Here is a 124,270-nt window from a genome sequence, read left to right on the forward strand (position 1 = left end):
CAGCCTTATTTATTTCATTACTCATATTATATCCATCTGGTGGTTTTAATGATCTGGCTGATCGGTGTATATTTACACTAATGCTTCTATACTTTTACTTAAAGTTTCCAATACAAGACTTTCCCTTCTAACAGCATGTACCAATGCTTTGGTAATAATTCTTTGACCCTGGTAGAAGATATGAGTATCTCTACAACATCAAAAAGATCAGACCCCACCGCTCTGAATATGCATCGCAGCTCATTGTGCAGCCACAAATCATATTTCCTCTCGAGTAATGCACTGCCCAGCTGATGGGGCTACGAGCCCCATGACTCGTAAGTCGCTTTGATAAAAGCATTTGCCAAACGAATAAGTGTAAATGTAATGACAAGAGTGAGGTATTGATACTTCACTAAATGATGTGAGTACTTCCACCAATGTATTGTTGCCTCCTTTTCACTTTAGGTTGAGTTTTGGCTCTAACATGACCCACGTGACTTTAATAGCCGGTGCCATTAATTCCTTGTGGTGTTGTCATGTTAGTAGATGTGATAGTCTACTGCAGTAAAACATCACCAGTTAGAATAGAGTGAAAAATAAAGAAAGGGACTTTTCCAGCAGACACTTTACCATTTACCATTAGCTCATTTTGAATTTGAAGGCAGCAACACATCTCAAAAAAGGACTATTGTATAACATCCCCTTTTATTCTAACAACTGTCTGTAAATTTTGACACTTAAAAGTGAGGACACCAGTTGCTGGAGTTTTAGGAGTGGAGGAGTTGCCTATGGCTTGCTCCAGGGGGAATTGTTGGGTTCTCTTTATATATCTTTATAATCTTGACTTTATTCTGTAAAGTGCCCTGAGATGACTTTGTTGTGAATTGGCGCTATATAAATAAAGTTGAATTGAATTGAATTGAATTGAATGTTGTCCCATTCTTGTTTGATACAACATTCTAGCTGCTCAACAGTTCTGGGCCTTTGTTGCCTGAGTTTTCATTTATAATGCACCAGATGTTTCCTAATGTGAAAGGTCTGGACTGCCGACAGGCCAGTTCAGCACCCGGACTCTTCTCCTGCAAAGCCATGCTGTTGTGATGGATGCAGCATGTGGTTTTACATTGTCTTGCTGAAATCTTCAAGGTCTTCCCTGAAAGAGACATTGTCTGGATGGGAGCATATGTTGCTCTAAAGCCTCTATGTACTTTTCAGCATTGATGGAGCCTTTCGAGATGTATAAACTGCCCACAACATAGGCACTAATGTCCCCGATTCCATCAGAGATGAAGGCTTTTGAAATGTCTGCTGAAAACAAGCAGGATTGTCTCTCTCCTCTTTAGTCCTCAGAACAGGGTGTCCATGGTTGCCAAAAACAATTTAAAATTTTGATTCTGACCAAAGAACAGTTTTCCATTTTGCCTCAGACCATTTTAAATGAGCTTTGGCCCAGAGAGAACATGGTGGCGTTTCTGGATCGTGTTCACATCTGGCTTCTTTTTTTCATGATACAGCTTTAACAGCTTGAACTGTGTTCACAGACAGTGATTTCTGGAAGTGTTCCTGAGCTCATGCAGTGATGTCCAGTAGAGAATCGTGCCTGTTTCTAATTCCCTTGCGCATAGAGACTTGTTCTAATTTAATGTCTTAATGATATTAGATACTGTAGAGGGTGGGATCTGCACAATTCTACATTGAGGAACATTTTTCTGAAATTGTTCCACAATGTTTTGACACAATTTCTCACAGATTGGTGAACCTCTGCCCATCTTAACATTTGAGAGGCTCTGCCTCTCTGAAATGCTCCTTTTATATCCAGTCATGTGACTGAACTGCTGCCACTTAACCTAATTAGCTGTCGAATGCTCCTCCATTTGTTTTTAATTTGCAGCAATTACTTCTACAACCTTTTGTTTCCTGTCTTTCAACTTTTTGGGATGTGTTGCTGCCATCAACATGTTCCATGAAATGGTAAAATGTCTCAGTTTCAACATCTGATATGTTGTTTATTTGCTATTGTGAATAAAATATGAGTTGACGAGATTTGCAAATCATTGCATTCTGTTTTTATTTACGTTTTCACATCTTTCTACAACTTTTTTGGAATTGGGGTTGTATTTGTTTTGTCAGTTTTCAGTTATTTCAGAGAAATGTCTTTGTTCGTGGAAGGTTACCAACAACTTGTCCAATTCTGTATGCAGTTACAGCTCCCAAGATGTTGGATTATTCTTTTAATTGTCTTGTTGCTATACTTGCTGACAAAGTCATACTTTTGTTAATGGTTGCTGGTCTGGTCAGTACCTGCCTGGACTTTGTAAAAATTATGTTTATGTAGACATATACCACCACTTGACTGATTACTGTAAGTCATGATAAACTATTCTAGATCCAAAGGCAAAAGCCCCGGCAGGTCCAAGCAATCAGGGGGGACTCAGAAGTGTTTTTGTCCGTGTGTTGAATGATTCATTCCATCTAACAGCCAAATCTTTCAAATTTCAGCTGATTTTCTGACCAGTGGTGAATGTACAGACCCAGTCCTCCATTAGATGGCAGCCCTGCCTTCCTTTGAAATTCTTTTCCTGCTCCAGCTTTGAAAGCAGCAACTGATATGAGGGTTTATCTCAAGAATCCAACAAGTCTGTATTTTGAATCAGAAGACTTCCTAACATACAGTTTCAAAATACACACAACATTAAAGTAATACTGTTCTGTACTAGAATCGTCACATCATCTCTGCCCTGTGGTCAGAATATCATCCGGCCTTTGTGCTGTGGAAGGTGTCAGCCTCCTCCTGCTCCATCTGCACCTCCCCTTCTATCTAACTGGACAATCAGCTACCCAGCACTGACAGGCCTGACCCCGACTGGTCACATGGTGCCTGTCTCACACAAACAAGCCATACCAGAATCTGATTCAATCAGAGCGTGACTGTGACAGAGACTGAGTCAGAACATGATGCGTTTCATGTTTACAGAATTTCATCACTCATACTCTAGATCACCCTAGAGCTGCTGTTAGAGCTGCCTTCCACATGCATTCAATATGCAAAAAGTATTGACCCATTTAAAAGCTCAAACCTTTTCCCAAGCATTTGGAGCTGTAATATAAGGAGGAAGTTGTGTATTGTTCATTGCAGCAACATCCTGAAGCAGGATCCACGTGTTCAAAAAGGCCTTAGCTGCTGATGTCTTAGATTTTTTAGCTTATATTCAATCTTCTGAGCAGCCAAACATCCAGTCTAAACAGCTTGATAAGAACATCCTTAAGAGTTGAGCTTTGGCCTCGGTTGACCTTTGACCTTTACAGTCTGCGGTTGTCTTTCAACTATTTCTCCGTACAGTCTGCCAGGTCCACGTCACTGCGTCACCACACACGTCTGCTTCTGTTCTGTCTGCAGTGTGCATTGTTGACCAAATCCACTAGAGAAACTTAACAGCTGTGGTGAAAGAGCACAAATGTGTGTGTGAGCCTAAGCTTAGTTTGTAGTCTACACAAAGAATTTTCATTGACTTCTCTGTCTCGCTGTTAAGTAACGTGTACACTTCAGTGTGAGACTGTATGCTTGTGCAATATTGATTTTAAGCTATGACAATGAGCTTTTTCCATCTACTGAAAAATGGATGGATCCCACCAGCTGTAGGTTAGCAGCAGAGGTCCTGCTGTGCTGTGTTAGCTTTAAATATAGATTTTATTTTCCACATAAAGTGAATAATAACTTCTTTGGAATACAAAAAAGAACAACTGATTTAAAATACAGCACAGCCAAACCATCTCTTTTTAGGTAGCATGTTCATCAGCTTAGCTGCTAACTAAAGAAGCTCAGTCCCATCACACCTAAAACCTGGAAAATTATGTCTTTCCTTATGTCACTTTTTTTTTCAGAAATATGCAGAACTTTAAAAAAATACAAAGGCAATACATGCCAAAGTCAAAATATTTTCCTGTGAATACAAAGTTAGAGTAAGGACATAAGCAGTATAAAGAATACAGTTACTGCACTTTAATTTAATCATTCTGATAATACTAGTGTCATTTTATTGTTATAAAATTTGAATAACGACAGCACCGTGACCGACAACTTACCTCACTGCTCTTTATCAAGTTTATGAAATAACACATAAAAAGAACAAGAAGCCTGCAATAGCTTCCCCGGTCAGTGGGCTGTTTAATTCTATGCAGGACCTGAAGGGTTAAAGTGGGGAGGAGAGCGCAACCTGCGTCGCGTCAAGAGACACTGGGAAAGACCCCAAAAGACCGGAAGTAGAACAATGTTGCCACTAAAATAAAAACTTGCACCACTATTACTAATATTTCTAGAATGACTACTACTGTAATAGTATTACATAAATAGCAATATTAATAATGATCATTTGTTTTTAATAGTGCTAGATGTGATGGCTACAGGCCGAATGTATGAAAGCAGATGATTTTGGAGGCAGTTTGTGTGATGTTAGTCATTAAAAATAAATCGATCAATAGATAGACTTAACAAATTTCTATTTGGCTTTCTGCTGTAGTCTAGTTATGTTGCAAAATGTATCAGTACACTTATATATATACACTTCTTAATTTACCTAAACTTTTCAAGACATAGTGACCACAGAAAAAACAAAAGCAGAACAAATCCCCGTTGGCTCAACTATGTCTTTTTGAGTCGTCTATTTCCTGACATATTAACCGATTGACTGTAAAAAAAAAAAAATTTCGCTTTTATTTTTGAAACCGTATTTCCTGTCATGATGTAAAGCTTGACAGCGCAGGTCTGAGCTGCACCACTGAGCAGCCTTCAGCATAATAACCGCCGCCGCTGCTGCTGCTGGTTCTCCGGGGAGCAGACAGAAGGCGGTGTTTCTGTCACTTAAATCTCATTTCTGGGTCTCGTGTATCGTTTTTTCTGGCTTCGCCCGAAGAGAGATAACAATCCGGGGGACGAGGTGACATGCCCTTCACCGCCTGGCGCAGTCAGTGCGCTGTTTGCTGGCAGACGTGGACGAGGTAAAGACGGGAATGGTGCATTTAAATTTCTCTTTTTAACGCCGAGGAAGCTTGGCCCCGTCTCCCACCTGGGTCCGGAATAATTTCGGCGGGGGGAGTGAGAAACAACTGTACATGCCCGATCGCAGAGCCGGAGCGACGGGAGAATGCAGCTCAGCGGCTGTTTGGCTGCAGGTGGATGGCCAACCTGACGGTCCCAGCCGCCGCTTCCCTCCCGTTCAGCCGCCGCTGCCTGTGCTGCAGCAGGTCTGGCTTCATTCGGAGCTCTGAAGACAAATTGAAAACCAACAGACAAACAAAACCAGACAAATAAACCCGAGCCATGCTTCCAGGGGTCGGGGTGTTCGGTACCAGCCTGACCGCCCGGGTGATCATCCCGCTCCTGAAGAATGAGGGCTTCGCCGTCAAAGCGCTGTGGGGCCGGACTCAGGAGGAGGCGGAGGAGCTGGCCAAGGAGATGAACGTACCGTTTTACACCAACCGGATCGACGATGTGCTGCTGCATCAGGATGTGGATCTTGTCTGCATCAACCTGCCGCCGCCTCTGACGCGACAGATCGCAGTCAAAACACTGGGTGAGTCCTGCTGCTGCTGCGGCCCTGGTGTAGTGTGGTGCGGGGGGTTGATGCTGGCTGCTGCAGGCAGGCCACTGGGTCGCTGATACCTTCACACATTTACTTTTTAGGCTTTATTGTGGTAGAAGGACGCTCACTAAGAGTCTTGTGAGGCCCGTTTCTGCTTCATTCGTCTGGAGGAGGTTGACCTTGAGCAGCATCACGTTGTAAGTGAAGATTCTGCGTTGTCTGACTTACTGTATGTTTGGCAGCTGCTGACTTTATGGTGGAGTTAAATGCTTTGGGTCAAGGCTCTGGCCTCCGCTGTGTTTGCAGAAAGCTGCACTATTTACTTTATGTTCTTACAATTAAAGGTTTGATTATGTGACCTTTAGTGACAGAATGCAGAGGAGATGAACATCACTGAAACCAGGCTTGCATTAATTTGACAACTACATGAGCACATGAGGTCAGATTTAGGGTGAAGTTTCCCTTTTTACACAGGACCTGGTGGTGCAAATGTACTGCATGTATAGGTTAAACCTGTGGATGGGGACTTCCCAGAAACAACCCTTGGTCAAACACCAATTTTAAGTTGTTTTAGTGAAACTGAATGACACAGAAGCCCCAGAGAAGAGGCCTGGATGCAGGAAATGGAGAGACGTACAAAGTGAGGTTGTTCTAGTTTAAATCTGGAGCATTGCAGCTTATTTTGGAGATCGCATTCAAGAGCCGTACAGCTGGTGTGAAAGAAGCGTGACAAGGTCTGTTGAGCTCTACTCCACTCTACCCCATAGTTTGCCACCAGCACTCAGCTGAAAACAAATGGGTCCATAAATGCAATACATCCAGAGAGGACATGTGCGTAAATCTGCAATGAAATCTTAACACGTTCGCTAGAAAACAGTTAAGACTGGTATTAGACCATACGGCGAAAACAGCAGTGTAATCTCTTCAGCTTTTTATATAAGGCTTCAGAAGCAAAGTGGTAAATGGTGTCACTGCAGTGAAAAATGGTGACATGCAGGATTTGATCACAGGGGTTGCAACAGTTGAGGTGATGCTTCTGTCTTCGCATCAGGGCAGCCTGACAGCAACAGAAGTGCCTGCATTAGCACCAACTCTAAATGTTCTAGGAGAAAAGAGAGGGAAGGAGCTGTCATTTAGAATTTGTCTTGTGACTTGTGGCTGATGTGAATTTCATAGGTGTTGTCATTAAGCTCCTTTGAATTTCAGTATTGCATTATTTACCTGGTTGACATTTCAAAAAATTGTCCATAAAATAACCTGTGACTCTCAATGTAACCTCTGCCCAGCACCACGATAAGGCAACTGGTGCTCCAATTATTTCCCACACTGCTGCCTTGTTTTCTCTTTTTTGCCTGAGTAATTTCTGTAAAGTGGCAGCCTGAGCTAATACGAACACAGGCGTGAGAATCAACAGACAGTGTTTGTTTATACCGCAACTACACTAATGTCAATGAAGACTGTACCTGCACACGTAGAGTCACTGCTTGTTAGGGGATAAATTCTCATCTTCCTCATCATTCATAGTATGTTACTGTGTTTGTAAAGTAACACTATTGCCCCATATGCAGGTTGCACAAACCAGCTAGTGCAGAGCCAGAATCACTGATCATGTCCCAGTGAACTTGACTCAACCTGCACAGCAGCCTCTGTAAACTTGTCAATGGCCATTCTCTCCCTTTTTCGTCTTCCCAAGCTCATTTCCTCAGTGCTTCATTGTGTAAGTGCCGCCGGTTCCTTCCCACCCACCTCTCTTCCTAAGCTGCTGTTACCCAGCCAAGTCTATGCCTGGTGCCATTGGCGTTCTGTTGAATGATAAGACACTGTTTGCAAATTCTGTTGAACTCACACTCAGTAATCGGCTCAAGTCAAAATATGTGTTTTGACAGAGGAATCCACTTTGTCAGGCTAATTTATTGGCACATAATCAACTCGAAGCATTTATTAGCATGGGTATGCACTAATAATGTATGAATAATATTCTGATGTTGCACCAACAGAAAGATGGAGGGCTGTGCTGAATGATTACTGTCAATATGGATGTTATTTCTTTTTCTAATGATCCTATTTAAAGAATTCAACACAGTAAAGAGGAGCTGCAGAAAGATCAAGTAGCTTGATATGAAAGAGAAATTCCACATATTTTCACCGATATAAACACACAAAATATGACTACATACTGGTGTGATGCTGATTTTTTTAAAATGTTTTTTTTGTATATTCATTGTCACGACACTTAACAACCAGCTAACATGCCTCCCACCAACTTGAGTCAGTTATAACACCTCAACATGATATATTGCAATCAAGAGTGAGTCACTACTAGTTATAGTTATAGCATAAGCAAAGAAGTTCAAATCGTTGTCAAAAAGTCTGTCTGAATATTGTCTGCCACACTAGGTGAGCTGCAGAGGGAAACCTGACCATAACTAAGGAAACAAACAGCAATGAGATTTCAGGATTTCAGGAGATATTGTGACAATTATTGCTGTAATGTTGGGAAATAAAATTAATCTGCATTACTATCAGCTGACTGTTGAAGTCATTCCTATTAAATGACCCACATTTCAGTATATTGCATCATTAAAATGTATGACAGCTCAAGGAGAATGACTATAGCCTGTGAGCAGAGAGGCCAGCTGTGTAATACTGCAAAACATACTTCCTCTTCTGTTAGGGTGTGCATGCTGATAGTGATCGGCCTTAGCTGAGCACTGTGATCAGGTCCCTTCAGTGTACTGTAGCAGTGTGAACTTTGGCTCTAAAGACATCTACCGGAGTTGGTATCTCCTGTATTATTTTCTTTTTGTCTTATATTCTCTATTCTCATTAAATAGCGTCACTACACACATGCCTGGTTGGATGAGCAGAGTTAAATGGAAACAGTTAAGGAAAACAAATACAGGTCAACAACGTGCTTCACATGTTGTTCAGGTTTTACCTGAAGCTTATCTCCTTAGTCCATCACACTTATAGTCTTATGACAGGAAAACCAGTCAGTCTTGTTGAGCAGCATCTCTTTTTCCATTAGTATTTCTTTTCACTCTTTTTCCTCCTGTTTTCTCTTTTCCACTACGGTGGCATTCCTGGGGCATTTAACGTCACTCAGAGCCCACTGTGCAAAAAAAGAAATTGACTAAAGGACAGACTTGCATTACCCTCAAGCATTTCTTATCCTCTGGTTTGTGAACAACCAGAAAATATGAAAAATATAGAAGGCTGGTCCCTTAGTTCGATTTTTAGCCCATTGTTACTGTTATTTTAGGTCATGTGAAAATGTGGATTAGGTGTGGCCACATAAAAACCAAAACGAAAATTGGATGTACTCCTAGAGTAAGTAGATGAGAATCAGTTGTCTTGTGTCCAGAAACATAAAAAATATGTTGTCATACAATCTGTGTAGAGGTTTCACTGACTTCATTGTTTTGGAGATCACTCATCTTCACCTTTGAGGAAGACCATGACATGTATCTGAAAGCCCAGGAAAACCGGTAGTGAGTTGAGTTTTAGTCTTTTCTTTTGGTCAAGATCGTGAAATGTATGTTATGAAAAAACTTCATTTTTATTATTATTTCATTATTAAATATTCCTTAATCAAATTAATCAGTTAGACATCAATCGACTCTGTGATTTAATCAGTGTAATAAACAGCAAGAAAGATGGAAGGGAAAAAAAAGTAAGTGTTTGCTAGATTTTCAACTGATTATGTTGAACCTTGACATCATGTGTGCGTGTACGTACATTCGTACGTACGTACGTGTGTGTGCGCGTGTACGTGTGTGTGTGTGTGTGTGTGTGTGTGTGTGTGTGTGTGTGTGTGTGTGGGCAAGGGGAGGGAATCTGAGAGCTGAACTGAAATGTAACACGAGTACACAAGTTTCAGGTGCCTCTGTGCACTTTTGTTTTGATGATGGGGGGAGGAAGTGGTGGGAGAGGAGCCTTCAGCTCAGGTCTGTGTGACCTCTAGTCTTACTGTGATGGGAGACAGACATGAAAGTGCGTGTTTTTAGAGGATGTAATGGCACTTTGTGACGTCTGTGCAAAATCCCCTCCGTTACTTTGCTTCCTAATTTATGAGATTTTGACATGAACTAATTTCTGTTGTTACAAATGGTAAAAATATAACTCAAACCACAAGGCAGTTGAATAGTTTAAGCAGCATGGCATCCTGCAGTTATGACTGACCCCCTGAACTACACAATGGGAAATTGACTGTATTATAGTTTGTTTTCACCTGCATCAATACTGTTGCTCGTATTGAGCTCAGGGTTCGTGCTATCTACACTCAGTGAAATCAAAACTTGAAAGGCTTCCTCAAACCCTTTAAAAGTGTCCACCTTATGATCTAAATTACATTAGTGATAGAAGCTATCCAATGTCAGTCATCCCTGCAGACTGGACCAGACTGTGCTGTCTATGAATAGCATCTAAAGTTCATCACACTCCAATATTTTTTTTTTTTAAAGCAAGATAAACTGACAGTTTGGGTAATCACCCAGGTTGCATTGCTTAATGTTTGTACACATGTCCCATTAAAGCTGCAACTTCTCAGTGTGTTTAAGTGCTACAGTGTCTTTCAGGTTATTGTTTTGGTAGTATGGCCGTCCCACAACTTTTAGTTTTGGTTCAGTTAATGCAGCTTTAATTGTGTGTTTCATCATATTATTTGATCATGGTGCTTCAAAATGTCATTTCGGTAAAACCTTGACTCGGTAACACAATTAGGGAGTGTATCTCTGAGATATGTCAGAACTGGCTTACCTTCATATATAATAAAATATTTCCCATTTACTTTTTTATTCACTTAGTTATTCCAAACAACTAAATTGTGAGAGAGAGCCTAAAATATCAAAGATCAAATATCAAAGTAGTAGAAGTATTAAGATGTGAGGCTGATCAGTGATCATCTTTTTCAGTTTGAGTTTCTCTTGACATGTTGGCTTTATGGGCATTTTGTGTTAGGTTTTAAAACCCAGTTATTTAATTTCATCAAAATCCTGTCCTGCCCTGTGTGAATTTATATGATTTATTAAAATTACACTCAACAGCAGTGAGTATGTTAAGGAGTTTGAACAATTTTGTAACCCTTTAGATATGAGTATAAACCAGTTATTAGTGATTTCATCATCTATATAAAGCATAGGATGTCTGCATGAATTATTACTATTATTATTATTATTTTATTATTTTAGATTATACATTTAGTCCATCGTGGCCATGGTTCGTCAACACTCTGAGCTCTCGGACACCTGCACTGAGAGGACACCCACAGGCAAAGTGTTATTTATAACCTGACTGCAATGGGTAGGCAGACATCATCACAAATACATGTTCTCACCGCTGATGTTGCTCGTATTGAGTGTTATGCGAATGCCCTTCCTACTGCCCATGAATTCTTGGGCAGACTCCTGAACTTTTAAAGAGCTAGCGTAGAAACAAAATAAACATGAATTCCATCATAAGCAGGCAGAGATTATAAAAGAATAAACAGTTTTGTTGTTGTGTTTTTTTTTGCATGACAGCCTTTCTTTTTTAAATTAAATACTGAATTTCACTGAATAAATAAAAGTTGAATTCTCCTCAGCTTAGGGGGATGAAGATGTTATTTGTATTACCTTTATTAAACAGGCTTTTTAAAAATATAATTACCAGTACTTGTACCTTTACAACATGTAATATCTTGGTCAAAACTTTCTGCTGTTAAGCTTGTATTCCTCTGCTTTCAGGTGAGGGTAACTACCTTAAAGACTCCACGTTAAGGTGTGATCCATTTTTTTCTATATGCTGGACAGTACAACATACTGCTGTGAAGAAAGTCCATAAATGGACCTCAGTTTTTGGTTGCCATGCCCACTGAGTTCATCTACAGGAAAGGAGCTGGCCAATCAGAACAGAGTGGGCTAATGGGGGAGGAGGGGCCTAAAGACACTGGAGCTGAAATTAATCATTTTAGCCTTTAGACCAGGTGAGCGGATGTATAAAAAAAACATTATAAGATAAATAAGCATTGTTTTCAAATAAAAATCATGGAACTGCCTTTTAGTAAAGCCTGAATAAAAAATAAGCACTAATTCATGCATGAGACCTCTTCAAATAAAACTTGTGTAAGCTAATTAGCCTAGCATGCTAACACGCCTTTCTTCCACTGGTGTTTGTCTTGCATAATAAAAAGGAGTGAGTCCAGCCAGTTTTAGCTTTCTTTGCTTTCTACGAGTTGCATTTATGTGTCTAATGGATGGTGGTTTTTGTCTTGAGCGGTGTTTCAGAGAGGGTTTGGTTCAGAAAAAATGAACGAATGATACTGTACATTGCTGCTCACAGGCCTTTTTTTTCTCAGCAGTTTCCCACTGGTTCACGTTCATGTTCTTCTGGATGTCTATTAACATGCTAATGATGGCCTGAGACCATGTGTGTGAATGAGCGTGCGAGGGAGTGGAAAGGATGCAAAGACAGCAAAGAGCAGCAAAGAGAAAGCTTGTCGTGCTGTGAAATTGCCTTTGTCTATCATATGAATGGCTTGTGTGGCGCGGCTCTTTCGGTCCTTTAGCATTTTCTGTAGGAATGTTCACTTGTCAGTGCAGCGTGGCAAAGCAGAAATCCTCCTCATCCCTGCCCACTTTAGCTCAGTCTTTCTTCTGTATGGACCCATACAAAACTGTGGTATGGCAGTGAACTTGGAGTGCAGGCTTTGGAAAAGGAATCTCATTGTGTTATTAAATCCAGGGGCCAGAGGAAAGGCGAACTTTGGATGTGGACTTATTTCCACTAAATGTAAAGAATGAGGCTATGGAGGCAGGGTTACCCGCATATTTTTACGTGTGTGTGTGTGTGTGTGTGTGTGTTTGTGTGTGTGTTATTTCGATAGTTGACGGTATAGAGAGGACAGAAAATGAAGTGAGAGAAAGGAAAGATGACATATAACAAAGATCCCTGGCTGGATATGAACTAGGAATGGTGAGCGTCTTAAACCCCCAGAATGTCCCAGGATATGAAGCAAGCGTTGTTTTCAAATGTCCACAACTTCTGAACATCATAATCAAAGCTCGCCTTGTATTGACAACAATAACTGTAACATCATGCAGGTTTAAGATTGCAGAACAATTAGTGCTGACCCATATGAACAAGTTATACATTTTAACTAATTATTTGGAATGACAATAAGGGTGATTTCTAATATGAATAAGCAAATAGGGAAGAAATGACAAGCTCTGTTGAAATGGTGAGCAGAGATAATGACATATGATGCAGCTAAAAATGTTTCCAGATTCATCATCATTGTTCCCATACTATGTGTTGATGTTGTTATACTTTATTGGTGTAACTTGTATTCCATGTTATGACATGCATCTGCATTAGATTATGTAATTCATGCTTTTCCACCAGAAAATACCTCACGGATAAGACTTAGAACACACCCGCTTTCTTTGCCTAAGTGTGTGTTGCTGACTGCTAACCCTAACAAGCCAAAACAAAGACTATGCGTCAAGTTGAACTCTGTTGTGAAATTTAGTATTTCATCTTGCACAAACATGTTAAATAGAGTCGGCCATATTCTTTATTTTCCTCCTCCGCCACACTTCTGATGATTCTCTATATTGTGCTGCTGTATTTTATCTGGCTCTACATTGTCTGCCTCCAGCTTATCCTGTTATATTATCCAGGTGAAGCAGTTCCATTATAGGCTGGCTCAGATGTCCTTTATGTGCCAGTGTTCAGGAATAGGATTGCCTGTGTTTCTTAATTGGTCATCAGGGACTGAAGACAAGAGGAAGCTGCAAACATGAGAGAAGAGTCAGCCAGGGCCTCAGATGTAGTGATCATGCTTCTCCTCCTGCAACTAACAATGTTACTACAGCATCTTTTGGCCTATTTTAATTAATTTAAAGTTTTACATTCATATATAAAATGTGGCAACCATGGAAAAAACTCTCAGGAGCAGAATGTAATGTGTTATGCAGGTTAACAGTCGGCTGCAACAGGAAGTAATATTTTGGTATGCTACAGTGGAGTGTCTCTGACTTCCTGTTGTACGTTGGGTGGGTAGAAAACATGTATGTGTGACACTGAGGTTTTTGCGTGATCACTTCCTGCTAACAACAGACAGAAATTTAATGTTTCACCATCATCATTTGTGTCGGAGCCCAAGGGCAGATTGATAAGGAACACAACCTCCAGTGAAATATGGAAAGATGGATCTCTAAAAGATCCCTTCTCTACTGTATCCCTCCATTTCCAAACTATTATCTCCATCTCAGATTCATGTTACTGAAATGTTCAGATTGCTTCCAGTCTTTCTTATTTTTCTCCCCGTTTCCCCCCAAAAGAGCTTGTTGTCAAACATGACTCAGCGATGGCACAGTCTGCCACTGACATGTGATCAGGAACATGAAAAGAACAAAATAGCTACATTTCCTAGTGCAAATGAACTATACTTGTGTTGTTTATGTAGAGCTGATTTAAAGAATATTAATTTTAATGGTTATTCAATCTTCTCATCACCCTAGATTCTGACCACATAAGTCCAATATATAACAGTTACTTTTTACTTCTGATTTTCATACCCCTCTCGTGAGGGAAATATTTCTTCAAACTCTTTTTGCTCTACTATGCTTACTGAAGGCTCACTATTAAAAAATGGGTTTGGTACAACAATAGAGATGTATGCAAAAATGTCAATAAATAAATAAAACACAAAATACATGTCTGTTGTTCAGCTCCAGAGGTTTTAATGTGTATGTTTTAACTTTAGACAGTCTGCCGTCAGGATTTATTCAGAGCCACAGTATATACTAACCACAGCCGGAGTCCAGCTCTATACTTAAGACACATAGACAAGAATAAAATCCTAAACTGCTCAACTGTTCTTTTAAAACAAACAGAAAGTCAGTAACAAGCAAGCTAATCTATAACCATCTATCTGCCCAGCCCCTCCCAGTCACTGCTGCAGGAAACATGGGAATACACAACATGAGGTCGACATAGAGAAATCTGAAATGATTCCACGGAACAGTTCAAATGTTATAATTAGAATCCTAGAAATGAAGCTGAGGTCAGCCACATTGCCATCCTCTGTCATGGCAGGATGATAAGCGGTGAGATAAGATCAACATGGAGAAATACAAATATGCAACTTTTGCATACCGAGGTAACAAGGTTTAATCAACTCTCCTATTCAAATCCACACTGCCAGCTACAACCCTAGTGGATTCCCTCGAATGAAAGATATGTATTCTCCACACCACAGTGCATCTGGATCTCTGAGCAGATTTGGATGAGTTTATAATAAAGTAGGTCAGACTTTACTGTACCAAACAATCTACAGTATACACTGTGGTGAATGAAATGAAATGCAGTGTGGCAACTTGTCAGCCTGTATCAAAGGACAGGATCGTGTCCATGGTTCATAAAGGTCAACTCAGTTAATTAATTATAGTCTTATATAAATAACTCACACCTAGCTGTCGGCACGTAGCCTGCTGTTGGACAGGGGGTTCAGTGAGGGTGTGGTCTGGTGTGCTCTCACCAACCAAAATGATGATGATGATGTATTTTCCTACAACTGGGATGCAGTTGAAGTAAACGGATCACAATCTGTCTGGGTTAACTTGTGTTTAGCACTGTCCACTTGTGATCCGATCACCCAAGACACATTTTAAAACACTGTTGTACTATAAATGGGGTCTAAGTGACCAAGCAATGCTGTTTAATAATTATGGTAAATTAAAAGATAAAGATAAATGCTGCTTATATAGCCCTTTTATCCAAAGGGCTTTACAGTGTTTCTTTTCATTCACCCATTCACACACACACACACACACACACACACACACACACACCGATTGCAGGGGCTGTCATGCAAGGTCCTCACCTGACCCCCTGGGAGCAACTTGGTGTTCAGTGGCCAAGGACAATTTGATAAATAGCCAAAAGGGACCAGGAATCGAACCACGGACGCTGTGGTCCATACACGACTGCCTTACCAACTGAGCTACACATGTCTGCAAATTTAAAATTATGCACTTGGCAAAACTAGAACTGTAGGCTATTCCACAATTTATAAAATATTAAGACATTATTATTTGCCACACATTTCTCAGTGTAGTAACAACTACATACATGCATCAGATAGTTTTCTGTCCTCTTCTCTTTTCTCTGAATTATAGAGGGTGTCCATTCGTCACTGTCTTCCAGAGCGGAAGATAATAGTGGAATCTCGCTGACAAACAGCTGTTTGGAGGAGTGTCTGTGGAGAATGTGATTCAGTGAATATGTCTCCTTCTATTAGTAGTCACCCGTGCGCCTCCGGATGTTAATGGCTATTAGTGAACACTTGCTTTCTTTTATTACAGTGTCAGCTCATGGTGCAGTTGGGTTTTTTTCTTCCCTGTGTCATGTAAATGTTAGTCCCCAAAGATCTGCTCCACGTGCTAAATCTCCTTGCAACACGCCGACACATTTGCCCCAGAAACGTGCACTAATTTATGTAAAAGGTGGAGTTGTTATTTATGTTCCCTTCCTGTGCTTTCTGCCAGCACATGGTATGGAAATAAGCTTAAGAGTCAACAGAATAACAATCACGTGCTGTGAGTCATGTGCAGCGAGTAGAGTAGTAGTGTATTAGTGCACATGTGTGCGTGTGTATGGAAAGAAAAATGCAGTTTTCAGTGACCAGCGACTTTTGGTTTGCTGTTGTACATAAACATCCCGAGCTTTCTCTGGTCACAGCCTTCATTCATTCCTCAGCAGCCCTGTCTGACACAAAGATGCCCTTCATGGCTCTGACAGCCGTCGCCAGAAAATCAGGTCATGTTTGTCAAAGGCCTGACTTTTCCCAAATGTCATACAAATCTTCACCTCTTATTGAGGTCAAATGTAATTGTTTTTCTTCCTTGCTTCTGCATTCAGATCATGGTTTATTTAGGACCATTATTTACTCACAGAATTCCAGGGAATATACTTTGCATTTCTGAAGGTACAGTTGCTCAGTGTGTTATCATAATAAAATTATTTTCTCTAATCTTTTGTCTTTTCCCATTGGTGAGACATTTTAACCAGTCCACCTCTTTTGCATTGCTTATCATTTTTGTTTGCCCTGGTTTGGGCCAAACCTCCCAGGTCCTTTTTGGAGCTTTAAACAAAGCCTCCTACTGTTCAGCCATACACTTGTGCACTTTTCTTCATACACTATATATTAAAATAAAGACTAATTCTCTCATCTATTATTTACCAACCTCCCTATCTGCTACTTTTCAGGTTACATAGTTTGTCAGTAAAACATTGGGTGCAGTCACAAAATAGTTTTTGTGGGTAAGGTGTGTTGTTGATGATCAGTGGTGTCATTTACTGCAGGTTTCCTTCCTCATAAGCAGTTGTATGCTGGTTTGAACACGTATTAATTTGTCTCTCCTTTCAAGCCGCTTGTAATGGATTTGAAAAGCAATGCAGGCCAACCATAACCACTTATTAGTATGTTAATAAGCTCAACAGCTCTTTAAATAACCTTAATTTTGTAATTACAAGAAGAAAAGCAAGAGGTGTGTGAGTGGACTGTGTTCTGCTTGAACTATACCTGAGCAAGGCAAACAGAAGCTGCTGATGGGGAAAATACAAATGGCACAGACAGGGTTGCATATGAGTCTCTACCCTGTTTGGCAGCCATGGTTTATTTGTCTCCTTTGTGTGTGTGTGTTTCAGTACCATAAGTGCTGTGAGGACAAGTGTGCTGATGGTGTGTGCGTGTGTGTGTTTATGGGTGTGTTTGTGTGTGTGTGTGTGTGTGTGTGTCAGGGTGATTAGATAGGAGGGGTAGCAGTTGAGCACAGCAGTTAATTAGACCCTGGAGAACCACAGGGGGTGCAGGTGAAAGCCTGATCAGACACGGACACACACATATTTTCCTTTGCATGAGGTGTGTTTAGTTTGCAGCAGCAGATCAATTTTGTTCCAACAAGAAAGCTGTTGTAGTCCCCATTGTGCAATTTAGGGTGATGAAGTGTGTTAAATGCTTAGAAATGATGCAGAACAGTCAGTGATCAATGTTAGAAAGAAATAGATTTTATTGACAAGCTTATTGCTGTGGTATCTCGTTTTGGCACAATATCAGCCATACATTTGAAAAACCATCAGCAGTGTTTATTTGTATCAGTGGGATTATGAATAGCTGGATGAGGACCATGTTTTTGGTCCATCCAATGAAAACTAGTTCACAAAGAAGTAAAAAAAAAATGTAGTTTTTTGTAATTGGGTGTATACTGGCTCCCTTTTTATCGGATGCAAATTTTGAGCAATTAACTTTAGCGTTAATATAATAACAAAAAACAACAAGTTAATTGAATAATAGATTTTACAAAACAAAATATTTAATTTAAAGCTATGTATCAATACCTGAAAGGCAGGTAATATTCATTATCAGCGCACAAAACGGAAGCTCCAAAACTAACAGAACTATTTCAATTGTGTGATTTGAAAACCTTTATAAGCAAACAGCCTGAACTGCTAGCAGTGCTGTTCACTGAGGCTGAGTCCCAGGTTGGACGTTTAGCCTTTAACAGCACGTAGCCTGTAACTGTATCAAATAAAGATGAAACGGTTACTTCAGCTGATAAACACAACGGTTATTATCATGTTGTACATTACTGTTATACCTGCAGTGAATCAACAAAGGCAGGAAAGAATAAGACTGTTGGCTCTCAAACATGCTCAAGTTGCTTCATAAATGACTTATTAGGATTGAAATACACAAATGTTTGTTATGTATGTTTGTAAACAATGAATGGGTTTTGGTGGATGATGAGTGAATGTAACTTTTGACTGTTTACAGAATAACTCCACAGAGCCGGACAACTTTTAAATAACAGTGTTAGAGTAACAATATTTAAGTTCAGTTTTTTTTTTTTTGCAGCTTTTGCATTCTGCTAAGTGTACACCCATCATTAACATTTGCTTTTAGTGCATGCATTAGGAACCACATTGCCAGAAGCCTCTTCTTTGGTTATTATGCATCTGCATAGTAGCAACCGAGCCGCACTGGTGTAGGGGTTAATGGCAGCACTTAAACACATTTGGGAACGCTGAACTCCTTGGAACTCAAGGGCATTAGCTGTAGGGGGAAAAGCTGGCTGAGTGAGGCCACTACTCCTCATCATTCATAGCTCTGCTGTGCACTAATGGACCTGAGGCTGCAATACAGAGAATGTAGATCCTGAATGCAACTTGCTGTTATCATTATATCTATCAGTGTGTTAGAGATATCATTTATCTGGTTGCTTGTACCTTGGTTGCCCACTGTATTGGATACTGCCTTCCTAAATGTCTCAAGGTGTAGCTCTTAAGGACTTGAAGATTTGAGGAAAATATCTGTCCTTGTTATGACCCACACTGCGATAGAGAGGCTTATTTTCTGTAGATTTAATCAGAGAGCTGGATTTGCTGTTTGCACTACATTACAACACAAACGTAACGCAGTTGTTTGTAGTTGAGGGTTTCACATGGTTTTTACTCAAAATATTCAGAGAAAAAAAAAGGAAAAATATCCAAAGGTATGTTTAATTATAACATTTAAATATGGTTTAATAGTTAATTATTATTTATGTAGTTAATTATAATTAAGATTTTAATGTATTTAGTATAAAATTCCATCTTGTGTTACCCTGGGCAGTACTGCCCCTTAATAATAAGAGCAATGATTAGCAGGTAAAACCTGTTTCAGAGTTGTTGACTGAACCTATTCTTCATTGAGTTACTGCTGAGTCACTGCTAGAGACAGACGACACCTTATTTTGACTGTCTTAAAATCCTAATCACTGAGCATGTAAGTTACAATGTATTTGCCAGTCTTGTGATTAGAAATGTACACTCGCCTCCAAAGCTCTGAGTGTTTTGGAAACACTGATCATGCTGTGTGTTCCTGAATGCCTCACACACAGGTCACCAGTTCTGTTGCTGATGGGCTGCTCACGCTTTCCTAATGTAAATCACGCATACAAAACAATGATAGCTCCACTTATGACAAGAAGAGAGAAAAGATCCAATTTCTGGGATACCGGATATAATGTGTGGGCATCGGTGAGCTGCTACCAATGTGCAGGAGACCTGTGGAACATCCTGAAGAGGTGGGATGTTGACTAACAAGGGTCACCAACGTCCACCTTGTAACTAAATTGAAAGCCAAACAAAAACCCATTAAAGTGAAACTGGGAGAATCTGTGAGTTCCTGCATAACAACAGTGGCCGTCTCTCAGGAGAAAGCAAACATCACAGTGTTCACTCATCACAGCCATCAAGGTTTCTATTTGCATGCTAATTTCCGACTGTGGACATATGTCATTCACACAATAAGAGCAAATTAATGAGCAGTAAACTTTTAGTTTTCTTTGCTTTATACGCAATGTGCTGATAGGAATGTATGTTTGTCCCTGTCTGTGTCTCTTTCCACCCCCTCTGTGCTTTGTAATTACTTTAAGCTAAATTTAATTTGGAATAATCAGCAGAAAGATGAGCCTGGCCTCTCTCTCGGAGTCTCTACTCTTTACCAAAGCCAGTGTATACACAGTGTATTCACTTTATTATAACACGTGAAATCTATGGTAACATTACCATGAATTTACTAATACGATATAAAAAAGCTTGCGAACCAGAAAGTAAAAATTAAATTAGGTTTGTTCATTTCGTCTCCTCTGACACTCTTAAGAGGACATTTAAGCTTCACTTCTGGTTGGTGTTGTAATCAGGCAGACTGCCCTGAGCTGCAACATTCTGCAAATATAAGTCACTAGTTTCCCTTTGATTAAACCTTTAACCTTTGCTGATTTTCAGAGCATTGCCACCTCCACAGGCTAAATGGTCAAAGCTGATCTTTCCGGCCTGCTTGCCTCCCTTTGTTTGGTCACTGCCCTTTTACACTTGTGCCATCATGCACACATCTCAGCATACACATACATTGAATAGAGAGACTCACAGAATGCCTTTAAAGCAGGGAGGAACACATTTGAGCCACTTCATGATCTGTTTTTCTCTTACTAACAGGAATAAACTAGAGCTGAAAGGCAATTACAGTACAGTAAAGGTAAAGTACTACGTTCCACAGGGTTTTTATTTTAGCACTAACATTTTAAATTAGCATTAAATCATTTTTATTGAAGGAGATGGACAGCCAGAAAGACAAAACAACAGATTTATAGCCACAGGGTCCAAAGCAAAACAGGGGTAGTACTGTTATTTCCTAAACAAGATAAACGCTGTGAGAAATTATGAGTGACTGGAAAGAAAAAAGAAAAACTAATCTAAACTCAAAGGTTTTCCTCCAAAGTCACCCCGTGTCATCGAGTCCAGGAAGGCTCATAATTAAGTAACTAAGTTCATCTTTAGAAGTTCCTTTTTTTTCATCTGGAACCTAATACTCCAATAACTTATAACATGTTTTAGTTTTAGACTGTTGAAGTTTGACTCACTGATTTATTTAGCAAAAAAATGCATTAAAGAAAAGACAAACTAGTAAGTCACTGGATAAACTATATTATGTTTTGATCAATTCACCTGATTTAATTACAGATTCTGATCCCTTCGATGCTGCGATCGAACAAATATTAGAGGGGGGTTTAATAATACATACATAGCCTCTAACATACCCTGACTGCATAAACACAGCATATAACTTCCATGCTGTTCCATATTTACACTGTGAGTGATGGTTTGATAGTTTATCTCTCTTGACATGATAAACATAATAATTTGGGTTTATAAGGATTTAAAAAGTTGCTGCCTGTCTTATCTGCTCCACCTGATCCTCACCCTGCAGGAGCATGTGCATAGAACAGTGTGGCAGATGGCTATCACTCCAAACTCATTTTCCTGGCCTTTCTATTTTTGGCATCCTTAGGTTCAGCAGTATTGAAGCATTCAGCATCCTTCTCACTGCACCTGCTTTTCTTCTGCTGGGGTTTTTAGCTGTTGGCACAGTGCCGCAAATTCAAGCTTTTCACATAGAAACACAAGAATTTTAGTTTTGACTAATGAAAAGTCACAAAAGGCCACACTCACTGTCTCCCTCTGAATGACTCCACGTGGAATGTATTCAAGTCGCTACGTTTCCATCCTGCTGTAATGTACAACAATGAACAATGACTAATTACAATCGATATAACTTAGCTTTGCTGTCAAGAACAAATGTGCCAGCCCCACCTTCGCTTAGTGTACACATACCCTGACCTTCCTGCACCATCACCACTTCCAGCTTTTCCTTCCTCAGCTTTCAGCTCCTGTGCACAATCACTGGAGGCGTGAACACACATAGTCTCATACTACAGTGGCTTCCCACCACCATTCACAAACAAACATGAAGCCTTATCATGCTCCTTCCAAGGCAGTGCCCTGTGTGAGTAAAGGTGTTGAGCAGGATTCACTGGAGCCGCAGCGAGGCCCAGATGATGAGCGCTGAACTGGAGATGATGCAGCTGCTTTCTCTCAGGGTTTCTTTGTCTCTGCATGTCTCTCTCTCCCCCCTCTGTCTCTGTCTCTATCTCTGTCTCTCTTCTTTGTAATTCAGTTGGTTTTCTACAAAGAAGCGTAACCTGTTTATCTTGCTGAGGTTGCAACGAGATAGTACACATACTAAAATTAGGCACACGTGTTTGTTAGGCCTGAGGGCAAAACTATAAACTATGAGGAGTTTTGTTTTGTTTTGTTTTGTTTTGTTTGCAACGCAATAATTATCAGAAGTAATATGCTTTATTTAACTCTAAGTGAAGTGTAACGTTTTTAAAATAATTATCTATAAACATTTATAAGGATGTAGGGCTAAAATTCTGTGTATGATTTATAGCAAATGTGCATGTAAAAATGTAGTTTGACCATAGCAGTTTTGAAGGTTACATGCTGAGGAAAATTAATTAAAAGTTAAAGCATTTTTAAGAATGTAGTAGTGGTAGTGGAAGTGGTGATGGTGGTGGTGGTGGTAAACTCAAACTAACCCAGATTAAAATTTTTAGAACATCCAACATAGCATGTAAAAGGCATAAAGTCAAGCTGATGCTGAGTTTTAATAACACCCTCTGCTGGACAACAATCACAAGTAAATACACATACAAAACGCTTATGAATTCATGGAGTTTGTTAGTGCTGTTGCTCTAACATCCTGACCTCATCGTGATCTCCTCCTCAAATCCCATTTGTGCTTCTCTAGCCTGGCACAGAATGGGATTCCAACAAAAAATGCAAATCCTGTATGTTTGATTCACATCTGGTTTGTTGCTGAATCATGTCCAAATGAAATTCTCCACCATGCTTGTGTTTTGTTTTTGTTTTTTTTGGTATGCGTATCTAAGATGACCATGTAACATATTAATATGCAGCTATTTCTTCAGTATTACAACATGTCAAATTCTGGCCATGTAGGAAATAGACATGATATATAACCAATGAAAAGATCTGGCACATCCCCAGTTCAAATAGCCGCTCTAAATGTGTTTGTTGGCCCCAGGTGTATCTTGTAGCACCAAAATGGGGGTTGCTGTCTGTAACAATTGAACCAAAATGGAGGCTGGGTCAACACAATTTGTTCCTGTAAACTGTCAAAACCTGAATTACAGCAGCGCAAACATTATGGTTTGGTTGGGGTTAGGTACAAAGACATCAACGTCAGGTGTAGGGTTAGAAAAACCATCACGGTTTGCCTTAAAATCCTGCTTCTTTAATGGCACATGATGTGCGTCACAAGACTGGCTACAGTAACAGCAGAAGCAGTTGGGTCACAATGGACTCAACCTCCTGTCTCCTGTGGGAAAAGGCCTTGGGCTTTTCTTTCACCCGTCCATCCACCACAACCTGCTCCTTTTTGTGAGTCGAATTGCCAAGTGAAATTAAATTCAATAAAGCTGCCAGATGTCACCATAGAGTAATATCTACTCTATTTTCAGCTGATATTTGCTGCCAGAACAAGTTACACATATTTTACAAGACATTCACATTCACGCTTCTGTTTTTTGCAACAAATTCCAAATAAGTTTTGTGATAAATTAAAAAAAAAACTGACAAAGTCACACCTACAGTTATTTGGGAAAATAGGTTATTTTTAACATTTGGTTTAAACAGAGCCTTCAACTTAATTCATTTACTTCTTCTCATTTGTATAAAGCTATTGTCTAATTATCAGTGAGTGATACGTAAAACTGCACAAAGTCTCTGGCTGTCATTCTCTTTTTTTCCTTCAATTGTGGGTCTGTCTAAGAAAAAAGCCACTGCTTTCTATGTTATGCACCTGCATTTGTTTGGGTAGTTGTAGTCCTCAGGTCTGTGGCATGACAGGATGTGATTTCAGTCTGTGCGGTTAGCTGATTTTCTCTGAAAGGATGTCGGTTCTTGGCTCATCAGAGACACCAGAAGGCGACCAGACTGCCACAGTTCACTGCTACCAAGGGAATCGCTTAGAAAGCATAGGGTGATCTACATGAACTATGTTTGGGTGCCACCTGCTTGACAAAATGTCTGTGAAGTCCCTTGTGCTGCACTAGATCGTTGCCTTCATTTTAGTTATTATAACTCTTGAGGAATTTAATACTTATTTGTGATTCCTCCTTTCATACCAAACTATGCTTAACCAGTTGTTTTTCATTCATGCTGATATTACCATCATTTCCCCCCCTGTACCATACTCTAGTTTCTACAGGATCTTTCTCTCTTCTCCTTTGTCCTTAAAGTCTCATGCTTAGATCCTCTACATTATTAATGTTGAGGGACTGAGTGGCAGTGCTGGGCTTTTTCCTGCTCCATTGCTGCCCTCCCACTGGGTTGTGAACTTTACCTTTGAGCTGAGCTTCAGTTCACCCTGTGCGATCACAGAGTTGTAGCTACATTTTTTACTAACCCCACCCACTAGAATCAGCCTCATACAGTACAGCTCTACTGTGTATTAACACTGATTTGAATAAAATGAGCTTCTCTGTCATTTTATTATCAATTAGTAAAAAGCTATTTATGCCTTTATCCTATTGTATAGATGCAATTAGTGACAATTCCTATATTTTTAAACTTTGACAGGCCAGTATCCACCAGGCTGAAAGCTAGATTTGCCAGAGATGCCAGCACAGTGGACAAAGCCAACCTCATCCACAGTTGTCCAGCCACTAAAGCAAACCTAAAGCAGCTTCTCATGGTCCACTCATAACCTATCGTGCTAATTTAGTAGACATGAAATAAATTGCTTTGTCTTTCGGCTTTTCCCTTCAGGGGTCACCACAGCAGAATTAGTTCCACATGTTGATGTGGCAATGAAGTTTTACACTGGATGCTCTTCCGGCTGCAACCCTCACATTTTTATCTGGACTCAGGACCTTCACCAAGGTGGCCCTTGGTGGCTGGGTGAGGCAAGAAATTGTTGCATAATATAAACTCCGCACCTGATCATTTTGACATGTTGAGAGATCTGTGCATTATCAGGCAATATTAAGATAAAGCATATATTAACACACCCCCTCTGCGATATACGTGGATATACCCACCTATATCCACAGTGTCTGTCCATGTCCCCATGATCTTATGACATTGGGTGAGTGTTGAGATGTATCACAACAATCTGGCACATGATCTACTTTGTGGCTGATTTTGCAACGATCCACCTGTTGATTCTCTTAACCTTAAACAAGAATTGTAACACCAACTGAGTACAGAAGTATCTTGGAATCAGACTTGTCTTTACGCCCTTCACATCTCACATGTGGTGATGCTGATGATGTGACGTACTATTTTAAGCATTAGGAACCTCTCTTTCTGTCTGTCAATTATCTTATAGTAGAAGTAGCGTTGCTATGTTGGCTTAAGAAGGTTGTTATATATGATATTATTTTCTTATATCTGTGCTCTCTACCTCTGACCAGTGTCACTTTTGTGCAATGTCATTTCATATTTCCACCATTGGTTTACTGCAGTAGCTGATTTTACCTCATGCTCAGGTGCAGCCGTAATCTTCGGGACACACACATCTTAGGAAGGCTGTAGTCGAGTAGCTGTGATGACTCAACAGACTGCCCAGTCTAAGCCAGCCTTAGCCTTTCAGAGCTTTGGATGTGAGGAACGAGAGGTCATTGCTGATTTGAGTAAAGGTTGCACTCAGAGCTTGGCCCCTGAGTCCTGTCTTCAGTGTTGTATAGCTTATGTCGTTTTAATCTAGTTGAAAAAACTTAATTGTATTTTTCCTAAAACATAAGTGAAATCTGCCTGTGGGCATTTTAGCTGCTAAGCCAAGCTATTGTTCCATGAAGACACTGAGCTCAATATGAGCGCCAAAAATCTGCTCCTAGCATTTAGCATTTACCCACAAGGGCCTTACCCAGGGCTGTGCATCTTTCCAGTATGTGTTTATGTGTTCTGCTGCCAAAGAAGAAAGGGACAGGGGTGCACTGTTGTTGCTTGGCTTGTTGTGTGTCTGCAGGGGTTGGGTGGTGCGTGGGGGCTCCAACTGAGCTCCACAGAACTGGGTCAGAAGGATTAATTTTCTGGCCTGGTGAATTGGAGCTAATGGCAGATTAGCATGGGAAGTTTCACTTCCAAAACAGCCCCTTCACCCAAAGCACCCTCAGCCAGGACTGGAAAAGAAGGAGCCTGCTGTCTTTCACACTCCAGGGACCCTTTGTGTGGGGTGATGCCTCCTTACTGTGTGTACACTCTGCTTTTCATTTCACCTTGTTGATCAGCAGTGGCCATGTAAATCTGTAGGTGTCACATTGGTCAGAATAAATTGTTTAGATGTTATTCATCAAGAGCATGAATATTTACATTCACCTGCTCCAGCTGCTCCTTCACTGTATGTATGATGGGAACATCTGAAATTTGATGCGTTGTTGTATGTCTTGACTTACATTCTGCGGAAATTAACTTTTAATTTAAACAATATTGCCAATGTTCTCTGGAACAGAGCACCATAGTACATATACTCTAGTGGTTCCAGTAACAACACCTTTTGCAGGCCTGTAGTACTGCAAACACATATTTTCATATGCATGTTCTACTCCTTTCCTTTGAGGAGTGTTGAAATGAATAATCAGTAAGTATATGAAACAAAAGAAATGGCTTTTAAAATATGCCTTTGTGTTTCATGCTGTAAAAATATAAAGCGAGGAAAAGATGTTACACTACAGGCAGGAAACTGTGATGAGCATCCTTTCTGTATATTCTGACTACAGAGCCTGAATGGATGATCAGTTCACTGAAAACATCACCCTAATGAAAATGATGCTAGTTGCAATCCAGTGCCACACACACAATGTTCCTATAACATCCATGGTAAATGGTTAATATTTTTGCATGCCATAAACTGCCTGGCCTTTGTAAAAACTCAATGCAATGTGCTTGGATGTTGCTGGCACCAGTGAACCTGTTGATTTGCTGATAGATAATTGAATTAGGTTTCATTCAGCATCTACAGGTTTTTTTCCTCTCTCCTCTCTCTGTCTCCACTGTGCCTTCTGTATTAGTGTTTGTGCCACCTTTCATCAGGCCTCCTGTTATAGCAATAAAGTCAGTATACACCTCTGTCAACCTTACGGCCTTGTGCATATCACATACATGGCTGCAACATCTTGTATGATGCCAACAATAGAGTAAATTCTAAATGAAATACTGGGAAACAGATTTTATCAGCATTTAGTATCCTGGTTGTTGTTTAATGGCTTTAAGTTTTTTATTTTATTTGTGGAAATAGAAATTTGGACTCATATACTCTATAGCTGTAGCAGCTTGGCAGCCACCTCAGTAAGGAGTCTAATGTCTAATTACTTTTTTTTCAAAAAGGTTTTTAGCTTCAGATCTTCCCAATTAGCCTTAGTCTGTGGACGGCAATGTATGCAGTATTATATGATGTCTATTTTTGCAAGAGCCCTTTGTCAAGTTGCTATAATTAAGAGAAGAGTCATTTAAAAGTTGAATTAACCTTGATTAAGCTGATTTGAGAGTTTATAGCTCTACATTGTTTCTTCAGGGGATGTTTTCAAGCTCAAGAGGATATTATGTATGAAAGTGTTGCTTAGACAAACCACAAACCATTTCTTTCTCTATTTAATTCCCAATGCTTTCTTCTGTTTTTTGTAAGGTATTGGGAAGAACGTCATCTGCGACAGAACCGCTACGCCTCTAGATGCCTTTCGAATGATGTCAGCAGCCCAATACTACCCCAAGTTGCTGAGTATTATGGGAAATGTCCTACGTTTCTTGCCAGCCTTCGTTCGAATGAAGGAACTCTTAGAAGAAGGGTACATTGGGGAGCTTCTGGTCTGTGAGGCCCAGGTGAGATGGAAACTCTGAATTCTTGTTTTGTGTTTGTATGGAGATTTTTATTATTTAGGTTTGGTTAGAGTAAGACTGTTGCTTAAAGGTACCATAGAAGAATGGGTTTTTCCTGACACAAGATCCAAGTTCTAATGTCCGAATCACATTCAAGTGCAAAAAAACACCATATTCTTTAACGAAACGTACATTTTCTCCTTGTTGCCCTAAAGGTCCACAGTGGTAGTCTGCTGGGGAAGAAATACAACTGGAGCTGTGATGACCTGATGGGAGGTGGTGGTCTACACTCTGTTGGTACTTACATAATCGATCTTCTAACATTTCTTACGGGACAGCGTGCAGCCAAAGTCCACGGCTTCCTCAAGACATTTGTCAAACAGACAGACCACATCCGGGGCATTCGCCAGATCACCAGCGATGATTTCTGCACGTTCCAGATGGTACTGGAAGGAGGTGCCTGCTGCACCGTCACGCTTAACTTCAACATTCCTGGAGAGTTTCGTCAGGAGGTGATTGTTGTGGGGACTGTTGGGCGATTAACTGTCACGGGGACAGACCTGTATGGACAGAAGAACAATGGGGGTGGAGGAAGTGGTGGTGGTCCAGAACTGCTGCTGAAAGACACCACACCCCTTGAGAAGGCTTCCCTACCAGAGAAGGCCTTCAGTGACATTCCTTCCCCGTACCTAACTGGGATGATCCGGATGATCCAGGCTGTACGACAGGCCTTTCAGGACCAAGATGACCGGCGGACATGGGATGGGAGGCCTCTGACAATGGCCGCCACCTTTGAGGATTGCCTTTATGCTCTTTGTGTAGTGGATACCATCAAGAAATCTAACCAGTGCGGGGAATGGCAGAACATTGTGGTAATGACCGAGGAACCAGAGGTCAGCCCAGCTTACCTGATCAGTGAGGCCATGCGACGAAGTAGGATGTCACTCTACTGTTAGCATCCAGCTCATACTAACATGAACATCTGTGCTACCTTAAAATCAGGAGGTGGCAACAGAAACTTGGCTTGTTGGGATTTGTTTCACACTGCTACCAGATTCAGATCATAACTGGTTTGTTTTAACACTTTCAGATCTGTTACAGAGAGGTGACACCACTATGAGTTATGGTTTCCTGAAACCCTGCCTCCACAGTGCAGGAAAAGCAGTGTGCTTAATAATCAAACCTTTATTTATGAGGAAGTCTTTCCTTTTTTTATTATTAATATTATTATTATTATTTTGACACAGGACTCTCCCGGCAGATGCATTTGTAAATCAATGTGATTCATGCAACATAAGGACAAAATTCAAGGCAAGTGAGGGCCTTAAATTACTGTGTTCTGCTTGACCGCAAGGGTATTGCGCCTCTTATCCCCCCCCCCCCCCCCTCTCTCTCTCTCTCTCTTTTTTTACTGGGCCTGAAAGTCAACACCTTACACTGTGGGTCCAAATGAGGACAGCCAAGGAAGAACGACAGTCCTTTCGATTTTAAAACTGTGCCGCTCTATTGTTGCTATAATCTGAAGTACTTGCTAGTTTTACCAAGCGAATGTTTACGTAAAAAAAAAAAAAAAAAAAGAAAGAAAAAATCAGTTTGCTTGATAGCTACAGTCTCTGTCTGCTCTGTATGCTTCCTTTGTATGTGTGAAACAAGAGAAAAGGAAATCAGTCATTTGGCTGGTGGGTTTTTGAAGGAGTTTAAATTTCTGCTTTATTTATGCAATATATTAAAGTTGTACACGAGCTTGTACGATGCCTTTATGCAGTTACAGTAGCCTGTGCATCAGAGGCCTAAATGAGCCATTCTTTGTGTTCATTTCATGCTGCACTGAATTCTATGTGATGCATTGCTACACATTTGTGCTGGGCATAGAAACTAATACAGTCTTGCACTACTTTGCAACTAAAGACTGCTGTGTGGGGAATCGTATCCACATGTTGCAATGAAACAGGTAACCCCTGCTACAACCTAATGTCAGTAAGTGTGCAACACTCTTTACAAAGCCTCATTGATATGCACAGTGACAGGCAGGCTTGTCAGTATGTGTGCACACACCTGAGATTCACACAGCTCCATCAGGCTGTTAAAGCTTTGTGCCATTTTTTGTATAAATGTTGCTCATGGCTTCTTTCAGACATACTCATGACTGCGATGGGGAGAGCCACCGTGTTTGAGCAATAATTGCCATATGTGTGAGCATGGACAGGGATGTATAAGGTGTGAGGTCAGAGTTGTTGTTAGGACCTTGTATTCTTCTTGTGTGCCCATCGGTTAATGCTAGTGCACACAGCTTAGACACATAAATGTTGCTACATCCAACCTAGTAAGAATGTCATTGCAACTTTGAGTGAAAAATGTCCAGGGTGTTCAGGCAGACATGAAGCTGACACATCCCAGATGCCATCAGGTTAGTGGACAGGAGTACATGTCTGAAAAGGGCTTCACACTGGTTGAAAGTAGGACAGTGAACATTTCCTTCAGCTTTTGTCATAAATGTGATTCTTGGATTGTTATCCATCTGGTGAAAAGACCAAGACCAGCAAAGCATTAATCCTCAAACTATTGGACTTCCTGGCTGTTCCCAGACTCTTTTAGAAGATTTACATTTTTTAAGCTGTACCGATCCGTTTTACAGTGACTATGTAATGCACAAGCTGTCACTTGTGACAAAAACACTGATATCACCCTCAGCTTTAAGTAGTTTCCTTTTAACCCATTTTATCTTGTTTTCATATTACATCCTGTAACTCTGGCAGCCTCAATCTCACACACAGCAGCCAGCAGTTTTCAGCATTTTTTTTTATCTGAACTGACATTGAATTAGTATTGTATCCTATTGTAAAGGTTTAATCCGTTGTTGGTTTTTGTTTTTTCAGAAAGGAGAATCAATGAAGAAGCTAAAGTAAAGAAGACCAAAATGCAGAACAAAGAAGTGAGCTATCAGGAGTGAATGATAAAATTCCCTCATCATGATAATTTCAAGTGAGATAATGTTTCAGTGCAGAAATTCAAACTCCTTATTGAGTTTTACTTGCTGTTTATCATGTAAGACTGCTAAAACAAAACCATCCAAAAGTATTTGCAAATACACTTTGACATAAAGTCTGGTATCAGTCAGTGCAGGTGAAAGACCTACCAGTCAAAAGATGGATTTTTTTTTTTTTTTTTTTGATGCATCATGGTTCCTCCTGTGTGGTTTCAAGTTGTTAAACTGTGCTGAAATACTATCTATGTAACGACTACTGAAAATGTACATAAGAAAAATATTATAAAACTAAAATATGCGTTTGTCTAAAGAAATAAACAAGTACTGTACGTATTTCATTTGTAAAAACCAAGGATGCGGATCATGTTTCAGTGAGTGTTAACGTATTTATTCTGCTCAACTGTTGAGGTCTTGTGAACTGACCTGCAGTGTAACAGGCAGATTGCTTCTTAGAAGTTTCTTCAATACACTGCTGTGAAAGAAAGCTGTAAACATCATAAATAACTACAGGTGATCCTGTGAATATGAATAATGATCAGCACTACTGAGACTGTTTAGTGTTTCATCACTGAAGCCAGAGCATGTTACAGCACATGCCATAGTGCCATCAGCTACACAGAACTTTAACTCTTACTGGAGTTATACATTTTAGGAGAAGGAACATGCCAGGGTGAACCAGTCAGCCTGAAAACCTGAGTCCAACACTGATAAGCTATCTCTGTTTAGATAACTCAAGTTATATTTTTGCCCTTTGTGTACCAAGCGCCTTATCAAATCTGCATATAGACTTTCCCCCCTTTGTCTGATAAGAGAATTCAAAATATAAATACCTGATTTAAACAGAAATATGTTCACTAGGATTTTGTTCATTATTTTGTCATTACTTTTTTCCTGTTCTGACACAGTATTTGTCTGTACTGTGGATGGAAGAAGAAAAGAGTTCGGGCCCAAATCCCGGTTTGTACATTTAATCATCATGCGGCTTTACCGGCCCCATAAAACCCTTTAAAAACACTTTAACGCTTTATTACTGTTTGTCATTGAGTTCATCTCTGAACTTTAAACACAATTAAACACACAAGTGGGGGGTTTCTAAAATGTTTAAACTAAGTAACCTAAATCCTTTGTAAATGTATTGCTGAACTGTAGCTGAATGCTTACCAGTGATAATAGCAGGTAAATTTACCTGACTGAGAGAAAGTTGGTGTCTGTCAGTGTCACCAAATCCTTACAGTGGTTTAATCCAAAGACCGTAATACCATTCTTAGTTAAAGGGTTACACGACACAGATTTAAGGTTGATTGTTTGTTTTCCATAGCTTCGCCACAAGGAGCCACATCATGCCTTTAGTTATCTGTAGTGTTTTATTTGCAGATAATCATCCCTTAATAAATTCTTCAGATTCAGTTATGTAATTTGATGCTAATAACAGTTAAAACACACACAAGCTTCTTAGAGACATTTTCTGCTGTGTTGTCATTTCTAAAAGGATTTACTTTTAACAATTAAACCCTTTGAGTTTCAGCTAATTGCTTATTAGGAAAATACATTCCTTATATATGTCCTGAAAATGGTGTATTTGAACATTTTTTGTATGTCCAGTTTTAAGATTACTCTGGTTAAGAATTTGGAAATCGTGTACATACTGACCACTTTCCATTTAGTTAGTACCAAAGTACATCTTTTTTTTTATCATGACCATTTGAAAATTAGTAAATATTTGTGGACCTGCTTTAGAAATTGTGACCTAGTTTTATCTAAATAGTGATTCAGCCATAAAAACGCTTTGTATATTTGCAGTGGTGCTGCACATTGTTTGTATTATTTGTAAAATGCTAAGAGCTGCTAATGCCATCAAAGTAAAAACACAATTTAAGTGATTTCTACTTAAATCAACTATAAACCGGAACATCCCATAACCTGAACTTTTATGATAAAGGTCAGTTCGGCGTTTTCCCTTTTCTCTTGTGTTTGCACTCATCCATGTGAGTTGTACTAATGCTTGCAAACACCTACTCTCTCCCCCTGCAAGTTCTAAGAACTTGATTTAGCACCACTTCCTGTGAGGTGTTCAAATTTAGCTCCAATAACTTGTCTTTAAAGGAGACTAAGGGCAGTGGAAACCTACACAGAACCGGAACATCTAGGTCCAGCTCCCTAACACCATTATTGTTTACTACACTGCTCATTTTTATTTCCCTCCAAAGAAACAGAACAATAGTAAAACGCCAGCTTAGGGAAACTTTAGCTTTAATAACATTATGTCTCCTTTTTTCATTGTCATTTCATTTGCTCCAATTTCTTCACTTTTCTCTCTGAACCCAACATCATCATTGTAGCAGCATGTAGGCTCAAATCTTTTCATTGCCCAGAAGTACACAGATTTTGGCATCTGTGAGATCAAATTATAGTTTATTTAGGTTCCCAAGGGGAAGAAGAACCCACAGTGACTCGTAAGTTCTTTCAGGTGCTTGAAACATGGATGTGAGGTTTATCCAAACTCATCCTCTTCGTTAGAAATTTTTCAAACTGCTGTCCATGCTCTGTGGTAAATGTATTCTTTTCAGCATGTGCAGCTGCAAAATACTGAAACAGAGAAGTGCAGGCTTTTAGTTCACTCTTATTTTCATGTCATTTTGATGGTGCGGCCAATGAAACACTGAATAAGCCTTTAACGCATGGACTTGCAGTGGACAGCACTCTGAAACAGATGAGGCAATATTCAGTATCTGAGCTCATACAGTACGATATGACAGTCTCTTACATTTTAAGCAGCAGCATACATTTTTTTTTGTTTTTATATCTTTTGACTGATTTCTTGTTCTTTTAAATGCTGAATCACTGATTTTGTCTTTTTTTATTACTTAGCAAAACGTTGTAACATACCTATCCTATTGATGCTGAAAGTACAGGACTGAAAAGGAGGTCTCGTGTTTCCTACAAACTGTTCTCAGTGTCTAGGTTTATGTTGTCTAGAACTGTTTGATTTTGTTTTTTTCAATTGTAGTTTGTTCAGGGCAAACTGGCTGTATGCTTTAGAACAACATCACAAAAATGACCCAGGAGTGCTCCACCTCCAAAGTCGCACTCTCATTTCTTTACGGACATGATGGAGAATTACTTACTATTGCTTTGCCAGCATTCACAAAGCAGACACTGGTGGAGGTGGGATGGGGTGAAAATTGTTCATTTGGGGGATGTACAACCTCAATGAGGTGCTTCTCCTGCCCTTGGAGACTGTTACTTAGCAACCAGAAGCCCCATTGCCAAAACTACGATCTCTCATGTATTTTTTTTTTTTTTTACTGTTCCCCTTCCTTGTTTTCGTTGTGACTGACTGCTCAAAGCAGGAACTCCCAAAGGGAATTTTACAGTCAGTTGAGGAAAGTAACCGCTTCTGATTTGCTTTTCATTGATCGGCTGTCTCACATTTATCACATGGTGACTCAGTTTTAGGTTCTCTTTCTGTAACAACCCCCCACCCCCCTTCCTCTGTCTTTCTCTCTACTGTGAGTCAGGGGGAAGCATGGAGGACAAGCTCACTGGTGCTTCTGCGGATTCTCACCCCCTCACCTCACCCAACAAAGCATGTATTTTTCTTTGCTTATGCATGCTGTTAGCATCAGGGGAGAAGTAACCGATGAACCGTTTAGCAGACGGACACTTGTTCCTTCACTGAGCTGGTTTATGAATGCTGACCCTTGCAATCCTGTGCTGTGTCCCTAGTTAAAAGAAATATACCCACCCTAATGCTGTATTGTTACTATATCCAATATTTATTGTTATGTATGTATATTGTGGATGCATGGACCTCTGGAGATACATTAATTTGAGCTCTCAAACACATATTTATGGGTCTTAATCTAGAGAATGTACTTACTGTAGGAATAATTTATATTTTCTAACTGTTCAGGATGGTATGCTATTTTTAAGAGGTCAGTGTGTGTGTGTCACTGTCCCCCTGGGTTTTCTGAGTGCTGTAAAATGTGATGGTGCATGTCTGTTAAAATGACCCCCTCCCAACACTTTTTTTTTCTTTTTGGTTGCCTATGTGACTGCTGTCTGTGATCTACTGTCTCATATACCTGCACCAGTCCTCAGCATTGACTGAATGGGTGTGTGTGTGTATATGTGTGCGAGAGAGAAGAAGTGAATAAGAAAGCGTGACTTTTTTTGTCTGCAACAACATGGTTTACGACTTCAGCACTTGTCTAATGCTGCAGTTTCTATGGAATAAAAAATATGTATATCCATATTGACTCTAATTTATTTTTTTCTCTCTTATCCAGGTTTTAAACAGGTAGTTTGAAACGGATTGTTTACACCACCTATATCCATAAGTGTATAAGAGGGCAAAACATAATAAGAAACATAAAATAAAGCTGTTGTTGTTTACTTTGACTGCTTTACTGTAGTGTCTTAATGGAAGAATACACAGTGGTTAACTCCTCCTTTGCTGCACAAAACATATTGAAAGTTTATACTGACCTCTGCTGGCTCCTTTGAATGCTGCATATTAATCTGTTCACTGCACATTGTTGCCCAAAGGCTTTTACCTATACATCCTACAATTAATAAATCTTACCTGTGATCATTGATTAATTAAATTAAGAGCGTAAAACCATTTCAAGAGGTTTAGCTACATGTAGCATAGTATTAGAGAAGATTTAAACTGGGCTGAAATCAAGATGGCCTCTTAAAAGCTCAACATAGTCCAAAATTCCCTTCATATTTTACTTTGACACATATTCCATAATATTCCCTGATATTGTTCTTTTTACAGTAGCTTTTTATGCACCATCCCCTGAGGCCCATCCACTGAACAACTAGCATGAATTGGAAGTAGCACCATCTTCAGAGACTAAAAAAAAATGAGTCAATTCTTAAAAAAAAAACAAAAAAACTATCTCATCTCATGAGCCTGTTTTTGTTGTAGAGCCTTCAACCATATCACCAGTGGTGTAAAGTAACCAAATAGCCTGCAGTACAGTAAATGATTAAGTACATTACACCAGTTAAACCAAATGATTTTGCCTTGTGACCTCAGATGGTTTCATTAAGTCTTTAATGCCCAGTGGTATCAAAGTCTAAAAACTAAATACATACAGCTGGAAGCAAAAGTTTGCACCCGTTAGTTTTGAAAGGTTACCGGTCCATAATTGCAGTTTTATTTATTTATTTATTTATTATGGCAGGTTTACACTTAAGGGCAACATGATGGTGGAGTGGCTACAGCTTCACACAGTCCAAAGACATGCTGTTAGGTTCATTTGGGACCCTAAATTGTAAGTGTTAATGCTTGTCTGTCTGTGTATCTCTCTGTGTTGGACCTGAGATAGACTGGCCATCTGTCCAGGGTGTATTCCGCCTCTCACCCTAGGGTTACCCATCCATTACAGGTAATGGATAGATTTAAATGTCAGTCGATGTAAAATTCTCCCTGGAGCTAAGAACAATGCTAATGTAGCTAAAACAAATGTTGTTTTATCATTATAAGTAAGAAAAATGAACAAAGATTGTATAACAAAAGATAAAGAATAATAATTATTTTGGTGAACAGTTTGCTTCCCTGAATAAATTAATAAAAAAGTAACTTTACGTGTTCTAGATGTCTTGACCCCAATAATAATACAACTTCACCAGACCTTTAATACTTTTTATATAACCTTCCTTTTAACATCACCTGACTGTCTTAGCCGACAGTCACTGTGTGATTAAATACGTGTAACTATTTATACGTCCCAACAAAATTTGTGTTTCTTTGAAATGCATGTTGCCAGCCAGTAGCACTAAGACACCATAAGAATTTTTTGTTTCCTGCCTATTCTTGGTTTTCTTAGCAAGGAGAGAACAGCCATTATGATGTTTAATCCAACACTGTTTTTTTATATTCTAATACAATAACACCACATATAAAGCCCACAGCAAGCTGTCTTTTTTTGTTGCTGTTTCAGTGTGGAGCCACCACATACAAACACAATCTTGGTCAGTTTAAAATCCTATTTTCTAACCAAAAATGTGACAGAACACTTAAAGTGTGTGCATGTTTTTGTGGACATAAAAACATGGGATGTCTGGTGTCACTATTTCAACTACACAAGCTTGTAAACTGTAGCTCATCTTAACTTCTGACCACACAAGCAAAACACACATTGAAACAATAAACTATCACATTTTCTCAGATCCCATGTGACTTTTCTGTTTGGGCTTTTTATTTTCCTAAGTCCCGCCCTGCTTTGATTTTTTTTACATCTGTGTTGCTGGGTTGTATTAATCTTGCAACTATTCTTTTCTTCTTGTAGATTTATTCTACTTCATCTTTCATTTCGTAAAATCAACGTTATTAAAGGATAAATTCAAACGTATTATTTAAAGCTTTCATTTTGACCACAGCATCAGGTGAATCAAAGGTACTTTTAGTGTAAATGATCACTAATTTAGTCGGTGTAGATTCTCCTGAAGCCTGTGGAAACACGGACCGTGGAGCCGCTGTGATTAGGGCGCGGCCTGCCTGTGGCTCCCTGCTGCTGTGAACCCGCTGTGTGCCCGCTCCTCCATCCATCCACCGCGGCGGAGATGGCGGACCCTGCGGAGTGTACTATCAAGGTGGTGTGTCGTTTCAGGCCGCTGAACAGCGCGGAGGTGGCCCGGGGAGACAAATACATCCCGAAGTTTCAGGGGAACGACTGCGTGCAGATCGCGGTGAGTGTGTGACACTTGTCCCGAACTGTGACCATCAGTGATCCGCACTATTATCAGAGGATTAAGTGAACGTGAAAGATACTCTTCATTATAAAGTTATGTGGTGGTAGACACAGGTCCGCATTTTGCAAGAGATACTTCAAATTAACTAACATATTTATAAAATAATAGGAAGACAATATATTCACCCGAACAACCACTCATATGTTGCACAGTAACTAATATTAGTGTTTTCCAGTTCACAATTGGTTTCAAGAGCTTAAAACTTGTATCTCCTCTGATGTGATGTCACGGTTATTAGCGCTGAACAGAAAATAATAGACGTCTTTTTCTTTCCATTTTTAAACGAGAAATTCCCAAATATTTATAGGTCTGTATTATAATATGCACTAAGTTATAGCATATAAAAGGCTTTATTGGTAAAAGCATAAAAAACTAGGTTAGAATAAAGCTTTCATATAGTAATAAAATAACAACTCCAACAATATGCCTAAGGCAGAAAAGAGTGACAGGCACAGACTTCATGCAGCAGGCAACAAAGACATAGTTACAGGTGCCATAAAGTTACACACTCAAATCAATCTAGAGTTCATTGGGTTCTTTGGGTTTCCAGCGTGGATCAACCTCTCTCTCAAAGTAGGATGTGATTGGGAACATCAGTAGCATTTGCTCATGTAAAAATGCATCTGTTTAGTCTTTTTGGAGCTTAGGACAAGCTTTGAATGAAACAGGGGGGACTGCAGATGCAACAATAAGCATCATGATACAAAATATACTTAGCAGAAACTATTGCTATTCTCTGATTGATCAGTAGGGAGAGGCCTGCTTAAAAAACTGAATCCTTTGTAACTCTGCAATGCTAAAGTGATGATAGAGGCTGGTTCACTCGAGGCTTCCAGGACACCCCTCCACATTAAGATAAGTGCTGCGGCAAAGTTTTTATTAGAACAACATGTGGCAAAATGTTGCAACTCTAAAACAACAATGTGCCAAAAGGATCCATACATGTTTTCCCTACAGTTTTGCAGTCCTCACTGTGGACAAGCCACTTCTTGTTGTAATTTAACATATAATGTTATGTTAAATAGCTGGATTCTGTTGAAAAAACAAAATTCCATTCTGTATATTTTTTGGTGAATTCCATCCAGATGTCATGGACATAACTCAGGTGTCATCACATAACCTTGTCATGATCTGGCACTTCCTGTCTTGGACTTTTATTTTGTACCCCCTTTCGCCACTTCCTGTTCTCAGTTCGTTTCAGGACCATTACCATTCATCAGCAGTCACAATAGTTTTTACCTATTCCCCTGCCTTTTGAACCCAGCTCTCCTCTTGGTTCCCTGTCAGATCATCGTCTTTGTTTCACCTTTGTTATCCGTGCAACACCCTGTCTTCGAGTTTCCCCGTCTCAAGGTTTTTGGACTACTAACTCTAGTTCATGTGGTTTCCTGTTATCTGTATCTTGGTTTGAGGTTTGGTTTGCTTGTATGCGTTGTCTTAGTCATGTTTTCTGTGCTCGTATTCTGTTTTTGAGAATTCTTTGTTTCTTTGTTCATGATGCGATTGAGTTCCGTAGTTTCTTTAGCCCTTGTTCATGTTTAGGTCTTAGTTTTGCCTGTGTTAATATTGAGCTTCATGTTTCTGTTTCACAGTCCCTAGTAATGGTTGTCTTCTGGTTTCTAGTGTCTACAACTCAGTTTTGGTTTAGTCCATGTTTACTTTCCCTTCTGGTTCTTCAGCGTGTCCACTCAACCCTTGTTTAGTCCTGTAATGTATGCAGGTGTGGGCCTATGGCAAAGTTAATGTCTTGTCTTTAATTTAATTGTCTCCTTCCAAAATGGTGCCAGATTAGTCCTCCGTGTGGAGTCAATTTGTGTCAGTAGTTCTTATTTTCTTTCTTTATAATTATTAATAAAACTTATCTTCTCAAACCCCTCTCGCCTTCTTGCATCTAGGAATCAGGTATTTTTTTCCCTGCTTGACTCATTGTGAGATGGGGACATTTTGCATGAGCTCAACTCCAATCATCAGCATTGCCTAAAACTTTCTCAGCTTGAAGCCTGTAATCTATTTATTACAATTACAGAGCAGTTAAAATTAATGTATCACCCAAAATATCAGGGCTGTTTCTAGTAAAACCCTACAGACTCATATTTCGACTCTGTACCAAGGAGAATAACTTAACAACTCAGAGACAAGCTGTTCATCTCACTAATAGTTTATCTCACTAACCTCATTTTGCTGCGAAGCATTTGCTCTTATTTTGGTGAATACTTGGATTTGGATTCATCTAAAACCAAACTGTACTGAGCAGCCAATAGAGCACTAAACCAATATGATTACTCATTTCCTAAAGATAAGCCTAAGAATCTCGTGCATTGTCTCCTGTATCTGCTAACACAAAGTATAATATTACTGCACAATGGGACAATTGTCTCCTTCAGTTCCAGACATGAGAAATAAAAAATCAGATGGATGGCAAATGGCCATATAAATCTGTTCTTCTGAAGTCCAGGCTGCACATAGACACTATTAATAATAAGTGGTGTATCATATCGCATCATATCACACACAGACAGCATGAGAAATCACAACATATGTCATATGCTTATCTTCCACATCACATTCATATTGCATGTATCATGTTGTATATTGTTTTGTATGTATTCATATGTGGACTAAAAGCATTTTGAGCTTTTCCACTTACATTAAGTGGCAGCTGAGATAGAGCAAAACAAAGTTGTGTAATTTCTTAAAACACATAACAATAAAAATGTGCCTTTATACAGCTGGTATTAAAAATATTGCCCCAATATATTAATTGTCTCAAGTGGTATGATGACGATTTTGTCGGCAAGTCCTCTACCCAGTGGAGTATTTAGCTACAACTTTTTTCCGTTTGTTTTAAGTGTTTATGTGATGACGTGTATATGGAGCTTTCCACATTTCAGTACATTAAACTAAATGAATGGATGATTAAACTGGGCATGATTTATAAACCCTGTGCTCAGGTTAGCCAGGTTTTTCAAATTAAGAATTACAGAATATTTGAATATGTTTTATAGGTCTGTATCTGGCATCACATTTTAAGGTTGTCTGTTCATTCCATGTTTGTGAAGGCTTTAAGAGGATTTCTTCAAATGTGGCACAAGTTGAACTGACCACAATCATAGCGTGGACAGACATCTGGTTGTTGGAGGTACATAAGCACGAGGTTAGTCAGTCACACAGTAATGCCAGCGCAGTGACGTTACATATGACCTGTCATCACAAGTCTATCACAATAAATAAAGCTGTGAATCCGATTTGAATGTTTCCTCTGGTCTTTCAGAATGCTTATGGCCTTTGGTTTTAAAATTAAAATACATGAGTCGTGATATGTTATTGTACAACTGTCACTGATAACACTTAGCAGGAGTTGCTCAGTTTATGTAAACATAGAGAAGTGTTACATCATCAGCTTTTGGCTTGTCCCTTCAGGGGTCACCACAGCGGATCATGTTCCGCACGATGATTTGTTATGAGCTTTTTTCGCCGGATGCCCTTCCTACTGCAACCCCCCCATTTTGTTTTTATCCGGGCTCGGGACCGACACCAAGGTGGCCCTTGGTGGCTGGGCAAGGCCACACCTGGTGGGGTGGGGTTCAAACCTGCAGCCTTCTGCATCCCAACCCAATGCTCTACCACTCAGCCACCAATCCTCCAAGCCCCCAACATAAACATAAACTGCTGTATATGCTGTTATAGTATTGTCATGATGTTGTGTAACATGCAACAAATGACTTTTTTTTTACTTTACAGGCACAAACACCGTTTGAACCACTTCCCAGTCTTAGAGAATAATAACTCCACTGTACAATTTAACACAAACTGAGTATGTCGCCTGCCTTTGCTAACACGCTTTGCTGCCTTTGTAGCTTTGTGTGAATATGGACATTTTTAATGGCATGTTTGCCTCCTCTTCTTCACAGGGTAAACCATACTACTTTGACTGTGTGTTCCAGTCCAACACAACTCAGGTGCAGTTCTACAATGCTGTTGCTCAGAAGATTGTCAGAGGTGAGATGTACAGCTGAGCACAGCTGTAGTCCCTGTAGCAGTGCACTAAAAACCTGGAAATACAAACCCAAACCTCGAGATTCAAAATGTTATGTCTTTGTTGATGCACACAGATGTGCTGGAGGGATACAATGGGACAATATTTGCTTATGGTCAGACATCATCAGGCAAAACACACACAATGGAGGTAATACAGTATAAAGTTGTTGTATTTTGCCCTGAAAAAAACGATGCGACTGTAGTTGTATTTAAAAAATTCTTATTTCATGAAGGGGAAACTCCATGACGAAGACACGATGGGAATCATTCCCAGAATTGTTCAAGACATCTTCAACTACATTTATTCCATGGATGAGAACCTGGAGTTTCATATCAAAGTATGTTTTCCCCTCCTATTGCGTATTTCTAATGTTTTTCTATGACAGCAAGCACACGTCACAATGTTAAACTCTTATAGTCATGACGTTTTTTGTTCCACAGGTTTCATATTTTGAAATCTACCTGGATAAAATCAGGGACCTGTTGGATGGTTTGGGTCTTTTCCTTGTTATTATTTGGACACTGATACAAATTAGCATATAGAATTCAGACATACTTGTCCTTCTTTCTCTCTTCCTCCACAGTATCAAAGATTAACCTTTCTGTACATGAGGATAAAAACCGGGTGCCATATGTCAAGGTGAGAAATGTGGAGATTTGATTTAATGACCAGCTGCTTTATTTTTAGGTGCCGTGTTGGTTCTGTTCCACAGTCTCACAGTCACAAGTTTACCCCAGCCACTTAAAAATTACATAAGCAAATACAGATCAGAACAATGACACAACTGTGTGTCTGTGTGTGCGTTACCACATTAAAATATGCAGTTAACCCTGTCTGTGTTACAGAATATCCTCAAAATAGACTATTGTAATAATTGTATTGTATAAAGAGATGGAATAATGAAGGGAACATTTAAAACACACAAAAAAGTAAAGTGAGAGTTTTAATAAATCAACCTGGTACAGTATGTCATGGTCTCCTCTGCTGATAAGTGTCTCTCTGTGATGCTGCCCCACTGTGTGGCTGGTGAACACAGCATTTCCTTGTGATGTGCATGTATCCCCAGGGGTGTACTGAGCGTTTTGTTTGCAGTCCTGAGGAGGTCATGGACGCCATAGACGAAGGCAAAAACAACAGACACGTGGCTGTCACAAGTGAGTTCGCACACTAAGCGCCTTTAGTGCTGCTGCTTCTTGTGGGTTCAACCTCACTGAGTCTCCTGACTCCTGAGCAGAGCCTCTCATCAGCCAAGGAGATGCCAGCACATATATAACCAATGACGAAAGACAAATGAAAGTAGGGATGTTCATATTGTAATGACAATAATTCTGTGATGACACTGTGTGATCACAATAATAATTTTGAATTGTGGGCACTTGGATTAAATTCTAGTTGGACTGAGCTCAGTAATCAGGGGCAGTTGTGAAGGGTGGGTAACTGGGTAACTTGTGAATTTAACACTAGTGAATAATAATAAATCCTAATATTGAACTTTATTTTATATTATTAATCTGATGCTAAGCATCAAGTACAGAAGTAAATGTACTTTGTTACATTCCACTACTGAAATCACTTGATTTTTGTTTAGTTTTTTCACTGTTGAAATGAAATTACAACTTGACATGTCTTCTAGTGCATCACTTTTCTTTAGAAGATTAATTCACATTTTATAATTTATAGTAATAATAATAATTTACTACATTTTACAATTAACACAGTGGCTAATCGCGTTTCTCTCTTTGTCTCTTTGTGTCTTCGTCTCTCTTGGTGAATGTCGATTTGTGTGTCTGTGTGTGTGTCTGTGTGTGTGTGTGTGTGTGCGTGTGTGCATGCGTGCGTGTGTGTATATACACTTGTGTATCTCAGACATGAACGAGCACAGTTCCAGAAGTCACAGCATCTTCCTCATTAACATCAAGCAGGAAAACACTCAGACTGAACAGAAACTTATCAGCAAACTCTACCTCGTGGATTTGGCCGGCAGTGAAAAAGTACAAGTCTCTCTCTCTCATTCACACTCCCAGTTTATTCTCTAGATAAGAGTGCGTCTTTAATCTTTTACTTTAATGCCCTTAGGTACACAGTGTGTTTGCTTGTACTTACTGGATTTGTGTAATGAAACTTTAATGACACACTCCTCCTTTCAGCAGGGGACACTGCAGTAATCTGTCAATACAGCGGATGTTAATGATCCAGGACAGAACTATAGAAGTATCCCATAGTTACTGAATGATTTTTTTACACCTCCTCATCATCTTTGTTTTTGTGTTCTTTGGCTGAGAGTCGCGAGCACATTTGGATCAGCTGCATTAGTTGTACAGAGTTTGAGATGATGGACTGCTTCCAGTGTCATGATGAGAACACTCCTGTGTTTTGCATTTAAAGGTGGGTAAAACTGGAGCAGAAGGCACAGTGCTGGATGAAGCCAAGATGATCAATAAGTCCCTCTCTTCACTGGGAAATGTCATCTCAGCTCTGGCAGAAGGCTCGGTGAGAGAGGTTTTTCTGTCCGGGGGGTGTTTGTGTGTTAAAGAGATTGGTCCAGTGCTCCCAGCATCACTGTCAGTATAATTATCCTGTTTATACTAAATTGTGTTATGAGCTTTTCACAAAGAATAATTGAAATTATTCAAGGTGACAAAGACATCGCCACAGTAAAAAAGCTATGAGAGTCCTGAGGATTCTAATATGTGTTCTCTTCTCCGTCAGACTTATGTACCGTACAGAGACAGTAAGATGACCAGGATCCTGCAGGACTCACTGGGAGGGAACTGTCGGACTACCATGATCATCTGCTGCTCACCCTCCTCTTTTAATGATGCAGAGACCAGGTCGACACTTCTGTTTGGACAAAGGTACACACACACACACACACACACACACACATACATATACTCTCCACCAGTTTGTAAAGAAATCATGGTCCCAGTAAACTAATGTTAGGACAGGTAATATTTGTTTTTAGTCATGTTGCAACTCTTGCAGTGAAACCAACCTACATGTGTCTGGGCTGTTAATATTTAAAGTAAAAGTCTGTTTCTTACCTCTCTGCTTCATAAGGGCAAAGACCATCAAGAACACTGTGAGTCTGAATGTGGAGCTGACCGCAGAGCAGTGGAAAAAAAAGTGGGAGAAAGAGAAGGAGAAGAACAAGACACTGAGAAACACTGTCACCTGGCTGGAGAATGAGTTGACCCGCTGGAGGAAGGGTAAGGACTTGGTCATTTAATGGGTGTTTTGCAAAATACTAGCTGTTTTAAGTGTTACACCTTTTAGATATAGCACAAAAAGAATTTTGTTTTTACCAATGGCTAAATCCTGTGTCCATGTGTCACAGTGTGGACATTTAAAGTGTAAAAAATTGAATAACAGATGATCATAACTTCATTACAGGGTAAGTCACTGATCTTCTCTCTTTTATGCTGGTCGTGCAGGAGAGACTGTGCCAGCGGAAGAACAGTTTGACAAAGAGAAGGCCAAAGCAGAGGTCCAGGCCCTGGACAGTACACTCAACAATGATAAAACAACAACTACCCCTGTATTCAGCAGCCTGTCTGGAGTCAAACTCACAGACGCTGAGAAAGAGAAGTATGAGGCAGAAATGACCAAACTCTATAAGGAGCTGGATGACAAGGTGAGGAAGGACCCACAGTTCAGAGAGAGTGTTCAAACCTCTTTTTGCACATACAGGTATATGCATAACAAGCTGCGTTGTAGCTGTGTTATGAATAAACGCATCTATGGTTTAGACAAAGTGAGAGTTCATATCTGTATTGGTTTGGTCAGAACAGTCACAGGTGGCAGTAAACAATGACAAGTCCACCAGAGAATGTGGAAGTGAGTCTTGCTGAACTGTATAACACATCATTGCATGCTGGGAATATGTTATTATGATTATGTGTCAGTGTAGACTGACACATAATCATATCATGTCATAATCCCAGTGAAGTGGTACACTGTCATATTACTACATACTTTAATATAAATACCAGTTAATGCAGGTCAAACTCCCCTGGCTTTATTATTGATCATTGATCATGCTGATTTGTGACATGATCCCAAATCAGCGTGATCCAACAACATCTTATCAAGAGAGATACACTGCTCCACAGGAATGTGCAAACACTAATGCACAAGCCTGTTCCCAAAAAGTTGAGATGCTTTATACATTTTAAAAATAATATTTGGTTGTAAATAGCGCAAAGACAATACATATTAATAGTGACAAATATTCTTTTTTTTAATACATTTGCTCATTTTAAATTGGATGGGACAGGGGCAACAACAGACTGGAAAAGTTGTGTAATGCTAAAAAAAGACCCTCACACAACCATCAAACTAACAAGGTTAACTGGGGGCAAAGGTCAACACCCTGTGAGTAACCGAATGGGCAAACAATTCAACAGCCTAAGAAAAACACCTTCAAATGCAAGTTAAAATTGTCTCAACAAAGAAAAAGTCACACATAAATGAAAGATCCCAGAATCACACCTGTGATGCTTGTGCGTGGTCATTCTTACTTGTAGTAATTACTTTGGCCAGCAGATGGAGTATGATGCACACTGTTGTTTTAGTGCTTTTTGTCTCAGTGGAAAGCAATAAGTGATGTATTTCTTTTCTCCACACTCCTTCCTCCCATCCTCCCCTTTCTCCAGGATGATGAGATCAACCAGCAGTCTCAGTTGATGGAGAAGCTGAAGCAACAGATGTTGGATCAAGAAGAGGTGACACTACACCACTTTTCCCATTCCATCACTTCTCCCCTTACCCTTCTAACTCCCCCACTGTGCTCCAGTCTTCCTGCTGTTCCTGTTAGCATAAAGCCAGTCTGACAGGTGATAGAAGAGCATCAGTAGCTCAGCAGGAGAGGTCAGGACCCTCCCAGGCTATTTAGACATGAGGTGTTCTAATTAAACAGAAATGTATTTAGATCCATGCAGACGAGTCATTCAGACATCTCAACATTTTTACCTTTAATTTAAACATGCTAGACTGAATTTCATTTTCAAATCTGCTGACCTATAGCTCTTAGCCTCCTCGGGCCGTGACCATGACACCCTGCAGACAGAGCTGAACCGGCTCCTAGCAGAGAATGAAGCCTCCAAGGAAGAGGTGAAGGAGGTGCTGCAGGCTCTGGAGGAGCTGGCTGTCAACTATGACCAGAAGAGTCAGGAAGTCGAGGACAAAACAAAGGAGTTTGAGGCCCTCAGCGAGGAGCTGAATGAGAAATCGGTACTGTTTAGCTGATCTGAACCCACTGGAAGTGCTGACACACATTAAACTTGGTGAGTTTGTGAAATGTGTGCATATATGTTTTCATCCCCCCCCAGAGCTCCTTGGCCTCCATTGACTCTGAACTGCAGAAGCTAAAGGAGATGACAAACCACCAGAAGAAGAGGGTCACTGAGATGATGTCATCCTTACTTAAAGACCTGACGGAGATAGGCATCGCCTTGGGAAGCAGCGACATTAAGGTTAGCAGTGAAAATCAGGCTGTGAACAGCTTTACAGGTTACAGAAAAGGATCAGGAGCTGAATAAAGCGTGGAAGAGAAAGCCACTATTTCCAGAAACTAGAGTTTTGTCTTCTAATAGCTTTCTTTGTTCAACTAGCATCCAAAATCCTCCAAAATATTCAGGATGGTATTACACAAATTAAGGAAAAAGCAGGTCTGCGGAAACAAACCAGATCATGCAAAGCATTCTGCTGTAAAAATGACTGTCATCAGCTGTCAGAACAATCCCCAATCAATTCTCTGTCAGTTGGTTAATGATTCGTTTAGTCAGCTCTGTGGTGAATTGATTATTTATTTTGATTATTTTAGTGAGGGTTAGGTTAATCCTACAGCAAACTCATCAGCTGGAGAATATGATGAACCTCTGTTTAAAATACAGAGATTTTAGATTCCAGTATATTTCCACCTGCATGGCTTTTAAGAGAGAGTTAGTCTATTCTACACTTCACGTGTCACTTGAAACGACAGGTCAATGATCTCTGGCAGTCTCTGAAATGTCGAGAGTGAAAATCTAATCAGTGCTAAATTAGAGCTGCACTTCCATCTATTAGAATAACAGTCCTTTGATTATCTATCAATCATTAAACATTAATTGATGTTATTAAAGAGTTATTTTAATATCCATATCGTAAAAAATTGCAGTACTTTGATGCATTTTCCTTTGCCTTTTCTGTTAAAGCTGTTTGGTTTTCTGTTTGTTTTGCTATTATTATTTGTAAGTGACTACTAGTTAAGACACATTTATGGCAGAACTGGATAAAATGAAACGTGACTTTTCTTTTTCTGCTCCATCAGCAACAAGAGAGCAGTGGTGTCATTGATGAAGAATTCACCGTGGCACGCCTCTACATCAGTAAGCTGAAGTCTGAAGTGAAGACGATGGTGAAGCGCAGCAAACAGCTGGAGAGCACCCAGTCCGAGAGCATCCAGAAGATGGAGGAGACAGAGAGGGAGCTGACTGAATGCCAGCTCCGTATCTCTCAGGTAACGCTGCTGCCTCTGCCATCACAGAGACTGTCACCATAGTGACAAATGTGCTGGTTCATTAAAATGGGAGATGAGGTGATTATCAATGAAACTGTGTATTTTCTTGCTTTTAAAGGAACCATCACAGAGTTGTGTAAGTTTTAATCAAACGTCATCGTTGATGATTATTTTCACATCTTTCTCTTTTACCTGGTGGTGTCCAGCATGAAGCTAAAATCAAGTCCCTGACAGACTGCCTCCAGAATGCGGAGCAGAAGAAAAGACAGCTGGAGGAAAATGTGGACTGTCTCAATGAGGAAATAGTCAGGATCAAAGCTCAAGGTGAGCAAAATTCAATATGTTGCTATGGTCTGTAACTAAGTACTGAACAAACTAGAGATACTTTCTTCATACTTCAATTTTGTTCTGCTTTACATCTCTAATTTACTGAATTTAGGTACATTTTGCATCACAATATTTAAAATCTCCAGTTTCTCCTTATAAATAGTTGTAGCACAGCCTAGACAAGACCATAGCTACTCAAGATTTGGTGAAAGTTGACTGATCCAGTAAGTGCAGTATGTTAGATCCTGTTGCGTTTATGATCTTATTTACTGTTCGTGTTTTTAGGTCTGTTTAAAAGAAATTTGGTCACAGATGGATCTGGCAATAAATTCTTGGTGAATTATGAAAACACTTTGAGGCAGATTCGTCTAGAAAAAAGAAAACAACTATTTTAACAGTAGCCTGATGATTGATCATCTGTCTAACAAAATCCCCCCAAAAATTCAGTCAGGATCATTGGATCAATTACAACAAAAGGCAGAATTTTGTACAGTCTTTAGTTTATGATGCATAATGAATTAATTAAAAGAACTGATTACTTCATCTATTGCTTCTAATAAATAAGAAAATTACCCAGAACGTCCCGAATGCTACTGATACCTGTTCAGTGTCATGTTTGAAATTGTGTTTTCTTCCAGAGAAAGTGAACGCCATGGAGAAAGAGAATGAGATTCAGTCTGCCAATGAGGTCAAGGTATCAAAGCAGTTATTTCAGTTTTCGACACACCTCGAAACAAAGAAAAACATCTCACTGTAAAAGCGTGGTTCTAATCTCCAAGGTGAATTTATGATTGGATGCATGCCTGTGTTTCTGCAGGAAGCTGTGGAGAAGCAGATCCAGTCTCACAGAGAGACTCATCAGAGGCAGATCAGCAGCCTGAGAGACGAGCTGGACAACAAGGAGAAAGTCATCACAGAGCTGCAGGAGTAAGACATGAGCAAATGATCAAAACTGTTTTTTCTCTCTCTAACAATGCAGTCCTGATAGTGTCGCTAACATCTGTGCAGTCTGAACCAGAAGATCATGTTGGAACAGGAGAGACTTAAAGTGGAGCACGAGAAGCTTAAAGCTGCTGAGCAGGAGAAGAGCCGTCAGCTGCAAGAGCTCACGTAAGGCCTCTACGTGTAGTCTTCACTCACTTCAGGTGTATCATTTTGTATAAAATCAAGCCACATCTACTTTACTTTTTGCAGGGTGCTCCAGGATCGACGGGAGCAAGCTGGACAGGACCTGAAGGGACTAGAAGAGACTGTGGTCAGTTATTGGCATTATTCAATTAAAAAGCAAATTCAACCAAAACCCAAAAGAAATCAGATTTTATTTGCTATTTTCATAATTAAGTTCATTGTGTTTTAATTTTTCAGATTTAAAAGTGCCATTTCCAAAAAATACAGCTGCAACAATATTTGACCCAAAACCAGTTCAAACACTGAAAAATAAGAAGTACTGAACACATAATGTTAATTTCCAGTACACCAAGTCTATACTACAAAGATTAGTACATTTTGTACACAGTTAGTATGTATATGTGTAAGTAGTTAGGTCTCCAACAATTATAGACAATTCAACACCTGATTATTATAAATCCAACACCAGTAACCCTAAGGAGTTATTCTAGAATCATAGAGTAATTATTACCAGACACAATAATTGTTACATTTCTAAATCTAAATTAATAGGTGATGTAGTATTTTATGTGAAAATCTGGAAAGCTTTACTCACCCCCTCTAGAAGTAATATCCTGCCATCTGATGGATAAATTATGACTAGAGATTTATGACAGTTAGTTCTATTTGTGAAGCTCTGAGGCCCATAAGCCCATGATAAAAAACAGTTTCAGCTAAAGCAACTTACAAGTGAGCACAGACAGACCGAGAACCAACGTTAGAGACTACTGCAATGGCCAGGAATTGAACCTGGGTCAACTTAGAAAAAGCAGCAATGCTTTGCCACTATACAACCATCACTATAAATAATGGCCTTTCATCACTGCTGTGTTAGATTAAATCTTAAAACCTGGACTAAATACTTGGTTTTCTCTGAGCTGTTGTTTCTTTCCCTTTCCTTCCCACAGGCTCGGGAGCTGCAGACACTCCACAACCTGAGGAGGCTTTTTGTCCAAGACTTGGCCACTAGAATGAAAAAGGTAAACTGTTCTCCCAGTACAAGCATGTCCTTTTTTCTGGAGGTTACCATGGCACATAATCACTACAGTCCTTCTCCTGTGACCCGAATCACTGTGTGATTTCACCATCTCTCTTAGTGGATATCATGTGAGCTGCGGTCGCCCCAAACACAGCATTTACCTGGAATAAGACAAACAGCCCCACATTTTGCTGATGCACAGACTGCACTCTGTTTAATTTGCACCATGATAAAATTTTAATGAATCCAGGGAGCACAACAGAAACTGTTTACTATATGCTGGCCATCTGATTCTTCAAAGGTAGCAGTTGTAAATTAGGGACCCAGGCTTTGAGCGTGGCACTCATCTTCCACCCTCAGGGAGAGACTTAATGAGATAAATGTAGGCAAGCCAGGCTTTCGTGGAACACACAGAACATGCTGTGGAGCAGACACATCCTAAATCTGCTCCTTATTATCTCATTTGACATACATACGTTGGATTCAGGATGTTACTTTCTCTTTAGATGCTGTGTCGGATGTTCTTATACATACAGACGACATTCGTCGAGCCTATAAAATTGATAATTTATTACAGACCAGTGCACATACAAATTTAAAGATATTTTAAATACATTTTAATTAATACTTAATATCCAGACAGTGCAGACAGCATCATTTTAACACTACAGTTCTTTAGCCATGTTTCAACTTAGGACTCAATTAAAACACAAATGATGAGTTTCTAATTTTTAAGATACTTTAGTATCTTTATTATCTGTCGATTTATTTCATCTTTTTCTTCTCTGTGTGTAAAATTGATAATGTAAGCAGATTTGTGAGTTGCTGCATGGGAACAGTCAGTTTGACCTAATTTTCTCTTTCTTTCGTAACCCTGTTATAAGACAAGCTTGGATCGGGGACTAGAAAAGGCTGGTCAAGGATTCAGTGAAGGTTGATTTAATGATGCTATGTATTTCATGGCCATTTATCAGCTGTTGTGCTTTGGCAGAATGGTCACATGGACTCAGACGACACAGAAGGCAGTACAGCCCAGAAACAGAAGATCAGCTTCCTGGAGAACAACCTCCAGCAGCTAACCAAAGTTCACAAGCAGGTATGTGCCAACACGCAGTGCTTTAATTTGTGTCTTCACTGTCTCCTCTCACTTTCTCCTTTGCCTGCTTGGCTTTACGTAGCTGGTGCGGGACAATGCGGAACTTCGCGGCGAGATACCTAAACTGGAAAAGCGCCTGCGGGCCACAGCTGAGCGGGTTAAAGCTCTGGAGGCTGCTCTGAAGGAAGCCAAAGAAAATGCAGCCAGGGAACGGAATCGCTATCAGGAGGAGGTGGAGCGCATTAAAGATGCTGTCAAGCCCAAAAACATGGGCAGGAGAGCTTCAGCACAGATAGGTTAGTGGACACTTATCCTGGGTGTGAATGAAACCGAAAGAATATTCTGAACTCAGAAAACAAGTGTCAAATCTAAAATAAAACCTGATCTTCATTGAAAACTTGGAGATATTGAAAAATGTGTTTATCTGTCGGGCTGCCTCTGTCTAAATTATGAAATTGCATGTGGGGTTGACTTTAATGTTTTCTACATCATTTGTTGACTCTGTACACAAACCGAAATGCAAAAACAACATTTTGAAACTGAAACAATTTCTTTGTGAAAACATGACAGGGACATTGAATGCCCAGAGATAATGGATACATAAATGTTACCAAAACTCCCACATTAACCACAACATGTTTTGCAGTGGTAAAGAACTACTTAGATTATCATACATAAAAAGTATAGGCACCACAGTGAAGAAATACTTGTTTACAAGTGAAAGTCCTACATTGACATGGGACCTAAGTAAAAGTACAAAGTATCTAAATGTAAGCTACTCTTTATGCACATTTCACATGAAAATGTTAATATTGGATTAGTGTGACAGTAACAGCAAAGATAGGCCCCAACACTCCTATGATCCTTATAAGGATAATCAGTATGGATAAATGATTCATTTAGTATTTTATTAATGGAGCTGATTTCAATGATCCTATATGCTGTTGTAGTGACACTTACTGTATGTTTTGATTCTAATAATTACATATGATGTAAATAAATGTTGCTGGGTAGCATCTGATTTTCATACTAGGATCTACAGTAATCAAATCACATTATGGTACTGTACTTTGTTGTAATCCGATTCTAAAAGAAAATAAATAAATGTAGTAAAGTCAAAGCATGAAGCTGCAGAAAATGGAAGTACTCAAGTATGTAGAAATGCCTCAAAATTGTACTTGAGGCATTCTTAAAATCTGCTTATTTACTTGATACCACTGTTATTTTATTTGTTACTGTCACTGTTTGTGCACAGATTAAATAAATAGAACATGTAATACAGTGAACTTTGGAGGAGCTGTTAGCAGTGCAGTCTGTGAGCTCTGGTTCTATGATGTTCAGTGCAAATTGGCAAAACTAGGTTAAATATTTCCCCAATGTTCCTCCAAGTTCTAGCTCCAATCCCATTGCACATCTGTGAGAATGGTATCATGTTTTATCTAACTCAGAGAAGGAAACACTTGTCTTGATTTGAACTTCCGGAAGTGAAAATCCTCATTCCTGTATGTGATCCATGTCACCTCTCTGTGTCCAACCTAGCCAAGCCCATCAGACCAGGCCAGCTGCCAGGTGCCTCTCCTATAAACCCCAACATCAACAGGTCCAACCTCATCCAGAACAATCATAATGGAGGAGGCAATGACAGGCAAAAGAAAACTGCATCCTGTTCTATAATGATCCCTATTTTATTTTAACTGCATTCTTTACACCATTCTTTATTTTTCTTACATCTAGCCCTTTGTCTTTTGTTTTCTTCTACAGTTGCTGAGGTAACCATTACCAAACATGAAGCTGAACCCAAGGATCAGCGTGCTGAACATTCTTCTGGAATCACTGCACCACTCTTTAAACATCAGTGCATCTACTGTATATAGTGTATAGAAATGTGGCCTCTTCTGTGCAGTGACCTCTTCAGCTGCATTGCAGCACCTGTCACTGCATACCATCCAGCATGCTAGAGGTTTCTCAGTGACACATTTCTGACAACTAATGTGCTTAAACACATCTGCTAAGATAAACAAGAAAGACAACCCACCTGTAATTACATGCATTCTTTGCCTGTCATGTGCGTCCCCTGACCTTTTCAGTATGTGCAACTATTTCAGAACGTGACTAACCCCTCAGCTCCTTCATGATTTGACTCCAAAACACCACTCTTGTCTTGCATGAAAAGCACTGGGAGTAGGTAGACACATGCTATTTATACCTGATGGCTGCAGGCATGAGTTAGAGTTCACTTTTGTTTCCTCTGTTTGGTAAAACCTCTATTATGTTGTGTTATATACTCAGACTGAAATGGAAATGCTTGAATTTGCAGCAGTAAATAGGATGATACTTGGCCTATAACCTATTTCTCAGCTCTCTTGTCACAGCTTTGCTTACACCGCTAACTTATGCTAATCAAGTGCCCGCTGTTATTGTGCAGAAAAGTTAGACAGAAACTAAATGCATTATACATGACTGTTGCTTCTGAAATACTCAGCCACAAGCATGTTATGCTCTACTAATGCAACAGTTTTTGGTGGCTTAATGTTGAGAAGTCAATGAAACACCTGGACTTATGTAGATTATCCATGTTACAGCATCTACAAGAGCAGACCTACAATACTGTGCTTCAAATCCACCAGTGTTTTCTGTAGCTTTATGATTTTTTTTTTTTATTCTAAACTCAATCAAATAAAACCTGAACATTTATTGTGGGGTATTTTTCTAACATAGTATAATCACTGTGCTTTTTAATATTCTTAACTTGTCTGAAGGGGTTAACAGTCTTAAATTAGGTTATTTTTGGGAAAGGAAAGTGATTCCTCGTGAATTCTCGAGAAAAGAATGAGTCAACTCTATAGCACCCACAAGATCAATGCTTAAATGTAAGGAAACATTATATACTATGCAAAGATGCTTTTATATGTACAGCAATACTTCGAGAGAAATAGGTTAATATACATTTTTGTGTAGCGTTCATTGTTCCGAAATAAAGAAGCCTCTCATCAGCCGATATGATTTCAGTAGAGCCACAGCGTGAATGTTCTTCCATGGAAGACTTGCTGTGTTCCCGAATCACCCGAGCGCTAAATCATTCATGATGCAGCTTGGATGGTGAAACTCCCTGCTGTGATTGATACAGACCAGAGAACCTATTGTTCTATATGTTTACCCTGCAGAAATAAATCCGAAAATAAAAATCTTTTCAATTAATGAGATCTGATGGCACCAAAGGCATTGTTCTTACGTAGACATTTTATGGTCCTAATTAAAAGTTCAATTGAAACTGATCCAGGACCGTTAAGTCAAATAGGTGTCTCTGGGTGTAGAAGGACCGAGGCGTGAGCCGGTGGGGGCGGGGGATGAGCCCGGTTGCTGGGCTCTGGATGCCGTCTATCAGCAGTAACAGACGGTTATCAGCTGTGGGGCGGGAGCGAGAGACAAGCGTGCACAACTGCAACAAGCTGAACGGAAGTGCGCTGGCTAAACTTCAGCTTCCCTTCAAAATAAAAGCAAAGAGCCTAAACATGTTAGTAGTTTGTACACAATTTTGTGTGTCACGGTTTTCAGTAGAGAGAGTTACTGTAGATTGTAGTATTCTTATCACTTATAATGTATTTACACGGTTCAGAGGTGCAATCAACAATCTTTAAGTTAGACAGATTATCACAGCTTCACCAACCACTTACAGTCATCAGGGTGGTATCCTAAGGTTGTTTCTGGCTTCTTTATAAATTGTATAATCATGTGACAAGTTTATCCCCACGGGTACCATTCAGTCCAGTACCTGGCTGCAGACAGATAACAGAGAATGGCAGAAGACATAGTTGACTTTTGACCTCAGCATGAAGTTGTTTATGTTTTCCAGTAATAAGTCTTTTGGGGCTTGTTGATGGCGGCTGTAGCTCAATCATTCATGGACCATATGATCAGTGGCTCAATTCCCAGTCCAGGCTATTTGTCGTTGGGCAAGACACTGAACCCCTAACACCCCATTCCCATACCCAGCTGTGCATTGCTGGTCCAAGCCCGGTAGAAACTGGGGAGGGTTGTGTCAGGAAGGGCATCCGGCGTAAAAAATTGATCCAAATCAACATGCGGACAATGATCTGCAGTGGCGACCCTGAAATAAGCCCAAAGGGCAAAAGAAAAAAAAAGTATTTTGGGGCTTGTTGCCTGGACCTATAGCTTTCCATAACCCTAACCACTCAACCTTGAATCATAATCAGCCTTCTCTCAAGAAATGAACCACTTCTGGCTAATATATACTGCTTCCTGCCAAGGTTGGTAGGCCATTTTCTTTGTCTGCAGCCAGATACTTATGAAACTCACTACAAAAATTATAAATGAAATTAGAATCTGGGTAGAGAATTGGGTCATACCATCTGTAGGCAACAGCGAAAATACAACATGATTTGGTAAAGCAGGCAATAGCAATAGTAGCATAAAAAAAACACATTATGTATGATTGTTTAGATTAATGACATGTGGAATTTTTGAAGGTTTTTTAATATTACAAATGTAGTCAACTGGTTCATGTTAATGAATAATTTCTTTTTTTTAGGCCTAACTCAAATAACATCACTCCTGGCAGACTACGGGCTTTGCATTGAAGGTTGTAACCGGAAGTGGCCTGTTTTGCAGCACCGAGCTTGCCGGCGCGCAGAGAGGCGGGGGATTGCGAACAGAGCGACTGACCGGAGCTCTGCTGCGGACTGAGCCGGAGCTACCGATACTAAAATAGGTGGGGAAAGTTCTTTTTAACTACCGCCGCGGTGACCACGGAGCCCAGGGAGACGCCAGTGGAGTTGTGAAAGGTTGGTGTGTTTCGGTTTGTGTGTGGGCTCTTTCCGTTGGTCAGTGAGAGGCTATTGGCTTCTGTCGGAGTTAGTTTGTTGCTATGCACGCTGTATCCGAGTGAACCTGCGGTGCTTTTGTCCGAGCGAAAAGCCTCTGGACATTGTCACAAAATGTCTCCCACGGTTTCCAAAAACCTTCAACTGGATAATATTTTTGAGAATGGTTGTTGTAGATATTTTAAGAGTTGGGCTATTACGCATTTCACGTGATAGCTCCAGTCTGTGTGCTTGCACCTACATTTGTTGTGCTTTTTTTTTCCCCCCCTCGCGGTGTGTTTGGCTATTTCTCCCCGACCGCGGGGGGCTTTCTCAGGCCGTCACGTCCTGCCCTTCCCTCGCTCCTGGGAATCGTGGGTCTTGTCGAGTCGGAGCTCTTTGTTATGAATACACATGGATTAAACCCCTTTGTGTTATATTCCTGCAGTCTGTGGGGTGTAGAGGGACCCTACCCCCACTTAGAGCTCCCCCACACCTCCACCACCGCTACCCCCGCCACCTGCCCCAGGCATGCTCCGGCCGACACCACAATTCATACGCCCAAGCAGCGTGTTTTCGGGGCTTATGCAGTGCACAGTTGGAAAAGGAATAGGAGCGTATCTATGCACTGCTTCCCCACATACGCAGCAAATAACGCCGCATAGACGCACCGAAATGCAGCAGCACACGTCGGAAGAGATGCTGCTTGGTCACATCTGGTTTGAATGAAGCACAGGGACAAAGGCAAACCGAGTTTCGGGCTGTTTTGCTGCTACAGTAGCTTGTCTGCAGATGTATGCAGACAAAAGCATAGACCGTGATCTGTTTTGATGCTTACATTTTGAGCTACGTTGTAATGCAATGACATATGCCAATCACACCACCAGCCACAGCATTAATACCATCTGGTGGCGTTAATATAGAAAATACATCGTTTTTTTTTTAAAAATAGAATGAGCTAATGAATGCTAATGCATCATTGGGTGTTAACCACCTGTCAGCACCTAAAGTAGTTAAAATCAGCTCCCCGTTAACAACCGGGATCCTTGACCCTCAGACTGTAAATGTTTTGTCATAAGTCCTATAATTAGTATTATTTACAATATATTGTTTTCTTAGTGGAGTGTTTTTTAATTTTGTACTTTAAGTAAATTGTAGATAATCTGCTTAGTGCTTTTACCTGAGTAAAAGGTTTGATTTGGTACTTTTTTAGGTGCATTTACATTTACATTTTACAATTTGAGGTCAGAGTTTGTGTACCACTTCTGTACACAGTGTATCGCATTTTGTTCTGTGTAGCTGCAGATTGCTCTATGTTCAACTTTGTCCCCCATGACATAATTACATCTACCAGTGTTAATGCTGTGGCTGATTGGTGTATACTAGTGGGTTTTTTTTGTTATACTGCCACTGTTTCAGTCAGAGCTAAGTGGGAATTGTGATTAAGCATTTATTTCACCAGAATAGGTATGCTAGACATTCTTGCTGCTAATTTGGCTTGTCTATAGAATTATGCATCTGGCAATGGATGAAATACAATCAGATTTGCTTTACAGTAGCAGCATAAAACACTAACAGAAATGTGAAGATGGCAGTTATTGATGCAACAATGGTTGAAGCACTAAATGGTAAATATGGTAAATGGTCTGCACTTATATAGCGCTTTTCTACCTATTGGCACTCAAAGCACTTTACACTGCTTCCCATTCATCCATTCACACTAACAATCACACACACTCGCACATCTATGGGGGAGCTGCTATGCAGCTGGCCAACACTCACCGGGAGCAACTAAGTTGGGCTTCAGTGTCTTGCTCAAGGACACTTCAACATGTGACTGGAGGAGGTGGGGATTGAACCAACAACTGAGATTGGTGGACAACCACTCTACCTTCCTGCGCCACAGTCGCCCTGCGCCCACTAAAGTTTAAAAAGATTCAGACATCCAATAGTAAGTTAGGAATGAACGCTAATACTTGACATAACTGCATTGACTTGTGTTGTACATAGAATAACAACCTTTGATAGAAATAGCACCATTGTTCTCAGTGATAGCCTGCTTTTAGTTGCACCTTTTGAGTCTTCAAAGAGAAACGAGTTGGCTGCTGCACTCTTCTGTGCAGCAGCCAACTTGTGTGTACATTCTTCACTTTCCGACACCATGCAGTGACATTCATTTCCAGTGAAATTTACTCTCTCTGGTCCTCTGCCAAAGCTGAGGCAAATGAGAGAGAGAGAAGAGTGATGTTTTGGCCTTATTGTGCCTAACAAGTCAGTCTTAATTTATAGTTAACAGTACTTTAGTCATTGTGACTCAATTGTGGGACCCTGCCAAAGTGAGTGATATCATCCTTGACTTTCAGCCATCATCTCTGCTCTTTGGTATACCTCAGGGGTTTGATGCCTCTAGATCAATTGTATAATTATTACATTTTGTGTATTTGCCTTTTCTGACTTATGAGCACAATAAGCAGGTCTTTCGAATGATTTTTGCTACATTAATGCGTATTTGGGAATCTTATCAGATAAAGTTATCTTTGGACCGACTAACAAATGTATCACTTATTTGTTTTATCAGAGAAATAGTACACGCTAAACTCACAGCAGCCATGCCATCCGTTTTTATTTCAGTGTGGTAACGCTGCAGTCTCACATGTGAGGTGGTAGAGTCATGACTATTGTGTCGTTCAACATCACTGATAGCAGCCTTATCGTGTGTGTGACTCAAAGGTCTGTCAGACTACTGATTACATCTCTGGCAATTCCTATGATAGTGTGAACTGTACGTTTTGTCTGTGGGGTTTTAGAGGTCGGAGCACATAAATATCTGTTTGCTGGAATCATGGATGAAACTTGTATTTGGGCAAGCACGGACTGGGCTGCTGTCAGGAACACAAGCTTAAAACCATGGCGTTATGCAATTCTGTGTGTGTGCGCACATGGTGTTGAAACAGATAAAACAACTATTTAAGCACTTAATGAACATGAAGCCTATCTCTCATGGGCTCCTACTCTGGCTCAGACGCCTCTCACCACTGTAAATCTATTCTGGGTGTGTAACTGTCAGTCCGAGCTGCAGGGTGTGTGTACATATTCGTTTACATAAGGATGAACCCCTTATAGATTGACTGAACTACTCTCACACCACTAACAGCACCTGCTTTTACCGCCTCCACTTCCAGAATGTCAGTCCACCACAGCTGCTATTTCAGGGAGGTAAAAGGAAAATTTGATATTAGAGTAGCCGTGCTCAGTAGCAGCACCAGTGCTGAGGGAGCACCCTAGTATTTATTTAGGTTACCGACAAAAAGATGGATCTGAAAGACAGATCAATGACAGGCCTCATCCTAAAACAACCCCTGCAGGAATAGTGAGAGCCCAGCTGTCCTGTGACTCACACATTTAGTGCGTATGAAATATGGAGAAGATCCCTCATAGCCCTTTAAAGGTTTGTGACTGTGCCTTGTAAACGTATCAATGAGTAATGATGTCAAAAAGCAGTGTGGGATAAACCAACACAAACTTTATTTTTGGATGCAGTCTCTGGAGGAATGTAAGCTCCAGGAATTCGTTGTAGTCGTAGGGTCCCATGCAGCATCAGCGTGTGCGGTCATGTTGTCATCACCTTGAGTTCCGCAGAGGGTGATCATGTTACCCAGCTGGATATCCTTAGCAGTGGTGTAGGTTACCAGAACAAACAGTGTTTGCTGTCTATTGTGGTTTCTGATAATCAAAGGGAGAGGTTGCCCTGCGGTGTTGTTCGCTCGACTCAGCAGTGGAGTATGGCTGTGTGCAAGTTGATTGTGTCATATTCTGAGTGTGTTGTAGCAGAAGCACTTTGTGGTGGTGATGGTAGTCAGGTGAGGTTGGGTGTGACTGTCTGGGAGGTTTGTACCATAAAGTGGGAGCATGTTTGTGGGTTTTAATGACTGATTAAATAATGGCATTTCATGGCATTTAGGGGAAATAAAGAGAAAGATTAAAAACAAATCCTGTCTTTCTTATCTTCAGTTTTACAGTTCCACCAGTCAGACATGAGAAGCCCGCCAGGTCACTGAGCAGCTGAGGTCACAGTTCCAGTGCTTGTTCCGGCAATCATGGCTGACAGAGAGGGCTTGTCCATTGCCCCAGGCCAGGTCTACATCGAGGTGGAGTATGACTATGAGTATAAGGCCAAAGACAAGATGGTGACCATCCGCCAGGGAGAGTGCTACATGCTGGTGAAGAAGACCAACGAAGACTGGTGGCAGGTAAAGAAGGAGGAAGGCACTAAAGCTTTTTATGTACCAGCACAGTACGTCAAAGAGGTACGCCGGGCTCTTTTGCCTCCCCAGAAGCCAACTTTAAGGGCCAAGCCAACTGTCTTGGATATTTGCCAAGCATCCAATGAAAACCTCAACAGACCCCATCCTGAAATGTCTAGTTTTGGACGTCCATCGCCATCCTCTACCCCATCACCATCATCTGATCGTGTCACACCGCCAGCCCTGCCCAAGGATGCTAACCAGAATGTGGGGAGTCCCCATCACTGCAAGGTGGTAGCTGAACTTGTACTTCTTCACAACAACAACAACCATCACCATGCAAACAATTGCATGTTGTCACAGACACAGGCAGATTCTCCTCCTCTCAAAGTGGGGAACAACCACAACAAAAGTCCAGACAGTGACAAGACCTCCCCACCAAGCAATCTGCCAAGGGAGGGGCTGGGCAAGCTCCGTAATGATTCTGAGTCAGGGGATGAGCTGAGCAGCAGCTCAACAGAACAGATGCAGGTAAGTTGCTACTTTATTTTTGTAAGAAATTGGCCTTCCAAAATTAGCCTAAAATTAATTTAGAGGTTTTGTGTGGTGTTCAGAGTTTTGAATTCTTCACTCCCTGTTTCTTGCAGAGCTACTTTCATTCATTAGCTCTTACACAGCTCTACCATAAACAGTTTTGTGCCTCAGTTGACATGTGACAAAAGCATTAACAGTTGCAGGTGCTTCCCCTTAAAGTGCAGTTTGTCTGGCTTGTGCAGATGTGCATTATTTTGGGGTGGGGCATGTAGTGGGCTCAATAAACTCTAAATGGTCTATTTACAGCTCTCTTGTTGAATTAAGGATTCTACAATTGAGTCTGCAGGTACATTTACTACGAGGAAATTTAATGCGAAACTGCTTGGTTGTGTAGGTTTGTAGCCTTTCTGCTGCTTTTTCATTTTAAACTTTCTTATGGTCTTGTACTACAGCAGTGTGGAATTGACAAAACTATGTTTTGAGGCATATTATCTCTGTTAGGGCTTTGATATCTGTATAAACTAAAATATATATGGGATTCGTTTCACTTCCTGATGCCTCCAGTATTAAAAAAGATTTCCTTTCTTATCTTGTCCCTTCAGTACCTAGATGGTTAGTGCAGGCTCATTTTCAGGATATCTGAGAGACACCCTGTGAGACAATGGGTGACGACTGCAGGAACTGGGGCCTATCCTCCCTCGTTTGCAGCAGAGGTAGATCATAGTAGAAAATGGAGCAGACTTCAACACAGTAGGAGTCCAAGCAGCACTGGCTTCAAGAGCCAGTTTTGGGGGGCAGCTGTATCTAGGCAGGGTCAACTTGTTTGAAGGCTCCATGTGCTCTTTGTTCCACAGGCTGCAACAGCCTCCTCCACCGTGGAGTGAACAAAGAGAGACAGGCTTGAATAGAAACTAGGTCATATCTAGTGAGGATCAATCTGCAGGCCCCTAGTCGCCCCACCATAGGCACCACTGTGTGTGTGTGTGTGTGTGTGTGTGTGTGTGTGTGTGTGTGTGTGTGTGTGTGTGTGTGTGTGTGTGTGTGAATGCCATGTGTGATGTGCCATGTGAAGGAAAGGAAAGTGTGAATGGAAACAAGCTAACCGTTTAAAACTTCAGAAGCCCACATGGCAGCTAAATGGTTTGTGGGACAGAGTTGCCATGTGGCAATTAGCCATTTACATTTGCATGTGCAATGTTTTTTTTTTTTTTTGTCAGACTAGAATAGTGCTGGCAGGCTGGAACAGAAACAGAATATAGGGTTCAATCAAAACTCTTTCTTTCCCTGTGGTTGTTGGGGTAGGTAGAACACACTCCCACACACTTGCTCTTTGTGCCTTTTAGGTGTTGTGTCAGCTTGGCCTGTTTGGTCTGTTGCCATGCAGGAAACCCCACATTTTTTAACTCCAATATTTTCACTGCTTTCTGTCACTACAAACTGGGAAAGAAAGAGTGACTGACCTTAGGTGCTTATGGACTGAACAGTTCTAGTGATTACCTCCTGAAGAGTTTTCACCAGAACTACTTCACTTCAGCCCTTTTTTTCTTTTTGCATTGGCACTGCCAGTGGGAGCTCTAAAGTGGCCCAGGCTGGCTGACAGTTGCTATGCATTTACCTTTACATTTAGTCATGTAGCAGATGCTTTTATCCAAAGCGACTTACAAGTCAAGGAGAAAACATCAAAATAAAGACTTATAAGAAAACTGTTCATTTCAAGAGATGAAGTGCAAGAAAGAGCAGAAAGGAAGTTTTTTTTTTAATTGTTTATAGACTTAAGTGCATAGGAAACTGTTAAAAGCAGATCTCTTCTTCTGCCTTTGACAGTTTTTTGAGTATTGGTAGTAAGTTTACTGAGCAAGCAGAGTTTGGTAGTGATTTCCACCATCGTGTGATCACTTAGCTGAAGAGTTTTGCTTGATGTATTCTGTTCAGGGCTGGGACCACCAGATGTCTTTCATTGGCAATATACACTCCTCTATACAAATATGTACTGCAGTGCATTATTATTATTATTATTATTATTATTATTATTATTATTATTATTATTATTATTATTATTATTATTCCCTGTATTGGACGGCATTAAATTGCACAGGTGGTCATAATGGCATGCCTATATTGATTTATTGTAATTCTCAGCCTTTTATAGTATTCAATAACACACGTTTTGTCAACTTTGCTTTCAGGTAAATGTCAGAAAAACATAATTTTAAACTCTGACACCAGGATTATTTGTAACATTTCAAAATGCTATGAACACAAGCTAGTGGTAAATGAACACATGGTTTGCTGAAATAAGGCTGTTTGCCTTTCAGGGAATTAAGTTGGACACATGGTGATTAGCTTTCAGGAGCGGTGCTGCACACTGCTGAAATCTATATCTGGATGGAATTTTTAAAATTGGATATACTGATCACAAAACATAATAAATCAGCAGTCCTAGGCTGAATACTGAAGATTTGAGCCTTGATCAAAGTCTCCTGACACTGATGTTCTCCACGAAGACACAAACTGGGCGGTGGTCTCAATCGTTAGCCTTGGGCTTGTACTTTTTTGCACGAAAAAATATTGAAACTTAATAAAGCACCTGTCCTAGAATGAAAATTACAGCTTGAACCCTCTTCTCCGTGTTGCATTGGCTTAGTGCCTAACAAATTACCATGGTTCCTATTCAACTGAGACTTACCTACTCTGAAATGGGGGCTAAAAAGGTTCCTTAAAACAGTGTACTAATATCTTATATGGTTTGTTGTTCATGGGGTCTCTACACACAAAAAAGGGAAACTTCTGGTTATAGTGTTAAGACCCAAGAAAAAGTTACTCCATTCCAAAAGTGCCTTTTACAGCAACTCATTCAGTTTAACCATCCTTCATTACACAGAGAAGCATATTTGAGTATCTGGAATCACCAATAGTCTGGCATTTGTGCCAAAATAATACCTAGAGCATTTAATCAATTTGGATATGGGACCTCCTCCAGAAGGAGCTGTTGGAGGATTTGACTGGTGGTAAGGTTTGTTGGTACTGACATGCCTCCACTCTAGCACTAGCTGGATGTCTCTAATATATTAGAGTTAATAATTTCCATATATAATTTACTTGACTTGGGGGCTCTGTCAGCAGCAGAGGTTAATAGTCCACTCTTCAACTGGTTGGGCCTGTGATCACATGGTCATTCTCCTGAATCCTATTTAGTCACCAAACCCTCCCACCGCATCTTTGAAAGCACAGATCAAATGCTGGGCAAAATAAACCTCTTTTCTTCACTTCGCAAGAACCTTGTAGTGGGATAATATGTTTATTTTCTCAAAAGGAATATGGCACACTATGATTTAAAGGCTGTTTTTCGCGTAAAAATATTGGGCTTCTCTACGGCTATCCTCTTTAGATGCTACTGTATTGCATGTTTAAAATTCAACAAAAAACATGGCCACACAATCTGTCCCCACAAAGACCTATTTTGAGTTGGGTTATTTTGAATTTTTTTTACTCATATCTATTTAAGAATGGGGAAGATGAGATTTGTTCATTTCATGCGAAACTGCTCCTTTTCTTTTCAAAACAGTGACTTAATGAGCGGCTGAAGGCTACTCTGAGGGATTGTGGTGTGAAAGGCCAGATTATTGTTTTCTTTCATGGAGATGTGTCACAGAGGGGACAAAATGAGGTGGCCCTGGAAATGTTTGTGTCTTTGGCCCTGCACCATGGAACCTGTGGGATACCCACTCACTGTATGATTAGAAAGGCCTTGAGAGGCCCCCACACCCCACCCTTTACAGCTTTTCACACAGTCATACTTCAACAAAGCATATTAACCACTGTTGGACCATCCTCTTTTTTTAAAACACTGTAACATGCTTTTCTCCATGTCAAAATTAAAACGAGTAATTCCTTGTGATCACAAGATAGTAGAACCTTTATTGCCATTGAGCACATATACATATTGCACATACATGATGGATGAGTCAATCCCCTAAAATAATCTATATTCCACAATTGCATGTCCTCTTTCAACAGAAAGCTCAGCAAAGGTCCAGTTTAGAGTGCCTATAGCCTTAATGACAAAAGTGGCTTGTAAATGTGTCCAGACAGATTCTCACAAGGTTTAAAACCAAAGGAAGCAGATGAGATGAGGCCAGAGTGTGTCTGCTTTCAGCATGCTGTGTGGTCTGCTCACTAGCTGGCAGCGCCTTGAGCAGCAGCAATAGTGGGAGGAGGAGGAGGAGGGACAGAGGGAGAGCATTGTGGGTGTAGTGCGAAAGGGGCAAAGCGTAAGGGCCCTGGGCCCTGACAGAGCTACTGTAGTCCCTGTGGGATGGACCCAGCGACAGGAGGCCAGAAAGATATCTTTTCATGTTTGTGTGAATCTGGAGATTATTTGTAGCCTGTGAGCCGTAAACCTCTGAATGGCTGTCATGACAAGATGAATGACTTGAAAGAACAACATTACAAGGTCACCATTAAAGATGGAGAAAACCATTAAAATTGAATGTCATGAATAGATGAGCATCTGTTCACATGTAGACAGATTGTTCTTTATGTCCCATTGTTTCTTTCCCTCTGTGATTGATGTGCGCTCTTTGGCTTGGTTCTGCTTGTATGTTTGCTGAGTTGTGCAACAGAGCAAAGGCTGAGAATATGTTTCAGGAGCTTTGCAGTGCAATGAAATAGACTGCTTTGTGGGGGTGGTTGGTAAGCTGCTAAGTGCACATTAAAAATGCATTCACTCCTAAAAAGGTTTTGATCAGTTTACTGCTGGTGTACCTGCTATGTAGGTGATGTGAATTGCATCATTATTGTCCAGTTATGTGAATTTTCTCCAATGTGATGCTGAATGTGTGTATTGTTCACAATAAGGACAATGTGTGGCTGCTGAGAAGGCCTTTTTGTCCCACTTGAGGGTCCCTGGGAGGTCTTTAGTTTACTGCGCAGAAATGACCTGTAGCTAAACATCCTATTGCCATAATGATCTGCTAATTACAGGTTGTGCTGAAAGGATGATTGGCCTGCAGAGTCTAAAATTTGCTGCAGAGCTGGCTTTGCAGCCAATTTCCAAAGTACACAAAAACACAGCCTCTTGTTCAGTAATAGCCTGGTAAATGCCACCAAATACAAGTGTAACCTTTGCCTGTCTGTTGCATCCCTTATGGTGGAGCTGTGCTGAGTCTTACTCCCTGACCGACTGAAACGGAGGCCCCTGATTGTTTTCCAGTACATACTTGACATTCCTGCTCCAGTGCCTACATACAAACTCACACTACAAGGCAACAGGCAAGCTAAGTCAACAAAGGTCTGCTTTCCTTTCAAAAGTGAAGCACCGGACCTTTCAGTAATCTAATACTAAGCTTGACCGAATAGTGCAACTGTTGTGTTCATGCAAGAGTCTGCCTCTCTGTTTATCTGCTTATGCCTGCTGCATTCTTTCTACTGGTGCTGCTTCCTCTGTCTGGGCCTTTAGTTTCTCTTCTACTTTTCTCTGTCTCTGTTGCTTCCTCTTCTACTGTCAGCTTTGCATGCTGAACTGTCTTTCACTTGCAATGTTTACTGTCAGATGTGGTCTCAGTGAAAGTAAACCTGTTATGAGCTTCAACCTGTGATGACAATTTTTTTTTTTCTTTTTTATATCTATCCCGATCCATGGCTCTGTGATATAACAAGGGGATTAAATCCCCAAGTCCGCTAGGGCTGAACCTTCGAGAGCAGCTCAGACAGTAGCTGATGTTGACACATCATACTCAGGGTTAAATAGAATCTGATGTGTTTTCCAAGGTCCTCTTTCTTTTCAAGTGTGGCCTAAAAATAATTAGCAGCCACTTAATCCTGCACCAGCTAGCTCAAATGGCACACTAATGGCTGATTAAATTGTCAAATAATCACTCCGGCCTACTTAAATGAAAATAATTCAATGTATATTTGTTGTGGATGATATGATTGTCTTGACTCTACATAAAATGATAATAGCTGCCAGATCACTGTCACGATTTGAGTATAATCTTCAATGGTCACTATTGGCTCACTGATCTAATCAGAGACTGATCACTATCAAGTGTTACACAGAGCACCATAAAACATCCTTTCTTCCTGTACGGTCATTAACATCTACCCCCTTCTGTCAGGGAAGGTCTGGAACTGAAACTGGACAGTCATTTTACTCTGTCATGTTAATCATAACTACTAGTACAATGGTAGCATCATTGTGTCTTACTCATATAAAAAGATCGATTTTGTTTATCTCCTCCTTATCCTAACTGCCTTTTTTCATGATTGGCTTTCTGTTTTTTTCTATTGCTATTTTCATCATAATCGTCAACGTCATCATCAAGTTATATCTCTAACACTGCTCCCAGATCTGTCATTACTGTTCATGGCACTTGCTGCTTCACTGTCATTATTACATGTACATTTACTATTACAGTACAAAGGCAGGGCATCATAGCTGCACACAAATGCAAATTATTTGTCCACTTAAAATGTCCTAGAAATCTGTTAGTTGTGTTTGAATTTTGGTTGTCAGGGAGGCTCCCTGGCATTCCTGGAAAAGAGATTTCTCCTTTCTCCCTATGACAGATTAGAGGAGAGGTAACATGACTACCTTTATTTGGTGTTATTTTGCTGTCTTCAGCCACTGCCATTACTCAAGCTTGTTGATTGGCAAAGTGCACATGTGCAGGCATCACCAAGGAAACAGTGTAAGCTTACATTACTGTCATAACTGCAGGGAACGGCTGCTGGCGGTGGTAGAGTAAAGGAAGCATTAGTAACAAATTTATGATTTAGGCTTTTTTTTTCCTTTACAGTTTTCAAAACAAAAAAAATATTTTCCAGATTTAGCTGCAGTAGTGCAAAGTTATATTCCCTAATTATTTTTTAATAAAGGATTTTAAATCTTGAATCTCACAGAGATTAAGCAAATGTACATGGTGCTATTGCATAAAGTCAAATCAGAACCACTCAGCAGTTGCTGACTGGAGAGTCCACCCCGAAGGAAGCTATCATATTAACTGTCTCACCATCCAGTCTGATAATAACTACTGTTCAGGACATAAAACAACACCCACAGTTCTTCCTGCAGGTATCTATTTTCCGCGAGCAGAACTAGCCACAACTAGCCACAACTAGCACTATGCTGTAGCCTGGCACCAGACCTCTTTAACAGTGCCCGTTTGTTCAGTGATTCATATAGTGGTTGTTCTTATTTATGGGTGTTTCCCATAACCCTTTTCTCCTCCCTCTACTGCTCAGTGGGGTCTATTCAGTTCAGTTATTCAGTTCTACCTCTGTTGTTTACTGTTCCTTTCTGTGGGCCTGGGTCATAACTCTAACTCTGGAACGGTTATAGCATGTACCCTGAGAAGGTAAGAACCACTAGCTGCTCCACTTTTGATAGCACAGGGATTTATTTTCCTTGTGCTTCCTCCATCTGTGTTCTTCTCCAGCTCTTGATCGGACCATGACCTTGATGTCACAGCCTCTTTTTCCTGTGATATTTTGCCTTCTAACATTCAGATTGACAGTACCAAATGTTGTATCCACCATTAATGTGTATGATATGGTGGTGGGCACATGTGGGTGTTCTTGTGTGGGATATATTTAGCAAACAACTTCACTGTCCTCTGCTGTGTAATCCACAGAAGTCCATGTTTGCATACAAGTGATGATGCTCAGGGCAATAGACTCAGTGAACAGTTACATAACTAGTGCTGGCTGGGTCTAGAGCCTTTTAAACAGCTGCTAGTCATTTTCCCCCCGGCAGCCTTCTGTTTTGGATGAGAGAACAGGTCAAGCTGTCTGTATCAGATGTTGGTGGCTATTAGCATGACGACGGTGAAGTCATTTAGATACTGCTTCCCGGGTATAAAAACATTTTTGGCTCTAGCTGCATCATGTGGTGGTTTCTGTGCTGCATGCTCTGTTTAGATCTCTTCTTATACCTCTAAATCCACCTGTCAGCAGAACGGTAAAGCGGAGCGCTCTACCACTTCACAGTGTTTATATCCCTCTCGGTTTAACGCCCACACTGGTGTTTTACCTGAATTGGATCTGACTGAAATTTAAAGCATATAGAAATATTGTTTTTCAAGATGAAATATCCAATATCCATTGTTTTTTTTCCCCCACATAATTCCGATTCAGACTCCAGAACCGAAAACAGAAAAATATATTTGAATAAGAAACGTTTTTCTAACTTAAAAAGCTTGATTTCTTCCTTGAGCTTCTTAGCTTACTCATTGATATGGTTTGGATGCTCTTTGACTTGTTGCCCTTGTGTCTTTTTTGCACAGCTGCTTGCATCTCCCAGTTTTTTTTACAATACAGCACATTACTGCAGATCAAAGAATATTTTTTACAAGCCATCCAGTATTTCTGTTCTTTCATTGCTTTCCTCAGGAGAGGTACTGCTGTTGTTGCTTGCTAGCAGGTGGGAGGTCCAGTGGAGGCATTGGAGCGTAGGTGTTTTGAAGCGTCAAGGGGCACGGATTGTCTCTGTCATATGCCACTGCTATCATTAATTACCTGGCATGGCTGCCAAAGACACAAAAGATTGCCTGCGAATCAATTTAGCACTAAAATAGTCACAAATGTCTTATCTCACTAGAGTTCACTTACTGTGGATGAGAGGTTGGAATTGGTCTTTCACCATCACCACGCAGCTGTTGGTATCTGCTGAGAGTGTACAGCATTGTAGAAATGTTTAGAGACATTAATGAGGTGTGGTTGGTTGATCATGGCAGTCAGTTCATCATTACATCGTTTCATCATCAGTCCTGTTTCTTTGTTTGTCACTGAATTGCCTTTCCAGAAATGCTGGGTTTTTGTCCTCAGAACTGTCCACCAGCAGCTGTCACTGAACAGAGATGTTAGACTGAAAAACAAAGTGGGTATAGAGAGAGTGCACACTATAACACTGTGGATCAGTCTGGATTCTTCTGCCAGCTTTACAGCTCTGTACCCAAACAGTTATTCAAATGTCAGATCCAATTTTATCACAACATCAACACACCTCCTATAATTGCACACTGATAGGATTTCAGCTCAGTAGGGAGTCTGTCACCCATTCTCTACCTTTTTAGGGATACAGTGTGTTCCTCTGTACTTTCATCAAAGCTGACCAAAAATAGCTAACAGAGACACCAGGAAACTGGTCAGTGTTCATTCTAGGATACAGAAGAGACAGGAGCCTTCCACTGCCCTTGTTTGATTGACAGAAAGGCAACTCTGTCCATTAAGGAAACTATTGGTTTGATCAACTCAATCAGCTTGTTGAATATTCTCTCAAGGAGAAATTAGCCGTAAATGTACAAACCAGCTTGTGTTTGAAGCAGAGGAGCAAGGACCTCTAAAACCTAAGAAAACTTTAAAAATGTACTGTGAAGTTGGGGGAAAAAAAAGGAAACCATTCCCAAGGACCCTGTTTGGTTTGATGTTTCCCCTCTATTGCCTTTTGAAAATATACCTCTTATCCGTCAGATCATTATTGTTTAGGTTTAATAGAAGCATAACACGTTTATTTGGAAGTGCAAATGCAGTTGCTTTCTGCCATTGTGTACCTTTTCCAAAATGTCATTAGATCCCTTGGCTTTTTACCACCATATTCTTTAAATCATTCCTTTATTGACATTTATCACAGCTCGGGGAAAAATCAAAGGTGTATTCATGAAGTAAACCTTTGAATTAAACTGGGTTAATAATAATAATAATAATAATAATAATAATAATAATAATAAATTTTATTTATAAAGCACTTTACATTTAACATCTCAAAGTGCTACGCAAGCAGATTACATACATTATTATATACATTATAAACCAAGAATAAAACATAATAAACATGTAAAACATAAAGTAACACAGCATTATAAAGAAAAAGTAATGATAACTTTTAAAATGTTTTTCTAAACAGAAAAGTCTTTTAACTGTTTTTGAAACAGTCCACAGTCTGTCGTGCACTCAGGTTCTCAGCCAGAGCATTCCAGAGCCGTGGAGCAGCTGCTGGGAAGGCTCAGTCCCCCATTGTGTGGAGTTTGGATCTGGGGGGGTAGAGGCGATAAGTGTTGGTGGAACGAAGGTGTCTTGTTGTAGATTACAATGTGAAGAGTTCCTTAAGATGCTGTGGGGCGTTTCCATCTATGCACTCTTGGGTAAATAGACAGACTTTGTAATCAATGCGAAGGTGGATGGGGAGCCAGTGAAGTGTCCGGAGAACAGGAGTGATGTGTTCGTGTTCCCTCACCCTCATAAGGATCCCGGTGGCGCTGTTTTGAACATATTGGAGCTTTTGAAGGCTCCTGCCGGAGATTCCAATGAGAAGTGCATTGTAGTAGTCAAGCCTGGAGAAAGGCGTGGACCAGCCATTCAGCGTCACAGAGGGAGAGGGAGGGGAGGAGTTTAGCTATGTTTCTGAGATGAAAAATGCAATTTTACAGAGGTGTTGAAGATGTGTTTCGAATGACAGGTGGGGGTCAAACTTGACCCCCAGGTAATCAACATGATTATAATTCGCTAATCTTGTTTTACTTCTCCTGCAGTTTAGAAAAGTGGAAAACAAATCAGAGATTGTTTACTGCTAATAGAGATTATATAGACTAAATCTATGGCAGTTACGGGACAACCCATTGCTGATTTGGTCCCACTTGTCAAACCATTTGCTCAGACATACATAATGCTTGTTTGCATATTGTCACTTTGTTTTCTTGGTCTAAGTGCACAGATCCTGGTATCAGTGGATGTAGTATAGTCTTTAATGCTGAAGTGTGGTAATTATCGTCTTTTTTTTTTTTTTTACACCACAAATTAACCAAGAACCAAATTTTCTGTCATTTGTAATAATTGTTAAATAGAAATAAATATTTCTATTTATACTGTACCAGATTGATCTAAGAAGTGTTACAGGCATTAGAGCTAAGCGTCATGCACCAGCAACTGTGGAACAGAGGGGCTTACAGGTCAGCCCAGGGTAGCACGGACCCCGCCTCCAGACACATACATACTAAAATGCAATCTTCTTACATATCAGGATTAAAAGGTTGTGTACAGTACATTCCTCGGTAAACCCCATCCACCCCCAAATTCCTCTTCATTATATTTCTTACATGTTCACAATATATAGTAACACAATATTTTTTTTGTTTGTTTGTTTAATAATATGCGTATTTACTTTGTGCTCTTAGTCTTGAGTGTAATGGTGACTAGAGGAAAAACAAAACCTCCACATTTACCTCATCTAATACAAATTGTGCTATAGTCTTGATTGCCCAAGGTAAGATCAAAAGGATATTTACCCTTCTTTTTACTTGTTGTTGCTATATTTCAAAGTCCATTCTCATTACCTGTCTCTCACTCCAAGCCCCTAGTGTTAATTGGAAGGCAATTAATCTGGCTTTCTTTGAGTTGGGGTAATATAACTGCTCTCTGCCTCACCCCAGGACCCCCTCCTGGTGACCAGTAGACACATTCGATGTGGATCTGCCAGCCAAGCCCAGGTTCCTGAGCTACTGTTGATCCAAAACGAGCAACCATGGTGACATGTTAAACAGACTGCAACCAGTTCTAGTGCCTATTGGTTTGCGTTGCCTTGGAAAGGTTTAGAATTCTCCCTTTAATGTGCCACTTCATACAAAGATGTTTCAAAATGGAAAGTAATTAAAACAGAATCAAAGTAAAGTATATTTTACTGCAGAAAACTGGGTTAAATTAATTCAACATTTATCTATATTTTGAAAAATTATTTAAGATGTACATTAATCAGTTTTATTTTATCTATAGAAACACTGTCAAAGAACTAGTTATTTTCAGACAAAATCTAACATGGCTTTCTAATGTTCATTATGTCAGTCATTAAATTAATTATTAAAAATGGGAAAGATTTAAACTCTTAATTTTGTTTTTTACCTGAAGTTTGTTCTTTTTACCATGGCCATTTTGAATTTTACAACCTGAGCAGTAATTTGCTGTGGTTCAGATACCTTTCCTGAACAGGAAATGGGACCAGGCCTCCTCGCAGCAACATCTCTGGTCCCATTTGGGCCATGATCCAATGTCCTTTCGTTGCTTTGAAGCAAACCCACTGACCCCTTTTACTACTCCCGTCCAACTCAGTGGCACCATCGCACCAGATTCCTGTCACCACTACTCAACACGAGAGGACCACCACATGGCTTAAGGTAACCAAGTGCCCCACTTGCTGTCTACCATGCTGTAAATTAAGTCAATGAACCAGAAGACATTTTGGTGGATTGAGTTGCCTCTACGTGCCATGGCTAGCTTAACAAAACAAAAGCTCTATTCTCACTAATGTGGAAAGACATGCAGTGGAAATTAAATTGCCTTCTACAGAAGCAGTTCTGTGATGATCAATTACCCTACCAAAAGCCTTTATGGTTCACTCAGAGGACAAAAGGGAACAAAGTTTTCAGATAGCTTGGAGATATTAGACCCGGGGAAAGTGTGGTAGCATCTGAATCAGTTTGTTCTGTGATGGTACTTAAAATTAGCTGAAACTTGAATGCATAAAATGTCTGCTTTTATTTCTCAAACAATTGGGAAATTCTTGATACAGATTTAGGCAGATAAATAGGTGCTTCTATAAAAGATATTAAAATGACCAGAGTTCAGTATGTGGTCATGTTTTCAGTAAAACATACGGACCAGTGGCCAGCTGATGATGCAGTTCATTTTTACAAAGACCCTGAGCATGTGACTGGGCAGTATAGATGAGGCAGGCCTCTCTTTTAGACAGGGACAGTACACAACAATGGCTTTACAGTGGCTGGTTCGTTGCTGGAACTTTTCTCTGGATGAATATTGATAGGCACTGAGGTAACAGAGAAGGGAGGGTTGGCTGGCTTGGTTGTCTCTGGTTAGTGGGCAGGGTGACCCGTGACCCATATGAATGAGACACAATGCATCTTTCTGTCAATGCTTCTCCACCCCCAGAACACACACACACACACACAGTCCAGCACCCTGAGTCATGGTATGTGGGCCAATAAGTAGATGTGCCAGAGATTTAAATATGCCCTTTAATTTTGTGTAGCCCAGTACCCTGGTTTCCCATGTTTCTTGATGTCGTCACCCCAGGCTGCTGTAATAGTCATTAATTAATCTATATTGATAAGTGTCCGTCACAAATAATCATAGGCCATAGTTACCTACTATATCACAACAACAGCCGAATAACCCAATACAATCAGTTTATGATGATAATGACAGAGTAAACAAGCACATCCTTACATTTGAGAATCTGGAACCACTAATCTTTGTGATTACTGCTTAGGGTTCATTATTACTTCATCTGAAATATAAAACACTAAGTTGATATAATGATTGCTGGAATGACAGAATTTAAATTTTTAATAAATTAAGTAAAAAAAGGAAAACCTTTCCTGGTTTCAGGTCAGGAAAACCTGCTTTTGATCCATGTCTTCTTCCTCACTTTAAGAATTACTGAATGTCTGCACCTAACTATGGATTTGCGTGAAACCTGCTGTGTAAATATATATTGTTACAAACAAAAAGGGGCTACATAAAAAAACCTTGCTACATATTACCACAGAGACGGGGCACTTTCTCATGATTGAAGTGGACACTGTGGGGGTGCATAAAGGATATCAGCAGTTTCTTTTGAGTGATGTATCATACCAGTAAACCCCTAATGGATAAAAATATTAAACACAGTTTTGACATTGATATGCATTTGGGCTCTGGAGCACACAGCGATCCTAAATAATTGCTTCTGTCATTTCTTATTATAGCCTAGCCTGTACTAGGGCTGGGCGATTTATTGAATTAATTTGATTATACAAACTTTTGTTTTTAACCAATGTAAAAAATACCTAAATCAAAAATATTATTAATATTACTTGCTCTGCTGTCTCTGAAAAGGCAGCAGCATTTTTCGGCAGAAACTGGCATGTGTGTTGACTTTGTTAGCCAATGGATCAGCCGCTTTCGGCTTGTTGCCACAGTGGAATGTGCTAGACATGCCAAATCTGCACGTTGATTTGGCATACGTTTTTACGCCGGATGGCTTCCTGTCGCAGCCCTCCCAATTTTCTTTTAAATTTATTTTTACTATTTTTTTCAATCCTGTCTGGGCAGGGCCACACCTGGTGGGATTGGATTCGAACCCATGGCCTTCTGCATCCCAACCTAATACTCTACCACTGATGCAACAGGCCCCCTGTTGACTTTGCTAACCAATAGGCTGGAGTAATGGTGGCTCCAGCAGGTGATGAAAACAAAAAAAATCCAAAGAAAGGTGGTCATGCTATATCAGTGATATGGAAATGCCAGATATCTCGGCTCCTCTTTGTTTCAAGATTTATATTTGTAGCCAAATCGCACAGCGGCTACCTGCAGCCACACTAATGGCATCTTGGGGCGACTGTGGCGCAGGAAGGTAGAGCGGTTGTCCACCAATCTCACAGTTGTTGGTTCAATCCCCGGCTCCTCCGATCACATGTCGAAGTGTCCTTGAGCAAGACACTGAACCCCAACTTAGTTGCTCCCGGTGAGTGTTGGCCAGCTGCATAGCAGCTCCCCCATCGGTGTATGAGTGTGTGTGTGATTGTGAGTGTGATTGGGTAAATAAGAAGCAGTGTAAAGTGCTTTGAGTGCCAATAGGTAGAAAAGCGCTATATAAGTGCAGACCATTTACCATTTACCATTTATGTAAATATTTTGCTGTGCTAGTCTTCTGTCATTACTGAAGACTCGGCCGCTTCCTGTATAGATATGTTGGTAATGTCTGGAAATCAACCCAATACCTCATTTACCTCCATATCCCTCTTTAATTCTGTTTTTCTTACCTTTTCTTACTCTCTTAATCCTCATCCTCTTTTAGCCCTGCTGTCTTACAACTGTGTAAATGCAACCTCTGCTGTGATTCGTATCTGTCATAAACCTATCTAATGACCTAACACATTATATAACCCATCTGATATACTGTTCAAATTTTTGATAAAAAATTTGACAGTCTTCTAATCCATGTTCCAAGAAACATGGCAGGTCTAGCAGAATAGGGGTGTGAGATAGAGAGAGAGAGAGAGAGAGAGAGAGAGAGAGAGAGAGAAAGGTGTGTGCAAAATTATGGGTGGCACTTATCTGGGTCATGTTTTACAGTGGAGGATCGTTATATTTGGAGCATTAGAAATCAGCTACATGTGAGAAAACACACACTAATGCATAACAGCAGCACAAAGCTACATATTCACTCACGCGATGGCTTGCCATCCTCTTCCTTCTTTTGCTGCTGTACCTAAAGCTAAAATAGCATTGTGAGATAAAACACTCCTCACTGTGCATTTGATTTTCAATTAACCTGATTCACTAGGGTTAATACCCTGATGTGCTTTAACCAGTGTGCTTAGCAGCTTGAAGGCGCTACAAATCTTCTCTTACTAGCAATGAATCATCATCTCCTTGAGCACATACAGACACATTGTTGGTCTTTGTCTCTGCCATGAGTCTTTATGCATAAAAAACAAACCACGGGCATGAGGATAATAGGAATTAAAAGAAAACTTTGCTGGGGTTTGTATTGTGGTACTAAATGATTACCAGTTCACCTCTCTGTGAAAGATGATTATTACTTGAACTACATGTGTTCCTATTATATGTGGTTGTGGTACAATTAAAAAGTTAATATTAAATCAGTTGGGTTAAGAAAACTGCAGAGTGAGTCATCTGTAATTGTCATACTGTATCGCTTGATGATTTGCCCCCTCTTGTAAGCAGCCCAAAGCTGTAATCAGGGAATTCTTATTGAGTTGATGTAAAGGTTTCCTCATCTGCAAAGACTGTTTAGGTCTTGCACTTGTTCTACTAATATTTGGCCATCATGTGTTTCTTGTATTTGTTAAGTCTGTTGCTTATCCATATGTGCAAATCTTGTGGAATCCCTCACTATCTCATAATTTGATTGCTTTTCATTTTCATACCATTTCTTTACATTAGAGTAATTGAGCACAACAGACGGATTGACTTTTGGTATTGTTGTGACTTTTCTGTAGTCTCAACACATTAGACAGAGTGAGACATTTTCTCTTACAAAACCCAGAGCCCTGAATCTACTCTGGTAATCCATCAGATAATCTTACATCAGTTTCAGGTCTAGTTCAAAATTTTCTGAATCAGGCTGTTTTGTACAAAATTTGTTAGATGATGAAAATGAAGGGCTACTGAAGTTAGTAGACTTTTTTTATTTCTGTTAGTTTGTTTTTTGTCTTTCAGCACATCCTGTAGGTTCAGGGTCGCCATAGCGATTTAATACATTTTTACATTGGAAGCCCTTCCTGAAGCAACCCTCCCCTATTTCTACCCGGCTTGGGACTGGCACTGCATGGCTGGGAATGGGGATGGGTGGTTTGGGGTTCAGTGTCTTGCCCAGTGACACTTCGACATGTGGTCAGGGAGAGCCGGGCGCAATACGCTGATCCTATAGTGGGCGACTGTTTTAGTGTAAATGCTAATTTAATCGCAATATGATGCCTTCTGCTGCTGTATACAGTTGGGTGCAAAAGGTTTGCAACCCATTTGTGTCAAAAAGAGTAAAACTGAGATGTATTTTTTTATACAACACATTTAGCTAGTTCCTTGATCAGAAATTAAAGTTACATTTAAAATTAAATTATCAAGGTGGATGCACCAATGTAATTTTTATTATTTTACTTTAACACTCGACCATTTTTGTTACTCATTATTTGTACTAGCTGAATGTGCAAGAGTGTTATTCTAGGTTTATGTTAAGGGTTAGGGGGGTTTCGCATCCCCTTACATTGACATCACATGTAATGGGATGCAAACCTAACATAATAACATTTCTCATTAAGCTAGTATTAATGTTGTCTTGCTTGTTGTCTGGCTCATCCCAACAAAGTGACATTCACTTGATATGTAACTCCACCCATGAGTCTGCTGCATGACTAAAGACTAAAGATAACAGCTCTAATCTGTCTTCATTCTCTTCTTTTTGGCTGCCCTTTCTACAGATTTACTAGGAGGAAACATTCAAAGGGACATCATGACCAGCTGTGATCTCTTTGTTTTCACTTATAGCTGGTGGCGGACTTACCCCAAATCCAAAAATCTAATGCTGATAATCTTTTTTTAATATTCGACCAAGGAGAACAAACATAGTGGATTTTGGCAGTTTGGTGACTGCAACTTGTTGGACTGTATTTGCTGTATAAAAGTGGGTTTCAAAAAGCTTTTGTTTAGCAATTTGTGTTTCCCAGACACTGTTGAGATTAGGCCCTCAGAGTTGTTTTTGGCTTTCAATTGCTTTGAGAACAGTTTTCAGTGCACATTTCACTGCAACGTCTGTTGCTGTAACAGGAGCGTGTGAACCACAGACTCTGTGCCCTGGAGTTCATGACCATTGACCTTTTTTGGGCAGTTGGGTGAACTTTGAGCATGGCCACCCGTCAAGCAGTCGACTCTATCTCTTTCTCTTTTTCACACCTTCCTTTTTTTCATCTGGCTTTGTATTTTCTGTCACACTTCCTGCTTCTCTCTCCCTGTGTGTCTGAGAAGCTCAGGTCATTCAGCTAATGAGAGCTTCTATTTGAGGCCAGCCCTAGGGCCCTAAATAGATCTCTTAAGATCCTTTAATCAGCTACAGAGGCCTCCTCTGCTCTGTATGACAACAGACTGGATGCAGCGAAGCCATTACAGTAATCGGCACTTGCCAAATCTACAAACCTGCCAGGACCCCCCCCTCCCAGCTCTGACTGGAGTAATTTGTTTTTTGGACCATGTTTTCATACCTAAGGACCCCACACTACATTGTAAGTAGCTGTCATTCTGCACTGTGCATAGCCAGACTTATTAAATACGACAGGACGTTTTAAGGCTTAGACTACTTGGCTAAGGGAAAATTAGAGCAGGTGTTACTGGGTTTCTGTCATGGTCTCTGCTAATGGCTGCAGAGATGCAGCAACAAACTGTTTCTTTGATTTAACCATGTACTTCCCATGTGATTACTATTTGGTTATTTTTAGTTGTGAAAACTGGTACTTCTAAGTACTGTACAATTACCTGTTTTCAGTTTTATGCAATTTTATACTTACGTTCCATTTCAGAGGGTAATATACTTTTTACTTCACAATATGCTTTTAACGTATTTATTCTTAGCCTACTTGTTATATACATTTTAGTTATGTTTTCAATAGGTATGTGCATGAAAATTCAATTTATTATTTTAGGTACTTAATATAAAAATCTAAGTCTTTTTAGAGGGGTACTTATTAGAGACTTTTATTTTTTCGAATCAGAGCAGAACTGATGTTTAGACACTGTGTCCCCGTGCACTAAAACAGAATGCATAGGCAGGTTGGATTTATATCAGCAGTGGACCAGCAAAATGTTTTTGAAATGTTTGGGAAATTAACTAATATTGCTAATTCCTTACCCTTGTTGTAAATTTAGCTAACCTCTCATTTTTACCCAATTTTTCACCTCAATAAAATCCACAGCTATGAACAGGCTGCCACATGCAAATACCCATGTATGTCCTCTAAGCAGAACGCTAGGTTTAATTTAAATTTTTTAAGTATAAGTTTCTACTCTTCCCTATTTAAAAAACTAAACTAAACTGTTCCATTTGTCCTTTACTTGCTGTGTTTGCCTGTTGCCACACTACGGTCATCTTCTTTTCCTTTGGGCTGTTCCCTTTCAGGGTCACCGTAGCGAATCATGTGCCTCCATCTAACTCTGTCCTCTGCATCCTCTTCTGTCACACCAACTATCTTCATGTCCTCTCTCACTACATCCATAAATCTCCTCTTTGGTCTTCCTCTAGACCTCCAGCCTGTCACCTCCAACCTCAGCATCCTTCTACCGATATATTCACAATTTCTCCTCTGAACATGTCCAAACCACCTCAATCTGGCCTCTCTGAATTTATCTACACATATAACATGAGTTGTCCCTCTGATGTCCTCATTCCTGATCCTAAACATCCTCCTAACTCCTGAAGAGAACGTCAACACCTTAAGCTCTGCTACCTCCAGCTCTGCCTCATCTCTCTTCTTCAGTGCCACTCTCTCTATGACACAAAACATTGTTGGTCTCACCACTGTCTTGCACAACTTTCCTTTCATTCTCACTGATACTCCTTTATCACACAACACAACTGATCCTTTTCTCCACCTGTTCCACCCTGCTTGCACTCGCCTCTTCAGCTCTTTTCCACGCTCTCCGGTGCTCTGAACAGTTGATGCTTCTTCACCTCTGCTCCCTGTGACCTCAGCGTTCTTGGGTCCCTCTCATTCACACACATTTATTCTGTCTTGCTGCAGATAAACTTAATTCCTCTGTCCCTACTGTCAGTCCTACATTCATAGCTTTCCTCTTCTCTCTCGGTCGAGGAAGGTGTGTTCATAGCCAAACGGTAGCCCAATTTCCCCTGGCACCATGTAGGTTAACAGCACTGGTAGTGGCCATTGTTAACCACGACCGATTCGGTTTGGAAGTTGTGATTTGCATGTTTAATTTGGTATTTATCGGGATTTATCCAGACTTGGGACTGGCACAGGAAGACACTGACTTGTTCCCCCTTGTGGTTGCATTTGTTAGCACACCACAGTGCCACATTTAAATACGTTAGTAGTATAAACAACTAAAATATCAAGAGTCTGAGTGGGCGTTTTGCATAATGACTACTTTTATCCGATTTATTTATTTATTTTTTATTTAAATAGTAACAGTTTACTATATGTTGAAGTGTCCCTGGGCAAGACACTGAACCCCTAACAGCCCATTCCCCTCCCCAGCAGTGCAGTGCTGGTCCAAGCCCGTTAGAAATTGGGGAGGGTTGTGTCAGGAAGGGCATCCGGCGTAAAAACTATGCCAAATCAACATGTGGACAATGATCCGCTGTGGCAACTCTGAACTCACGGGATAAGCCGAAAGGACAAAAAAAAAAAAAAAAAAAAAAAACAGTTTACTAATTTAAGCATGTACATATCTGCATGAAATTAGAAAGAAGTGAGCTTACAGAACTGTAACTTCCTTCTCATCTTTGCTTGCAAGTACATCAGTGTGATGATGGCATAAAACTGAATGACCAGTAGACCATTTGTGGTCAAGTTGCATTAAAAAACCTGTAGGCTCCAGGTTTTGACAAGAAATAAAGGGCATTGAACATATCTCTGGTGCACGCTGAGTTTAACAGTGTTGAAATCCGAGACTAAATTTGTACAGTACATACTCCTGTCTAATTAAGAAATGCTGCAATAGTTTCAGTTTTAACATGGAACAAGTAAACATGAAGTTAAAGATCCTCATAGCTAAAATTCAAATAAAATCAATGTAACTCTTTTGATACAATTGTTAAATAATGTTTGTTATATACATTCTGTTTTAGGGTTGTGCGAGTTGTTTGCCCGCAGGGGTTCTGTCAAAGTTTAGCTGTCTGTTAGGGTTTTGTGTTACATAGGCGAGAAGAGGTTTTTCATATTCCTCTTAGCATCAAAAGGAGTCAATAACTGAATTAGAGAGATCATAAAAAGGATCTGACCTTTACTTAACTACATGAAAAATTCAGTGAATGGCCCACTGACAAACAGACTCAGCCATTGAACAGAGCTGATGCTGTGAGGTATGACAGTGCCTTCAAGTTGTGTGTCTACACACGTATGCGCAAACAAGTAAAACACGATTCAGGCTTTTCTTCAACATAGAATAGAAATACGTTATAGGTTTTTTTCTCCTGAGCCCTGTCATTGACAATCTTGAGAACAATGAAAAGAAAACCTGAAACAACAATATACAGACACTTCCAATATTCTCCAACAATAACAGACATCTTGGCTTAACCCCTTCCTCCCCACAGCTCTATGGTAACCACAGCTGTCAAATCTATTTCTAGTTCTTTTTCTTTTTGTCACACTGGTCCCTTTCCACTCATTTCTAGATGAGCCAAATAATTGTGACACAGCACACCTCTTTAACCCCTTCTTTCATTTCTTTCTGTTCCACATCTCAGTCAGTCTCAGCCAGTTGTTAGCTGCTCAAATGTAGTGACTACACATTGTTTTCTTCAGTACCAAGTGCTCTGGTTTCCCACGCTGTCTATGCACTTTATGTTGATCATCAGTAGCCTGCTGCCTGCTGCCATGATGCCCCCTGGGTCTTGTCTATTAAGGGCATCAATCCCACCCTAGCCCAGTCTGCAGGGCTTTCAGAGTTCTAATCAATCAAGGCCTCATTTTAAAGTGTCACTTCCCCCAAAATACAATTAAAATGTTCTTTCCCCTGATCTGCAAAAATATCTATTTTGCCATTGGTGAAATAAAAACACCCAAAAAGTATTTCATTGCTGCTATTACAACAAGATTATTGTAATTTAGACAATATGCCAATGCATACTAAAGTAGGTGCAGCACAGTGTTGGACTAAAAGGGTACTATCTGCAGTGTAATAAAGTATATGGTATCAGAAGTAAGTTTAGTATAGTTGAGCCCAGTTCAGTCTGTGCTATACACTAGAAACACTATATGTGTGGCTCTGGGATAAATTGTACCCTTTCATTTGCCCATTGAGACCTGCGATAGGTTACAGCACCCCCACAACCCTTTTCTAGTTTGTTTTTCTAGTGATGCTCTTGCATAAACCTCTTCAATCTGCGACTGTTGTCTGCTCTCTGTGGATTTAGTCTAATGCCAGATTCCATATGCAGTGCAGCCCTTTTGTCAGTATTGTACAACTGCAGTAAATCATTCACAACATGACTTAAGACTCTTCCAGTAGACACCCAATTTAAAACTGAAGTACGTAGTTTTTTTTTAAAATTTAAATATGCTGTTTTCTCAAAAATACCGTACATTTTTGCACATTTTACTCTTTTGTTGTTTTAATTCAAACTCAATTGATTACAAAAAGCAAAGTTTCTTTTTAAAAATGACAAAAGAAATTATCCATAAAGGCCAACCAGGGCTTCCTTTGTTTTTGTTCATGTTGTGTATTGTAAGGATAGTTAGATTAAGACGTGTGTGTGTGTGTGTGTGTGTGTGTGTGTGTTGTGTACTGATGATGTCATGTCTTACATCGCATGGCTGCCTTTTAATTCTTTGAAGTATGCCTTTAAAGTTTGTTTAACCAGTTGTCAAGAAAACAATGTATGTTATAGAATGATCTCTGGAGTTGATAGTCTTTGGACAACAGGACACAATTAACCCCTGCCTCTACAATATATGTTAGAAATAAAAGTATTTAGATTCTGTGCCTTGGCAATCCATATTGTGCTCATGTTCATCCCATTCAGCGCATGCTACTTCACCACCTGTGGCAAATTGGATTGTTTTATATCTTATATTCACCATAGCTCAGAAAGTTTCACAGCTGTGTATATGTCGTAACATAATTAATTCAGTGTGTCAGTACAAAACCAAAGCCTTGGTCAGAAAGGTGACAATGAACCCAAAATTAAGTAAAAGAACATGAGCAGCCACAATAAGAATTTTTAAATTTTTCAGATGAATGAACTGAGAAAGGGATATTTCCTCAGATCCAAGACTGAAATTGAAACTCATGCCAACAATAACTCTTGCTACCGAAGTCTTAAACAAAACACATTTTTCTGCTACCAGCTCCAACACATATGTTCTGTAGCTGACTGTGAACTTTGACCTCTCTGTAGGGTTTAGGTAGAAATTTCTCCAGCAGAGATTGATAAGCGTGTATTAATCCTTTAAAGTGTCCCAACTGAATCTGTGGTATTCTGTTGAAGGCACATGTGATCTTAGGGATTTAGGCAGTTAGGGTCGTAATATGATATTGAATATTGCATCCTGATGACGCCCCCCTGTTCCCACCTCTCATCTTAACAAGCCAATTCAGGCCAGGGTGGAACAAAGCCTACTCTGGAGGATATAAATAAGTTGCCCAGCCACTTTATTCAGACTGAAGAAGCTGCTTTCTAACCAAACAGAAAAAAGTCCAGTTGACATGATTCAATCTTCAGATAACCAAACCCGGCTGAATGACAATCAACAACAGGTGATCATTGTGTTATAAGTCAATAAAATGCTTTAATAACATGTGGAATATTTATCAGTGGAGACCACATGTGCGAGTTCTCTATTATCTAACATGTTATCTCAGCTCTGTTGTAGTTGGCTCTTGATATGTTTGCCGTCTGTACTGTGATGCGAGAAAGCTGATATGTTTTTATCACAGCCCCAGCTTGATGTGCTGATGTGTCTGCTGTGAGAAGGTTTCTGGGTCCTTAAAATTTACCAATTCACTTACTCAATTTTTTCTGTTATTTTTATTTATTAGCATTTTTGTATTATCCATAAAGTTAGATTTTATTGGAAATCATTATTTAGTAATAATCAAATTGGACTGCATGACAGAACTTTTACCAATTTGATCTTATGGAGCCACAGATGATTAAAAACAGACTTATGCATGCTGGCCAAACTGTAGGAGAAATAAAAACAGCAACATGCTTACAGCGGAAATGATTTCATCTGTCTAGCACAGGAAACACATTTCTGGATGTAAAAAAGTTTTTTTTTCCCTTGAAACAATATGTACTAGGAGAGAAAGTACTGATACTCTTTTCATTCCATACAGTAATATGTTGTCTGACAATGCTGCTTATTTATTTTCTTTCATACATGTATTATGTATGCAGTCTATCACAACCACAAAGGATCAGGAGAAGTCACATTGATGTTTCAAGATAACGTGTCCTTTAAGCAGAATTGGTGGCTTGGGCAAAAAAATGTGCTAGAGAATGAATGTTGCAGCTTTGTTGTGCTTTTATAGTGGAAGTGTTTTCTGGTAGGTCTGCTCAGGTTTGTTAGTAAAGAAAAGCATGCTTGGTGACACATATAGGCACACTTGGATAGATATTCTGATTTTAACCACAATTTAAACGTATCTTAATGTGGAGAGGTGCAGTCAAGTCTTCATACTCCCGAAGCCAAGCCTGGGAGCAGCGGACTCCTAAATCTGGCATTAGCTGAGACAGTGTACATAGTGAGAATGTAAGTAAAGGGCTGGGTGGAGCGTAACAAAGACGGGAGAGGAAAGGTGGGAGTATTGGTCTGCCTTTAGCATCACATAGTTCTAGCTTGATTTTCACAACTTGCATATTGGAGTTTTAATGTATGTTTGGTTATTGTCTTGTAGAGTCCTGATCTCAGTCCCTCTAGCATCTTCTAAAATGTTCATGGTGACAAATGGGACCTGTTAAAGCAACATATCACTGCATATTGTATCAGAATTACTTGTTTAACCATCCGATATGGGTGTCATGTTAAAGAGAGTTCGAGAGTCTCTTATACAGCAGAGGGACATGGGTCCCTCCCCTGCTTCCTCTCTCCTCCTGTCTTCTCCTTTGTCCTGAACCCCTCTGAGTATCTCTGTGTTACCACATAAACAGAGCAGATTAGCAGGGAGATTTGAATGAATATTAAAAACCAGCTCTTAACCACAGACACCTAAAGGACTAAAGAGAGTGTTAATGGGATTTTGGTTCATATGAGCTGGTTTCAGAGTATAATGAGCTGTCACAAAGCGTTTGTCAGCTTTTTATGATGTACTTTGTGTTTCCTGGTAACGTATTCAGCAATGTTCAATAAGATGTTTTGCATCCATCATTTTAAAATGTTACTTATACTTTTGTATTGTACTATCCTACAACCAAACGTGGATTTTAAACCATCAGTTAGTAGGACTGGGACAGGTTTCCTCTGTACCTAGAGATGTGATGTGAGTAGCTAATAGGCCTCCACACAAAATCAGTAACCACTCAAATATAGCTTTGGGGTTAATCTATGTAGGCTTCTGTTGATCTACAGTATGTGATGTGAAAGAACAGCTTTCTCTGTCCAGGTTCCAACCGAGCTGAGGCCGCACTAAAAGGTGAGGTAAAAACGGTACAGAAACTGATGTAATGTGACGTGCCAGAGACATGTCAATACAATCGCTGAAAAAACGTGAAACGAATGGTGCACCTGAAGAACTTTTGCCCATGTGAGATGCTCTCTGCATTTCCCGAGGTTTTTTTATTTGCTTATTTTTTAATTCTATAGCATATAAAAAGACTACTAGTAGCTACTAGCAGTAATACAAGCCACTCTACTCCATTACCTCAGCAACATGTTGGAATAACAGAAATGAAGGCAATGCATATGCATATTAAAAATTTGTAAACTGACTGCACATTTTGGTTGCCACCAACCACTTGTAATAAACACCTCAAAAATAAACCTGACAGTTGTTTAACCCAAGCCAAAATGTGATTGATGAATACAGACCCAAACAGAGTAACAACATAACTCTGGCAGGAGCTCCACCAATTAAAAAACAAGCACAATCACTTGTCAGTCTCCTCTTTGTCTCAAATGGTCCAACTTTGTTTACAGCAGATTGCAAATCCTTTTGGATCCATTTAAACATACAAACGCCTGACGTCTGCAGAGATAGAATTTGATGCTGCATGAACCTGTTAGAATTGATATAATGTCAAGTTAGCCTGGGCCAGGCCTTTGATAGCTAGAGGGTTTACTCCCAGGGTCGTGTCCAGCCAACCATTCAGCTTCCAGGGAAGGGAGCTAGTGTAATTAGCTCAAACCAATCACACTGAAGGAATTAGGGCAGGATTAGTCATTAACTTGGGGCTTAGCCGTCAGCTGTCAACCACAGAGGAGTCCTGTAAAGTCTGTAGCCGTGTGCTTACAGAATCCTGGAAAATAAAAATACTACAGATTTCTGCTGATGTGCTAATAGACATTTATAGCTGTGGTTTTGGCTATTTCCATTGCTCTTTGCATGTAGAGATATGAATGCTGTAGTACAGTTTGTGAGCATACAAGACTGAATGTAGACACCAATGCATTGACACCAAATAACCATTTTTTTCTTACCCCAAGTGTCATAATGTAATGTGTATTGTTTAATATCATCAGCACAGAGTGGACCCTCTGGTTTGTGCAGGGAGGGAAAACCTAATGGCTGTGAGTTGGAATGAGTCTTTTTATATGGCAAAGACTACTACTACTAAAATAAGTAAAAAGAGAGAATTGGCAATGCCAGTTCCATTAAGGAAATTGTTTTTCTTCCACCCTTTCCTCACGGTCTACCCCATTTAAACATGTCTGCAACTAAACAGTACAAATTGATGCTGCCAGGCTGCTGGCAGGTCATTTGACTTTTGCAGCTAGAATTCATTTTTCGGCCCCCTTCCCGTTCTGCCTTTTCTCTTAGGAGCATACGCATAATCCATCACATCCTGTTCTTCCTTTTTATTGGATGATTCTGTGGGTAACAGATTGAAGCACAGCACTGTTGTCTCATTCCACAAGTCTGGCTGTGTGTCTCACACATCGATCGTGGAAAACAGAGGCTGCTTGACTGTTGTGGTGCTTTTAGAGAGAGGAGTGTATCTGAGTCCAGGTTTGGGGTGTGAACTTTGACCCTACCGAGAAGAGAAACATAAAAATCTTTGTATAATATTGTGCACATGTTGAGTCTCTTTCACCCATATATTCCTTTTCTGTCAGTGTGTCTCAAAGTCCCAATTCAACTTTAATCTTTCAGCAGCTTGTCTTTGGAGAAGTTGGAGACAAGCTAAGCTAATGAGTTTGTTATCTTACCGTTAGCAAGTTGTACCCAAAGTCTTCCTTTCTCACAGATTTTATCGAACTGACTGGTAAATAAAATGGCAGGTATTTAGTAGACAGGCTACAGCCTTTACTAACTAAGCTCTCTGAGTATAGTCACCAGGCTACAAGAATCAGATATTTTGCAGATAAATATTTATTCCACTTTACCATTATTTCATGTGACCAGGCCATTAGAAGCTGTGTGTACACAGGCACCATGGTTCACTGAGTCAAGCACAGCAGAGCTTTCTGCCTACCTGTGGAGGTAGCGTGATATTGGGCATGCTACCAGAAAAGGTTTACGGGTACCAGTACACAAAGGCAGGATTGGACTTGGCACCTGATATTGGTATTGTCATCATTGTCTTTACCTACATATCCTGCAGTAACACATTTTGCGTCTGCATTATGCAACTTGTTACACAAATCATATAATACATAATGACAGAAAGAAGCTTATTCAAAACCACTACCTCTGCTTCTGTCTCATGAAAGTATGCATCTTCACATAAGTACTCTCACAGCTGTATTCTCTTTGCTCCACACAACTGGTAAAGCTCCAAGAATGTCTCCATATGATTTAGACATAGGATCAGGGATAAAAAGGAGATGCCTGACTGATACTGTATCAACTGCGATAGGTTTTATGCATCAACCTCAGTTTAACTCCAGATAGAGGCCCTAACCCTGTGATCTATTAGGTGTCAAATAACTATAAATGTGTTGTCCTAAAATTGTCCCTCAGTTGTTTGGGTTCCTTGCTCTAGTTAAACTCACTGGCACACTTAGAAGTACTGTAGAAGCTGTGGATCAGTACTGCCATAGTACTGGTTCTTGGCCAATGACAGCATCTCCCCATATGCACATGAGACTATACTTGGCTGCAGGCTTCCCCTGTCCTCAAAATTCTCCCTCTGCCTCCTATTCATTAACATTTCAAGAGGAAAATCTGATTGGAGAGGCAGTGTGTGGCACAGAAAACCCCTTCATTCACTCACACAAAAGGAATTAAAACAGCACAGATGGAGTATATAAAAGCCTCTGAAAATATGTAAAATATCATTTTGACACAAGAACCCTAACTCATCTAACGACTGCAGCTTGTTTTCAACACAAAGCATTCGCTCTGCTTATCTGGTAAAGTGCCCTCTTTTCTGCGCCTGTGAAATGTCTTGCTTTATCCAACCAGCAGCAGTTTCTATTACACCAGTTTATCTTTAGTGAGCTAGAGGTTTAACAGAAAGTGAATGTATTTCTACAGACACAAACGGACATTTATGCTGAGCTCTATCAGCTCAGGAGCGAAAGGTTAATTACTCACATCTCTGTCAGGTTGTGAGCCTTGCCGAATCCACTGATCCATGAAATAAAACAAGCTGTCGTTGTCCCGACATGTGAAAAGATGCTGACTCACTTTCATCCTGGGGTTTCATAGAATTATGCTTTCAGTAATAAATCCTGGTCATGTTTTGCTGCATCACTGAGTGGGTATTTTGAATTCCAGTAACATTTTCTCCACTTGCACTCCTCAATCTTTTTATTTTCTAACCAAGCTGAATATCAGGTCTTCTTTTAACACAGTCCATCTCACAACTGCAGTGGAAGGCTAGAAGTGGTTGCTAAGGGAAGTGATGAGCAGTGTATTTGATTGTAAGCAATCAAATACACTGATTGTATTACTGATTGTAATACAAGATTGTACGGGGGGGGAGGGTGATATGATGATGGAGGAATGTAGTCTGACTGGCACCCAGTGAAATGGAAATGTAGGTTAATGCCGTCATATGAACACAACCATTCTAGGAGCAGAGATGGACAGGGACATATGTGAGGAGGAAAAGAGCGAGTAATAGTTTGCCATGTGTGCAAAGAACACAGGTTTAGGGCGGGAAGAAGGAAGTGAAAGGCAGTTAGAGATGACACGTGGGGAAGAGGACAGCAGAGAAAGCTGAGAAGACTAAGAACAGAAAGAAAAAGAAAAGAAAAGAGACCAGGACTAGGCTGAGGTACTGATTGGAGAAGGCGTCCCACCCATCCACTCTCGCTTCTGACCATAGTTTATCTTCAAACACTGGGTGGAAGTCGCTTTGGTCGCAGATGCAACTCTTTGTCATAACTGTGGCACCTCTCCCTGCTCCTGCAGTATGTTTCCTCTAACCTGCTTTCATCTGATTCAATTGCACAATCACATTATGCAACACTGTTATAGTGGAAGTGCACATATGCTCTGAGGTGTGACATTGAAGCAAACAACCATTTGTGACAGAAAACCGATAGACCTTTTAAATTAACGCTGAATAATGATCATTCTGTGGCTTTTCTGTGCGGAGTTTGCATGTTCTCCTTGTGCTTTTGTGGGTTTCCTCTGGATACTCCCACAGTCCAAAGACATGCATAATAGAATAATTGGTAACTCTAACTTGCCCGTAGGCGTGAATGTGAGCCAAGCTAGTCCCGATCTGAACTTGGGTTTAATAGCTTCTGAAACCTCTTTTTTTTTAATATTGAAATTATGGGCTGCATTCAACATTGTGCATTTGACCCTTTGGTAACAGACAGCGGGACAATCGCACCCTCTTGTGTTTGTCCAAGTGTGCAGAGGTGTGACTCAACTTATCTCTCAACTGTCTTCTGTCATTCCTCATCTGTAAATACATGAGCAACGTGACAAATGCCTTTAAGAAGAGTCTGTCTGCTGGTATGTGCCTATATTTCTATTTTCAGTTCATGTCTGTGACCCAATGTTTCAAGCATTAAGACCTTTAAGAGCTCTGACAGTTTTGTACAATCAGAAGGTATGAGATTTGATGGAACATTCTCTCCTTTATCCACTTTATTTATACTGGCAGTAGTGGCAACAGTAGCAGCAGCAGTAGCATGGTGATTCAGCTGCAGTTTCTGACTAAGCTGCAGTAAAGCGACTGACTACCATTGCAGCCCTGACAGAGCTAACCACGAACGACACTGGAAATGTTTTTGTGCAGACTGTGTGTAGTGTGGCTTTGTGCGATCTGCTGCATGGAGTCTAATGAAGAGCAACATGGAGATGCTGCAGAGTTAGTTGCCATGTGTAAGGCTATAGAAACCCCTCCCCCTCATGCCAGTCTCCTCATGACCTGATACATTTGATGGAGACTCCCACTCTCTCACAAACGCTTCTACTCCCCATTCTTCCTTCCAACTTGTGAGCGACACCTAGTGGATGTAGGGAAGAGTTGCAGCCCCACCTGCCTGCTGCCCTCACTCTGACCTGCACTTCTTTACACACAGAATAATTTATAGTTTAAATTACAGCACACTGCGAGGCATAAGCATTATCTAGCGATTGTACAAGCACAGTGGGACAAGAGGCTTGTTTTACTGGAGGTGGGGGGAGAGCACAAACACTGTAGTATTGCTAACATTGTGAAATACTTAAACAATTAGCAATGTTCCATTCAACAGCACATAATCTCATTGCGCTCCTGTAGAAAGCCAGTTGTTTCCATTTTGCATTTAGCAACATGAATGTTTGAATCTCTGCTGCCCAGTGGGAGCTTTTCTATGTAGAGTTTGCATATTCTCCCTGTGTTTGTGTGGGTATCCTCTCACAAAAACATACATGTTAATTTAACCGGTGACTAAATTGGTCAAGTGTAAATGTGTGAATAGTTGTCTGTTTCTGTGTCAAAGCAGTGACAGATATTGGATTGTATTAGTTTGGTTTCCATTTCCATTTAGTCATTTAGTAGATGCTTTTATCCAAAGTGACTTACAAGTTTCCACCAACTATTGATCAAGGTGTCTGCTTCTGAATAAAAAGCAAAACAAAAGTTTTAGGCAAAAGAATCAAAACATGTTCCCTAAAAGGCCGCAATTTTCTTTTTGTTGAGTTGCTGTAAAACATTTCAGCAACATAGTTCAACCTCCAACTTTTATCAACCAAAGGAATTTCTATGAAATTTCTAGCACAGTGTTTTATAAGAAATTTACCTCAAAGAATGTACCCACCTTTATTACGATTAAAAAAAAAACATTATCAGCTGATGTATCATCTAAATAATTGTAAAACTCTTAAATACTGACTACAACACACAAAACAGTGTTGGATTCAGAAAATTCTGTGTTACAAAATCTGAATTGCCACAGCCAGCATTTATTCATTGGGTAAAGCTGTTTTGGGGTGTTTTTATCTTCCTTGCATCACTTTCTGTCTTTGTCTTCCTGTCACTGTCTCAATCTCTTTTCTTCTCCTACAGTTTTAGCAATTTTACTAATGCACGTAGAGATCAGTTGCTCGGGGGAAAGATGAGAGCAGAGCCAAGTCTTCGCACACTAGTGATCGGTGGTATTACCTTTCCTCAACACACTCAGCCTGTGTGTAGCAGTCAAGTTAAATATACAGCCTGGCCTGTGGTGAGATGGTCTTTGTCAAACTGGGCACTGACAGAAACACGCTGAAAGAGAAAGCACTGACCATTTGTATCTTTACTGTTTCCTGTTGCGTCACATGCGTTTTTGTAATCTCTTGGTTGTTTATGAGGCAGAAAGATCCGGTTCCCCTTTGCCTCTGGCACAGTCTGTCTCAAATTACCTCCTACCTTTAGCCGGACTTTTGCACTTTTAGAAGGTCAGGTTGAAAAGAAGAGTGGGAATGTGCATGTGTGTTTTTGAGGTGAAGCCATAGGGGCCATCACACGACCTGTCACACTTGGCGGCTGTCGTGCATCACTATGCGTCGTGCATTCAGCATATTCAGAGGTTACAGGAGAGCCGGGGAGGATGACGATGAGGTGTTCGTGTGCGGCCCAGGATGCAAGGTGACAATAGATAGGGAGCTGAGATGAGCCATATTGGACATGGAAATATGTGCCTATAATTGTTATTTTTACCATGTCCTGTATCTTTGTAATATGTCCACTCCTAGATGAATTTAGAACACGGCGTGTGCTGCTTTGCCAGAACAGATGGATTTGATGTCCTATAATTGTTATTTTCCTCAAACTGTTCATTTATAGTTTGACAGCTTTCCAACTGACACTGGCAGCTAATAACAGCTTTGTTCTTTTTAAACTGTTAATTTGGATTCCAGGTAGCATTAATAAGGTCCTAACAAATGTTTGCCTGTCTGAAACTAGCAGATACCATGTGATTGCTGTCTGCCAGTAAAACGCTTAATGCTGAGTTCAGTTAAACATTTAGAGAAGTGCCTCTGCTGCCTCCTGCTATTTCAGGCATGTGCTTGATTTCTGTTTTAGAATGGTGTACATTGCATATGGATCTTCTTTCTCATATAAAAGAGCAAGGCATTTATTTTCATTTTACATCACTAATATTTGAATTTGTCTGTTTTATTTCTTTTTACACTGATAAGCCACAATAATTAATCCACCTGGTGGCTTTATTGTTGTGCTGGACAGGGATCAACATGGAAAAAATGTAATTGCTGCCCATGGTGAAGATCTTGCGGTTAATCTGTCTATTTTTCTAAAGATACTGTATTTGTAAAGCCCATCTGACAATATCAGCTGTTTTTTGCCACTGATACTGTACAAGTATCAGTGTACCTTTTGGCTGATTGAGCTAATTCAGAAACAGTCAGAAGATAGTTTGTCACATTTCATCATTAGTAGCTCATTTAAAAGTGGTTTCTGAAAGCTATGTTTGTTAGCTGTAGATTTACCTAATGACAAAAGTGAAAGTTGTTTTATTCTCCCACCTTTGCACTGGACTTCTGAGGCTGTGACCCAATCCCCTCTTGCCCAGTTACACAGACAGTTGCCTTGGTACTGTAGATTGGTTTTGTTCTGACTGCAAGTAGGAACTATGGGACCGTAGTGGGACCTTACCTCTGGGGTCCAGCCAGTTCAGTTTAGCACAGGGAAAAATCCAATCAAGTGTTTTTCTGCATCAATTGGTCACAAATCTGTAATGACAACATTTACAGGATCTTTTTAAGATTTAGATATTGGTGACGTTATTATGTTATATTGGATATGTTTATTTTACAAGGATGCTGCAGTGTAAATTGCTGCAATGTAAGTTGTTGTGTAATGTCTTGGATGTACAGAATAAGACCTGTGACTGTATAAAAAAATTACTTTTATCCATTATGCGTTTTTTTTGGAGCTTGATCCATAATTTTTATGGATCAAGCTCCAAAAAAAACAGCCTCTGCTGAATCCATTTTGACAATTCTTATTAAAAAATGTATTCACTTTTTCTTAACTTTATGAGGATGCAGTACTTAATAGCCAAAGTAGCAATAGTTTAAATTAATGCTTTTAAATAAATATTATGAGATTTATTGCTTGTGACTTCTAATGAACGTGCGTTCTCTTGTATAGTAACAAGCTTTGTGCACAGTACACTCTGTCAAAATTCTGGTTAAACTACTGTTTAAGTGAAAGTGGAGACAATCTTTTGGTTTAAAATGGTTAAAAATGACCCTGGATGCAGTTTGGTTTGTCTGGACTGAGAGGAACATGAATATGACCTCACCCTCACTCTGACCATGCTCAGACATCTACATTTAGACTTGATTATTACCACATTATTCCCTAAAAACCCAATTAAATCTTCAGCACACTGGGTGCAATGTGGTTGTGACTAATGAGTCTGAACCCAAGTTAGACTGAGTTCATCTCTCAGTGGTTTGCCACCATGCTCAAGCACTGGCCTGAAACTGAGAAACAGCAGGTAAACCAAACTAGAAACTGCAGGAGACCACTGAAACCATGCCTCTAACTCTGCATGTGTGCAGGATATTAAATAATAATTTATGTGGAAATATTCCTTCTTTTCCAAGATCTGCAGGAAGTCCCATCTGCGTCTTGAAAACAGTTCAAACACTTCGACTGAAGTGTGTTTCCTCCCCACATTCCTCACCTGTGACAAACAGTGAAGAGGTGTGGTGCTGGCACAGCCTCTGATATTTAATTTTGTTCAGCCTTGGCAGTTACCTGCTTTGTGTTTTTAAACCGTGTCTGATTCTGGAACTTCTCTAAAAGAGACAAAATGCTGGCATCAGTCTCAGAGACACACTAATGCTCCAAAACCCTAAATATTTTCAGAGGTATTCTACGCTGCGTTAAATACTCAGAGCCGTAGCCATGGAAACATAGCTTTCTGGCCTTAGTGGAGTGACCTTTGGATGCTGCCAAGCCTTCAAAGACTTTAAAAACTGTCTTTGAAGTGTGCCTGCATTAACACTACAGGGCCACATTTGTGATGGTGTTTATGTCATTGACTGTGGTCAGATGTTAGGAGGGAAAATTGCAGAAAACTGTGCTCTCACAAAAGAGCAGTTGAATGCTATGAGATAACTTCCTACCTCATCAACACTTCACACTAGTCATAGTGTGTTGCTTCATTTTATATTTATTTTATTTTATATTTATTTTAACAGACCTTTTCTACATTTTAATGTTGATGGTTGTTGAGATTCGAGATGGGGTTTGTTTGATACAATCTCAATGGAAATTGAGAGTACTTGAGTATAAAGTACTTTTATTTCACTGCAGTAACAAAACTAAGAATCTAGCTTCAAGTGATTTAAGGAGGAATTATCTTCACAGCTATAGAAACTATCACTCAGAATATTTAATGTTGTGGTGGAGAGTGGTCAGGATGGTTACTGTTTTGCCACCTGTCGATTGTGGCCAGTGTAACATTTTCTCTTGCTGACCCCTGTTCACCAAAACATTGAAACCCCCAGGTGGGTTTAATGCTGTGAGTGATCTACGTAAATACCAAATGCTGTGCACTTTCTGTAGTACTGTAGTTTGGACTCTCTTTTTTTCACTGCGCTGACAAACAGTAAGCATGTGGTCACTGTGAGCTGTGCTGCAGCCGTAGAAGCTAAAATAATGGTTCACAGTGGGGGAAAAAAAAGAGTTCTGCTTTGGAATTCACTCAATATAACGTGTTCCAGTGGTTGGCTGTCGGTGAACATTTGCCTTTCTAAGGTTTTTCATTTAATGTTGGACGGAAGAGGAATATTTAAACAAAATACTTTGACTTACATTGCCTTTGGTTGTGAGTCCTTTCTATTTTTTAATCATTTTGTAGTTTGTTAGTCTTTTCACATATTGTCTTCTTAGTCTTTTCTGTTCTCTTTTTACTTTTCTTCTTCCTATTAAGTGCTTGGAAACTTCGCTTTTCCATGTGCTATTTAATACAGTTTGCATGCTCATATAACACATTTTTAATTTTAGTTACATTTTCCTCTGGTCTTCTATTCTTCTCTGGTCTAGTAAACAAGTAGTTTAATTATACTGACTCCATCTGATTTTAGGACCTGATTAGAATCAGACTAATGGTTTTAAAGTGTCTGCAAACCACATGTGGTATGATTTGTTGAGCAGCTGCATCCTGTCGTGCAGACTGTCAAGAGAGACTTGTAACTCACCACCACCTCACACTCAAACATTGCATCTGTGTACTGTACATAAAGTCTGTGTCACTGCAGCTTGTGATTTTAACTTGCAACAACAAATAGAACGTAAACCAAGCTGAACTATGGTTGAAACCAGGATGTGATTGCTGCTAGTTTGTATGCTTTGTTAGCAACAACATTCCAGCTAATAGTTTGATCTCAGCAGAGTCTGGAAGATTTTCAGGATTCAGGTTATGGAATTCCTGGAATAAAATTTTATTTCCAGAAGAAAGTTAAATTTAACTTAAGTTTAATTTTCAGAAGAAAGTTAAATTTTATTCCAGGAAGATCAGGAAAAATAGACTTTTGAAGTCGTAAATAAAATAACAGCATGAACAAATAAACTGGACATCTGATTACTGATCTCACATACTCTCAATTTTTCTCTCTTCCTCCTTCAGACAACATCACCTACAGGCCAGGGCCGGTCCAACTCTCCTGTCTACACCAATCTCCAGGAGCTAAAGATCTCACAGTCCAGTATGCCACCTGTGCCCTCTAGCTCTCCTCTCCATATCCTGGGTGACTGGGAAACTCATAAAGACCTAAGTGGAAGACATTTCTACTACAACCGAGCAACTGGAGAGCGGACCTGGAAGCCACCACGCACCAGGGACACCAGTGGCAGCATCAGTAGTATTCGGGGAGACAGCCAGGGAACAGTGGAAATTGAGGTGAGAAATGCTAGAGCCAATTTCTCATTGTGGTCTTGCATGGTATGGTCATAAGAAGCCCCAGTTGGCTTCTGGTTCTAAATATGAACAGACCATTTAGAAAACTATAACTTTTCCACCAACAACGGGTAGGTCACAGGCTGAAGCACAGGATTAAGGTAGTTTTTAAGTAGAGAAAAGTCTAAGCTGAAACGTCAGTTGTGGAGGAACCAATCGCCTTGTAAATGAACTATCTGTCAGTTGCTGTAAAATAAACAGGCTGTTTTGAAGGTGAGGTGGACCTCAAAGCACTTTTAAAATGGTGCTGTGGTCAGTGCTGGTAGGGTGCCTTTGATACGGGGAAGTCAGGGTTTCCTGTTGGGTAAAATTTCCAGCGTATCTATCCCACACTGCCCTCAGCTGGTGTTTTATTTATAGTGTGGTGCATTGCAAGGGAGACTAAAGAGATTAAGGATCACTAATTATATATATTATTATTCTTGGAATATAATGAAAGCTGAATTAATGAATCAAAAGAAAATGAAATGAAAACATCAGCCTGGTTCTAACCAGTTCATCATATGGACTACTGAATGTAGACAATACTTACATTCAATGCTTTTTAAGGCCAATCCTTCACTCAATTTCAATTTATTCTTGTTAGCTACTCCCCTACATTTATTTTTTAGGGTCAATTAATAAAAATACTGCTATGAGTTTTCAATGCAGTTGCTTGCAAGACACCACTCTTCTGCCTGTGTGCTAAATACTGCATAAAGCTAAAGACAGCAGCTTGTTAGTTTAGCTTGTGTCCTGGTTCATATAATCTCTACAATAACTGAAGTGTAAAAACACCAGGCACTACCAGGCTAATGTTGGCTGTTTCCAGTTTTTGTGTCAAGCTACCTGCTGCTGGCTGTACCTTTTATATTAGAAACTCTTAAGAAACAGTAAAGAGTGTTTTCCAAGTGCAAATCTATTCCCATCTTATTTGTGAAAAAAATAGTAATGTTATAAACTCTATATATGTCAAATTAAACTATTAGTTGTATAAATGAATATAGTGTCTTGGTATAGACAGTAGTAAGTTATTATGAAACAGAAGTACTTGAATCTAATTAAAATTCTAACAAAATAATTAGTTAATGTAGTTAGTTAATGTCAGTGCAATGTAACAGCAGCACAAACTAATCTTTTCCAAACAATCATACAGAATGTATTAAAATAGACTGCATCAATGTAGGTAAGGTAACCCTACGAAACTCCCTTAAGAGTACGAGTGAAAGTGGTGTATATTTTAAAGAGTATGCTAGTATTACTTTTTTAAACAATGCATTTTCAAGGTTTCTGTCTTTGTATCTTGTCTGTGTTCCACAGCCATTGTCTTCAGAGGAAAACTGCCACAGCACCCACTCCAGTCAGTCCGACAGCCAGTACGGGTCACCACCTAGAGGCTGGTCTGAGGAGCTGGATGAGCATGGACACACTCTTTACGTGTCTGAATACACACAAGAAAAGGTGCAACCTGGTTTTTTTTTGCGTGTGTTTTTTTTGTATTTGAAAAGTTAAGGTCAACTTTTCCAGTCACCTCTACTATTTGTGTCAATATCATACATGCTTATTTATTTCTTGGGTGCATGTTTGTGCATGTTCACTCCTGTTATTGTTTGCAGTGGATAAAGCATGTGGACGAACAAGGCCGGCCCTACTACTACAGCGCTGATGGATCCAGGTCTGAATGGGAACTTCCTAAGGTAATATTACCTCACAAGTAATACATGTCAACATTTACCTTCAATTTCGAATCAGTAATGCCTATAGTAAAGAAAATTCCCTCTTTTGAAAAGAAAAATCTTTTTAAATTACATTGCAAACACTACCCAGTAACACACTTTAGTTTGTGGCTCCTACTCCTCCCTGACTTGTAGTCTTAAGACTGGTCCCGTTTATTTAAGTGGATGAGTGTCTTAGGAGCTCTTACAGGAGCCAAGTTTGAGTTTAACCTTGTGTGACGAACTATTAGTGGCTGTCTATCACCTAATCTGGAGGCTTTAGAGCCGGTCAGAATAGACTCTTCCATTCTCAGAATGAATGGACAGTAGTGTGGATCCCACTGTTGACTTTGGAAGACAATGCTGGAGCTGTAGGAAAAGTCCTCCTGTCCAATGGTGCTGTGGACAGTAAAAGGAGAGGTAGGGGAGATAAAGAATACTAAAGGGTCGGTTAAAGTACTTGTGTATTACTAAACTTTAGCTCTCCTCTGTCTTTGCAGTATAATATCTCCCCTCAGACCAGTGAGGTTCCCAAGAGTCGCAGTCTGGAAAGGAAGCAGCAGGATCCCATTGTCCTCACCAAGTGGAGACACAGCACCTATGTGTTAGAACTCAATGACAAGGTAAGATGTAAAGACACCTAACTCTGTATTAACAAATAATCTAAATCTCGCAAATACTGTGGTCACACAGACGTTCTTTGTGTTTTGAGTGGTCTGGAAACAGGCACTTCTGTTGCTGCAGGTTGTTTGGCAAGCTTTTTGTGTGGCCTTTTAATTACCTGTGTTATTAACAGTGTGTTTAATCCCCAAGTTTACAGATCAATAGACAAGTGCTTTCCTTGGCTTATTCTGTCTCTAGAAAGGTAGTGAATTGTTCTGTTTAGAAATGTGTTTTAAATAACCAGGTTCTTGTGATTGCTGTTCCCACACAGTAAAAACTTAATTTAAACAATTGAACTTGAATTACCCAAAAACAGCATAATTCAAAGCAGCAAAAGCAGAGATATCCTTTCCTTATGGAGTATGGGTCAAGCTCCAAAGACACCCAGACTTCCCCTAATGTATCTGATCACATTTTTGCTGTCCACACACTGTATGTCCATTCAAAATCAAAACAAAACTGTCTAATTAAGATTTTTTTTTTTTTTTTTATTGTGACATCTGTCAAAGTGTATTTTGCACTGCATTAGCTTACTAAATGATATGTTTAGGTAACACTTTGGTGTTTAACTGGCCAGATAATACACAAAAGCTATGGTAGCACGTTGTTAGCAACAGATTGACAAGATCGTGAGGCCATAAATGAGTGTGGATCTAATCATCAGTTGAAAAACATGAGTGTGACACTTTTATCATGTTTTGCCTTTACTCTAATAATCTGACGCAAAATGTTCAATGCAGTGAAAACCATGTAATGGCATGTAGTAGAAACATTAAACATTGAAATAATCTTTTCGATTTTTTATTATGTATTTTCAAGTGTTATTGTAGCAACAAAATTATTGAAGGCTGATTCTGTGGTGATTGTGTTGCAGTTCTTGTTCAAACTCTGGCAGTTCGCTTCAGACCTGCACACAAGGAGATTTCACCTCTCTCTTTACCAAGATAATGTTGGTACCACACAGAGCCTCTCCTCCGCAGTCCTTTCTCTAATCAGCACAAGATCCATGTTGATTCATTGTCAATGTTTCTAAAAAGCTTTGTTAAATTTCTGTGTAACGAGCGTTTACTCAAAGACTTGTTTTGTATTGCGTGTTGTAAATGCAGTTGCAGGAAAACGGGCTGAAAGCAACACCTCAGAATGAATCACCCCCTCTGAATCAGAACATTATACATAAAAGCTCAATTGCATGCTTGTAACCAAAATCCTAACTTGCTTTTCCCGTAATCTTTATCTTTCATGAACTTAACATGTAGCACAATCTTATGATTGTATTCCAGGTTCTTGATCCACTTTCTTCTTCTCACTAACATCAGACTGACTCTCTTCATGTGTCTTGTAGTTAGCTGATAGTTATTAGAAACTCATCATCTTGTGCCTCTTGTTGGTAGGAGTGTGCTCCGGTGCCCAAGCAGAGCTCTCCCGACTCTGACTCCTGCCCCTCATCTCCTAAGCACCCCTCAACTGTTAGTATCCCAGCTCACACTGCACTGCACTACATTCATCATCATCGTCATCCTGCATGTCATCTTCTTAACTGCCATCTCCTGCATGCCACATCTTACACCTAACCGTGTCACATCTAACACAATGCCACAAAAACCACCTAAACTACCTGTGTTAGGTGCAGCTAATTCAACACTTAGCAGCAGTTTTAGGGTGCCCTCTGCTGATGAGACATTGACATAACATGTTCGAGCACGGCCACTTACACCCTTGAAACACTGGCCATTTGCATCTCGAGCTTTTGTGGATGTGAATGTGTGTATGTTTTATTACTTGTGTTCTAGCAGGTTCTTATTTCCATCTTTGTCTTCTACCTCAGCCTTCAGAGAAGTGTGGCGTCCTCAATGTCACCAAAATCACAGAGAATGGAAAGAAAGTCAGGTAAAGATGTATTATCAAAGGCAGAATAAATGCTTAAGACTCTTTAGTGAAAGCAGAGATTCATCTCGTCTTTGTCCGACCACAGGAAGAACTGGACCTCATCATGGACGGTGCTGCAGGGTTCCTCACTGCTCTTTGCCAAGGGGCAAGGGGGCAGCACTAGCTGGGTATGTATCCCATCAGCCCAAAGAGCTCCTGCTTAATACAAAGCTTTTGAGCTAGATTAGCATTCCATTCATCTGTTATTCTGTCTTCCTCAATTCTGCACTCACTGTCTTCATCGTCAACTGTGCCGTGAACTTTGTCATTCTTTTTCTTTTCTTTTTTTTCTTCTCTCCTCTCATCCTCCGCTACCTTTCCTTTTCTCACCCCTTTTCTTCTCCTCTCCTCTTCTCTCCTTCGCTCTCTTCTCCTCTCCCTGAAGTCCTACTACCGCAGCGGCTCCATCCCAGAGCTGCTCCTCACTCTCCTTAGTAACTGGAAGCGCTCAGTCAAGCCTCGTCCTGCTGTGGCCTTTGTGAACTGTAGGCCTGTGCAGGCTGCTGCTGTATGTCCCTTTTCTCTGCATGTGTTGCTGCTCCTGCCTCACTTTAATTCCTTTATTCAATCCCTGATTTGGCTGATCAGAAGACTAATGCTTGTGTGTATGTGAACCTTAATTCAGCTGAGCCAAGTGAAAAATGAAGTACTAATTATTATCAAATCCATCCGTGGACTTGTGAAACCATAGGGTTAGTGGTTTAATTCCTGGTTCCTCTACTTTTTAAAGTGACGAGACACAGAACCACCAAGTAATAGCACCTTGAATGTAGCAGCTGTCGGCAACAATTTCTTCATAGGATCAACAAAGTAAATAAGTAAATAAGATTAAAAAACACAGGTACAGAAACTAGTCAGTTAGTTAAATATCATGGAGCAATGTTAACTTTGAAATATTGGTAATGTAGCTGTCTGTCTGCTGGATGAACAAACAGGCAATGGTTTACTGTGGTGATATTTCAGTGTTGTGTTTACACAAAAGTAAATGTATTACTTTAAGTGGCATTAAATAAGTTAATGCAGGTTTAAGTGGGATAGAATTATATTAAATAAATTAATTTTATTGGTGGACATTTTCACCAAGGCTTATTAATTTGATTAGGCAAGAAAATGTGTGAATATACGGAGATGGACAAGGAAAGTCATTCAATAGTCAGCTTGGGAAAGTGTGGCTTTTAAACCCCTAGGCTACAAAACTCAGACACTTATTATAAAGCATTTCAGTTTTGACTAATTTTTAAAGCTGAGTGTGATAACTTGTGAGAGTAACAAAACACACTCATCTGCAACTTGTTGCACTTTGACATTTGACAAAAAAAGTTAAAACACAAGCAGATGGGTAACAGTAAATATTCTGTGGCTAACCTGAACTCACAGGATAAGCCGAGAGGACAAAAAAAATTAACTATATATAGACTAGGGTCCAAACATGTAAGTAGTTTCATGTAAACCTAGAATTATTAAGAGGTTTTGTGGATTTCTCAAAACAATAGGTTCTGACATGTAAAATGAAGAAGAAACACAACTCCTCATCAGAAAACAAAGCTAAGCAAATTTATGCCATTTTCTATGTGGTCTCACTCTCAAGTTCGGACTGCACCCTACATTTATCAGTACCACAAAAATTATAATATTCTCTGGTCCACTATAGTTTAATTTTTATGTCTAAGAATCTAACAAACGTTTGTGTATTAATATGCATTAACAGTGATTTTGCCTTTCTTGTAACACAATACTAAAGGGAGTCTGTATCAGTAAACAGTCCAAAAATGTGTCATGAAATGTAACAATTTTCCCTGTTTCAACCAGCAGTGCAGTAGATTTAACAGTGTGTTTAAACACAAGTGATAAAGATGTTGAGCAGAAAATTATATATAAATTACAGTTTTTTGGAAATGGAACTAATGTCTTGTTGTTTTTTAGTATTAACATGTGTTCTTTATGCCTACCATAAATAATGTGGCCTTGTTTTAGCATCATTGTGTCAGATTCACACTATATCCTTGATTTCAGAAGTTTGGCAGCAACCAGTCAAAGCCCGAGTTCACCATTGACCTGCGAGGGGCGTCTGTGGAGTGGGCCTCCAAGGACAAGTCCAGCAAGAAACATGTCATAGAGGTATCTGCTGTCAAGTTTTACTGCAGAGCAGTCATCACTATAGATATTTGTAAGCAGTAATGTTGGACAAAGCACAATCCTAAAGTAAACCTGACTTGTCATCTCCCAGCTGAAGACCCGTCAGGGGACAGAGCTGCTTATCCAGTCAGAGATCGACAGCGTGATCAATGACTGGTACCGGGCCCTCACAGAGACCATCAATACACATGTGAGGACACACATTTTGTATTCATGTTTACTTTCATTAGTTAAACCTTTGAGCAACGCCGTCTTTGACCTGCACACTGATTTATTTTGTTAGTGCAAACCACAGAAAGAAAATAGAAATAGCTGAATTTCACAGTTCCAGTCTAATAAAAATCACCTTCCTCTAGTTAATGTTACCTGAGCTCAAACCATGATCACACAAATCAAGGTGAACGGGTAGACTGAGGAGCATGAATGCTTTGCTTCAAACATCCATGGAGTGGATAAATAAAGTCTGAGCTGGCTTAAATTTAACTTTGCAAACTCCTGTGTCCTGTCCAGGCCTGGGAGTCAGATGAGGCCATTGAAGAAGACATGCCTGAGTCTCCAGGAACTGAAAAACAGGACAAGGAGAAAGACCACCGGGATTCCAAGAAGAACAGGGGTGAGACAGGTTGACCTTGCCAAAGTCCCTACAACAATAACCATAATAAATAAAGGTCTTAATGAAATACTCTCTTGTCCTGCCTGCCTTCCTGCAGTGATGAAGACATCTGTGAGTATGGACTCATCAGACCAGAAGAAAACCCGGATGAAGCTCAAAAAGTTCCTGACACGTCGACCAACATATCAGGCCGTTAGAGACAAAGGGTATATCAAAGGTATTCCCACAAAATACAGCACAGGGACTAGTTCTAGCACTAGTTTCTGATCATGTCCCACGTGTGACTATGTGCCACTGTTGTTAAATTGCTCGAAGATGCATTTGATGACTGTTTTCTTGCTGTTTCACAGATCAGGTGTTTGGCTGCAGTCTGACAAGTCTGTGCCAGCGGGAGAACACATCAGTGCCCGACTTTGTCAAAATTTGTATCGATCATGTAGAGAACACAGGTATTAACAGCGGCAATTAGACTATTTCCTAGTTCTTATTTAAAAAAAATCAAAAAATATGGTAGGGATGGTACAAACAACATGGAAACAATTGTTCCTTGTGGTTTTTTCTTTGTTTTCTTGTTATCACATAGTTGTCTTCAGCAGATAATTAGCTCTCCCATGTTACTTTCTGATAAGGTATAAATACACCAGCTCCTGAATCAAGAAGCTGATGATTTGCCATCAGCCACAGTTTTTGTTATTATCTGCTGCTGGCCTTTGCTCATATCATTGTTTGGTCCAGTCCAGCACTATTAGCAACCTAATCTGAACATGAACTAGCTGCTCAGTCTGATGTATCAGTGATTGTTACCTATTTAATGTGCTCTTTAAAGTTTCAGTCTGCATATTATATCTCTATACATCTTTATAATCTTAAATTTATTCTATAAAGTGCCCTGAGATGACTTTGTTGTCAATTGGCGCTATATAAATAATGTTGAATTGAAAAAGTTGAATATATATGGTTAGCTGATTGGTGAATAATTAGACATTCAACGTTGAGTGTACAATGTGCACGACTGATACAGTATTATTTAGCAGTAAGAAGTAAAATAATAAACCAGGTTGTATGGTCTTTCCATATTATTGTGTAGAGATTTGTGTGTAGTTGTGTGTGTAGCGATTAGTTATGCCGAATTGTGCTCTTTGCAACGTAATGTTTTAACACAAGTTTTGAGATGATGCAGAGTTTTTATGGGTGTTTGTTGGCACTATTTCTTTGATTAGATCCATATGTCAGAACTCACAGATTTTGTCCCTTTGTCCTGCAGGTCTCAATGTTGACGGCTTATACAGAGTGAGCGGAAACCTGGCGGTGATACAGAAGCTGCGCTTTGCTGTGAATCACGGTAGGAATCCAGTTCCCCTTTGCTCAAGTCCTGTCTTAACACAATTCCCACAATAACTGTATAAGCTGAATATGACAAAAATGTTGTTGTATTAAGACAGTTTTCTCTTTATCTTTTATGTTTTTTGGTTTTTTCTTTTTGCTTGGTTGGTTGGTTGATTGGTTGGTATGGTTTTCTGTCTTATCATCAGATGAGAAGGTGGATCTGAATGACAGTAAGTGGGAGGACATCCATGTCACCACTGGAGCTCTGAAGATGTTCTTCAGGGAGCTTCCCGAGCCTCTTTTTACATACGGATCCTTTAATGACTTTGTTAATGCTATCAGTGAGTAACATGACTTGCTATTATGACATAGAACCAGTACAAAGATATGCTATGACAATGTGTGAAACAATTACAATACTTAAGGACAAGTAAAATGTTCATCACACCCATCCATTAATTTTCTTGATGGCTGCTGGAGCCGATCCCATCTGTCATTGGGTACATCCATATTCATTCATACTCACACTCACACACAGGGGCAATTTCAGAGTCAATTTAACCTAACTGCATGTATTTATTCCATCGGAGAAAACTGGAACCCACTGTGGAAACGTACACAGACAGGGGGAGTACATGCTCACTCCACATTCATGAAGTTAAAGTCCTGTTCCACTTTCTCCATGATGTGTCTGTGTTTAATTTGGCCAGAAGATGGTGCTCTCTACATGTGCTTTTACTGACCTCTTGCCTGTTTCTGTTTCAGAATGTTCAGACTACAAGCAGCGAGTGAATTCAATTAAAGACTTAATCAAGAAGTTGCCAAAACCAAACCACGACACAATGCAGAGCCTGTTCAAGCACCTGCGGAGGTAAGAACTGCACACAAATAACTAATACTTACTGCTGAAACAATTATACTCTTGTTAAGTCATCATTTTCTTATAAAGGCGTGAGACTGATGTTCCTGTACAGAAACAGTGTATTCATGCTGTGTGACTTTGTGACTGCATTCATGTTACAATTTATCACAAGTGCAAACAAGTTGGTCTGGAAAGTATGTTTGTTACAACACACATCAGCCAGACACTCCCCTTCCACTGGGTGACATTTCTCTTTTTCTAAAAAGTGTGGTTGACACAAATATTGTCTAAACTAATGAGAATGCCAGTAACTTTGATGTAGATCTTGCACATGTGCAGTTGAATGTTCCCAGGAGAACAGTAGCCACAGTACTTGGCGTTAAATGGCATTCAAGTTTGGAATAACCACTATTCTGATATATCCCGTGGGCGCATCATACAGTTTCCCATGCTACTACCTCTGTGTGCTGCGACTGTGGCGCAGGAAGGTAGAGCGGTTGTCCACCAAACTCACAGTTGTTGGTTCAATCCCCACCTCCTCCAGTCACATGTCGAAGTGTCCTTGAGCAAGACACTGAACCCCAACTTAGTTGCTCCCGGTGAGTGTTGGCCAGCTGCATAGCAGCTCTCCCATCGGTGTATGAGTGTGTGATTGTGAGTGTGAATGGGTGAATAAGAAGCAATGCTTCAGCGCTTTCAGTGGTATATATAAGTGCAGAACATTTACCATTTATGAACATGCCTGGCTGTTAAGGTTAACTCTGACTTAAATTAGTTCTCTGTATACAGCTCATAAACGGCACTGAGAGGATATTTATACAAACTCTGTTTGGACTCTCATGCCTACTTTTACTTTACCTTTCTTCAGACTGATCAGCCTGTGGGCAAACAAAAGCAACAGCCAGGTTTAGCATGAAGTCTGCTGCAGCAAGTGGCAATATCATATGTTTACTGTGGCATTTACCTTGGTTTTCCATTTGCATTTATATGGCACTTTGTTTGCTGTAATTCAGCACCTATGAAGTGGTGTTTCTTGAGGAAATTCATAGCTTGACATTCAGTGTGTGGAGGTTTACATATATCAGCAGGCGGATTTAATCTTTTTTTCCCTCCTTTCTATGAATGTTATTGTTCTTTACATCTGCATGCAAGGATGTAGATTCTGTTTAAAAATGCTATTCTGCTCTTGCCTGGAGCGTTGAGTGGTGATACAGAGTGTGATTTTTTATTTTTTTTTTTAGACTTTCTTCAGCACTCAATCTCAAGCCCAGGAGATGTGTGTAAAGATTGTAATGTTTTTGCAGATGAAGCCCTGGAGCTGCATTCGAGCTGTAGACCTGAATGACAAATACACTCGCACTTAATCGTGACACAACTCACTTCAAAATCTTCTTTTGTTCTTCCTTTACCCTTGTCTTCCCCCCCCAATGCCCAGGGTGATTGACCATGGCGAGGCCAACCGCATGACCACCCAGAGTGTGGCCATCGTGTTCGGACCCACGCTGCTCAGACCAGAGACTGAGACGGGAAACATCGCCGTCCACATGGTCTATCAGAACCAGATAGTGGAGCTCATATTGCTCGAGTACGAAAGCGTCTTCGGGAGGTAGAGACGCCAGCTGAGAAGACACCAAACACAGACTTGTTTTCCTTTAATCCTGCTTTTCTTTGACTTGACTGAACGTTTTTGTGGACCAAGCATTTGGGAGAAAAGTATCAAATTTCAAATCTTGGACAGGACAGTTTATGCAAGTGTTGCACTTAGAGAAGTTTTGGGGGTGAATATAAAAAAAGGTGTACAGATTTCACCTGCTTTTTCAGTTGCCATTCCTGCTGCGAGTAGCAGCGTGGACGATGACCAGTGTTTCATAGTGATGCTGTCTGGACGTCTGTGTGATTTGGAGAATTTGAGTATTCAGGTGTTTTTCCACATGCACTGGACCCCTGCACAGTGGAGCCAGTATTCAAACTTAAGTGGATGGCTGAGACATCAAAGGCCGGACCAGCAGCCTCGTCACCTCCCTGGAGAAATGAGCTAAATCTGAACTGGTTTTCTCTTTCCTTCTGGAGCTTTGTCTCATCACAGATGAGCCCTCTGTGGTTTTGGATCAGGTGGGAAAAGTAATCAGTGTTAATGTTAACTGTCTTTTTGGCACTTGGAGGAAGCGGAGTCACAGATCGTGTCCCCGCAGTCCCACGTACATTGATGACACCATCACCTTCCTGGCTCTCATCCCCTTTAAAATCAGTGTTATTTAACTGAGCATCCCATGACTTGAATGATGGAGGAAAAAAACAGTGTTTGTGCGTGTGACTAAATGGAATAAAAACCAGAGAAGAATCATCCTCGTCTTTGCCCCTTTGTACAAACTGCGTGTCGTGTAGTCTAACGTGCTTTGATCAAAAGTGTTCGTTGAGCTGCTGGTGCTCGTTGAATGAACGTCAGTGTTAGGATTCTTCAGTGGCAGGAAAACATCACTGAAGTCCTGGGTTTACTGGAAAATAATGAAGTGGATTTGTGAGAACTGCTATTTCACATGAATTGTGTGTGCGTGCGTGACTCAATTCCCTTTCTCTTCACCTAAGCTAATATTTAAAGAGTATTCAGAGAAGGGAGCTGGTACTGATGATACTTCCCATGTTGAGTGTGTGAGTGTTAGAATGCAAAGCAGAGCCTTTAAAAACCTTTCAGTGCATATGTACAGTGACAGGAACTAGTTGTTTGAAATGTGCTTTAGTGACTGAGGTGTGCGTGTGTGTGTGTGCGTGTGTGTGTGTGTGCGTGCGCTTGCATTGATGGTGAACCAGTGAAAGACTATTTTGATTTTGTACATTTAAATATGAGAATACACAGATTGTTTAAAACAAGAAAAGAATAACCACTCATGATTGACTGTTACTTTTGTTTGAAGGTGTATCTGGAGTGTTTGAACATGGTCAGCTGCACATTCTGAATGTAATTTGCAGGCTAACTGCCGTTTGTGAAATTGCTATGTCTAATAAAAAAAAGCTAAATGCTCAGACTCCTTAAATGTGTGTCAGTGAAGTTAAATGATGCTTTTGGATGGAGAAGACAAAAAGAGAGGAAGGTGAGTCTGCTGTTTAACCTTCAATAAACTTTAAAGCTTCACCTCTCCCTTGGCTTTAATTACATAATTGAATTAATCTACTCACCACTGGTATCCTGGTTATTGAATTGAGTGATTAAGCTCTCACGTCTCAATCAATTATATTCGTATCTGTTAATTATGAAATGAAGTGCAGTATATTTTGGGGGATTTCTCAAATGCAGCAGAACCTCTGCCACTCAGCTTCCATTAATCTGATTTCTCCGTTCTTCGAAGGCATTTTTGTCATTACTCTGCAGGTCAGATGTGGCTGCAGACCTGAAGGCTCTGGATTAATTGATGTCTAATTAGGTAATTGCCACGGTGCCAGTTTTGATTAAGGAGCACGAAGCGGAGTCGGTGCTGAGCAAAGCTGCTTCCTAAGGGCCACAGCCAAAAATTACATTTAGCTTTCTGCTTATTTTCCTGCAGGGTTTGTGTGTGTGTGTGTGTGTGTGTTGGGATATTTGTGTATTTTGTGAATTTGGCATCTTTTTAGTCAGCAGGAAAAGGGTGAAAAGCTTAATCTTATTTATGAGATGATGAGGGCCCTTTTTTATGATAAGATTACATCTAGTTTTGAATTCACAATCCCAATATTTCACAATTTTACTGTTAATCTGTGGCTTGCAATCACATTTATTTATCAGCTTTAAATTTTAAAATGTCCCGTTTTTACTTTTCTGTCTGAGTCTAACACATGATCTTATATGTATTTCATGGCTGCCATCACCTTGTGTCCTTACTAATAACCTCATCCATGGTGGCTCTGTCCACTCCACCTGTGATTGCCCTTTATTTTGGCCCTGACAGTGCTCTGCTGTTTCAAAAAGGGAAACACACCCTGTGCCTCCTCAGAAATAATGAAGTAGTGCTTTGCATTTAGCTCTTACAGTTAATCTTTCTTTCTGTTGGACAGCACTGAGGTGAAAGAGTTTTGACACTTAATTAAAAGCAAGAATTTTGTTTTTTTTATCTAAATATTAGATTGTGAAAAAGCCTGTCAATAACACACTGATAAGATGTCATACTTACACTTGTGACCCTAGATTTGATGATGATGATCCGAGAGCCATCCCTCTGCAGATTTGTTCTGGTCACAACTACCCCTCTTTGAAGTCTTATTTACCCCCTCTCATTCCTATGAGTTAACTTACTTCGCCAGGTTTGGCGTCTACCTCAGCTCTGGCTCTGTTTTGACAGAACAGACCACCTTGGTTTCAACAATCATGTCAGACGTAGGCAGCACTGAATCAAGGCCCCTCGTTGGAAACCACAGGCAGTTAAAACTGAGACACAGAGACGAGGGCCCCCAGAATTTCCAAATGAGAAAACAATTAGATCATTTCTATAATTCATAGGTGCGACCGCAGCTCAGGCCTGGGGAGGCTTTGAGTGTTTGAAGTGCTCCATATGCTCATGGTGGTTTTCAGCTGCGATCGGTTCAGTACGGGCCCAGCCTTCTCTGTGGAGGCTGAGGTGTGGGCAGGTAATGTGAACAAGCCATTATGGACCATAAAAGATTTATGGAACCTTAGTGCCCCCCCCAATCTTTTGCAGGTGGGCTGTCAGCAAAGTGGCTGGATGAAGAACAAAATGGTTGGGAGCATTTGCCACTGTGTGGTAAAGGCCTACGTGCTTTACCTAGTGCTTTATACTCTGAGTGAGGACAGCTCTGAGTGAAGGGCTGCTGCCAAAGGATGTTGCTGTTGGTTTGAGATTGAACTTATTCATTTAGTGGCATCAATTATTATAATCAATATTAACAAAATGATGCTGAACATTTTAGAAGACATTTTCTCAATAATATAGCTATAAATTCAGAATAAAAATTTGATTTGTAATTTCTGTGCAAATAATAAATATTATAATTTTCAATCAATTTTGCTTTACACCAACTCCCTTTGGAAAACAAAATCTGGAAGCTTATTGCTTCCTGATGCTCCACTGTGTGGACCAGCGATCAGCTAACTTTGCTGGTGCTGAGCAGAGAGTGGACAGTGCTGTTCTGAGGGTTTTCACTGAAAACAGCTGCCAGCTGTAAAATGAAAGTACTGTGCTAAAAGATGCTAAAAAATGTGTGTAAAGCTTTAGCTGCAAGGTCAGATGGTAAGTCTGTGGGCGTGATGTTTTTACACGGTACACATGCTGATTTGATCCATTGTCAATATGAAAATATAAATCAGTGAAGCTTCAGACTATTGGGTTGTACTTTAATTAAGGTGACAAAGAGGAAAAAGAGGCACGAACCTGATATTTTCCCACCCCTAAATTCTCTGCCATTTCTCTGACATCTTAATAGATCCTTTTGTTATGGCAGAGGCTAAATGTGATATTTTATTTGACACATTAACTGTTTTTACAGCCTAATATACAGTAACAGCAACCACAGCCTCTGCCTACACCCCCCCACCCAACCTCCAAACTAAACATCTGGCCTGACAGGAGGATTGATGTTGCTCTGGCTCGTGTGCATCCATCTTACCAGTGTTAGTGCCTCTGTTAGCCACCAGGGTGGTGTTGGAGTGGCAGCGGAGCCCTGGCCTGCCGTTGCTCGTCTGGGATGGAAACTGGGAACCATCGCTGCCCCTCGATCCACATACAGATGAAGGATCCTGGGCCACTGTTGCACTGCTGACTCAATGTATATGGAAATCGTCCTATTACACAAGGCCTGCTGAGCTGGATGGACAGTGGAGGAGTGGCTTTTAAAGTCACTTTAATCAAATGAATCAGTTCCACGTGGCCATTTAGACTATCAGGTTCATCTAGATGCAGATAGAAGTGTCCGTGTTCAGCTGAACTACTCTTGGCTGAAACAATATCCTGACTGAAAACATTTGACTGTGTTTTCAATAGAGTATTCAGGCTGGTGGTGGCACAAATTGTAGAGTGGAAAGACATGTTGCTGCTGAAAAATTTAAAGGTGTTGTCCAGCAATTTAACAAAGCACTTTCATTAAATTTGAACCATGAACCAGATGAACCATGATGCAATTCAGTAGTAGTCTGTAATGAGGTTAGACCCTTGGTGCCATGTAAATGACTCAATACAACATTGCAAACAGAAGATATCAAGAAGTGTTTCTGGCTGGTGCTTCATGTGTGAAGTGAACTGTTCCTCTGTGTACAGTTTGTGGAAAGGCCCTTTAAATGCTCTGACGAACTACAGATGTTATTATAATGGCATTTACTTAAATTGTTTTAGAGTAAATATAGAAATCTTAGGATTTGAGCTAACAAATCTTAACCAGTAAGAACACAGTAAGGACAGGAAGTGAGGAAATCTTTTGTCATGCGTGACCTCACTGGATCAGTATCAAATATAGTACAGGCATGTTAGTCTAAGAGTTAGGAAAGAAGAGGGGAATTCCTCTATTTCAACACATGGAAGCCTGCTCCCTTCCTCTCGGTGCATGATCAAAGATTGCGTGAGCACTTACAAGCACAACATCACGTGCAACACAAAGAAGAAGCACTGGTTCCCGTTGCTGATGGACGTAGCTCATTTGCTGGCGCACGTTAATTCAAAGCCATCGTTTTTCCAAATGTGCTGTCATGGCTGCAGCGCCTGGTAGGCTGTGTGCTCGCATGCGTGGCGATGCTAAGTAAGCGTGTAAGTATTCCAAATGTCACGGCGGCTCGTCGTAGTTATTAATGAGCTTCAGGTGGCAGCAGTGGATCATTTTCCATGGAAATTCAATGCATTTTAAATAGCAATATCAACATTCCAGGCCGGGATTTACATAAGGTAATTGCAGGAGGCTGAAAGCACCTTCTAGCTGGCAATGAGGTTTTTTCTTCCTTCTTAGCTTCAGCAATACAATCAAGTGCATTAAGTAGACAATAAATACAGGGTGAGACTGTATCAGTGCTCTGTGACAGATAATGGCCCCTTTCCAGAATTTCTATTTCTTTACCCATGGACAGTTTTCTGCACACACACCTCTACAGTGTGAGCCAGCTCTTTTCCCACCCTCACCTGCTGAAGATTTGAAAACCTCAGTCCTGTGATTGAGCGTTGAAACACTGTCGGAGAATTGAGATGAGGCCCCGCGTTACACCTCTCTGAGGCCTACCTGCACCCGGTGCTATGGCGGTCTGGGGAAATTAAGTGGAGATGGAGAGTGAGAGCGCAAAGACAATAGTGCCATGCTGTATGTATGCAGCGGTGAAGGGGGACTACAATCAACTGAATGCCTCTACTGTTGCTAAGGGGGCAAAAATAAACATTTTCTTCCTTTGGCTTTGTCAACTGGTGGTTATAACATCAGCAGGCAAGAATATTACCATCAAATAGACTGTCTGCCTGTTCCATGATGTGGGCTAACATGCTTCTGAGGTGGTCGTTAGCCTCTGCAGGGCTCTGACACGGCCTCATCAGAGAGATGGGCCGAGATGGCTGACTCCCCCTCCTTCGTCTGTGCACGCACACACACACATACACACTCACTCTGGAGACCTTGCAATTATGTGTTAGTGGCATGTATGGGATTTTTTGGAGCCTTTACACGGTGATTTCACTCAGACTGTGCTCTGTGTGTTTCCTCTCCGATTGTACTGATGGAGGAACGAGGTGCAGCCGACAGCGAAAAGAGCTGGTTTTCAAAATAAGAAGAGCAGCGGTGGAGTGATCCCTCGGCCTGGATAGAGATGTGAGGCTGAGGTTGGGGATGATAAGAACTGACAGTGAGACAGGAAGAACTAGGTGCTCTGATTAATGTGAAAAGGGAGGTGGCTCGCTGTTTTTCATTGCTGTCTCATTAACACTGTTGGCTCAAGAATCTGTTAGCTAGCGGCACATGTATTCCCCCGATGGAGCCTTTCTCCTCTGAGGCTGTAATTAGGACATTTCACCCACAGCCTTTTCAACACAGCTGTCTGATTGGAGGAGAGGCCCTGTGTAATTACAGAGGCCCAAGGCCCACAAATGCTGCTGGAAGTGTGTGTGTGTATGTGTGTGAGGGGGGGTAAACAAATTACAAACAAGAATTTAATTAAAGGATCAACAGCTTTCACACATGGACGTCTACATTTGATCAGACAGTTCTTGATCATGAGCCCCACTCGAAGTTTTCTTTCCCTCACCGTAGGTAAACCTTTCAGAGGAAGGGCCCGGCTACTCTGCCAGCTCTCTCATAAGCTCATTTGATTTGCTCCCGTGCCAGCATCTTACTTAATTAGCCCTGCACATTTTTACGGGCATAAATCGCTTTTACATCACTGCCAACCGAGCGCGCCGCAAAGTGGGTCGATCATATATTATGTTGATCCTCCTTGGCTCCGTTAGAGCCATACATTACATTTGAATTTGTCGAAGAGCTGAGGGCCCCTGTCATAATTCTTCTTTGTTGTGCTGTCAGCGCTAATCTCTCCCCAGGGGTCTCAGCGTCAGCTCTCTCCTTCTTTCTCATCTCTGCCCCCAGATCGGATGAGTAAAGGGACCCAGGGAGCCAGGAGGGCACCCACACATCTCTCCATCACCCCACCTCCCCTCCCAACATGTAAACCTGCCTCCCACCTTCCCCTCACTCTTCATCAGTGAGCTCAAGGCTTCACCTTCAAGTGTTTGTGATGACACATTTGGGAAAAATTTGAAATATTTGCCAGCATTGTGAGGATCACATTTCCCTCACAGAATCACCATCCTCCTCTTCACTAGTTTGTGAACATGCAGTTTTTTTGGAAAACTTTTCATGCTTTATTAATTTTGAGATGTACACAATACATGAAATTAGTCAGTTCCCCTCGATTCCATCTTGTTTTTTACGGCCTGCAGCAGTTTTTTTGGCAACAACAAAAACAGAAAACAGTCAAGAGACATATTTACACACAATGCAAGACAAAAGCAAACATTTAGAAACTTTAGAGTCAAGTATTGCTCTCAGTAGATGGGGAAAGTAAAGGAGAACTTGGAAGTGAAGGTTTAAATACGCAGCACATTCACAGAATAGTGTGATAGTGAGTCGTGTTCGCAAAGTTGAGTCGCAAAGTTGTGTTTGCATGTTGCCACGTTGTCCCCGAGACAAAGTTAAATCAATTAATTTACAACCTGCTGCAAAAGGCCTTTGGAAGTTCACATTTACCACCTGGATCTGCAGCAGTTGAACATGTGAAGGCTTATTATTCCAAATCACCACTTAATTTTACTACAACTGCAACTTTGGAATAGTGCTGTAAAAAATACAAAGAGGAGATGATGAAAAAGTCAGGGTTTATTGTGTTCACAGGATCAGCTCATTAAAATACGAAGCACACTGTTTGAATGGACAGGTCTCTACATCTGGGGACAGGTTTACATTTTCAGGACGACTGTTTTTATTTCTAAACACATTCACTCATCTTGTGCTTTCAATTAGAATTGTTCCACTTTATGTTGTTTCCTGCATTTATATACATGTTTCATATTTGTGTTTCCGATTGTTTGTTTATGACTCTGTTGTCAGGTCTGCAGGTCCATCTCTGTCCGTCTCTTTCTGTCTCTGTCCGTCCTTCTCTCTGTAGCAACTCTTCTCTCCCACTAGAGTGTAGTGAAGAACACAGATTCCCCTCGTCTCCACGACCCAGATGTATACCTGCTCCAGGCTGTGCTGTTTGTTCTCCTTGGATTAACTTCCCCAAACGTCCACCCTCCCTCCTCCTCCTCATCTTCCTCCTCCTCACCCACCTCCACACAGAGAAGAAAAAAAAACAACTAGAGACAGTTGGCTCTTCAGGACATTGCAAATCTGCTCTGACTGAGCTTATAAACACACACACACACACACACACACAAAATCACCGCTCTTCTCCAGGTCTCCTCTGCATTAGCATGGAAGTCATCCATATTGATGCTAGGTGATTTATGTGCTGCCAGCCTCTTTGTTTTATCTTTTTTTCTCGCCTCCTCGCCCTCCTTTACCCGGGCAACGCTTTCTGGGGATGAGGGTGGTGATTAAGGCGAGGAGAGAAGGAGGAGTGGTTGACCGAGGACCCCAGGGTGGTGGGGGTAGAGTCGGGCAGGTTTGTAGCCCCAGTCCCCCCGGTGATGAGGTGGAGCCTAATTGATTTGTCAATGTGGAGCCATCTGGCACAAAAAGACAGGGCCTCAACCTGCTCTCCTTCATGGGTGGGGGGCTAGTTTAGTTACCCACTCATAATACACAAGCACTCCTTGGGAATTTATGATGTGGCTTTTTTATTTCTGCCCTCGCACTTTTGTCAATTGTGTCTCTCTCTGTGTCTTAGTGTGGATCTCTGGACATTCTTGTCTCAATTGGACCCCAAGCACACACCAAGTTAGTAATGGCCGAGGCCACGACAGAACTCAGAGGCATGGACCCAAACTGGAAACACACACTGGCACTTCGGACCCGGGAGCAACAATCAGAAGTGCTGATGGACACAGAAACAAGGCCTCTGGTGTCTTAATGAAAAGAGCTTTAGGAAATAGGGACAGATGGAGACAGAAGCAGAGGATGGATACTGCCTGCACTGATTAGGATCCCTCCTCATCATCCTGTTTTATTCCCTTGCCCCTTTCTTCCCCTCATTTTCCTCTATTACCTCATTTCTAGGGTCATATTAAAGGTTATGATAAGAACGGCCAATGGAAGTGTGTCTGTATGATTGATATAAAGCATATTGATAGGAACAAGCATTGCAGTCAAAATTACTTTAATCTGACTCATTTTTACTGACAGAACACATCTCTACTTTTTTTCTACATGTTTCTCTTCAGTTTAAAGAACAAGGGGGAGATGAGCCACTTTGGCATCCCCGGAGCAAAGACAACACGTCCCAAAGTAAGATTTGAACATGTATTTCAGGATGTTGTGCATCACTTGAAACCTTCAGATTATTTCTAAAATAAACACTGTCAAAAATAAGACTGACTCAAGTTGTCCAAGATGAGGGGGAAGTGTAGCTGAGGCTGAAAATGCTTCAGTGCTGACTGCAGAGATGTATGTATAAATGTGGTTTTCTCTAATTGGAAAAATCAATGTTATTTAATGTTTCCGAGGTCCAACCTGTGGCCAGGTAGGTAAAAACTTTTTAATGAAGGTTTGTCTATGTGTGTTGCTGTTGCCATCCAACATAACAAGTGTCTCTGTCATTACCACAGTAAGTTCCATATTTTATTTCAACAAGTTTTACTGAGATGATTCATTTGACTTCTTATTCGTACTATTTCTTCTGCATAATTTTTTTCGCCTGCAATACATGTTTTATTGCTTGGCCTCTGTTTCAGTAGTTCTGAAGTGTTTAAATTAAGAACCTGGCACACAGTGTAAATGAATCTGATAGTAAAATATATGCTCATTTTAAAGTCAGGAGTATCTCTCAGTAGGGTAGGAAGCACGTTTTCACCGTGTCATCCAAACGTTTAGTTTAGAAACACACCCATTCTTCCATTTTTGTCTCATAATGCACCAAATGTTTTCAATGAGTGACAGGTGTGGACTGCAGGAAGGTCGGTTTAGCACCCAGACTCTCTGACCACGAAGCCAAGCTTTTTGCTGTCGTACACGCAGAACGTGGTTTGACATTGTGTTGTTGAAATAGCTTGAAAAATCTTCTGGGTGGCAGCAGATGTGTCTTGAAAACCTGTTTATCTGGTTCAGCATTGATGGTGTCTTCACAGACGCACTAATGAAAGCGTGCTGAGTCAGTCTCACTATTCTTTAGCATTTCCACAAAAAGATTTACAACCTCAGAACAGTTTTTCACTTCACCTCATTCTCAGAGATGGTGGAAGCGTTTCTGGATCTTGGTTTTACTCTTGGTTATGGTGGAGTTTTAACTTTTAGTTTTAGCTTTTGTTGATTCAGGCACAAACTCTTGTTTTTCAGACAGGTTCCTGAGCCCATGCAGTCAACCCTCTACAGAATTGTATTTATTTTCAAAGCAGTGGCCTCTGACGGTCTGAAGGTCACGACCATTCATGCAGTTTTTTTAATGGTCTATTGTTCAAAATGACATGGACTCTGAAGCCTAACAAATATTATGTACAGTAAGTAATGAGTGTTTTATGTTCTAAATGTTATTAAGAATGTTAACAACATCATCATGAATATTGTCATGTTTAAAACCAAAAATGGTGATTAAAATGTCGTTAATTGACATTTACACTGGTTTGTCTTTGTGTTAGCTTCTTCTTTTAGTTGTGTAAAAACAAAACACACTTCTGGTTTCAACTTGTGTGAGGTCTCCCATCCTTTGTCCAGCCTTGAGCTGGGCTGTGACAACATCAACTGGAAACATGTTGCATCTGTAGTTTATTAGAGGCTCTTCAGCCTTCTCACTGTCTCAAATCACATCTTTTCTCTGTTCGCTTGGTTTTTTAAAACATCTACCACTTTTTAGCAAACTGAGAAAACCCTTTTAAAAGCTTTTAAAATTATGCTTCAAACTAAATAAAAGTGTCTGTTAGCTTCTGGCATTGCTATTCACCCAGTGATGATATGAAATTATCACAAACAACACTTCCTTTCTTAGTTTTTGATTTCTAATAAGCAATCAGAGGCTCCTTTCATTATTGCCACTTTTTACACTGTTATGTAAAAAGCTCAGGAGCCTGTTGAACCTGTGTCTCAAACACGACAGCGTCTCAGCCATGACTGTGTGTCTGTTAGCACAGGAGAGGAAGACTTCAACTGATGGTAATTGCTAGATTTAAAACAACGGTTGCTGTCCAAGGCTGTAGGGCTGTTTATTGGGAGGAGAAGCCGAGTTCCCACTGTGTGTGAGGTGGAGTGAAAGAACAGACACAGACAGGGAGTGATGTGGGTGTGTGAGCGGTAAATGGAAGGTGGAGAAGAGGTCTGATTAGCAAGGTTGCTAATGCGTAGAACATCCCCTGTTTAACCTCGTCTCACACTCCCATGAAACACGTACACGCACCAACGTCCTCCCAGTGGAGTCAGACAAAGGCCAAGGTTAAAGGGCATCTCTGCTGTGAGTGTGTATACCGGAGGGGGAGGGGAGGCAACCAAAGGTTGAGCACAGTGGGACAGAGATACTGGGAACATTCCTAATCAGAACAATGGATGATGAGGGAGAATGATAAAGACGTGGTGAAAAGACAGAACCACTCAGTGGCGAGGAGACCTGGACGTGAGAGGGCTCTGATCTGGTTTATCTGAGTTCAGCTGTCGGGTGCTGAGTGAGTCACAGCCCTCTACCACATCTGAATGTTTGCTGCATGACTTTTCTCTTCTGTTACTGGTCTACAAAGCACGTGGCCCCTTAGAGACCGGCAAGGATTTTACCAACACTGAGACAATAAGTTTGAAGCCAGAAGAGTTTTATAGTTAAACACCATAAAAGCTACATTAACACCTTTAGAAAAAAAATAAAGCTGAGATGATGTAAGACCCCACTCACTCACTCACTCACTCACTCATTATTTACAGGTTTTACAGCTTCAGAGAATGTGAAGCTGATGTCAAGTTGAAAAAACTGTTGGGGAAAGAAGGCGCCATCTTGTGAGGATCCTGCTGCCTTTCCGTTGGGGAGTTGGAAAAGCTTCGCCACAGTAGGTCAGTAGCGGTGTGCTTTTCTTTGTGTGTTTGTCTACGACTCATCTCAGATTAACAGATCTCACAGCGACTGCAAATGTTTTTATTCCTATCAATAATTTATATTCCTGTACTGACAAATGTTTCTCAATTGTTATTTATTTATTATTTAATGTCAGTGTTGTCAAATTTTGTGGCTACAGCCAGACATGGGAGGAATGTCACCTTCACCCAAATGTTTATTACATTTTGTTTTTGCTTTGTAGAATTAAAAGAGTAATTCATATTTATTGCATAAAATGTTATTGCATATTGTAAAACATTTGTCTATTTAACCTCTCTTACAGTAATTAAATCTATAATTTATTATTTCCTAAAAGCAGGGCTTTTAAGTGGGTCTTAGATTTGTGTGACCCCCTTCTTTGAATTAGGGGTATGACCACCTCATTAAAAAATTCTAGACCCACCCCTGCTCTCTTGCTGGTCGTGCCACGCTAACAGATAACGTGGGTTGTGCTTAAATACATGCTTATGTGCTGCACTCTTAAAATTTAGAACGTAAGCTATAGTTCAGATATTTCACACTGAGGTAATGAATCAGCCAAATAATGTAGAGTCCTGCTGTTGACAGAGGCAGTGAGACATAGTCCTTATATAGCACACAGTCCTGATGTAGCTCACAGACCTTGTAAGGAAAAAAGGTGAACATTTAAGGAAGTGTGAAAATATGTCACACCTCTTTATGGGTTTGTGCACTGACTTTGGAGCAGCCAATCAGGTGGCTGCTTTGGAGAAGACACATGAAGGTCCAGGCTTCTCTGACAGGACAGGGTAATAGGATTACACAGCTCACACACACACACACACACACACACACACACACACACACACACACACACACACACACACACAGCTCACACGCACATTTTGCAGACTTAGGACTGAGGAAAAATGTATATTTGTGTGTGTGTGTGTGTGTGTGTTCATGCATACTTTCCTGTGTGTGTGAGAGGCCCAAAACATGGAACAGTTGGTAGTTGGTTGGAGGTGTGTAACTTCAGCACAGCACTGTGGCACTGTGTGTGTGTGTGTGTGTGTGTGTGTGTGTGTGCAGGCAGGTGGGTGGTAGCTTTTGAAAGAGCACACCATTTAATTGAATTCTGTGCAGCTCCTTGTTATTCTAGTCATGAGTGAGAGCCGCTCCATGTTGTCCCAGTAGTATGGGAGGGCCGGCCTTCCAGTACCTGCAAACACTGGCTGGTGTGCACTTTATGTGTGTGTGTTTGTGTGTGTTTGCGTGTGTGTGTGTGTGTAGAGGCAGGGGTTGTGAGGTGGCTGTGGTTGCGCTGGTGTTTTTATAGTGCAACTCGAGTCCTGATGTGGTAACGAAGAGGGGAAGTGGTGAAAGTCAGCCCTGAACCTCACCCTGAAAAGAAAGCATGAAACTGCCAGAACATTAATACTAAATATATGTGTGTGTGTGTGTGTGTGTGTGTGGTAGAGAGTGAACATGGGAGATTTGAGAGTGAGTGGAAATTAAGCTATCAACTCATTGTCCTTATTACAAAACAACCCAAACTGCACAAAAGAGGTGAAAATAACAGTTGCTGACACACAATGAGTTCAGACATAGAGAAGATATGCTGTAATAAAATGAATGGAGGCTGTAAGCAATTACAAGCTTAAACGATGATGCATAAATTTCATTTATAGATAGATTTCACCAGGGCTTATCTTTGACAAACACTGTAATAGGATTCAGCTCGAAGGCCAGAAATTAAAGGTGTGCGTGTGTGTGTGTGTGTGTGTGTGCGTGTGTGAATGCTTGGTAAAGTGAAACCTTATTTGTGATTACAGTGATTGGTAGAAGGTGACCAGCATGCAGAATAATGACTCCGTGCTAAACAAGGACTCCTTAAGCCTGAGCAGATCACAACCTGGTTACCGATTGGCTTCATATTACTGTAGCTGAAGGGTAATTGTCCAGGGAGACATTTAAGGTACCAGCTAAATGTAGCACAATGACAATCCAATCAACTCTTTGCTCCACACACATGTACAAGGATGTTCTCTGTGACCTCCTCTGCTGGTGACCCCCGTAGTACTTGACGGCCACAGCCGCACACACCTGTGTGTATGTGCACAAAGAAACTGAACGACCAAAAGCAGTGAGTCTCTTTTTAGAAGTGGCACATGCCTCAAATGTGTAAGTAGGTGATGTTTTTATACAAACACCCTAAAGCAAGACAGGTTGTTAATCTGTGCATACATTTTCAAAAAGAGCCAGTGCACCTCATATGCTATGCTTTTTTTATGTTTTTGTTTATATACATCTTTATCTTTTTACTTGTTGATATATACTCATGTAACGAGGTGATATAACAGTGTCATGGACTGGCACTGTTTTATTATTGCTTTGGCTCAAATCTCAAAACTGCCTTTTCAAAGATTTAAGGGCAAGACCCAAAAAGAAAAAAGAAGTGTGATGTGTATTTCTTCCGTTACTGTCCAAATGTTGCAATGTATTTAATGTTTTGTCACAATACTGTAAAGTCCTGCTGTCTTGCAAATCAGCTTAGTGTATTTTAACTGCACGCAATTGAAACATGTTTTAGTGTCTTGGATAAAAGCAAATATATTGTTGGCTGAATGAAATGCTGCTCTCAGCATTACCCGATAAAGTTCATTTTATTTTGAAATGCAACTGTGACTCAAATCCAGCGGCATGTGTTTTGCTTAATGTTAAGGTATAAATCAAGAGTTTATGTGTTTGGCAAATTGAAACTCTATTGAAAACTGAGCCAAAGCAATTGCAAAATACTGTTTTATGCTAAAATATGCTAATAAAATATTACTAGTCTCATGTTATGGTGTGTTATATTGTGTTTGGCTGTAATTGGCTATGCTATGTTAATCTTTTTTATGTTGTGTCATGTTTTTGTGATGTTATTTATAATTATGTGATGTAAAGTGTTGTAGATAATGGATGGATTGATATTACATCACATTATTATGCTATTTCACACCAGGTGATGGAGCTAAGCCAAAGATAACTAAGCAAAAAATAAAACACACACACAGACGTGAATCAGCCTGACTTTGTGATACACAAGAATTTGTATTATATATGCTTACTGAATAATGCGAATACGTTAAGTTATTCTAAACAAAATGTTTCAATATCCAAATTAAAAACAACAGAAGCTGGAGGTTTTTGTACGTTGAATTTAAAAAAGGAAGTTTTGATTGGGACTTTTGTTTGACAGGTGTATTGGTCTGTAAAAATCATAAATGTTTTGAGACAGTTTTTCAGTGTGTCTCACAGGTTATATACTGTATGTGGATAAATAGATTTTCAGTTGTGTATGGGCTTATGCTGACCAGTGTGTTTAAAATGGATCTGTAAAACAGCAATTTGTCACGTGAAATGGCATATGAACCTGCCCCTTTACAGATATATGCACACAGCTACGCACACACACACAAACACACATAATGTCTTAGTGTATGTTGTGCTACTTAGTGGTTAAATAAATGAACATGATATTTAAGTGACTGCTATTTCCTGAGCGCAGGCTTTTCTTTCCTCATCCTCATCCTCATCCTCCTCCTTTCTGCTTTTCTCTAGATTTCCCCGGGGAGTTTCAGCCCCCTGGGTTTGGCTCTGTGTCACAGTCTCAGCAGCCATAATACTTCATCAGGCTGTTGCACCATTATTGGCAAGAGCACTCCATATCCTCTTAGCAGTTATAGTTTTTCAATTTTCCTTTGAAATGCTGAGCCCAGCAGAACATATGGCATTTAAGTCCTGGATTGGACTGAAAGCCTGTAAAACAGCCCTGAATCCTGGACAAGCAGCCAGACTACACACTGTTGACCCTGTTTTAAAATTTTAGATGCTGCTGTGACCGCTGTTAATAATAGGAACAATTACAACAATCACCTAGTATTACTCCACATCACAACCCCCACCACTCCATCTCCCCCCTGTAACTGTCTCTGAAGTCTCATTCAGCATGATGACAGAGATAAATACCTGACTTCTCCTAAAACGTAAACACACCCTGCCAGCACAGGTAGTTTTTCCACATGCAGTCTATGCAGTCCACTCCATCTACAAACTAGAAGAAGCTGTAGCAGGTGAATCGTCACTCATCTGCAAATACTTTCCCCTGAAACAAGACACAAGACATGAGGACTTTCTGAAAATGCCTCCTTTGGAAGCCCACTGAGTCTTCTGGGAAGAAAAACAGAGGTGGGGAAAACTATCAAATATGTTCACCAGCTATTGTATCATTTTCAACTCCTCAACAGACTATGGATTTTTAGTCCATTCCATTACTAATTCATGCTGGTGGAGGGGCTGGGGAGGCAGGAGGAGGGTCGACCCTCCTGGA

The 124,270-nt window shown here is 40.3% G+C and overlaps 3 protein-coding genes across 17 annotated transcripts; all 3 read left to right on the forward strand.

Annotated features, from left to right (window-relative positions):
- The first annotated feature begins 4,620 nt into the window (after positions 1-4,620).
- gfod1 (glucose-fructose oxidoreductase domain containing 1) lies at positions 4,621-35,214 on the forward strand. 4 transcript variants are annotated; one of them, XM_067485703.1, is made up of 4 exons: positions 4,621-5,552; positions 27,637-27,830; positions 28,043-28,760; positions 30,704-35,214. In XM_067485703.1, exons 1-4 carry the CDS (start codon positions 5,300-5,302, stop codon positions 30,775-30,777), a joined length of 1,239 nt encoding a protein of 412 aa, XP_067341804.1. In that variant the 5' UTR covers positions 4,621-5,299; the 3' UTR covers positions 30,778-35,214. The 4 variants fall into 4 exon arrangements, 2 of the variants coding, with proteins under 2 accessions (XP_067341804.1, XP_067341805.1); XM_067485704.1 differs by having other exon boundaries at positions 4,626-5,552; positions 29,075-35,214; XR_010911705.1 differs by having other exon boundaries at positions 4,630-5,552; positions 28,043-28,897; positions 29,075-35,214.
- A 1,874-nt stretch (positions 35,215-37,088) lies between these two features.
- Positions 37,089-54,799, forward strand: LOC137105031 (kinesin-1 heavy chain-like). Its single transcript, XM_067486986.1, has 26 exons — positions 37,089-37,515; positions 41,490-41,577; positions 41,691-41,764; positions 41,850-41,954; positions 42,058-42,106; positions 42,201-42,256; positions 42,684-42,771; positions 43,484-43,608; positions 44,003-44,107; positions 44,327-44,472; positions 44,678-44,826; positions 45,052-45,251; positions 46,273-46,341; positions 46,643-46,849; positions 46,948-47,091; positions 47,928-48,116; positions 48,323-48,440; positions 49,082-49,137; positions 49,261-49,370; positions 49,452-49,553; positions 49,638-49,698; positions 50,519-50,590; positions 51,581-51,685; positions 51,768-51,981; positions 53,225-53,330; positions 53,447-54,799. The coding sequence occupies exons 1-26, from the start codon at positions 37,390-37,392 to the stop codon at positions 53,451-53,453; spliced, it is 2,871 nt and encodes a 956-aa protein (XP_067343087.1). The 5' UTR covers positions 37,089-37,389; the 3' UTR covers positions 53,454-54,799.
- A 1,530-nt stretch (positions 54,800-56,329) lies between these two features.
- On the forward strand, positions 56,330-109,289 carry arhgap12b (Rho GTPase activating protein 12b). 12 transcript variants are annotated; one of them, XM_067486450.1, is made up of 20 exons: positions 56,330-56,487; positions 60,517-61,280; positions 96,719-96,991; positions 98,348-98,488; positions 98,644-98,724; positions 99,243-99,365; positions 100,280-100,354; positions 100,797-100,871; positions 101,231-101,292; positions 101,378-101,459; positions 101,717-101,839; positions 103,345-103,449; positions 103,559-103,657; positions 103,978-104,080; positions 104,178-104,297; positions 104,431-104,529; positions 105,345-105,422; positions 105,613-105,747; positions 106,172-106,277; positions 107,704-109,289. In XM_067486450.1, exons 2-20 carry the CDS (start codon positions 60,603-60,605, stop codon positions 107,876-107,878), a joined length of 2,733 nt encoding a protein of 910 aa, XP_067342551.1. In that variant the 5' UTR covers positions 56,330-56,487; positions 60,517-60,602; the 3' UTR covers positions 107,879-109,289. The 12 variants fall into 12 exon arrangements, with proteins under 12 accessions (XP_067342551.1, XP_067342554.1, XP_067342557.1 ...); XM_067486453.1 differs by having other exon boundaries at positions 103,348-103,449; XM_067486451.1 differs by having other exon boundaries at positions 56,340-56,414.
- Positions 109,290-124,270: the final 14,981 nt, after the last annotated feature.

Source organism: Channa argus, chromosome 19 (genome assembly GCF_033026475.1).
Source record: "Channa argus isolate prfri chromosome 19, Channa argus male v1.0, whole genome shotgun sequence".
NCBI classification, from domain to species: Eukaryota; Metazoa; Chordata; class Actinopteri; order Anabantiformes; family Channidae; genus Channa; species Channa argus.

Coding starts and splice junctions, on each gene's coding strand:
- gfod1 (XM_067485703.1), top strand. CDS start 5,300: ATGCTTCCAGGGGTCGGGGTGTTCGGTACCAGCCTGACCGCCCGGGTG. Junction 5,553..27,636: donor GATCGCAGTCAAAACACTGG/GTGAGTCCTGCT, acceptor GTTTTTTGTAAG/GTATTGGGAAGAACGTCATC. Junction 28,761..30,703: donor CAGTGAGGCCATGCGACGAA/GTAGGATGTCAC, acceptor TTGTTTTTTCAG/AAAGGAGAATCAATGAAGAA.
- LOC137105031 (XM_067486986.1), top strand. CDS start 37,390: ATGGCGGACCCTGCGGAGTGTACTATCAAGGTGGTGTGTCGTTTCAGG. Junction 42,257..42,683: donor ACCGGGTGCCATATGTCAAG/GTGAGAAATGTG, acceptor ATGTATCCCCAG/GGGTGTACTGAGCGTTTTGT. Junction 50,591..51,580: donor TGGCCACTAGAATGAAAAAG/GTAAACTGTTCT, acceptor GTGCTTTGGCAG/AATGGTCACATGGACTCAGA.
- arhgap12b (XM_067486450.1), top strand. CDS start 60,603: ATGGCTGACAGAGAGGGCTTGTCCATTGCCCCAGGCCAGGTCTACATC. Junction 103,658..103,977: donor CAGAGACCATCAATACACAT/GTGAGGACACAC, acceptor TGTCCTGTCCAG/GCCTGGGAGTCAGATGAGGC. Junction 105,423..105,612: donor GCGCTTTGCTGTGAATCACG/GTAGGAATCCAG, acceptor TCTTATCATCAG/ATGAGAAGGTGGATCTGAAT.